The 144,179-nt window shown below is 42.9% G+C and overlaps 3 protein-coding genes across 4 annotated transcripts in view; 2 read left to right on the forward strand and 1 right to left on the reverse strand.

Moving 5' to 3' along the window:
- Positions 1-13,136: 13,136 nt before the first annotated feature.
- Positions 13,137-26,757, reverse strand: CHCHD7 (coiled-coil-helix-coiled-coil-helix domain containing 7). Its single transcript, XM_044293607.1, has 4 exons — positions 26,622-26,757; positions 19,686-19,748; positions 17,054-17,152; positions 13,137-13,339 (listed from the first exon to the last, which is right to left on the reverse strand). The coding sequence occupies exons 2-4, from the start codon at positions 19,734-19,736 to the stop codon at positions 13,235-13,237; spliced, it is 255 nt and encodes an 84-aa protein (XP_044149542.1). The 5' UTR covers positions 19,737-19,748; positions 26,622-26,757; the 3' UTR covers positions 13,137-13,234.
- Positions 26,758-27,120: 363 nt separating this feature from the next.
- PLAG1 (PLAG1 zinc finger) lies at positions 27,121-68,412 on the forward strand. 2 transcript variants are annotated; one of them, XM_044293597.1, is made up of 4 exons: positions 27,121-27,246; positions 58,797-58,878; positions 65,682-66,039; positions 66,991-68,412. In XM_044293597.1, exons 3-4 carry the CDS (start codon positions 65,798-65,800, stop codon positions 68,237-68,239), a joined length of 1,491 nt encoding a protein of 496 aa, XP_044149532.1. In that variant the 5' UTR covers positions 27,121-27,246; positions 58,797-58,878; positions 65,682-65,797; the 3' UTR covers positions 68,240-68,412. The 2 variants fall into 2 exon arrangements, with proteins under 2 accessions (XP_044149532.1, XP_044149533.1); XM_044293598.1 differs by lacking the exons at positions 27,121-27,246; positions 65,682-66,039 and having other exon boundaries at positions 58,862-58,878.
- Positions 68,413-142,902: 74,490 nt separating this feature from the next.
- The window catches only part of MOS (MOS proto-oncogene, serine/threonine kinase), a 1,515-nt gene continuing 238 nt past the window's right edge, over positions 142,903-144,179 (forward strand). The window contains exon 1 of the mRNA XM_044293600.1: positions 142,903-144,179. This exon is cut by the window's right edge and continues 238 nt beyond it. Coding sequence (XP_044149535.1) covers positions 142,979-144,088 — 1,110 coding nt within the window. The 5' untranslated portion in view covers positions 142,903-142,978 and the 3' untranslated portion in view covers positions 144,089-144,179.

The raw sequence follows: 144,179 nt of genomic DNA on the forward strand, positions 1-144,179 counted from the left end.
TGTGAAAGAGCCCTAACGTATACAAAAAAAGTATATGTTAAACGGAGGCGTCAGACTGATGCCATACAGTGGCTTCTATTCACCAGAGTTACATTGTAAAAAAATGTATACTTTTTTACCATTGCAAAAAAAAAAAAGTATACCGGTACTTTTTTTTTTTAACCGGACTGTGCAGGATACAAGAACGTGCTGCTGCTGTTTGTACCTTTTTTTTCTAACGTATACATCAAACAGCGGAATAAAACGTGATGTGAACCCAGCCTAATGCATTATATAACAATTTTGGGGACGGTGTGAACAGATACAGCGAGTCCATCATTTTTTTTTGTCTTGTTTTGTTTTTATGACAGTAAATCTGCAGGTATGGTAAAGGCAATACCAAATGTATATATCTTTTTCTATTTCTGTATGAGAAAAACTATTTTTGAAATACGTTTCGGTTCGCACACTGGAACCTTTTTCAAGCTCGAAAAAGGTTCCAGTGTGCGAACCGAAACGTTGTATTTCTAGTGAACAAACACTTACGTTTTTACTGAAGGAAGTGCCGTGGATTTCCTGGGATTGTTAGTTTTTGAAGCCTGGATTGCTTCATCAGCCGCTGGCACCCGTCATCACAGATTAGTGTTGTGCTGAATACTTGCTGGATAAATATATATATATATATATATATATATATGTTTGTTTTCAAGGTTCACCATACAGGATAAATAATGTGATCACTCTTTTACAGGTCATTACCGTGCTACCAATCACCTTCTCCCTTTCTCTAAGCACTGAGATGACCACAGCATCTAAGGTGTTAAACTGCCAGGCTCTGTCCATGAGATCAGGGTGCCAGCTGTATAATGGGGCCAGCATCTGCAAGTGATGGTGCAGCCACCATTCCAGGGCCTGTACCATATTAGTACCGTGGTTCACGGGAAGTATGTACTTCCAGCAACGTACTATTACAGAGCAAAGAGGGAAGGCGTTAAACTCTGGACAACCCCTTTAAGTTGCTATAACAGGCTTTTGCAACAGATTTATGACAGATCATGGCAGCAGGGAATCATTTACATTCAGTCACAAGAGCATTAGTGGAGAAGAGCACTGTTTGGTGAGAGGGCTTGGGCTTTAATTGACATGCCAATTAATCCCAAAGGTTTTGTTGAGAACCTGTTATTATACATGTCGGCACTGCCATGTTGAAACAAGAAAGGGGGCCCCAAAATCATTGACAAAAGAATGAAAACATACAATTGTGTAAAACATCACTGCTGTAATATTACTCTTAGTTGAAACTATGAAGTCAAGCAGTAAGTGTTTTTTTGGTGTCAACTACGGTTATATCCAAAAACATTGCCGAATAGTCCAGTGTGATTAATCACCACACAGAACATTTCCTGTTGATTTTGACAGTCTCATAGCATTTTGCTTCTGTGCACTAAGAAAAACCTTGCATAAAACTTTGCTGAATAGGTCTGGGATGATTCTGCATCTGGAGAAGTTCTGCAATCCATAGTGGTACAATTGAGAACATGTGCCATTATGAACTTCATAATTCTGAAATTCCAGGTTCAGAAGGTTGATCTTCTCTTTATGCGAGTCACTTATGATAACTTTTTATAACGATTTAACTATTTTTTTAAAAAAGCTGCTCTCAACTTCCTATGTATGCAGTACTTTGTTCATATGCTGGAAATACATTGCCTTCTGTCCTGTAATAAAATGAAATCCTCCAGACACAAAAGGCCTCTTGTATTAGAGCTGAAGGTGTTTCCCATAGTAAGGCTTCTTTCACGCCAGATCCAGCAAAAACGCTTCCATTACTGATAATACAACCGTTATGAACGGATCCGATTGTATTATCTTTAAAGTCATGAACTCCACTTAAAGTCAATAGAGGACTGATCAGTTTTCTATTGTGTCAGAGTTAAACAGATCCATCCCCATTGACTTGCATTGTGGGTCATGACGGAGCCGTTTTGCTCCGAATCCCATGATGGAAAGAAAACCGCAGCCCGGCGTACAGCTCTCCGGGTGAGTTCACAGCACAAGGCAGCGGCCATCTTGGACTTAACTCACAACTGGGGGGGAGCAAACAAATAAGTAACTCACAGCCAAAAGAGCTGCATAACATCATAGAATCAGCCAGGTGTCACGAGGGTGTCAAGAACCACGCCTGACTCCGTTATACCCGGGGTCAGGAAGTCGCAGCGGGTGGCTGCGCGCTCTATGTAGAAAGATAGGGCTGTTTCTTTATGGTAGCTTTCTGGGTTTGCTTTGCAACCCTTTTTGGCTCACTCAGGGATCCGTAGCTCCTTCTCCGCAGCTGTTCCTTGTCTGTCACTCCCAACCTCCTTATATTCCCCTCTCCCACTTCTCTGGTTGCCAGATATAGAGCTTCCTGCCTGGACTTCTATACTGACCCACTGGAGCTGTGTTGCTGTGTTCCCTGGTTGTTCCAGAACATTACCCTCCGGATCCCTGTTGGGCCTTTGTGGTCTGCTGTTGTCGCCCACCTGGGATTATATGTTTGTCTGTATTGTCTGTCCTCTCCTTGGTGTTTTCCTCTTAGTGTCAGTGGTGCGGACTAGTGATCCCACCGCCCCGTTCACTACATAGGGCTCATCTTAGGGAAAGCCAGGGTTTAGGCACGTGATCGGCGTACGGGTAAGGAACCCGTCTAGGAACGTCAGGTGCCAGCCGCAAGGTGAGTCAGGGGTCACCACCTTTCCCTCTCCCTTGGGCAGGGCCTTCCCTTTTCCCTCCCTTTGCGTGACGCCGGTTATTACACCGGGGCTTCAGGTAGAGAATCCTCTGACATTGCTAGCCTCGAACCTAACCCCTCTAATATGTTTGATAAACTGCCAGTGTCAGAGAAGGCAGTCACAGAGCTTTCCCTTAAAACCATGCTTCAGGCCATTAGACACTCCTTACACGCAACAATAAAGGCGATCATTACACTGATTAATGAAGCAGTCAAGGAAGTGAAAAATAGAGTAGAATATGTGGAAACAAAGATGGGAGAAATGGTCTCGAGTCTGAATTGAAAGTACTACAAATAAATATGGCGGACCTTGAGGTTGCGCCGCAATAACGTAAAATTGAGGGGTGCCTGAATCTGTACTACCAACGGACCTTCCGACTTACTTACAGTCAATTATCAAAGCCCTCCTGCCACAGTGTCAACCAGCAGACCTCATTATCGACAGAATCCATAGAGTGGCAAAACTGAAACACCTAGATGAATCGGTGCCAAGAGATGTACTTGCTCAAATACACTTTTTTCATATCAAGGAACGGCTGCTCCAAGCAGCAAGGAAAAATCCCAAATTGCCTGCACCATATCAGGCAGTCACACTCTACTCTGATCTGTCCGCAATGACCCTACAACTGCAAACAGAGATTACATAGATCACTTCAGCATTAAAAGAGCATCACATTTTGTACCGATGGGGTTTTCCCACACGTCTACTTATCAAGCACAACAACAACCTGCATGTGATCAAGTCCCCAGCAGAAGGAGCCATCCCCAGCAGAAGGAGCTGCAAATCAAGAATTCACCGGACCCAAGACGGAGACCCTCTCCCCAGCATGCGACTCTGGACTGGCATACAACATCAAGATAATCTAATGGAGCAGCGCAGTTGTTCTTCTTCTTTCCTTTTAGGTGCTGGTCGGTGCGACCCTGACACAGTTCAGGTAGAACTTTCCCCCCCAACCCTACAGGATGGAGACTGAACAGAGAGACTCAAACCATCCGAGTTAAAGGATAAGTTCTCACAACCCAAAAATTTGGCAAGACGGACCTAAAACCCACTTGACAAACAGGCGACATAGTTTTCCTTAACATGTTAACACTGTTTACTTTTATGTCTTGTTATTATGCCAGATGTCTAAGATACGATATGTGGAGGATAAGGAACTAAGAGAGACCACTGAAGTGGGATGGTCACACTGGAAATCCTGATGAGCTATCACCCCCTCATTGAACCACCATGGTATTGCGCATAGCGTCACTAAATGTCAATGGACTTAATAGTCCTCATAAAAGGGCGCAGATGTGGTCTGAAGCTCTTAACCTGAAGTGATATTTTTTTTACGCTCCAGAAACCCATATTATTCCTAAAGATGCACACCACATCAAACACCGTGGATTTCCAGAAGTGTTCCAGTCCCACTTTGTATCTAAAGCCAGAGGGATCCTAATTGCAGTTATTAACACAGTAGCCTTTCAATTGATAGAACAACATATTGATGTCCAGGGTAGGTACGTGATATTAGTATGCTCCAATAATTGTACACTTTATAGCAATAGTGAAGGAGATGCACAGGAATGCTGATCCTCCAACCAAGGGTGCTCACAGTCCTACAGTGTCACCCCACTGTTGAATAGAGTAAAGTATTATAGATAAAAAGACTGGGCACACCTAGGATATGAGGACAAATGCTTTAATTGGTAAATATTCTGATAAAACAAAATTGAATAAAATTATGTTGAATAAAATTACAATAGGGTATAGACCACAGTCTAGATTAATTTAGGACATTTCAACAACAGTACTCTAAATTGTAAAAATAGCAGCAATATAAAGAACAAAGTTCATTAGTGACAGTGGAGGTGATAACGGTTAGAGATGATATAGTCTATAGCTTCCGCAATAGTGATATATCCACTTGAGAGAAAATAAATAGACTCTGTTACTTTGTAGCATACATAGTGTTTGTGGATCCACCTGTGGAGAATAAGATAATTTCTAGCCAGCACAGTCCTAAGTTAACCCTCGATATATCCAAAGAGAGGGGGATTAAAAGTGCCGTCAGTAAAGTCCTTCAATATAGTATTTGTTGGATACTAGTAACCCGTACACTGTGCATTTCGTAATCAATAGATGTTTATGAATATGTCCTCGACACTAAGTGCACACCGTATACCTAACCCGGCGGCGTCCTGCTAGCGATCAGGGTTTAGGTTAGAGTGGTGTGCCAACCTTGGCTGGATTACTATACCGGTTTTATAAATAAGAACAGTCTTACCGGTATATTGGATCTCCGGTCTCGACTGCGGATAGGTTCTTCTGTCCAGGAGAGGCTTGCTCAGATTAGTCTTTTCAGTTAGGGAGATATCGTCTTCACCGCGTTAGATGTTTGCTCCACGTGGGTTAGCTTATATAAGCGGTGACGCTTTACTCCCTTCACCTTACGAGCTAGAGCTTCTCACTGGATTGTCGGGATGTGGTTACCACTGAGGAAGGGGATACCCCAACCCCGAAACGCGTCTGGTCAGACCCCCGAACCTATGTGAGTGCACCACATCTCCGGACCTATCTAAAGACATCGCGACAATCCAGTGAGAAGCTCTAGCTCGTAAGGTGAAGGGAGTAAAGCGTCACCGCTTATATAAGCTAACCCACGTGGAGCAAACATCTAACGCGGTGAAGACGATATCTCCCTAACTGAAAAGACTAATCTGAGCAAGCCTCTCCTGGACAGAAGAACCTATCCGCAGTCGAGACCGGAGATCCAATATACCGGTAAGACTGTTCTTATTTATAAAACCGGTATAGTAATCCAGCCAAGGTTGGCACACCACTCTAACCTAAACCCTGATCGCTAGCGGGACGCCGCCGGGTTAGGTATACGGTGTGCACTTAGTGTCGAGGACATATTCATAAACATCTATTGATTACGAAATGCACAGTGTACGGGTTACTAGTATCCAACAAATACTATATTGAAGGACTTTACTGACAGCACTTTTAATCCCCCTCTCTTTGGATATATCGAGGGTTAACTTAGGACTGTGCTGGCTAGAAATTATCTTATTCTCCACAGGTGGATCCACAAACACTATGTATGCTACAAAGTAACAGAGTCTATTTATTTTCTCTCAAGTGGATATATCACTATTGCGGAAGCTATAGACTATATCATCTCTAACCGCTATTACCTCCACTGTCACTAATGAACTTTGTTCTTTATATTGCTGCTATTTTTACAATTTAGAGTACTGTTGTTGAAATGTCCTAAATTAATCTAGACTGTGGTCTATACCCTATTGTAATTTTATTCAACATAATTTTATTCAATTTTGTTTTATCAGAATATTTACCAATTAAAGCATTTGTCCTCATATCCTAGGTGTGCCCAGTCTTTTTATCTATAATTGTACACTTTAGCCACGATTTATGCCCCAAACAAACGACAAGTCCGGTTCTGTAAAAAGCTGCTCAAACATATACAAAAAAGTGAAGCAAGGCAAGCTTTTAGTCATTGGAGACTTTAATTGCATACTGAACCCAAGCCTGGACACAACCACTCCTTCCCGGGGTACATCTACATCACCATTAGGGAAATAGAGAAACTTTTGTGGACAGAGGGCCTATACGATGCATGGAGACCACTGCACGAGTCAGAAAAAGACTATTCTTTCTTTTCAGCATCTCATAACAGTTACTCTAGAATTGACTTCATACTGGTTAACAGGGACACTCTATTGATGACTTCTGCGACCTCAATTGGCACCATATCATGGTCAGACCATGCTCAAGTCACTATAACATTAGAAGAATCATTCAAATACTCCCCAGCCTCAATTTGGAGATGTAATTTACATATTTTCTCCCACCCAATCCATAAACAAACTATTGAACAAGACATAAAAACATATTTTGACCTGAATACAGGCTCCGTTAATAACCCTTCCTGCCTTTGAAATGCTCATAAAGTGGTTATCAGAGGCTCAATTCTAAAACTCAGCCATGTAGTGAAAAAAACAAAGGACCCAAAAAATGCAATCCCTACTTCAAGATCTACAAAGAATTTAATCCCAGAACAAAACTTCTCAAACTCAGTCACATAAAACACAGCTCCATACTCTCCGAATCCAGCTAAGGGATCACTTACTAGCAGAGTACAATAAACATTTGTTCTATACTAAAGCGAGATACTACTCACAGAATAATAAGGCAGGCAAACTGTTGGCAATGCGACTAAAAACGCAAATGCTGAAATCTTGCATACCTTACCTCCTTGACCCAACTAACTCAGCAAAAATCACACACCCAACCAAAATAGTGGGCCAATTCCAACGATATTATGCATTGTTATATAATTTGCAATCTGACCCCCTTACTTCACTACCCTCTCCATCTGACATTCAAGCATTTTTGCAAAAAGCCAATCTCCCATCTCTCACCAAAGTGCAACTAGAGGAATTAAACACAGACATCTCCTTAACAGAGATCACAGTAGCCGTACGAGCCCTCCCTGCCAACAAATCCCTAGGACCAAATGGCCTTCTGGGATAATATTATAAGACATACATGTATATTCTATCTCCTGCCCTGCAGCAAATATGTCAAAAAGCTATGGTTGAGGGTTCATTACCAAGAGAAAAACAGGAAGCCTTGATCGTTACACTACCCAAACCTTGTAAAAACCCGGACAGACCCAAAAACTTCGACCCTATATCACTCCTTAACACTGATTTAGAAATGTATGCCAAAATAGCCAATAGACTAGCCCCTATCCTAACTCATGAAGATCAAGTGGGTTTCATTAAAAACAGGCTATCTTGATAATACCAGAAGAGTGATAAATATACTGCATTATGTTAATCTCCATAAATTGCCAGCCTTGTTTGTATCCTTGGACACCGAGAAGGCGTTTCACCGCATTGGATGGTCCTATGCCTTCTCGGTCCTGGAACGATTTGGCCTCAAGGGTAGTATATTACAGGCCATAAAGGCTTTATACTCGGGCCCCCTCAGCTAAGGTGCTAACAAATGGAACGTTGTCAGACAGTTTTAATATCACTAATGGCACTTGCCAGGGTTGCCCCCTTTCCCCACTAATACTCATAATGTGTATGGAACCCTTAGCAGCTCTTCTTAGAGCAGATGCGGAAGTAAAACGTAAACAAATAGGGGAAAAAAAATCACACCATTTCCTTATATGCTGATGATATGATATTGACAGTCAGATCCCGTGAATTCTCTGGCTAAAGCACTGGAGTGGATTCGATAATTTGGGAAAATATCTCTGTACAAGCTCAGTACAACGAAATCACAGGCCATGCCAGTGTCCCTCCTCCATAGAATACCTGAAAACCCACTTTCCATTAGATTGGCAGACAGATTAGATATCTTGGTACAAATACACTTGGCCAATTATATAGACAAAATTATCTCCCTATGCTATCAACTATCAGAGAAGAAGCATCTTGACTAAATCTGAAATATCTTGGACAGGGAGAATCACAGCCTTTAAGATGTCACTATTGCCTAAATTACTATACCTATTCCGTACGGTACCCATACAGGTCCCGGACAGATTTTCCACGGACATCCAACACTGCATCTCACAATTTATCTGGGCGGGCCAAAAACCTAGGATAGCATATTCTACTTACTAGACATAAATTGGCTGGAGGTATAGGATTACCTAATGTTAATGCATATTACATAGCGACACAAATTGAGATGGTATTTAAATGGAAGCAGGGAACAATTACAAATTGGACCCAAATAGAAAACAGCCTAGTTTTCCCCACCTCTCCCCAGGCTCTTACCTTTGAGTATAAAAAGAAACTACACCAGATAAAAAATGCCTCTCCACTAACACATGCTACTCTACAGTGTTGAAGAGATTTCCACCTGAAAACCTCAGGAGAATCCCAATTATCATGGGAAACGGTACCTTTACAATTCTTGAACATTCAGGTTCAGGATTTGAACCTCTTGAGCTGGGTTGAAAAAGGAATTACACAAGTCTCCCAGTTACTTTTTGAAGGGACAATACTTACCTTTGAACAATTGAGAGAAACCTACTCTATACCAAATGCAGACTTCTATAAATACCTGAGAATAAGACACTTTCTCAATGATAAATATCAAGGAATCAGTGCAGGGCAACCACAAATATTGCCTATCCTCCGACATAAGAACAAGATTATGAGATACGCATGCGGCTTAATTGACTCCCATAACACCTTCTGTAAAACTAGACCATATTTACAATGGGAAAAGGAGTTGGAGCACACCTTTGAAACGAGAAGGAAAAATGGGTATCTGCTCTACACACAGGTAATTTAGCATGTAACTGTAGCTCACGCTATGAAGCAGCAATGCAAACCTTTCTAAGGTGGTACATGACTCCTGATAGGCTACACAAAATATATCCTGCAACATCGCCAACGTGCTGGAGACAATGTGGCCAGATAGGAACTTTGACACATATTTTATGGTCCTGTCCCTATTTAAGGACATATTGGGATGACATTTTCCAAATTCTCACCTCCATTTTGAACTTTCCACTGCATAAGTCTGCACATAGAGCCTTGCTATTTCTCGATTTGGATGATATCCCACAGAAAGATAGAATAATATGCTGTAAAATACTAGTAATATCTAAACTGGTAATCACCAGACACTGGAAGGAACAAATAGTCAGTAGAAGAAGCGCTATCTACTATCTCAACTCTCAACTACATATCAACATGAAAGAGCATTAAACCCCTCCATCGTGTCATTCAAATCTCTACATCTTACATGGTGTTTGTGGCTTAAGAGCACGGATGGATCGGAAGGCTCACCTACACTCACTCAAGTACACTAAAATGATTGTGTCTGTTGCTCCACATGTCCGAATGTATTTTTCAAGACTGAAACCTGGTATAAAAAGAAAATCTGGCTCGTTATATTTTGTTAAACTGTTGTAATATTATATACCGATACACTATCTGTAACAGATGTACACATTTTGTGCGAAATATCTGACATGGCTCAGGTACTGTACTTACAGTCAAGATTGATTGTATTATGTACTACTGAAAAACCCAATAAAAAGTATTGAAACGAGAACGCAACCAAACGGAACAGAATGCATTTTGGAGCATTCCGTTCTGGTCAGTTATGTTTTTTCCTCATTGACAATAAATGGGGACAAAACGGAATGCTCTCAATACTGGAAAATATTAACGCTAGTGTGAAAGTAGCCTAATGCCTACAGTTTTAGGGTATGTTCACACAATGGATTTAGAAAACACACTCGCACTCGGTTTTGGGGCAGTTTTTGGCACATTTTGTTCAGTTACCCCTTCACTGAATAGGAAATTCAGTGCAAATTCCCTGCCAAGATGCTGCTTCGGTTTTCCATGCTATTTTTTTCAGCATGGAAAAAAAAGCTATTTCTGCCTCCCATTAATGAATGGGAGGCTTTTTGGTACACAAAACACGTGAGAAAGTGTCAAAAAATGTTGTGTTAACAGACCCTTAGTTTCCCATTGTTGTCATACTTAAAAAGGTTTTCTAGTTTTAGAAAAAAAAAGGGGTTATCCGACTAGTAATAACTGATGACCTATCTTCTGGATAGGCTATCAGCATCTGATCGGTTGGGCTCTGACACCCAGGACCCCACCGATCAGCTGAGCTGCATCTAGGCTATATGACCGATGGTCATGACATCACTGGCCTAGGGTAAGCAGCGAGAAGGCCGCGATGCTTACAGGAGCACAGGGCCTTCTCAAACAGCTGACTGGCAGGCATCCTGGGGGTCAGACCCCACCGATCAGATGCTGATTACCTATCCAGAGGATAGGTCAGCAGTTACAAATAGTCAGATAAGGCTGAATTCACACAGAATTGACCTGCATCTGGTTTTGGCTCACAATCACTGATGGAAATAACTGACCAAATAGCTGAAGTGTGAACCTGGCCTAACCCCTTTAAAAAGAGCACCTGTCAGCAGGATTAACCATAATATACCAAGCATACTGCTTGGTAGGGTTGATCCATCTGAGTAAAATACTTGTCTTGTAAAAACTGGTTGTGATTTGCCTAAGAAGGAGTAAAGGAGCAACTGTTTTTGATTTGTGCAAAAAAAATTTAAGTCACATCATAAATGTGTATAAATCGTGTCTAAGCAATAAGGCTACTTTCACACCTGCGTTTAGGTGCGGATCCATCTGGTATCTGCACAGACGGATCCGCACCTATAATACAAACGCTTAGATCCGTTCAGAACGGATCCGTTTGCATTACCATGAAAAGAAAAAATATATATATATTTTTTTTTTTTTGTTCATCATAATGCAAACGGATCCTTTCTGACTTACATTGAAAGTCAATGGGGGACGGATCCGTTTGAAAATTAAGCCATATTGTATCAACTTCAAACAGATCCGTCCCCATTGACTTACATTGTAAGTCTGGACGGATCCGTTTGCCTCCGCACGGCCAGTCGGACACCCGAACGCTGCAAGCTGAGGACAAACGGTGCCAGACTGATGCATTATGAGCGGATCCGGATCCACTCAGAATGCATTAGGGCAGTACGGATGCGTTCGGGGCCGCTTGTGAGAGCCTTCAAACGGAACTCACAAGCGGAGCCCCGAACGCAAGTGTGAAAGTAGCCTAAGTCAGGACCACTTTTCACTGCAGTTTTACAAACAGATTAGGCTACTTTCACACTCTTGTTTTGGGGGATCCATCATGGATCCAAACACGGATCCGTTACAATAATGCAACCGCATGCATCAGTCATGAACGGATCGGTTTGTATTATCTGTAACATAGCCAAGACGTGCCATATTGTGTTAGTGAAAACGGATCCGTCCCATTGACTTACATTGTGTGCCAGGACGGATCTGTTTAGCTCAGTTTCATCAAGCGGACAGCAAAACGCTGCAGGTAGGGTTTTGGTGTCCGCCTCCAGAGCAGAATGGAGACTGATTGGAGGCAAACTGATGCTTTCTGAGCGGATCCTTTTCCATTCAGAATGCATTAGGGCAAAACTGATCTGTATTGGACCGCTTGTGAGAGCCCTGAACGGATCTCACAAACGGAAAGCCAAAACGCCGGTGTGAAAGTAGCCTTAAAGAAAGAGGTTCATGCTCAACTATTCTAAGCATCTTCCAGTTTAGCACCATACCTGCTTTCTCCTTACTGCTGCACAAGTTTAACAGGTTATGACCTAGAAAATGTGCACGTTATCGAACTAAGGCCTCGTTCACATTGCCTTGTCTATTTGACATCCGTGGAAAAAATCTATCCGTGTTCCACTCATGAAGACGTCCATGAAGAATCTGCATGTCATCCGTATTCCACATACACTGCTCAGCTGAAAATACATTTCCAGAGCATCTCCTGCCAATGTTCCATGGAAACCCACTGACAGAACACAGAAGCCATCTATGTTGTGTCAGTGGTTTTTCACAAGCCATGTGTGAACACGTTAAAAATCGATGGGTACGTGTGCTGTTCATGGAGAACACGGACAGCACACACCTGTGATTCACTGAAGTGTGAACAAGGCCTAAGTTCCTATGTACATCTATGTGTCTCCAGTGGAAACAGACTATAAGCAGGCCCTGATAAGCCATAAAAAAAAATTCTGTGGCATCAAAAATAAACATATCTGAAAAAAAAAAACCAATAGCTAAACATTATATAAACCCCGTTTTTTTCACCTATTAAACTAAAACAGGTCTTTTTTAGATATAATAAAATATGGTGCCCTAAATGATGTGAATTAAAATTACAATCCCTCTCAGTTAATTTATTATAGTAGTTAGTAATGGCAGGTATTAGGTATAACTGTTTATACCAATTGTGGCATTTATTTTGTCGTGATTACCAGTTATGAACAGTTTGTCGGTGGCTTTAAGTGATATATTTTTACTGTAAGTGTTTGTCCATCATAGATCAATCTCAAAGATTCAAATGTCTAGTGACATTTGACTCTCACTAAAATAATTAAGCTGTTTTTTATATTGATAATATATTCCCCTGTATACAGATTGTGTGAATATACACATATGTATAAATTCAGCCAGAATCATCTGGAGCTCCTGACAGGTCATTACAGTGGTGGTCTTCCATGCTGCTTATACTGGTTATATCAAACCACCAACAGCGACATCTGTGATCTAATGAATTTGTGGAACAGACTGGTTATCAGAGCATCATGCTCATTCATATTTCAGGATTTTCACAATCCTTGATCCCAATCAATGTGAAAACAAAATCATCATGTAAATGCAGCACTTAGTAAAACTAACACAACATAAACTCTTCTTATAGCCCAGGTAGAAGTATTCAAGCTTGTCTAGAATGTAAAGTATATATATATATATATATATAGAAATCACCACATTGCATATTGTGCCTTTAATACACATGTTACACCTTTCCTCATACAAGGAATTTATTAAATAAAACAGGATAAAATACAAGCATGTAGGAAAGGTCCTTCAGTAGGGAAGATTTTCGAAGGACGCCAGTATGTGCTTTCTTTCTTCAGCAGTGGGCATTGCAGGATTCACGCCATCTGCTCTTCTTTTCAACATGATTGTTTGCTGGAATAAAAGAAGTTAGAGATTAACACTCTCAACAAGTATAAATGTACTATCACCTAAGCCTCCGGCCTCTTCACATTTGCATAGTCAGTAATTTACATCAGTATTTGTAACCCAAAAATCAGGAGTAAGTCTAAAACATGGCAAAGATGCAAGCCCTTTCATTATACCTTTTCTCTGCTTAAATGACACTTCTGGTTTTGGCCTAAAAATACTGTACTGATGGTAAAATACACAATTATAAATGAAGCTTTAGGCTGTATTCACCTCCCTGTAATACAGGTGGGCTTAAAGGGCATCTGTCAGCGGATTTTCACCTGGCCGACCTGCTACATGTGCACTTGGCAGCTGAAGGCCTCTGTGTTGGTCCCATGTTCATATGTGCCCGCATTGCTGGAGAAAAAGGATGTTTTAATATATGCAAATGAGCATCTAGGAGCAACGGGGGCATTGCCGTTACACCTAGAGGCTCAGCTTTCTCTGCAACTGCTGCACTCTCCATATTGATTGGCAGGGCAGGAGGGATGTTTGTACTGAAGTTAGAACAAGATAGTGTGAAGATGGCGAGCTCAGACAGTATGGAAAAAAAATGCACTAAATATTTCCTCATCTCTACCCTGCAACGCACTGGGGTTTGATGCACATTTTGTATACAATGTTGTTTTATCTTTTTAAGCACGGAGTCAGACTTATTAATGCTATATAATATTAAGGCAGCGCAAACTAAGAGGAGCCAGTCAGAGGATGCACCAAATCTATCACACAGTTCTATTCCTTAGACCAGCTTAAAGCTTGGCTTACTTCACAACATTATGTTTCACCAAAAACCATAATAATAATAAATCTGGTGTATTTTTCAAAACCATGTAGCCATGACACCTAGTCAGAATGGCAGACCCGGAGGCCACTGTTATGCCTACATCTGCCATGACAACCCCTTGGCACCCTGGTATCATGTCCGTGCGTGCGAGGGGTAGGGGAGCTGTGGAGAGACAAAACGCCTTCCTTAAACCACTTGGATGGAATGATGTGGTCACTACTGATTGCAGCATTTAAGGCAGGGGTAGGCAACCTCTGACACTCCAGCTGTTGTAAAACGACAACTCCCAGCATGCATAGTTGCTCTGCATTTCTCAGAACTCTTATAGAAAGGAATGGAGCATGCTGGGAACTGTAGTTTCACAACAGCTGGAGTGCTTAAAGGGAATCTGTCACTAGCATATTAGCAAAAACATTTTTTTATGAATCCATGTGTAATAAAGTACCTTATTTCCATATGTCTTGTTCTTTTTATTCTGTGTCTTGTCATTTCTTCAAAAAAACACTTTTTATGATATGCAAATGAAGCTGTTAGGAACCCAGAGGGGCGTTATTCTTTGTCCACGGTGCCCAGGAACGCCCCTCTGAAGTGCCGTGCCCGCCTAAATTTGATGACTAAGAACTCCTCCAAGATTGCCTAAATCGCCTCCCAGAGGCGAGGCTAAGTGTTCCGCCCCCCCTCCTCAGCGCCGCTCTCTGCGGCAAACACCCCCAATCCTCCTCTCGCCCGCATCCGAAATCCCACGCAGGCGCAGTGCTGATAAGACGACTGAGGGCAACACCTATCAGCTGGCTGAGGAAACAGCGAACACGTCACTGGGATCGGCGCATGCCCAGTGACGCTGTTGAAGCTGTTGCCCTCAGTCGTCTTATCATCGCGCAGGCAATCGCCGGCACTGCGCCTGCGCAGGATTTCGGATGCAGGCGAGAGGAGGATCGGGGGTGTTTGCGCTGAGGAGGGGGGGGGGGGAAGCACTTAGCCTCGCCTCTGGGAGGCAATTTAGGCGATCTTGGAGGAGTTCTTAGTTTTCAAATTTAGGCGGGCACGGCACTTCAGAGGGGCGTTCCTGGGCTCCGTGGACAAAGAATAACGCCCCTCTGGGCTCCTTACAGCTTCATTTGCATATCATAAAAAGCGTTTTTTTAAAGAAATGACAAGACACAAAGAACAAGACATATGGAAATAAGGTACTTTATTACACATGGATTTATTAAAAAAAAAAAAAAAAAAATGCAAATATGCTAGTGACAGATTCCTTGCAGCAGAAGCAGGGTTATGTTTGAAGTACAGCCCAGATCCTGCCACTGATCTCATAGGTGTACTGACAGCACCTGCAAACTTAGCATGAGAAAAATGGATGGCAGAGAGTGGGATGTAGCACCCATTCATAATGTTGATTTTCGTTGCTGGTCGGGAACCAGTTAATTTATGTTACATGTCTATTATGATTGCAGGTCCTCATTCGTGGAGTCTCACAAGCAGAGTCGAAAAAGCATAAATTTACCTTACACACCCCAAAAATCTGTATAGTATAGTATCACATACATATGTCCCCATGTCTTACACATGTATTAGCATTTTCTGATGTCATAACGTATGCACTTCATATAATGAAGCACATGTCAGTCTTATAATTGCTTGAAAAAGGTCCTGTGATAGGACTGAAGCGTTGCGTTTGTTAATACGGGTAAATACAATATATATTTTTTAATACTTTTCATCATTTTGGAGTGCTGTGGATTTCCGTTCCGTGGCCCCGCAAAAAATATAGAGCATGTCCTATTCTTGCCCATTTTGCGGACAAGGATAGGCATTGTTACAATGGATCCGCAAAAAAAACGGATTCAACACGGATGTCACTCAGACGTCGTCCGTATTTGCGGACGGCAAAATACATAAGGCATGTAGCCTTAGTGTGAAGATTTTACATCGAGATTTGTGAACTTTGGCAGCCATTACAGTGCTGCTTTTTTCACATTGCTATATTTCCATGCAGATAGCCAAAAAGGGAGGTTGTGTTATCGTAAAAACTGTAGCATAATTTCCAAACTGCTTCATACTTGGAGTAGGAGTGTAACTCCAGGAGGAAGAGCTCTAACCGGGACATCTGAGCTATATTCCGCAACCAGGTGATGGAGAAATGGTGGCCAAATCTTAACTGTGGCCAAATCTTTGATCCTACTTTACTGGGCGTAAAGTAGGATCAAAGATTTGGCCACAGTTAATGAATGGAACCACGGAGCTTTAAAGAACTTTCTAAGGAAGGTCGGCCTTAAATTCAGGGATATTAGCCTGTGAGTGAGAACAATTGTGGCTCGACATATATTGGCCATAACAGATTGAGTGGCAGGTTTCTTCAAGGTGGCTTGTGGTGGAGGTGGTTGCACACTAGTAGTGACTAGGGATGAGCGAACTTCTATTTTCAAGTTCGGCGTACAAGGTTCGGGTTGGGGTTATCTAAGAATTCCATTATAGAATCTGTACTACAGACCATAAGTTATGGTCCGTGGTAGCGGAATCTATAACAGAAACCTTAAATACCCCGAATGTTGTACACCAAACTTGAAAACTGAAGTTCGCTCAACACTAGTAGTGACCTCTAATATGTGCAGGGCTCTCCATTGAGAAAACACCAACTAAAATATAACAGATCCCTGGCACCATTTTCTAACATCTAAGCGGCCTGTAATTGCTGTTATGTTTTTATGACATTTTGGCAAAGTTAACGAGATAAAAAACAGCGGCAAATCAGGCAAGCACCATCTATGGGTATCTAAATACGACACTTCTGATGGTCAAATTTTCATCACTTATTCATATACTGTTTATTGGATTCAGAGTTTCTACATGTTATTCATTCACATTTCTATTACCGTTGAAAGAGCTGAACTTACCCAAAACTTTCTGCACTGTTTATATCTGTGAAAATATAAAGCACACATGTCTCTTTGGTAGTTGTTGACATCCAAGCATTTTGCTGCAGCATCACTTTCCTTTAAGAGAAAATGGAAATAATATTCTTAGCCATGATGTATATGGGTCATTTCAGATAGTTAAAGGGGTTGTCCAGTTTAAAAAAAAATTATCTTTACATCATGTGCTAAAATAGCCAGTTATAACACTCAAGAATATGCTTCAGTTATTCAAGGTGCCCTGATCCGAAGATATTCAATCTGGGCTTGGGACCTTCACTTCTGACTTGAGCTAATCGCAGGACTGCTGGCTCAGTGGCTAAGACAGTCCCATTCTTGGTTTAGTCATTGGATGTGACATATGACAGAGTTGGCTTAGCTGTTACTCTTCACATAGAGCACTGATGACAAGACAACAAAGGAAATGCTATCCTCTGCCGAGCACATGCCAGGAAAGGTGTCGGAACCGGGACCAGGACCAGAACAGATATCTCCAGATCGAGGCACCTTGGATAACTGAAGTATATTAGTATGCATAAGTATCTGTTCGGTGGAGGTATGACCACTGAGACCCCTGCCAGTCCCAAGATAGGTGGTCCCGTTCCCCCATATGAAAGATGTGGCTGGTTGCACTCCATTATCTCCAATCATTCGTTATGGTACTATGAGAGATATGCCAGTGCAAGCACGACCTGCAGCTCCATATAGGGGAAAGGGACATTTTATTTATTTATCTGGACAGCGCTTTTATCTTTGCACATAGAAAATGTTAAGGCCATTCAGTAACTAAATAGGACACCTTCTATTGTATCCAACACCATTAACTACCTCGGATCTGAATTTTCCTAATACAATACGGGTCCAGCCATATGGTCTGGTTTCCTGATATTTTGGAGGCTAAAATCAAGAGTGGATCATAAAAGGAGAGAGAGTATTATAAGACAAATACATTTTATTTTTATTTTTTTATTTCGATACTGGTGACGTCTGAGAGGAAATCTTACTGTGTGGCAGTCCCCTAACATTTCTTTAATCAGGCATCCATTGGGCCAGAAAATAAGATATTGGGGATTAAGGCTAGGGTTACAAGACAAAATGTGTCGCGTGACATTTTGTCGCACCAATGTCACGCAACAATTTTTATAATGATAGTCTATGGTGTCGCACTGCGACATGCTGCAACTGCGACACAACAGTAGCAAAAAATCTATCCAAGATGGATTTTTCTGTGACTGTTGCGTCGCAGCATGTCGCATGGTGGCACCATAAACTATCATTATCAAAATTGTTGTGCAACATATGTTCCAGTGTAGTTGTGTGACTTACTGTCGTCGTGTAGCCCTAGCCTAAATAGTCAGTAAAAAAAATGTAAAAAAGTGGATTTTTCAGAAAACAGATTATACAAATTTCACTGCACACTTAGGCCTCATGCACATGACCGTTCAGTTTTTTTCGGTCTGCAAATTGCTGATTTGCAAAACACGGAAGCCGCCCGTGTGCCTTCCGCAATTTGCGGAACGGAACAGGCGGCCCATTGTAGAAATGCCTATTCTTGTCCGCAAAACGGACAAGAATAGGACATGTTATATTATTTTTGCGGGGCCACGGAACGGAGCAACGGATGCGGACAGCACGCGGAGTGCTGTCCGCATTTTCTGCGGCCCCATTAACGTGAATGGGTCCGCACCCGAGCCGCAAAAACTGCGGCTCGGATGCGGACCAGAACAACGGTCGTGTGCATAAGGCCTTAATCAGATATTGCTTCTATTATCTAATCTCTATTTTCTTACATGCAATCCTACTGAACAGAAAAGTCTGTAAAGTTAGAGGATACTGTTACGGGCAGTGGGTGTGGAACCATTCTGCCAACCAAGCGGTTTGACGTTGGGCTAGACCTAAGGTTGTTATCCTGGAAGCTACCTCTTGGAACAGTCTCAGCATGGTTGGCAGCAGACCCACTGCAAAGCACAAAGGGATCAGGCAATACTCGAAGACTGAGGTTAGGGCAGGCAGAGTACATGCGAATCCACAAAACTAGTCCAAGGTCAGGACAGACAGCAACAGGTCAATATGGTGAACATGCTATGGTCAGGTCAAGCAGCGGAGGGTCAGAATAGATAGACAGGCAGAGGTCAGTACACGGGGAAACAGAACACCTTAACTTGGTATTAGCACGGTAGACAATCTAATGCTCAGGCACCCTCCCCTAGGAAGCTGCAGTAAATAAATGGCTGAAGCAAACTAGGATGTGTGCACTGGTCCTTTAAGAGCCGGGAGAGAGTGCACACTAAGGGTAGTGCAGGAGGACATGGTAGAAAGAAGCAGGCTGCAGCCTGCAGGAGGACAAGCGGTGTGGGATGCTGATGAGCAGAGGAGGTCACGCAGACATGGACCACCAAGTAAGCAATAGACAGAGAAAGGTAAGTGACGCAGAACCTATGGCAGCCCGAGGGAGCAGTAGAGTGGTGGGCACAGGCCAAAAGCATAACAGATACAAAATGAGATTAATGAAATTTAGGGTAAATGCAATAATCGATAATGTACTACTACTATGTGGAAGTCCCAGCATAAAGCATCTACAAGGATCTCAACATTGCACATGTAATCAACCAACCTCTAAACATGGATTGATATCAACATCTCTCATCTTCCTTTGTGGGGGCATCTTGTTTAAGAACTGGAACATATAAAACAAATATAAAATCACACTTTCAGTCATCACATCAATATCTATAAAGTTTTATTATATGGTATTATCCCACAAATTTTAATGTTTGTTTTTTATTTTACTCAATCTACTTATTTTGAGGACTTTCTGTCCTTTCTGCGGGTAGGCAGAAGCTCAAAGTACCTGCATCTCCCAGGATGCACTGCAATTAGCTCATACATAGAAAATAGTCCCTTGCATATAGCCCCAGAGATAGATACTGTATGCAATGTCCCGACAATATCCACTAGATTTCAGTTTCAATGCATGAACTGCAGGAGGATATGCCTAATTTTGAAGAGGTGTGTCCCGGCATACAACTCTGGTCTATGATAAATTCACCACAATATTTTATTACATGTATACTGCAATAATACTTGATTTAAAATGCTCTATTTCTGGTTAGTTATACCTTTCATGGGATAACTCCTTTAAAGAAATAAACACCCCACAAAATTAAATAAAATAAAAATGACATCATTTTAAAGGTGAAATCTACACAAATATGAAAATATTCAGTTTACACCAAAATTCCTCAGCCTATATCTCTCACTCACAGGGGTCCTGAAGGCGGAAGTATTTGAGCTGTGGAGCATTTACTCAATGGCAGGCACAAGAACAGGTGAAAAAATAAAAATAAAAGAAAATTCTTCATTGCGAGAATGGCAATATACCACAGATCACGGCATTCAGGCTCCATTTGAGTGTGGATGTTGGGGTTTAAAGTGGTTGGCAGCTGTATACCAGGAAACAATACCAAGCATTTATTCATCTTTATTAGACGTTCAGGGCAGTTTTCATGCTTTTCCCGGCTTCTGTCAGGTCTAGACTGGGATGCCATCCATAGCTTGGCTGCTGATGGAGGGACATGTGACCAAAACATCATCATGTCTCCGCCACCGAAACACCCCCAATGCATGTGCAGATGGCAAGAGCATTGTGATTCAATGGGGAAGGCATGAAGACAACCTAGGACTTGTAAAAAAGGTGATTGAGTAAGGCTGGGTTCACATTATGGTGTAGCCTCCCCCCCCCCCCCCCCCCCTCTCCGTGAACACATCCTTATATATTCTCTAAATGAATTATTAAAACAAAGTCTGATGTGTGTGTATAATGCACATATGTAGCAGACTGAAAAGCATTCCTGCAAAGACTCATTCACACAGTCGGTGTTCGATCAGCGATTTCCATCTGTGACTGTGAGCCAAAACCAGGAGTGTACAGTCATGGCCAAAAGTTTTGAGAATGACATAAATATTGGAAAAGTTGCTGCTTAAGTTTTTATAATAGCAATTTGAATATACTCTAGAATGTTATGAAGAGTGATCAGATGAATTGCATAGTCTTTCTTTGCCATGAAAATTAACTTAATCCCCAAAAAAAATTTCCACTGCATTTCATTGCTGTCATTAAAGGACCTGCTGAGATCATTTCAGTAATCGTCTTGTTAACTCAGGTGAGAATGTTGACGAGCACAAGGCTGGAGATCATTATGTCAGGCTGATTGGGTTAAAATGGCAGACTTGACCTGTTAAAAGGAGGGTGATGCTTGAAATCATTGTTCTTCCGTTGTTAACCATGGTGACCTGCAAAGAACGTGTGCAGCCATCATTGCGTTGCTTAAAAATGGCTTCACAGGCAAGGATATTGTGGCTACTAAGATTGCACCTCAATCAACAATTTATAGGATCTTCAAGAACTTCAAGGAAAGAGGTTCAATTCTTGTTAAGAAGGCTTCAGGGCGTCCAAGAAAGTCCAGCAAGCGCCAGGATCGTCTCCTAAAGAGGATTCAGCTGCGGGATCGGAGTGCCACCAGTGCACAGCTTGCTCAGGAATGGCAGCAGGCAGGTGTGAGCGCATCTGCACACACAGTGAGACGAAGACTTTTGGAAGATACCCTGGTGTCAAGAAGGGCAGCAAAGAAGCCACTTCTCTCAAAAAAAAACATCAGGGACAGATTGATCTTCTGCAGAAAATATGGTGAATGGACTGCTGAGGACTGGGGCAAAGTCATATTCTCCGATGAAGCCTCTTTCCGATTGTTTGGGGCATCAGGAAAAAGGCTTGTCCGGAGAAGAAAAGGTGAGCGCTACCATCAGTCCTGTGTCATGCCAACAGTAAAGCCTCCTGAGACCATTCATGTGTGGGGTTGCTTCTCATCCAAGGGAGTGGGCTCACTCACAATTTTGCCCAAAAACACATCCATGAATAAAGAATGGTACCAAAACACCCTCTAACAGCAACTTCTTCCAACAATCCAACAACAGTTTGGTGAAGAACAATGCATTTTCCAGCACGATGGAGCACCATGCCATAAGGCAAAAGTGATAACTAAGTGGCTCGGGGACCAAAACGTTGACATTTTGGGTCCATGGCCTGGAAACTCCCCAGATCTTAATCCCATTGAGAACTTGTGGTCAATCCTCAAGAGGCGGGTGGACAAACAAAAACCCACTAATTCTGACAAACTCCAAGAAGTGATTATGAAAGAATGGGTTGCTATCAGTCAGAAATTGGCCCAGAAGTTGATTGAGAGCATGCCCAGTCGAATTGCAGAGGTCCTGAAAAAGAAGGGCCAACACTGCAAATACTGACTCTTTGCATAAATGTCATGTAATTGTCGATAAAAGCCTTTGAAACGTATGAAGTGCGTGTAATTATATTTCACTACATCACAGAAACAACTGAAACAAAGATCTAAAAGCAGTTTAGCAGCAAACATTGTGAAAACTAATATTTGTGTCATTCTCAAAACTTTTGGCCACGACTGTAGACTACCCAGACATGAGGTATAAGGGAAAGATCTGCACACCTGTTCTGTGGTTAGAGCTGCACCTGGTTTTGGCTCAAAATCACTGATGGAAATCACCGACCGAACACTGACTGTGTGAATGAGGCATAATGCCGATCAGAGAGGCCAAATATAAAGATAATCAAATATAATAATAATCAAGTTTAACATCAGTGATAACCTTGATAAAGAACGAGAAGGGGACATTTTTATAAAGTTGGGATTTGTACAAATATTTTACTTCTAGCCAGACATTAAAGGGGTGGCCTAAACAGGGACAACGCCTTTAAAATGTAGCCACTGGAGCCATCAGCAGATCACCCCATAAGCTGCTGATCACCCCAAAAACAGCAGATTGGACAGGTATTTCCCCTGCAGTGGCTGCTACAGGAAATGTAGTAATAGACATAGACTTCCTTCACCCATAGGCCAAGATGCACTAATGTGTCTTCGCCTCGAATCCGTCTATATAAAAAAAAAGGAGGATTTCATTATACACCCCCCTAATGCCAATCATGTACACATATGTGATTATGCCAGTCAATTTAGCATTAAAGGAAAAAAAGAGTGAGCGCTTATCGATATTTGTAAGCCAAAAGTCTTTTCATTATTATATATTTTCGCTGTAGGTTCCTCTCCAGGTTTTGGCTTAAGCCTCATTCACATATCCGTGTCCGTGCTCAAATCCGTGAGCAGTTGGTCAGTGATGCATCCGTGAAGCTGTCCGTGAAGGATCCATGTTTCACTGACACTGAACAGTTGAAAAATAAACACTGAAACACTGACGTGTGAATGAGGCTTTACAAATACTAATGAAAAATACTGACCAAATACTGACCATGGTAAAGTGGCCAAAGTAGGTAAATCTTTTCTAAACCCAAACCAAGTTGCATTTGCGCTGCTTTGAGGGGGACCATACTCCTTTGAGCCTATCACAAAGTAAAGAAAACATTTTCTGGAAATCTATTCTGTGCCTCAACCACCTCGTCTTGGACCTGAAGTGGGACACTAGGGTTAAAGGGTTGTCTCAAAGTCAACCCGTTTACAGAAGCTCAATTTGGGCATATAGAAGTCATAGAGGGGAGTTTGTGGGACATGTCTCTATGGTACAGAATGGAGGTGCCCCTCAAGAATAGCTCTCAACCAAACCACGCGCTACATAGACAACCATTCCAACATAAAAGAGTCCTAAGACTCCCAAGGCCTGGCCAGTAACCCTTGCCCATCAGAAAACATTCTGAGTATTTAAAATAAGCTTTTGAGTACCGTGCTTTATTTTTCTGGCTGAACTGACTGAAGGTGCACTAGAGAAGGCGCATTGGCCAAGTCTTGCCCAACAATGCAGTCACACAAATAGTGGCACCCATTTATGATAGATACTGAAAAAACTCCTGTGGGTTTTAGGGTTGGGCTAAACGCACAACACAACACTCACCTACAACTCTTCTGAAAAATCACAGTTCTAATACAGCTGCACATATTTATGTGGCTTCAATTTCTCACACAGCGACCTATGACACTCCGATTGTGGTGAAACTACAACTCCCTACATGCATACTTGCTTGACTGTTCTCAGAACTTCCAGAGAAGTAAATGATGTATGCTGGGAGTTGAAGTTTCACAAGAGATGGAGTGCCAGAGGTTGCCTACTTCTGCATTAAAGGGGTTGTCCACCTTTTTCTTACTGAGGATCCGTCCTTTCTATAGGTCATCAGCAAGGTCCCCATGAAGTGAATGGGGCTGAGTTACACCCAGGCCACGTGACCTATAGTCGTGATGTCACTGGCCTCAGGGGAGCTGCAATAAGGCCACGGCACAACTGCGAACCCCGCTGCCTTCTCAAATAGCTGATCAGCAGGGGTCCTGGGTTTCGGACCCTGCAGATCAGATGCTGATGACCTATCCAAAAGATAGATTATCATTAATAAAAAGGTGGACAACCTCTTTAAAGAGGACCTGTCGCCTCTCCTGACATGTCTGTTTTGGAAACTACTTGCATCCCCCATGTAATAATAATTCTGGAGAATCAGTTCTAATGAACCTATGTTGTGCCATTCTTCTACTATTCTTGCTAGAGGTTTATGAATATTGGTACAGATGGCTGTTACCAACTGGGGGGTGTCCCTGCACAGTCTGACGCTATACAATCAGTACTGCTAGTATGAGACTGTGCAGGGACACAACCCCATCAGTTACCTTTTTCCATACATTTCTAGCAGGAATAAAAGAAGAATGGCACAACATAGAGTCATATAAATAGATGCTCCAGAAATGGTATTACATGGGGGATGCAAGTAGCTACATACAAAAAAATACAAAAAAAAAACATTTTAATGAGAGGTGACGGCCTTCCTTAAAAAGGGTTTTCCGAGATTTTATAATCCTCTGGATAGGTCATCAGTAAGTGATCGGTTGGGGACCAACACCTGGGATCCCTGTCGATCAGCTATTTGAGACGGCACCAGCACTCGTGTGAGAGCCGCAGCCTTCTCCGTGCTCGCCAAGCACATTGTATAGAGTTGGTATCGCAGGTCAGCCACATTCACTTATATGGGACAGAGCTGCGCCTAGGCCACGTGATTGATGAACGTGTCATCATTCAGCCTAGGAAAAGCTGAGAGAAGGCTGCAGCGCTCCGGTAAGCACCGCTGCCTTCTCAAACAGCTGATAGGCGAGGGTCCCGGGTGTTGGACCCCCACCGATCAGTAATAAAATCTCAGAAAACCCTTATAAATCTATATACTTAAGTCACATACTAAAGAAATAAGGACCCTTAAAACACAATACTTTATTTCTATTTGGCTAAAAAAAAAAATATCCCAAACCTAAATGTTAGGCCTCATGCACACGACCTTTGTTTTGGTCCGCATCTGAGCCGCAGTTTTTGCAGCTTGGATGTGGACCCATTGCTCTGTTCCGTGGTCCGCAAAAAAAAAAATATAACCTGTCCTAGTCTTGTCCGTTTTGCAGACAAGAATAGGCAGTTATATCAATGGCTGTCCGTGCCATTCCGCAAATTGCGGAACGCATACGGACGCCATCCGTGTTTTGCAGATCCGCAATTTTCGGACCGCAAAACACACAACGGTCGTGTACATGAGGCCTTAGGTTAACCCCAGTGTTTACTGGCGTTAGCCTAACATTTAGGTTTGGGATATTTTTTTATCCAAATAGAAAGTATTGTGTTTTAAGGGTCCTTATTTCTTTAGTATGTGATTTATATTCATATTTGGACACCACGTTATTACTTCTGTATCATTATATATTCCTTTTCTGGTATGTATGGACTGCAGCAATTCATTCTCTGGGAGCCGGTATGGCACCGTGTGGGTGCCATACATGTAAAAGTATGTGTACAGAAAGCAAGAGATGGGGAACGCCAATGCCCCTGTAGAGACAGAAACCTGGGGCACATTACCAGGAGTGATCACAGCCAATGCCCCTTCTTTACACTGTGCTCAGCAGCTCCAATACACAGGTGCCTATGGGACGGCAGAAGGAAAACGCAATTTCTGGTTCTCCTAGGCCTGGGATGCTCAACCTGCGGCCCTCCAGCTGTGGTAAAACTACAACTCTCATCATGCCCTCCTGTCGGCTGTCCGGGCATGCTGGGAGTTGTAGTTTTGCAACAGCTGGAGGGCCACACGTTGAACATTCCTGTCCTAGACTATGGCGACATGGTGGGAATTCTGCCCAAGGATCCTGCAAAGTGGAAACCAGCAGTAAAGATAACACAGTATCAGTTCACACAACTGTCGTGCACTGGGGGCAGCAGATACAACCCCAGTGTCTGCAGTCACCTGATGACTGGGCTGCAGGGCAAAGGTCAAGCAGTGGAAGAAAGCTCCTGTGCCGTGTGAACAGTGACAGGTCACCGCCTGAGTGACAAGCCATCAGTGCCACAACACCCAGGAGCCGTGACCCTGACACAGGCAGCAAGGGCAGCAGAGTGACTGAAGGAGACATGTGCGGCAGGCTGCACACATGGTCCGGCCGGGTGTCATGTTGTGTGCATGTCGTGGAGGAGCGTGCAGAGGCGCGTCCGCACTCACCTCCCAGCGGCCGTGACACTAGGACAAGAATGGTGACACTACCGTCGGCCAGGAAGGTGACAACTACACCCTCTCACAAGCCGGACAAGTCCAATTCGAAATACGTCAACTTCTAGCCTCGCACACCTTTAAGTAGTTGGACAGACTAACCTGCTGACTAAGCCCCGCCCATGACGTATTAACATATCAGCCACCCTATCCCCGAACACGCTACCCTAGACTGACGGCAGCAGCGTCCAATGAGTTTAGGCGCCGCCCCCATTCTCTCTCCACCTCAGCACCGCCTCAAAACAGCGCTCACCGATGACTGACGTCCGCGTCAGCCAATCCAAGGCACCGACGGTGACAGCACTGCAAAGTGGATTGGTGGACGCTCTGAAGACATGCAGCCAAGGGGCGTGGCGCGGGCGGAGAAAGAGGAGGGGATAGCGGTGGGCGCGTCTCCCGGGGCAAGTTGGGCTGCATCGCAGCGCATACACTACAATGGCTGCTGGAGAGAGGGGAAAGCAAACAATTTCCAGGCCCGCAGCGTCCAGGCAAAAATATGGGAAAAAAATTATTAAAAAATCGGAAAGGCACCTAAACCCCGGAAATCGACCGCAGGAAGGATGTTAAGGCTCCAGCGGTGAGTTTGCAGGGGGTTTGGACTGGCGCAGCCACCTCTGAAGCATAAAAAATCAGGGTTATTTAAATTATGGGAAAGGGGGGGACGAGGAAAGGAGGAGGAGGGGGGGGAGGGAGAGAGAGGAGAAAAAGTTATTGGAAATCACCCCCTCCTCTCCTTCTGGTGCAGGGACTTTATTGGGAGCAAAATCCGGGGCGAGAGGGGAAAGTTTCTGAAGAAAAGTCCTATTTATCTGTTATAATCAATGTCTAAATAAATTAATGAGAGCTGGCATGCTGCTCTGGAGATAGGGCTCAGGGCTGGTCGTCACTGTCGCTTTTTGGGGTCCCTTGCACTTTTTTGGGGGGGTTGGAGTCAATTCAATGTCGTTTAGCAAAAGTTTGCAAAAAAAAAAAAAAAAGTTTGCTGGGAAGTTTTCGTTTTTCTTTCTTTCACTTAATATTGTGACAGGAGCAGAGCTGGGAGCGGGGAGAGGAGGGAGGGAGAGCAGCCGGGCAAAAAAAAATCACCAAAAATCACCCGTTCACCCCAAAGGCTCCAAACCTCCCCCCAGAGTAACCCCGGGGCTCCCACCGCCCCCTGTGATGTCTCAGTCCAGATCCCACGGCTTCTTGCGTTATTTCCATGCTGTTGTAAGGAAGTGGGTATGTGGAGCTAAGGTCAGGAAAGTTGTCTCCCCCCTCCCCCCCCCTTCATGTATAATAAGAGGGGGGTACGCTGATTTCAGTGATGCCCCATAACCCCCCCCCCCCCCCCTTGAAAGTGGATTTGTGCCTGGATTCTGGCAGGGGGGGGGGTGGAGGACGGGTTACTGGGACAGCTTGTTGTCAGTATCATAAACAACCAAAATGGAGGGAGAATAGAGGCATAAACCAAATAAAAAATCCTCAAAAATATTTAGAACCCCCCCAGTCGGGCTCTGTGGGTGGTTTTGTGAATGGATCAGGGTCCTGAGTGATCCCATGTAGTTTAGGAGTCATTGGAGATTTTTCCTTTTTTTAAAAAAATATTTATTTGCTTTTTTTTTTTTTTTTTTTTTGCTTTTTTCCCCTCTCACTCTCTTGGCATACTTTCTATAAGTTCCTGACCTGGCCAGCAAGTTGCTGTATTGGCTTGCTGGTTAGCTCTGAGGATCTCTGGTGGGGTTTTTATTGGTGTTTTTTTTGTTTGTTTGTTTTTTTAGTTTCTTTGCAGTGTTTTTTGTGTGTTTTTTCTTTTTAAGTGGTTTTGGAGGTGATGTAAATTATCTCCCTTGTCACTTTTCTCCAGGCTTAAAAAAAACCAAAAAACTTATCTTTGCAATGCAAGCTCTTGCCTCCCCCACCCCCCTGCTGCTGTGAAACACTCAGCCATTGCACTGCTGTGCTGCAGCCTGGGCTCTTAATAGTGGAGGACTGAGCTGATGTGAGCAAGGGGAGAAAGTAGCATCTTGCTTCAGAGTTCTACCCCTGCTACATGTCACCTGCTGTAACCATCCTCTGCTGCTTGTGCAGAGGCTGTAGCCTTCCTGTGTCTGCAAGGAGATGGAGTGTTGCTGATGTTGCTCCCACATGGGGTTAGGGATCTTCTTCACCAAGTTCTCCTCTCTTCCTGAATGCTTTTGTGGCATACCAGACAAGTTACCTTGGGTTCTCATGTGAATACCTTCCAATGATGCCAGTGATTTCTGTGTCCCCCAATGAGGGGACAGCATACCTTGTGCCTGCTCACAGCATGGTCCCATAGACTTTGAATAAAGCTCCATTGGACAATTTTTTATTTTTTTCTCTATTTTTATGTCATTGTATTTTTAGGTATTGCATTAATCATGGATTAGGTGCCACTTGAGGGATGCTCAGTTTGGGGGGGGGGGGGATGATGTATTGTGGTGGGAGCCTGGTGAGAAGAATATGGCCTCCATGTTTTAGAGAAAAGCATGCAAAACTGGTCAGATGTGCTGCTTATAAGATTTCAAAGTAAAAATGCTGAAATATGACCCTGTAGCTGTTAGGAGCCATGACATTGGTTAGCAGTGCTACCCTGGTGACTTCAATCACAGATCCATTGTACTTCCTATATATGTAAACAGCAGTGGGATTTTTATTTTATTTTTTACTTTTTAGACTTCTTTTTTTGGACAAAAAAAAAAAGTCTGACATATACCCGGTAGTCAAGTTCATAATCATCTAAAAGTTGCTTGACTCCATAGTTTTAGTCCACTAATTGTTGTCTATTACGCTATTCTATTCAGTAGCCCTTGCGCTGTGTTGGATGCCAGGGATTATAGTTCTGGGCACAGATTTGTTCATTTTTAATGCTATAAAATTCTTATTGTTGTGATCAGTGCATATAGTGACAGACTACGCTGGCTCCGCTCAGTTTGTACATCCTACGTAGGACTGACAATAGCAGCCATTTCTATGTAAGGAATAGTCTACTTACAAGATCATTTTGTTCTTGTAACAATCTTTGAGGATTTTCTGCCGTTTTCAACTTTTTGTGCGTCGTAGTGTGCACATGGGTCTCTTTTCTGAGCTTTGTGTGGACTGAGTGACATGTTTTAAATATCCATGTAAAGTTGGGCCTGTTCCAGTAAGTGTAATCCCATCCATTTATAGGCGACCTGCATTATAGACCCCATAGCAGATCAAGAACGTTGTTGCATACCTTTTGTTTTTATTAAGGACTGTTTTTATATTGTTGCAGAAAAAAAATACATTTGTTTTGTGCTTTAAAAAAAAATATATTTATATAAAGATTATTTTGCTGGAGGTTGATGCATTTCCTTTTGGTTTTCTGGGTAGGAAACTCATAAAGGAACTATAGAAACGTGTCCATACTCTAGAACTTTGAATTGATCACAATAGTCTGTAGCAGTGACCACTTTGACATCTGCAATCTTTGATCATCTCACCATGTATGATTCCCATTATTCTAGGCAGTGTATGTAGGTTTTAAGATGCTTTGCGAGTAAATGTTTATGGTTTATCCACTTCCTACAGAAAGGTTTATTACCCGCATCTGATATTTTATGTATTTTGAATGAATGGGGGGGGGGGGAGAGATCTTTATGCTATGCTTATATTTGATACAAATAGGATTATTTTTTTTGTCAAATGTACCTTTTTTTTTTTCATTGAAATTTTTATATCCCTTCTATTCAAATTCACCTAGAAGGGACATTTTGAAGAATCTACATGTGATGGCTAAAGGGATCACATTAGTATAATAATACATTAAAGAAGGCGATTCATTGACTTAATCAATTAGAAATGTGCATAAATATTTGAACATTTCTTTATGGGCTTTTAAATGAATTTGTATCTAAACAATGTAATATGTAAAAAAAATAAAAAAAAATAAGACCTTGTTTGTGCTAACAGATATGCAGTTTATCATGTGCTGCAATTTATTCTTTGCCTTGAGCGCTTGTGTATTGCTTTCATTCAACATTTGAGGAAGCTCCATTCCTTGTAAGTTCCCCTCTCATTGGTGCTTTGCCTGATTCAGATGAACTCCAACCTAGACCAATCGGAAAGAGGTGTGAGTATTGCAATCTGATACTGCTGCAAACATGGCAGAACCTGAGAATTTCAGGGCTAATGCACTGGAAGTAGATTCATCACCATTGTACTTATGTTAAGTTGTATTTCAGTCTTCCAGCAGAGACTGAAAACCAGATATGTGTTACATGTGAAGCTTGTAATTGTCTCTTATTGTCCGTTGCTTGTTTCATTTTAATTAAAGTAATTTAACCAATAAATGGAGCAGTCGCTTACCGCACGCTATCATTATTCTGCGGTAAAGCATCTAATTATTGAGGTAAATATTCTTGTAAAGAAGACAGCTTGATCATTTATTGCCCTGTAAAAAAGCTCTGTGGCTTGTGCACCATTGATCATTCTTAAATGATATATATATAATTTCATGTCTATTCCACTCTGTCATCTGTGAGTTTAAGAACCTACAATCTAATGTAAAGGGATATTCCAGATTTATTATATTTGCGTCCTATACTGTGAAGTATGAATGTATTATTTAAAAGAAAAGTTAACTATTCTATATGCACTGTTTGAATCTGCCCAATCCATCAGAGTTGGTCTAAACTATTGTAGTATATTTGTATTTTTTTTATTGCTGTATTGCACTTTTTGGTATTTAGACAGTGTCCTTTTGTTATTTACAGTAAGTTTGTGGCACGCACATGCTATTTGGTAACAGGTTTATGACTATAATGCTCGGGACTAAGGAACTCTTGAAACTTAAAACTTATAGACATAAGTGTCACCAATAGGACAAGTCATATGTTTAGGTACAACACCTAATATGACATGAAATAATTGAATAACTTCTCATAATTACAGATCAGTGAGTTTCCCAAAATTAATTTTTAGTCTGATTCAGTGGAATCGGCTGTCCAATTCAATTTGCCCTAAATAAAGAACCCCAATTACCCTGAAAAGTTAGGTATAACACTGGGGTCCCCTAGGACTGTATCCAACCCCTTTCAAGCTCTCTACCACCAGGACAGCATTAGTAATGTCAGTGACATGTTAGGGATATTACAGATGTATTATATTTGCGTCTTATACTGTGAAGTAAAAAAAAAAAAAAAAGGTAACTATTCTATGTGTGCTGTAGACAATACATTTTGAATCTGCCTAATCTATCTAAGTTAATGTAGCCTATAGATATTTCTTGTAGTATATTAGTATTTTTTATTGCTGTATTGCGCTTTTTGTTATTTAGACAGTGTCCTTTTTGTTATTGTCTGTGCCTCTGGGTGCTGGATATTTGCTGCGATCATGGTTGCATCCTATAGATTTGTTTGGATTATTGCAGGTGCAAGCGATTAAAAGAGATAATTACTGAAGTACAAGTGTCTCTCTCTAGGCAAGATACAACAGAGAACATATTTGTGTTAGGATGACACATTTGGAAAATGTATAGATATGTTATATCTTTCTGTTCCTGCTTTACCTTTGATAATGTTACAGCATTCAAGTGCACTCAAGGGGAGGGCTGATAAAGGGCACATATTTAGTGTGGAAAACAAATACAATTCTGACACTGCGTCTATGTGAAATGGTGAAAATTATTTCCTCTGGCAGAAAAAAAGCATCTTCACTATAATTTAAGTCTAAAAATACAATATATGCAAGTAAAATAGTCTATTCAGAAGCATAATAAAAAATAGAAGGTCCTCTTGGGCGGCTTTGTTATTGATAAGAATGTTTTGTAGTAAAATAAAGTGGGGTTTTATGGCTTTATTTCCATCCTTTTTGCAGTGGATGCCAAGACCTTGCAAGGGAACCCAAGCAGAGTAGTTGTTTCACATGGAGATCCTGAAAGTTTGCATATGGTGCCCATAATAGTAAAGCCATTAACTCTTGTGCAAAGCATGGATTTGTTTTGAAAATGGATATGCATCTGTAGTAGGTAATCAATGTGGAAAAGTAGGAATATAAATTAGCAAAATGCTGGAATTCTTAAAAATGATGTAAGAACTTTACAATACTACATGATGCTACTTACATAGAAAGAAATTATACAATTACTTTTCTGTATTATACCCTTTTAGTATGTGGTTTTGTTTCTGTTGGAAGTCATGTAGCTAAAACTTTTACACTGTTTGCTATTCAGAAACTGATACCGATTAGTTATTTTTCTTACTTAAATTTTTTTTTTGAGAAGGAAGAAAAAGAACATACAAATTGATTTATTATACAATTTAGTATTAATCCTTATTTATCATTTTAACCCCTATGCTTCCCCCACCCTTCCTTTTTTGCGATGTTTCTCCTATCCCATCCGTGAAACAAGATGGTGTAGGGATAACGGTGAGGTGAAGGCAGGGAATTTAAGGTTTCTAAATTCCCCCCCATACCTTATTTCATTTCTCCTCAATATTTTGTTTGTAAAAAATAAAAAAAATAAAAAGTCAGTTTTTAATCTTGTTGACCAGATTCAACCACATATACACATAAATTGAAGCAAAACACGATTAAAATTATGACACTAACCTTAAGTTAGTGATCATTTTTCCTCAATCATCTGGTTGGATCCTTTTAAAGAAGATTCTCAAGCCTTTTGTCCGGGGGAACGTATATTATTAAATAGTGCTCCAAGAAACAATTTATAAAGTTGAGAAATTTTAAACTTCTGCCCCAGTTTACCCATTAAATCATTCAAAAGTGTATCAGTATCTATCTGTAACAAAAATCTCCCCTTTACACTAGAAAGTGCCGAACGTAACTGTTAATATCTAAACCAAGATAGAATATTGTTTTTCTGCCAGAATTTATGTTGCACAAGTGGTGAATAATGGAGATTTTCCTTTTTTGGAGTTGACACAAAGAGAGCACATAAATAATCTATCTTCAGCTAAGTCATCCAACTCCTGTAGATGATGATTATGTCGAAAAGATGTACATTGGAGAGATCCCTTTATCCCCAACCAACCTCTAACAGTGCTCCACGTCTTGCTAAATTGTTTCCTAGATTCCCTATAATCCTGTTGAACTCTGAATAATTGACCAGACTCTAGTAATGTAAATATATTATCATAAGTGGATCTACTCAGCAATTTTCTACAAAGTGGACTATCTTCCCAGTGATTTATAAAGCCAAAGCTGTGAATAAATCCATTTTGATCAAGATGTATATCTGATATAATTACCCTGGAGCCAGAATTCTTGAGAGAAGCTTAATATCTGTATTAAGTAAGGAAATAGGCCCATATGACCCCCATATCTAAGGGATAATTTCCTTTTTTCAATATTAAAGACCGATGAATTATTCTAAAATAAAACAAAGGAGATACTAGGAAGTGCTATTATCGTACAAGTCGATGATCACAATAGCAAATATATTAAAGGGTGGGGGATTTATCATAGTCGGTGTATTTGAAGTTAGCCTAGAAACTCCAATCTTAAAACTAACTTGTGCCAAATTTATAAACTTGGCACATGAACCAAATTTATAAAAAAAAAAGTGTAATGTTGCACCTATTTCAATGAAAGCATGTCTTGGGGTTACCTGGCGTAAAGTTGCGACTGGATGCAACTTTTTTTTGCGACGTCACAATTATGATGTGCAACTTTTTAACATAAGTGATCTACTGACAAAACCTGAGTGTCGCAAGTGACATTGCTTGCAACATTTTCATGCCACCAAACTGGCATAGAAGATTTGTTAAATGTCCCCCTAAATGTTTTAAATAAAATGAATTGTGACTGTTGAGAATGTACATACTTGGGACAGAGTAAATACTTGTCTGGAATCATACCTCCTTTTCCCAATAACTGATAGTCTGTATAGAATTTACACATTATTTGCTTTTATTTAGAACACTTTACTTAGAATTCAATTTTGAATCACAAGGTGATGACCACTTGCATATCCTCATTCTTGAACATTGGTCCAAGTTAATTACATGCGCCTATAACAAAACCTTCTAGTTTTCCATTGATTACTGCATACATAACTTCTCTAGAAGCTCCTACAAGGTGTACTCTCGTCTCACCTTTGTGTTGCTCTTCTCAGTTGTAGAAGATCCTGGCACTTGATTTTCTAGAATACACTTTGATCCTTAATAATCAGAGTTCTTTTAAGTGTACAATATCTAAAGAATGATTAGGAACCTCCATGGGGACAAAGCTAGTTCAACAGTCAGGAGTTATTACATTGAGCTGCGAATAGTTTAGAAAAACCTGTCCCTTCAAATCTGACCTTGACAGGAGCTGGGTTTTAATTTTTCAGAGTATATAATTTGTTTTCTGTAATTTATTCCACTTCCTGGCTATACCCAGTCTCTTATACATTGCAGTTTTGTTACTGACAGTACACATTTTCGTGTGCATCTAACAAACTCACGATTGCCATTTGTCTCTACATCCTACCACTTGCACTTTTGTTCGGACGCATGGCAAGAAGGGTTGCAATTTTCTGCAATTGCCTATAAACTTTACTAAAGGTCTTGCTACTCTATGAAAAATCTTTATTGCTGAAGACACTTGTCCGGATGGGCTCATCACCTACTGACTCTTCAGTTAAAGTCTTTGTTTTGTGTTTTATGAGGGCTAAGGGAGGTTTTACTAATTTGTTTAAGTATTCATTGAGCTATTGATTCCTGCCCTATTGGGGATTACCTAAACAACTGCTCTGTAGGGTCTGGAGACCATTTTTAAGAAGTTAAAAACTAAAAATTGTAAAATGAAGACACTAAACGGTCATTGTATTAGAAGGCAGTTATGAAGGTAGAAAGAAAGGTAAGATGTAAGAAGAAAGCAGATTTGGAGTCTTACAGTAAGCATGCGCTTGCCACAGACTATTTGGTCGAAGGTTTATGACTAATGCTCAGGACTAAGGCACTCTTGAAACTCAACCTATAGACAAGTGTCACCAATCGGACAAGTCATGTGTTTAGGTATAGCGCCTAATCTGACATGTGAAATCATTGAATAACTGCTCATAATTAGAGATCAGCGAGTTTCCTAAAATTTGGTTATGGGTCTGATTCAGTGGAATCGGCTGTCCGATTCAATTTGCTCCAAATAAAGAGCCCCAATTGCCCTGAAAAGTTACGTATAACACTGGGGTCCCCTAGGACTGTATCCAACCCCTTTCAAGCTCTCTACCACCAGGACAGCATTAGTAATGTCTGACATGTGAGGGATATTCCAGATTTATTATATTTGCATCTTGTACTGTGAAGTATGAATGGTTTCTATATGTACTGTAGACAATACATTTTTGAATCTGCCTAATCCATCCGAGTTAGTGTAGCCTATAGATATTCCATGTAGTATATTAGTATTTTATTGCTATGTTGCGCTTTTTGTTGTCTGCACCTCTGGGTGCTGGATATTGACTGTGCTTGGTTGCATCCTATACACTTAATTTGGATTATTGCAGGTGCATGATCTGATATATGAAATAATTGAATAATTAGAGATCAGGGAGTTTCTCAAAATTTGATTTGTCTGATTTGGTGGAATCGGCTGTCCGATTCAATTTGCTCCAAATTAAAGAGCCCCAATTGCCCTGAAAATTTTGGTATAACCCTGGGGTCCCCTAGGACTGTATCCAACCCCTTTTAGGCGCTTTACTACCAAGACAGCATTAGTAATGTCAAAGTGACATCTATTACTATGGGTAAACTGATGGTATCAGGTGGTAACAAACAGCCTGTTTAGTAACAAACTGCACTGTCGGTCCAAAAATTTAATTTCTTTTTGGTGGCAGATGCCTTCTTCTGACCTGTGAAATAGCGTTTGCCATTTTGTGCATTCATGTGGGAGGAATAACAAAAAGTTTGTTGGAAACTGATGTTTTTGGGAAATTCATAATAAATTTCATTAGTTAAGAGATGAGTGAATAGATTCTTCTCAATCCTTTTTCTGCCTGATCTGCTCTTGTGACGATAAGAAATGGTTACCCCTCCTGTAAGTGGTCATGTCCTTTTTAGAGACAAAAAACATTCAATACCATAACTAAGTGCTGATTACAAGAGAGAGTCAGGTTTTCTTATGGTTAACATCTATTACAGCTTTCCCGTATGTATGGACATTGGTCCTCTTCTAGTTATAGATTTTGCTTTGTTCAAGAAGTTGAAAACCTAGGCTAAATAGACACATAGCAGTGCCATGCTTCAGCACCCTTTTGGCATCTGATCACTTCAATCATTCACATATCATTAATGGGTTTTGGGATCCTAAGGCTAATTTCATATGAGCATGTTCGGTCCAGGAAACATGCTCTGTGTGATGGCTGTATTTCTTGGACCAAACACTGCACTTAAGATGCTATCAGTTCCTACCGGACCATGGGTTTTCTTTATTGTACTCACGACATTATGTGAATACTATACAGTAGGGTCGTAGTCAGAGGAAACTGTGTCCCATCCGGCAAATGCAGCCACCACACTGAACACGCTTCGTTATATTAGCCTATCATGCCTTCTGTTCCCCACTCCACACATGCCTCTAGATAAGGAATGGACAATACGAACCAGGAAGCCAATACACTTAGAAAACTGCTGCTGATACCTTGTTGGGATGTGATCTACATCAGCGTTCTCACTTGATCCTAAAGTCTTTAGTATGGTGTCCACCATATGGTTTAGGGCATGAGATACAATGGATGCTGGGACATACTATCAACCAGTGTAACTGCCCCAAGGATTTTTGCCTGTGGATGTGGGGTGTTGACTATCTCATGATTTACATGTTTTGGTTAAATATTTTCCGCTGCATTTTTCATTTGACATTCAAAGTACAAGCACAAAGAGGAAACTGAAATGGCATTCCAGACTTTTTGCTGCAAAAAAACTGAATCTATTTATTTCCGTCAGTTTCCTGATGGTAACAGTATAATAGTAGGCGGTAGCAACATTTTAAGACCTAATGGTCCCTCTTCAGGCTTGGCTATGTAGTAAAGAGGGTATGGGGCAATAGGTTTTTGAAGTGCTAGGAAGGTGGCAGTATGGCATCTCAGAAGTGAGAACTGTGCATGTTCTCAGCACTTGCTACCGTTATAATGTTATCGTGAAACGGAGATGGAGTAAACAGATTAAGCTCTTTTTGTATGAGAATTGTCCTTTGACAGCAAGGTCCACAACCAGCAACTACTTAATTTAGGATAGTTTTGGCTTCTGTCATACACTGCAGATACAGTCCCTTTTTTAAATGAGGAGTAATGTTATGTTTTTCACTTGTACCATTACTCATGTTAACAAACCTCAAAACTGTTTCTGGTACCTGTTCAGATAATACCACACACTAAAATAAGATTCATGCTGGAAAGTAGACATCTTCTCATTGTCTTCTGGTGTGATGTCTTTAATATCCTGTTCAGCTGTCTTTGAGATATCCTGGCCACCTACCAATACAGCACTTGTAAGGGTCGTGGTCCAGCATTTCCTTGATGACCTAGAAATGTGCATTGTTATAAGCTCAGTAGGACTTCGCCCAAATGTATCAGATGAATTTTTACTGGTTAAAAAAAAAGTGCATAATGTTTAATTTTTTTTAAAACTGTTTGCCCACTAGCATTATTATTATTATTATTATTATTATTATTATTTTTTTATGGCATTTTTCCTTATAGAGACCACCTGTAGCAAAAAAATAAAGTTTGTGTCCTGCATTTCATATACATAGACATTCAGCTAACATCTGTAACTGGTATTAGTACCGTAAGAAACATAGGCGTAAAAGGGCTGAATAACCCCACCAAACATCCCACGCTATTTTTATTTTATTTAGGAGGTAATAATATTAAAATCTGGTCTGTCAAATCATCCAGTGGTATCAGTCAAAGCTCAAGATGGCGTCTAGAGGCACAGGTTGTCAGGACAGCTGTGCGCATGCATTTCTGCTGTAACACAGATTTAATATATGTTTAGTTCTCGTTCAGATGTCTGGTTAGCGTTCTCTTCTAGGTAGATGACTGAGATGCCAGGCTTTATCTGACAATGCTACTGATGTAAAGTGTTTAAAACATTTGAAGCCGCATTGCTCCAGGCGTGCTTGCGCTGCTGATCTAGATTTATGTAATGTATCAAAAAGAAAATGTTTTTTGGGTATTGCTTAATACAGTTATTGCTATTAGAATGCATTAACGCCTAGTTGTCTTTTTGTTCCGCTCCATTTTTGCCTCTAATTCAGCTGATTAAATGTATAAAAATGGTTCATCGGGTTTAGATTAAAAAGCGATTATGCTGAAAATGTGTTTATAAGTGAAAATGATTAGGATAAATAGAGCTTTGGTGGTTTAGAAAAAAAAAAATGAAATAATTGAATTTGGTCAAAACATAAGCCTCCTCTAGCATTGGTGAGTCCTGCTTCAAGGCTGCATCTCCTTTTAATCTTTTACTTGTTTAGCTGATGGTCACCACTTCTCTGGTTGCCACAAAATATAATGGGTATATGTCACGGAAGGTGTACAGAAAACTAGAAGACACAAAATGAAGATCCGACTGACTGGATCCAAAACTAAGGAACCAAAGGGTAAGCCCTGCAACAGACCTAGCCCTCTCCCTAACTGCTCAGCCTATGCAAAAATCTCTATGGTAGATGATTGCATACCCTCGTTCCTCGACTGTATGACACCTGAACACCCTATAATAGTGAGGGGACACGACCACCGGCTCCCTACACTTGATACGGACGGAGTCGGGGTCACCTGGGATCCAGCAAACAGGAAAACACAAATGAATGAACAAAACTTATCTGTAGAGGACTCAGTAGTATCATCCAGCATGCACACAGTCCAGGAAGTTGTATAAACCGCAAAGTGATGCAGTATGGGAAGGGATTTAAAGGGATGCAATCAGTGCACCTACATGACATGGCTAACGAGATGAGAAAATGAAAGCAAAACAAAAGGAACCTCAAGCAGGAGGTTCTGAACATCTGACAGAGCTTCTCAGCTGTCTGGTGGTGACAGTATAATTGTCCCTAAATAGGGTTTTCATGCTTTTGTAAGAGTGCTAAAAGTCCCCTCACCCTTTAAATTATGCCTTCCCATGGTAGGACTTTTGAAAATGTGGCTATAGGATTGGGTATCTGAAAAGAGGCAACAGGTTGCTCCTTCATCTTCCATGGAGGGTAATATGCTCATTGTATGGAACATGTTAATGGGGTGAAAGGTGAATGACTAGGGTAATTTCTAAAAAATACGATAGATGCAAACATTATATATGGACTAAGCCCTAACTCTGATATGATAAAATCTGAGACTCTCAGCAAATATATTTGGATCAAAATACATCTGTGCCCGCCATACCCGCGCCAAGGTGGTCTCAGTCAGGCGAGGCCTACTCTAAACCTACCTATGCTGTATCGGCAACTACATTCAGGAGAGCAGACCCTGCACATAGTGTGCTGCTCCTAGTTACCTCTGTGTGCATCCAGCGCCCGATGAGGGGAGGAGCATGCACAGCTATATGTACCACCTTAATCAAGGTGGCCTGTGGGATAGAAGGGGCAAAAGTGCACAAAAATGTAAGGTCATTTCTAGCGAAAAATGTATACATAGGAAGCAATTGCCAGACATACTAAATGTTACAAAATGTCAATTATGAGTTATAATATTTAAAAAGTTAGACACATCAATGATTCATGGACATAAAATTGGACTACGTTGTGGCTTACTGGTGACTTGTTTTATACTACTTGAAATGTAGTATATTAATGTAAAAGCATTGAGTTGTATTGGAATAAAAAAATTTTATTTTCTGCATATTATGGCGCAGCATGGGTGAAATGTGAACTTAATGGGGTTGTGTCCTTTCATACATTGGGTGCATATCCTATCAATATGCCCCTAATGTCTGATAGATGTGGGTCCAACTTCTGGGACCAGCACTTATCTCTAAAACAGAGCCCACAAAGAGAAGGATAGTGGACCGCGAATGCATGGCCACCCTTCATTTAAAATGGCTCAGCTATTTCCCTCAGCTCCATAGAAGTGAATAAAACCGTGGCCTCAGCGGCGTCGCTTGGTCAAAACGTTCAAGTCTTGAGCTCCTGATTTGTCCAGGGCCCTGAATGTTACGGCTGGTAGCTATACAACTGCCTCGCTGACCTAAGGACTGCGATACAGTTGAATTACTGTGGCCGCTTGCTTGTAGAACGGCGTGGGCGGTTGCGAAGCAACTGCCTGTGCTGGGTCTCAGGCGGCGTGATGATGTCATCTCACACGCCTGCTCCAAGACACAGATGGTGCGGTGACTTCAACATGTCTGTCTGAATCCAGAAGCCTGCTACTTGGACCTCCGGCGGTGAGAAGTCTGAGTATTTTTTTTATATTTTTTTTTTTTATATCTTGTCCACAGTGGAGGATTTGTGAATGCTTTTGGCACTAAATGTTGGCATTATGCCTGCTGGAGCCACTGGGAGATTGGTTATAACTGCAGGGGCCTTTGCAAGTACTGGGGACACTGAAGAGGTCATTTTACATGGGGGCAATATGTGGAGGCCATTATAACTGTTGGGGGGCACTATAAGTATTGCTGGAACTACAGGGGGCATTATACCTTCTGGGGCACTATAGGAGGGTATTATAACTATAGGGGTAACCACAGGAGGGCCATATAACTACTTGGGCACTATAGGAGGATATTATACCTATTGGGGGCAGAACAGGAGAGACTAATTACTACTGAGGCACTGCAGGAACAAATTATATCTACTTGGGGCACCGCAGGAGGGCCTTTATTACTTCCGAGACACTACAGGATGGTATTATACCTCTTGGGGGCACCACAGGAGGGACTCATTACTACTAGGGCACTACAGGAGGGCATTATACCTTTTGGTACACTACAGGAGGGCATTATACCTCTATAGGGCACCACAGAAAAGCCTTATTACTACTGGGGCATTACAGGTGGATATTATACCTATTTGGGGCACCACAGGAGGGCCTTATTACTACTGTTGCACTACAGAAGGATATTATACCTATTGGGGGCACCACAGGAGGGCATTATTAGTACTGGGGCACTGCAGGAGGGCATTATTCCTATAGAGGCACTAAAGGAGGGCCTTCTTACTGCTAGGGCAGTACAGGAGGGTATTATACCTATTAGCTGCACCACAGAAGGGTATTAAACTACTGGGCACTACAGGGGAGCACTATAACTACAGTGAGCATTAGACAGTAACCACTGGGGGTCTTATAGGGGACATTATATGTTCTGCCCAGCAGACATGCCTAGACATGTAATCTCACGTACAGGCAGCCATTTTACCATGTGCTTCAGTGTTAATGTAGTGTTATAGTACATGCTACGCTATGCGTAATACTTATGCATGTTTTTTGTATTCTTGTAGTTTTACCACACTCTTGTACAATCTCACTCACCCGCATCGGGCAGAGATGCCCTCCTGTGGTGCTCCAACATTTTAACTACTGGGGACACTATAATGGTGGATAAGTACTCCAGGGGGGGGGGGGCTTATTAATATTATAGAGAGCCTTATTACTGCTGGGTGCACTATGGTGGCTATTATTACAATATGGTGGGCACTATCACAAACAGGGGTACTCTTGGGGAGTATTATCATTATTGGGGGCATTGTAGGGGTCAGTATTACTAAGAAGGGCACTCTGGGAGGGAATTATTGCTGTAAGTAGGACTTTTATATTACTATAGGTCGACTAATCTGTATAGCAGTATAATTTCTGTGGTATAGTATTTAGGGGCATTGGGGAGCACAGTATTCTGGGCAGCACCAGGTTAATACTGTTGGGGTAGCAGGGTGGGGAGGATGATATTAGAAAAGTGAGGAACCTAAGATGACTGTTTGGTAAACTCTGCAGAGACTAGATGCGGTTGAAAGAAGTTGTCTGGCTCGAATGGAGAAGATGGGGAAAGAAAAATGCCTACATCAGAGGAGACATCGCCTGGGAGTTACTGGATGTGAGAGGTATATAGTGCTGTATGTTTTAGTGTCCATGCAGCAAGTTAAATATGTCTTTAGTCCTAGGGCGAGCTTGTGTGTGTTTTTAGGGCAGAATTGGGGCTTGGGCCCCGGATCTTTTGAGACCCTAGCAACGGCCCTGGGTGGCCATGCAGTGGTGCGCTTTCCATTAATTTCTATGGGACTTCTGAAAATAGCTGAGTATCCATTAAATTCAATGGGGCTGTCCCTATTCCCGTCAATTACTGCATAGCAACTGATGACATAAACGTACCTTTTTTTTTTTTTTTCATTTTTTTTTTCTTAGTTTGAAAGCCACAGGTGACATCATTCACTCTTCACCGGCAGTTCAGTATGTTTATATTGCACATAACTGACAGCCCCACCCCACGGCAGCAGTGCAAGATTGCCCAAAGGTCACACTTCAAGCTAGAAAAACTGACACACACCAAATATAATGCCTATTGTGAAGTAAATTGTCCAAAGCTACTTGGTGACCACCGTGGAGACCCATGTCTACACTCCAACAATACAGGAAGAAGTCTCCATCCAGAATTTTATTTAACAAGCCTAATTTCTGTAGGGAAGAGGAACAGTACTTATGATGCCACACAGTGGGCTGGCTTATGGTCCTTAAAGGGTTTTTTCCGGGAATTTTAATATTGATGACCGGTCGTCAATATCAAATAGGAGGGAGTCCGTCGACCCACCCCTGCCAATCACCTGGTTAAAGTGTGCGAGTGTAGCCTTCCCTTCATTGATTACCTGCTCGTCAACATCACAGTGGAGAACTGGTGTTAATTACAATTCTTAATCGTAATGACACCTCAGCACACGTCTAATTTGAATGGCTTTTGTGGGTGCTCGTCTCTTGTTACCTCCTTCCACCCGCGGAGTGAGATTGTAGCTTTAAATAAATTTTTTCAGAAACAGCACACCGATGTAGTTTGTAATTCAACCTTTATTTACCAGTGGTATATTCTCAAGTTATTTTATGACATTTATTGCTGTCTGCAACGTTTCGGGCCCATTTGGTGCCCTTTGTCAAGCTGGATGGCCGGTCTGTATTTTTACGGCGCACGCCGTAAAAATACAGACCGGCCATCCAGCTTGACAAAGGGCACCAAATGGGCCCGAAACGTTGCAGACAGCAATAAATGTCATAAAATAACTTGAGAATATACCACTGGTAAATAAAGGTTGGTGTTAATTACAAGCCATCCTATTCACTTCAATGGGACGGCTTGTTCCTATACACTTGAATAGGAAAGGGCCGTCTCATTGAAGTGAACGGGGTGGCTTGTAATTGCACCTGCTCACCGCTGCAATGTCGACGGCGAGCAGGTAAACCAATGAAGGGAGGGCTGGATTCGCACAGAGCGCGATCTTCTCTTCAACCAGCTGATCGGCGGGGGTTCCGGGTGTCAGACCCCCGCTGATCTGATGATGATAACCTTTCCTGAGGATAGGTCGTCAATATTAAAACCCCTTTAAGTGGCACACAGGCCCAGAATTACGAGCTACTGTATAGTTTTGGTGGTCTGCTGGCCTCCTGATTTCATAACCTAACCATCCCATCGAAACATCTTCCTGTAGAGTGAATGGACAATTCACCATTTTGAGGTTGCCTTAGATGGTGAAACAGAATTGCTGGATGTAAAATACTGCGCTGAGGTTTTAGGCAGGTGTGGGAAAGCTAGTAGAGTATAGTACATCCTGACGGGACACCTAGGAGGGAGAGTGATTGCCCTCCCATACAGGATGATTGACAGAATGACAGACATCTGTGTACATGCTGATCCAGGAGGGCTGTTAGCCACTCTGTGGACCATTGTATTTATCCCATTCGAGTGAGTGGAATAACACTGCAATAAAAAGGACGGCATTCTGAGTCTGAACATTGGCCCACGTTAACTAATGTGATTGTCCGAAAACTCAGTGCAAATAGTATGTATGTTTGGCACATAGATGTGGCTTCTAAATCAAAATGGGTCAACAAATTACTTCACCTAACTCGCCAAGCATGTCTTAGGGCCTTAGGCTACTTTCACACTAGTGTTTAAGTTTTCCAGTATTGAGTTCCTTCATAGCGGCTCAATACTGGGGGGAAAAAGCTTCAGTTTTGTCCCCTTTCATTGTCAATGGGGTCAAAACTGAACTGAACAGAATGGAATGCTCAAATGCATTCCATTCCGTTTAGTTGCGTTCCCAGACCGGAGAGCAAACCACAACATGTTGTATTTTACTTTCCGTCCTTGGATGCAGAGCAAGAAGTATCCGGCGTTACCCCCCCAATGCAAGTCAATGGGGACGGATCCGTTTTCTCTGCCGCAATAGAAAATGGATCTATCCCCCATTGTTAAAAATAATACAGCCGAATACGTTCATAACGGATGCAGATGGTTGTATTATCAGTAACTGAAGCGGTTCCAGCAAAAACGCTGGTGTGAAAGTAACCTTAGGAAATGAGTGTTGCAATGGCCTTACAAAAATGTCGACATCGGGTAACCAACCAATAGGTGGTATAAAGTTTAGACAGTGTCCAGCCATACACCAGTTTTAATATCCAGCACGAGTCACTGTGATTTTGCATCTTTAGACTGCCTAGTATATAATGGCACATTTATTAAGACATTGTTTTAGACTCCCTATACCTGGTGGTGGATTCTCCAGAGGTATGAAGGGGCACAGGCTTCCGAGCTGTCTTACATTTAGACTATTTTCTACGCTTAAAACGGGCATAGAAAATGGTAAATGAGACTGACCTGCCAGCCCGTCCTCTTCCTCGATCATGTTAAACTCCCTTTTTTTTTTTTTTTTTTTTTTTTTTTTTTTTTTTTTTTTTTTTTAGACCTGGCGTGTCTTTTTTTTTAGTACCTTTGCTCTGTAATATGTGCCGCAAATATGCCCAATTTAGCTGTATTTTTGTTTAATGACCCCCATAATGTCTGCATTTTAGACAGGGTTAGAAAATCTGCTCCGTTGTGCAGTTATATAAACAGTGACTTGATGCTCGCACAAGGCCCTTTTTGCCGAGCAGATCGGAAGAGGAGTCGTGAGTTGGACCCACGACAATCTAATACTGGTAGGCCATACATTTTATAAGGACCAGCATTATGGTAAAAGTAATATACGTTAGCTTTTTTTGTTTAAAAAAAAAAAAAGTAAGGTCCAGAAATAAGTTGCTGTAAAAATTCTGAAGATGTTTAAAGGGGTTATCCAAGACTATAAAATGCACCCCCATATACCCGGGCCCCTCACAATGAATATACTTACCTGGCTCCCGTATGGCGGGAGGAGCAGCCAATAGCGTCCCCCCGTCCCCGCCTGCCATTGGCTTCTCTCCCACCCACACCAGCATTTTTTTTTATCTGCGCCTGGGGAGAAGCAGCAGCGGTGGGGTGGGAACTAGGAGCGGCGTGGGGAGCCAGGTACGTAAATTCATTGTGAGGGGCCCGGCCATATGGGGTACATTTTATAGTCTTGGATAACTCCTTTAAGTTTAGTGCTGAAGAATTTCTTCTTTCTATGCTGCTATGGAAGTATATGACTTGTAATCTGTTGGTGGGGGTCTGGAAGCCATTTTTCTAAATTTGCTAATAACCTCTTTAAGGGTGGCAGATACTCCGCTGATTGGCCATCGTGTAGTTTCGTCTAGCAAATCCAAAGCATTTCCCAGTGCTAGCAAAGTGGATGAGATTTGAGGAAATCAAATCCACGCTCTGCATAAAAAATAAAATAAAATCCTCAGCATAAATTTACCTGCAGTGCAGATTTGGAATATGCAGTATGTCGCTTTATGCTGTAGGGCTCCACCATGGAATTGCAATGGAGAGGATGAAGTCCCCACCATTTTAGAGGTAAAATGCATGTAATTCATGCATTTTAAAAAAATTTTTTTTTTTTTTTGCTGTGGATACTCGGCAGAATCCCCAACGGACGGACTCTGCCACTGTATTATATGTCGCATGTGGGCGTACCCAATTGCTGCTTTGTGCAGCTTATGTAGACCACTTCGCACCGATGTGTGCAATCACTTTGCACCAATCTTCGCTGTGCAATCTGTATTTTTTTTTTTTCTCACTCCCATCACTAGAAATGATTGTTTTTGTCCAAAAAACGCTCGTTTTGAAGGAAGAATTGTATCCATGACTATGACCTGTGATGAAACTACAGAATGTATTAAAAAAAGATTATGCACTCCAAAATATATAACTGAGGTGCCAGTGGAAATGGCAATTCCCAAGAGAGAATTCCCTACAGAGAATTCAGACGTTTCTGTTCGTTCTGGACCTTTTTCAATGGGTCACAATGAAACTGGATGGCACAGTAAGGCCTCTCACACGGGCGTCACGTTTTGGCTTGGGATGCGTCCCGGGTGCGTTGCGGCAAACCCGCGTGAGTAGGTACGCAATTGCGTTCCGTTCAAATTTTATCGCGCGTGTGTAATGCGTTTTGCACGCACGTGATTAAAAAAAAAACTGAATGTGGTACCCAGACCCGATCTTCTCTGAAGTTCAGGTTTGGGTTTTAAGGTTGTGTCGATGTAATTATTTTCCCTTTATAACATGGTTATAAGGGAAAATAATAGCATTCTTAATATAGAATGCTTAGTAAAATAGGGCTGGAGGGGTTAAAAAAAATGTAACTCACCTTAATCCACTTGTTCGTGCAGCCCAGTTTCTCTTCTTTCTTCTTCTTTGAGGAAAAGAACGGTGTGGTGACATCACTGCGCTCATCATATGGTGATGGACCATGTGATGAGCGCACGGATGTCGTCAAAGGTCCTTTACCCAGGTCCTGAAGACAGAAGAGAAGCCGGGCTGCGCGAACAAGTGGATTAAGGTGAGTTAAAAAATAAATAATTTTTTAACCCCTCCAGCGCTATTTTACTAAGCATTCTGTATTAAGAATGCTATTATTTACCCTTATAACCATGTTATAAGGGAAAATAATGATGATCCGGTCCCCATCCCGATCATCTACTAGCAACCATGCGTTAAAATCACACCCGATCCGCACTTGCTTGCGGATGCTTGCGATTTTCACGCAGCCCCATTCACTTCTATGGGGCCTGCGTTGCGTGAAAAACACACAAAATAGAACATGCTGTGATTTTCACGCAACGCACAAGTGATGTGTGAAAATCACCGCTCATGTGCACAGCCCCATAGAAATGAATGGGTCCGGATTCAGTGCGGGTGCAATGCGTTCACCTCACGCATTGCACTCGTGCGGAGATCTCGCTCGTGTGAAAGAGTTCTAAGGCTCTGTTATCCACAGCGCGTTCAAGCTGGAACAGTGAATTTCCTGGTGAGATTCCCTTTAGGACTCGTGCGCAAGACCAGATTCGCATGGATCTGCAAAATATGGATACCTTCCGTGTGTAATCTGTATTTTTCTCACTCCTATCACTAGAAATGACTATTCTTGTCCAAAAACCCTTGTTTTGAAGGGAGAAGTGTATCTATAATTATGACCTGTCATGAAACTAGATTTTCTAGGTCAGAAACTACCTTTTAGTTAGATCTACAATACTCCTTCATTGTCTTGTTTACTTAATAGTGACACAATAGGACACCTTAAAATTATTTAAAATTCGATGCTGGTGAATGATGGTCACCACCAGTTTCAGTCAAAGGTATCCTATTAAACAGTATGCAGTCATCTCTTCAAATGGGTAGTAAAAAGTAAACAAGAACTAATCTGAAGCCCATTAACCCAATGTTAATTTGAGGGCAGTGCTGAAGGCCCCTCCACCAGGGCCATCTCCTTCATCGTTATAGTACAGACCATGAAACTCCCTACTGCTGTAGGTTAGGACTCCTTAGAGCAGAGGACTTGGCAATGAACAGCAGAATCCTTACAGCACAGTAGAGGCAGGCAGACAAACAATCATTTGACTTCTTAGACCAGAGCAGGGACTCCTTGGAAGAGAGCAGGTAGGTTAGGACTCCTTAGACCAGAGCAGGGACTCCTTACTGCAGAAAGGAGGTAAACGGAGACATGGGCCGGATTAGGTAGGTCTGAGTTTGGGTTTCAAGCAATCACTCAACCCTAACCAGCAGTACCAGACACATTGTGGAAACAGAAGTCTAAAGCAAGACAGGACTTCATTAATAAACTGTAGTTTAAATTTTTAAACAAGTTTCTTTGATTTTTGTTGCTTTTTGTCTTTTAAAATATCCTACAGTTTTGTGTCTACAGCTGCTGTGCAGACCTGTGCCTCTGTATACTGTACATGCTACAAATAAACCCCATGTGGTCCGATGCAGCAGTCGTACTACCCCCTAATTCTTGGTAACAAACACATTAACAGCCTATATGTGAATATTCTATGCAATTTTTTTGTTTTTCTTACAAAAAATGGTTAAAATGATATTCTGAATTTCATTTTTTGAAGTCGCGCTGTATTCCACTTCCTGTCCGGCTCTTAACTTCCTTCTTTGTTTGGACTTACAGCACAGCAGAGATTTGGAAATCCGCGCAGATTTATTTTTTCAATCGCATACCCATTGCTGGTACTACGGTTTTTCTACGTGGGAATCTGCGCATATTCCGTAACGCGTGCAGATAGCCTAAGGGGTAGACCTTTCTGCAACTGGAAATCTATTCGACATACAGTGCCTTGCAAATGCATTCACCCGCCTTGACTTTTTTTCGTGTTATGTTACAGTACAGCCTTAAGTTCAATGTTTTGTTAATCAGAATTTTATGTGATGGATCAGAACACAATAGTCTAAGGCTACATGTACACGACAGTGAAAAAAGTCAGTTAAAAATGGACAAACTCAGTTTTTCATGGCCATTTTGCATCAGTGTATGCATCAATTTTCTGTCCGTGTGTCCGTTTTGCATTAGTTTTTCATGTCCGTTAAAAACAGACATAAAAAATTGATGGATTTGATTGGTGGTTATTTCTAGACCCACCCTTCTGAGAACACCCACAGAATGGTAGGCATCCAGCTAAAATAATGACCCCCATAGTGTAGGATTTTTATTTATTTTTTTGCTGCCCCCAAGGCACTGTATCTGAATGGGATTGTGCCTGGAGTACAGACATAGATTTCTGCAAAACTGAGTTCAATTGGAAAGTCACAAAAATGTTTGCAAAAAATCTGCTGTGTGTCCAGATAGTCTGAGTTATGTGTAGGGAATTTCCTGTTGATTCTGCAATGCAAATTACAGTACAATGCGTGGGGTTTAATAGAAAATTAACCATGATGCGTCAAGTGTCCGAGCTTTATACCTGATGTTCCACCATATTTAAGAAGGACTGTAGAGTGTCTTCATTGTTTTTGAAATCCAGTCTAGGGGGCGTTCCATGTGGTAGCAACTTTAACTCTTTAACACGAACCATTACAATAAAAGGCCATATTAATGTATTAGTGTAATAAACCTATATAATGGCACCCTAACAAGCATTTAGGACTCCATCGCCACTGAAGAACAGCTTTTTTTTTGTGTGTGCTAGTTCCTACTGATTATAATGCATACATGGAACGCTACAACTTTCTTTATTGGTTCCTTGCCCTCATACAGCAAGTGTACTGGAGTTACAGTAACACACAGGGGCACATACATTGGCATCCCACCATGCATTAATAAATCTCCACGTGGGTTATCCTTTTTAGCAGGCTCCCAGTTTTGATTAAAAAAAATTTTTTTTTAAGACCTGGTTCCATTTTCTGATGAGAAATCTGAGATGGATAGCTTGAGCTAAACTATTCATAGCAGAGAAGGGCTGAGAAATTATCCTGGGAGGGCATTGTAAGCACTACGAACACAATGTACGCGATAAAAGTTCCAGTATTTCCAGACTTTTTAAAATATGCACATACTTTAACACGTGCTAACTATATAGAATTGCATCGCTATCGTAAACATGACAGATGAGCGATGTAGCTGTTAACCTGCTCTTAAATTGGCTTTGACTCTTGTTCCTCTTTGCTCTAGATCCAGTTGTGTTATGTCATAAAGAGGCAGCGGCATTTTCATTGCCACGCTTTTTCTTCCTTTTGGATAGGCCAATAAAATGAACGCTCTAGTGATACTTTTGTGTGGATTTTGCTCTGAATGTAGGTAAAATCTGCATGTGTTACATGCACATTTTTGGTGTGGATTCACCTTTTGCATTGCAGACATATTTGAAAGTCTGCAGCATGTCCTCAAAGCCACGGTGGAAGAATACGCTGTGAATGAATGAGTTTATTAAACCCTGCTTACTACTATTCTACTGTACAGTCGTAGCCAAAAGTTTTGAGAATTGCATAAATATTGGAAATTGGAAAAGTTTCTGCTTAAGTTTTTATAATAGCAATTTGCATATACTCCAGAATGTTATGAAAGAGTGATCAGATGAATTGCATAGTCCTTCTTTGCCATGAAAATTAACTTAATCCCCAAAAAACCTTTCCACTGCATTTCATTGCTGTAATTAAAGGACCTGCTGAGATCATTTCAGTAATCGTCTTGTTTATGCTACTTTCACACTTGCGTTCGGAGCGGATCCGTCTGTTATTTGTACAGACGGATCCGCTCCTATAATGCAAACGATGGTATCCGTTCAGACGGAACCATCTGCATTATATTTTACTAAAAAAGTCTAAGTACAATTTGTATTCAGACGGATCCGACTTTACATTGCAAGTCAACGGGGGGCGTATCCGTTTGAGAATTGCACCATATTGTGTCACCTTCGAACGGATCCGCCCCCATTGACTTCCATTGTAACTCTGGACGGATCCGTTTGCCTCCGCACGGCCAGGTGGACACCCGAACGCTGCAAGCAGCTTTCGGGTGTCCGCCTGCTGAGCGGAGGACAGACTGTGCCAGACTGATGCATTCTGAGCGGATCCGCATCCACTCAAAATGCATTAGGGCTGCTTGTGAGAGCCTTCAAACGGAACTCGCAAGCGGAGCCCCGAACACTAGTGTCAAAGTAGCCTAACTCAGGTGAGAATGTTGACGAGCACAAGGCTGGAGATCATTATGTCAGGCTGATTGGGTTAAAATGGCAGTCTTGATCTGTTAAAAGGAGGGTGATGCTTGAAATCATTGTTCTTCCATTGTTAACCATGGTGACCTGCAAAGAAACGTGTGCATCCATCATTGCATAAAAATGGCTTCACAGGCAAGGATATTGTGGCTACTAAGATTGCACCTCAATCAACAATTTATAGGATCATCAAGAACTTCAAGGAAAGAGGTTCAATTCTTGTTAAGAAGGTCCAGCAAGCACCAGGATCGTCTACTAAAGAGGATTCAGCTGCGGGAACGGAGTGCCACCAGTGCAGAGCTTGCTCAGGAATTGCAGCAGGCAGGTGTGAGCGCATCTGCATGCACAGTGAGGCGAAGACTTTTGGAAGATGGCCTGGTGTCAAGAAGGGCAGCAAAGAAGCCACTTCTCTCCAAAAAAAACATCAGGGACAGATTGATCTTCTGCAGAAAATATGGTGAATGGACTGCTGAGGACTGGGGCAAAGTCATATTCTCTGATGAAGCCTCTTTCCGATTGTTTGGGGCATCAGGAAAAAGGCTTGTCCGGAGAAGAAAAGGTGAGCGCTACCATCAGTCCTATGTCATGCAAACAGTAAAGCATCCTGAGACCATTCATGTGTGGGGTTACTTCTCATCCAAGGGAGTGGGCTCACTCACAATTTTGCCCAAAAACACAGCCATGAATAAAGAATGGTACCAAAACACCCTCCAACAGGAACTTCTTCCAACAATCCAACAGTTTGGTGAAGAACAATGCATTTTCCAGCACGATGGAGCACCATGCCATAAGGCAAAAGTGATAACTAAGTGGCTCGGGGACCAAAAGTTGACATTTTGGGTCCATGGCCTGGAAACTCCCCAGATCTTAATCCCATTGAGAACTTGTGGTCAATCCTCAAGAGGCGGGTGGACAAACAAAAACCCACTAATTCTGACAAACTCCAAGAAGTGATTATGAAAGAATGGGTTGCTATCAGTCAGGAATTGGCCCAGAAGTTGATTGATGGCATGCCCAGTCGAATTGCAGAGGTCCTGAAAAAGAAGGGCCAACACTGCAAATACTGACTCATTGCATAAATGTCATATAATTGTCGATAAAAGCCTTTGAAACGTATGAAGTGCGGGTAATTATATTTCACTACATCACAGAAACAACTGAAACAAAGATCTAAAAGTAGTTTAGCAGCAAACTTTGTGAAAACTAATTGTGTAATTCTCAAAACTTTGTCACGACTGTACATTTCTTGTGGGTTCCCAAGTTTACCCTAACTCGTACCAAAACATACCCTAAGGGTCCATTCACACGTCCGTTGTTTCTTTCCTGATCTGTTCCGTTTTTTGCGGAACAGATCTGGACCAGATCTGGACCCATTCATTTTCAATGGGTCCTAAAAAAAAAATCGGACAGCACAATGTCTGATTTTTTTTTTTTTCAGGACCCATTGAAAATGAATGGGTCCAGATCTGTTCCGCAAAAAACGGAACAGATCAGGAAAGAAACAACGGATGTGTGAATGGACCCTAAGGGTACCTGCAAACAATGCGGATTTTCATATGGAGAAAAAGTAGCGTAATACAATACCAGCAAAGTGTATGAGATTAGACAAATATCATGTACACTTTTTTCCTTAAAGGGAGTCTTTTTCACCTAATCTGAGCGTTTTAGACCGCTAAAATCAGGTTATAGACTTTGACCCTCATTACAATCGTACATCGCCCAGTAACACCGCCCCTGGGCACCTTCAGAAGATCATTTGCATAAGTTTAAAAAGTGTTATTTTCATTATCTGGACGAGGGACACTGAAGAGAAAGGTACGATTGTAATGAGGGTCAAAGAGTCTATAACCTGATCTGAGCGGTTTAAAACGCTCAGATTAGGTGAAAGACTCCCTTTAAATCTGCATCGTGTGCAGCCACCCTAAGTTTGTCTATCGCTTGCAAGGGATGCAAGATCCACTCCCTTTAAAAGTGGCTGCACACACTGAAGATTTATGTTCAGAAAATCTGCATGAGATTCGCACCAAAACTGCACAAAAGAAAGCACATAATTCCACGCTATTTATCAAGTTTTTGGTGCAGATTTCATGCAGGTTTTCAGCAGATCTCACCCTTAGGGCTCGTTCCCACAACCATGCCTTTTTTGCAGTCCGCAAATTGCGGATCCGTAAAAAATGGATGCAGCCTCTGTGCCTTTTGCAATTTGCTATACGGAACAGGAGGCCCATTAGACATGCCTATTGTCCACAAAACAGACAAGAATAGGACGGGACTCATAATTTTTGCGGGGTCACGGAACGGAGCAACTGATGCAGACAGCACACAGAGTGCTGTCCACATCTTTTGCGGACCCATTGAAATGAACAGTTCTGTATGCAAAATACGTTCGTGTGAACAAGCCCTTACATTGAAATGAAAATTGCAACAAAAATTAACATGCTGCAGAATTCAATTCCGCACAGCAGGTCAATTTCTGCACCTTAGAAAAAAGTCTACGTCACATTTGTCTAATCTCATACATTTTGCAGGTACTCTACTACACGGTGGTCTTATCTTCAGACTTTGTGTATAATTCCTACGGCTAGTTTTACTATGACAACACACAGTCCTGACTTAAACCCAATTATTTCAATGGAGACTAGTCATTTAATCAGTACCTGTTTTAGAATTTCCCTCTTTGTAAGTGAATTATTGGTAAAAATAAATAAATAGGTAAAATTGAGGTATTGTGTATAAAGGAAATACAACCCCAATTCCAAACAAGTTGGGGGCACTGTGTAAAAATCGATGTAAATTAAAGCAGAATGCAATGATTTGCAAATCTCCTAGACCAGTGATGCCCAACCTACGGCCCGTGGGCCAAATCCGACCCGCGAAGCTGTGTCATGTGGCCCGTGCGACTCCCTGGAAAAAGTCTAAGGCGTACCAATACGCCTTAGACTTTTTCCCCACATTCATCAGCGCAGTGAGCGATGCTGCCTGTGCCTCAAATAACCAATAACAAAGCTCCTTACAGCAAGGAGCTTTGTTTATTGGTTAGTATGAGCGCACCAGAGCAATAAAAGTTGGGTCGGGCAGGGGAAGCCAATGGGAGCTGGAAAGAGGAGGGGCGGGCTCCTGTGGCCGCTCTAGTAAGGTGAGCGGAGCGCGCTGCCCAAGGACCTTGGGCAACGTGATGGCCACTGGAGAGGTAACTAGCATGGACTCGTGTCTGGTCCCCGGTGAACCTTCTCACCACTCCTCCTGTCACCTCACTAGTGACCCTGCTTCCCCCTTCCTCCTGTCACCCCACTAGTGACCCTGCTTCCCCCTTCCTCCTGTCACCCCACTAGTGACCCTGCTTCCCCCTTCCTCCTGTCACTCCACAGGGAAGAAGCTGAACAGACTCCACCATGATGGGGTCCGTACAGTTTCCGTTCGTGATCCTGTCTTTTTACCGGACACAAGTGCTGCATACAAGGCTTTTTTTGTCTGGTCTTTCGACAATCTGCTACAGAGGCTCCAAACGCAGCCTCCAGCGCCGATTTGAAGGCCTACGTATTATGTATTTTAGTAATGCTCACACATGCCCCCTCACAGTGTTTGCATGTCTTTCTGGCAAAGCTACCTGGTTCTGGCCCGCAAAATTTATACCATGTCCTAGTGCAGCCCTCAAGACGAAAAATGGTTGGGCACCACTGTCCTAGACCAATATTTCTTCCACTATAGTGCATAGAATACATGTCAGATGTTGAAAGTGAGACATTTTACAATTTCATGAAAAATAATTTACTCATTTAGAACTTGATAGCAGCAACGCATCACAAAAAATAGTCTAGGGATTTTGGCTGCTCAGCAGTCCTGGGTTTTCTTGGAATTTGCATTGTAGAAAATGATACTAACCTGTGAGACTACCAAATGACTATCAAACATGGATCCCTTGGTTTTAGCAGTATATTTCAAGAAAAACATAAAGTTAGACTGTAGTCTATGATTATCTTGGTCTGTTCCACCTTTTTCCCAATGTACAATTCCATTTTACATTCCTTGTGGAAACTATCTTCATGGATGCCCTACTAGTGTTGTATATGGCAGCCTATAGTCTAAGTGCATTTGCAGTGGGGGGTGAACAGACATCACAACAGGCACTGTTGGAATATCTCTGTGCCATATGACAAAAGCATGTTACATTCTAGAGGAAATATTGGTCTCTTTAAACATCCTCATGTTTTATATTTGGGTTTAATTTACATTCATAGCCTAAAAAATGTTTCTGGGCCATAACTAGGAGCCTTTTGGGCATGCACGTAGCTAGAGGTGGTGAAGAGGTAGCAATTACACCCGGGTCCTGGCGTCTGAAGATGGGATCGACCGATATTGATTATATTATTATTATTTTTTTTATTTTTTTATTTTTTATTTTTTTTACTAACAGCCCCCTTAGGGATTAGAATCCTTGTCCTATTCACCCTCATAGATCTCTATCAGGGTGAATAGGACCTCACACTGTCCTTGCTGCTCTGTGCTCTGTGCACACAGCATCAGGGATGTTACCATGGCAGCCAGGGCTTCAATAGCGTCCTGGCTGCCATGGTAACAGATCGGAGGCCCAGCATTACACTGCTGGGGCTCCGATCAGAACTGCCAGTGAGGAGGAGGGGCAAGGTGACCCTGCGGCTACTGCCACCAATGATTAATACTAGGGGGCTTGGGTGGGGAGGCGCACTACGCCACCAATGAAGATAACTCAATTCATATATAGGAGGCGGGAGCTGGCTGCAGAATCACATAGCCGGCTCCCACGGATCGCAGCTACCGCTCAGAGGTCGGGAGCCGGCTATGTGATTCTGCAGCCAGCTCCCGCCACCTGTTAAATTTGAATGAATGAGAGAGTTATCTTCATTGGTGGCGCAGTGGCCACAGCCCCTCCCCTTCTCTTGTCCTCCCTCCTCTGACTGGTGGCAGTGACAGCAGCAGCACAGGGGAAGGGAGACACTGCTTCCTTCTCCCCTGTGCTGCTGAGGGAACACGGATCGCGCTGAGAGCAGCGCGATCCTTGTTCCCAATACGTTATCAGTATATCGTCGAAATAGATGCCGATATCGATAACCTTCAAAATCCTGAATATCGGCCGATAATATCTGTAAAACCGATAATCGGTCGATCCCTACTGAAGAGGTCCTTTAAAGGGGTTGTGCAGCCATTACATATTAATGATCTATCCTCAGAATAGGTTGTCAATATCTGATCAGTGGAGGTCTGATCTTCGTCACCCCCACCGATCAGCTATTTGAAGAGGAGGTGGCGCTCCATGCGAGCACTGGTTCCTCTTCAAGATTATACTACGCGTCCTCTCGCTTGCGGCGGAGCAGTATAATTATAAGTGCTCATCTCGTTTAAGTGAATGGAACAAGCACTGTAATTACACAGCGCCGCCGAGACTTCCAAGATAACGCACAGTGTAATGTTGAAGGGAAGTAGCGCTCGCCACCTCCTCTAAAAACGGTTGATCAGAGGATGCCGGGAGTCGGACCCCCACTGATCAGATATTGATGATCTGTCCTGAGACAAACCCCTTTAAAGTCTATGTGCACCATCATGGGCAGTTTTTTATTTGTATTTTGCTCATTTTGGACTAAAAATCTTTTTTTTTTTTTATTGGTCTTTATTAAAATTATTGAGCTGTTCTGTCACAAAGGGTTAACTGTTTTTCTAGCTGTGTGACTGGTACTTTTTACTTTCACTTTGTGCAGGTCATCTAATAAATCTTATCGCTAAATTACAAAAATGTCATAAACACTTATTTGAGCCACATTCTTATCAGTAAGCTAAGAATTGCGCTATAATGAGTGTTTATAATGTCAGAGATAAGGAGCCGGCAGCTGAGCTGCCTGATGGAACAGAGTGAAAATTCAGATCCTGCTACTAGAGGAACTCAAGGCTGCACAGAGACCGGGGTTCAAAATTTTTACTGGACCAAATGAAAACATGAACTTTATCTCAAAATTAGTACAATGCCATAATTATAATAAAAACATATATATATTCCCCAAAGCTGTACATAGCCTATCATGACCCTTCTGCTACGTGAAAATTCACCAGTATTCTAAATGGAACTTCAGCTACCTCTTTCAGCCAGAAGGTTACAACATGCAGGTTACCCTATTTTAGGATGCACATGTTTTGGGACTTCCATCTAAAATTAGACATGTAACTATACTCCTTGTATTTACTATGGTACTATGTACCATTACCTGTTAATGTGAATTGACAGCTTAAATATATAATATATATAATTTTTTTATTTTTTTTAAGACCCAAAAATGCAGCACACCACATTCCTGTATCCAATAAAAATATATTATTTTTTATTATTATTTTACAATGCTAGGAATTAAAAAAATACAAAATATATATATTATAAATTTATTTTTCCTAGCATTGTAAAAAAAAATACTTTTTATTACTTTTTTATTATATCGGATTCCAAAATGTGGTGAGCTGCGTTTTTGTATCTTTATTTTTTTTCTATATACGTCAGAGGCATAAAACATTATATATATATATTTTTTGTTTCCAGATTTTCACCACCACACTGCTATAGATTATGCATAGTTTTGAATTTGGTTTAAGACCATGTCAAAATTAATGTTAAAATTAGGGTAAGGCTGAATGCACACGGCCGTTTTCAGCGGCCGAGAGCGGTCCATGGTAACACCGCCTGGATTCCTGTTGAGAGCAGGAGCGCACTGCATCATTGGTTGCTATGATGCCGTGCGCTTCATGCCGCCACTGCACTACAGTAAAGCGGTGGCATGAAGCGCACGGCGTCATAGCAACCAATGACTCCGTGCGCTCCTGCTCTCAACAGGAATCCAGGCCGTGTTACCACGGACCGCTCTCTGCCACGGAACACGGCCGTGTGCATTTGGCCTAAGTAGTAGGCGTGTAACCTGACTTCTTCCCAACGGCTTGTTTTGATGGCCAATGCGCTATTACATGACCTGAAGTGGCCCTCTTTTGTGATGAACAACTTTTTTAAATTAAAAGGAACAGGTAGGATAATGTTGTTTGAAGATGATCACTAAATTCACATATTGCACTCTGTAAGGTTTTGCTTTAATATGTTGCTTAAATAATATGCTATCATTGTGCTTTCACAGATCTAAGAAAATGGGAACTTCTACCGTCTGGTCTCCTCCAAGAAGTAATAGCGGGACAGGTTAAGACCAGAAACCAGCTAAAGTGAGTCCAGGTGTAAATCCATCGGAATCTAGCCAAAATAAGTTTTAAGTATGATTTTTCTTTTTCTTAATAGGCTAGTATTTCATAACCATTGAGGACTTTATTTTGCTCTGACATAAGGATTAAAACCGATTAAAAAAATTAGCAAATTCAAATGACTTGAAAGTTGATCTGCATTACAGATTTTGAAATCCCCAGCATGTCAATTGTTCGTGCAAGTTTTCAAGATCTGAGGCAAATCCATGTCAGAATCTGCAAGTAACACATGCAGATTTTGGTGCAGAAGTGCAGCAAAAACCAAACAAAAATCCACATACACTGCATGAACATACCTGCACCATGTGTGGGTACCCCCTCTATCATATCGAGATTCTTTATTCTGAGATCATGGTAATTTTATTTGCATTAGGTCTTTCTTTGCTTTGCTTTTATCAAATTATTATATATTTTTTTTTTTACTGCACCCAGTGTTTCTGGATCACACACTTTTAAATTGTTGTAATATATAAAAAATGCAAGAAGTCAGAACTGTAGTTAAATTCCTGTGATGTGAAAGAAATGCCATGAAGATGTTTGATGCAGTTTTTTGAGTCAAAGCTAGAAGTAGATCCAGCAGGCAGGAGAAGTTCTTTTTCATTCCCATTCCTTTTGAATCCATTTTTCTTGGGCTCAAAACGGCTGTATTAAAAAAAAAAAAAAAAAAATGTGAGAAATCGCCAGCATACTATGTATTTGTGTGTAATTACCTTCAATATGACAGTCATCTTTAGAATATATTAAGTCCACCCAAAATATATGTATTTAAAGGTAGTCTGTCACCTTTTAAAATGTGTTTTCGAGTTAAGTATACTGCAAAGTAGGGTAGGTGCCCTAAAACATGACATAGTAACATAGAGGGAGATTTATCAAACTGGTGTAAAGTAGAACTGACTTAGTTGCCCATAGCAACCAATCAGATTCCTCCTTTCATTTATCACAGCTCCTTTAAAAAAATGAAAGTATGAATCTGATTGGTTGCTATGGGATACTAAGCCAGTTCTACTTTACAGTAGTTTGATAAATGACCCCTTAAGACTGAAAAAAGACATCTGTCCGTCTAGTTCAGCCGGTTATCCTGCAAGCTGATCAAGAGGAAGGTAAAAAACCCCATGAGGTGGAAGCTAATTTTCTTCCTTTTAGGGTACTTTCCCACTTGTGGTGTTGGATTCCGGCAGGCATTTCCATCGCCGGAATTGCCTGCCGGCAATCTTTATGCAAACGGACACCACAACAGTCAATCCGGTTGTCATCCGGGGAAAAAAGGATCCGGTATTTATCTTTATCACATTTTTAAAGGTCTGTGCATGCGCAGACCGCAAAACCGTTTCAGTTTTTCTGGAACATCTGGGGCCGGATCCGGCATTAATACATTTCAATGGAAAATAATGCCAGATCCTGCATTCCGGCAAGAGTTCCAGAATTGTGGACTGAGAAAATACTGCAGCATGCTGCGGTATTTTCTCTGTCTAAAAACCGTACAGTGACTGAACTTAAGACATCCCGATGCTTACCGAACGGATTTCTCTCCATTCAGAATGCATTAGGATAAAACTGATTTTTTTATTTCATTTTCGGTATTGAGCCCCTAGGACGGAACTCAATACTGTAAAAGTTTAGCGCAAGTGTAAAGGTACCCTAAGGGGGAAAAATTCCTTCCCAACGCCAATCAGGAAATTAGAATAACCCCTGGATCAGCGACCCCTCTCTAGTAACTAAACCTGTAATATTATTACACTCTAGAAATACATCCAGGCACCTTGTGAACTCTTTTAGTAAACTCACCATCACCACCTCCTCAGGCAGAGAGTTCCATAGTCTCACTGCTCTACTGTAGTCCACCCATTCCAGTTATTACTTTAGTTGCCTTTCTCTGAACCCTCTCCAGCTCTGTCTACCTTGTTAACAGAAGCCCAGAACTGTGCACAATACTCAATTTGTGGTATGACTAGTGATTTGTAAAGTGGTAGGACTATGTTTTCATCACAGGCATCTATGCCCCTTTTGATGCGACCCATTATCTCATTTGCCTTGGCAGAAGCTGCCTGACACTGGTTTCTAGAGTTAAACTTGCTGTCAAGTCCTTTTCCATGTCAGTGTTACCCAGTGTTTTACCATTTAGTATGTATGGGTGACTTGCATTATTCCTTCCCATGTGCATAACCTTAAATTTGTCAGTGCTAAACCTTATCTGCCACTTCTCTGCCGAAGCCTCCAATCTATCCAGATCCCTCTGTAACAGTATATTGTCCTCTTCAGTGTTAATTACTTTACACAGTTTAGTATTGCAAAAATAAAATGTACTCCACTAGTGACAGTTACCCAATCTGAGTGTCCCATTAATTACCACCTTCTGTTTTCTATCACCGAGCCAGTTATGTACCCACATACAGACATTATCCCCCAATCCAAGCATTCACATTTTATATACTAACCTTTTATGTGGCATTATCAAATGCTTTGGAGAGGTCAAGATATATACGACATCCAGGGGTGTAACTACCATAGCGGCAGACCATGCGACTTCTGTGGGGCCCAGAGCAAGAGGGGGCCCATTCTTAGTTGGGATTATATCCTCTTCTAACTTGGTCAGATCTCTACCCTCTAAAGGAACAACTTTTAGAAAATAAGCAGTGGAAAAATGGCCCAAGAGTCATTGAAAGGGGTTTAGGCAGACACCCTTCTGCCCTGTGTGGGGGGCCCTGGTTTGATCCTTGCTATGGGGCCCGTACTTCTCTATGTACACCATTGACGACATCCATTCACTCACGCCAGTCAAGTCTAGAACTTGCGTCCTCATAGAAACTGAATAAATTAGCTTGACATGATGGATCCCATAGGAAGCCATGCTGATAGGGCGTTATACACTTATTTTCATTGAGGTACTCCTGGATAGCATTTCTTAGAATACCTTCAAGCAGTTTATCATTGACAGATGATAAACCATAGGTTTCATTTTTTAAATGGAAAGAAGTTTTGGTGCACCATTGTTCTGCAATAAAGAAAGCAGCCATTCCCCTTCTTGTTTGATTGACAGCCCCTAACAGTTTACAGTCCGTAGTGATGACGCAGGGGAAGCCATGTGCACCGAAAACCTTATTTGAATGAAAGAAGCATTTTTAAGAGGACTGGATTTTCACAAGACATGTATGTATAGGTTTCTGGGCACCTACTGTAAATGGAGGTATCCTTACTTTGAAACTTTGGAGGTGACCAGCTCATTTTATACTAACCTTTTGTGAGATCCAGAATGCTGTTCCGACAGTGCAGTGGTTAGTCCGGGCGAGTCTCAGCATATCTGAAGGGTTGCAGCTGGATCTCCGGGTCTCCTTTATAATTAAATGGGTAGCACGGCATTCATGTAGTTTCTGGTAATGCCGGATCCAAAGAGCAGCCTGCCAGATCTCACGAACGCTAGTCTGAAACTAGCCTAAACATGCCGGAGAGGTGTTTTACAAAATCACATCATAGACTACTGTTTTTTTTTTTAAAGCTATAATGAACTCAGACTTATGTGAGCACTCTGAGATTCTCTGCAGGGAATATTTGAATGGCTCTTTTGCTTAGAATATTGGGGTGCTTCTACTGCCATTTGTTGTCCATAGCAGCTACTCACTGAGCAGCTTTCATTATTCAAGAGCACAATGCAAAAAGAAAGCTTAGCTGTGACTGGTTACAATAAGCAGAAAAGACAGATGGGGTAACTTATCAAACTTGTGTAAAGTAGAACCAATCCGATTCCACCTTTTTGTTTTCCAAAGGAGCTGTCAAAAATGAAAGGTGGATTCTAATTGGTTGCAATGGGCGACTAAGCCAGTTCTACTTTACACCAGTTGATAAATGGCCCCAAGATTTTCTTAGTTTAATAAATTTGCACCATGGTGTCAATGGTTTTGAGTAACTGAAACCTCTGAGTAGTGCTGAATTGGTTTGAACAGGTCTAAAAAGTGTGGCTTTCTTTTTGTTCTAAAAATTACTGGTGGTCCTAGCTCATGCACTCCTTGAATCTTCTGACTCCTGTATATGACCTCTCAGTTGATCAAAGTTATAGAGACACTTCCATCTGAAAGGAGTATCTTCTTTTTTAACTTGATATTAATAGAAAACTTTTTTTAAGATTTTTTTTTTTCCTTTTTCCTTTCTAAAAGTACTGTGCCAATTAAAAAATGAAATGCAAAATCATGTCCTTCTGTAGGAGACCACACAGAAAGATAAAACTCCTATATAGATAATTTATGCTGCTACTGTAAGACATTGTTATCTGTTAGTAAAATAGTAGATGAGTAGATTTGGGATGACAGCATGACAACTTAATTTTTTCCTAGGCCTGGAAAAAAAAAAGCCCACAGAAGTGCATTTTACTTATCCGTGTAGTGTGAGAGTCACTAATTGAGTCACTCTTTTCTAGTCAATGTGATAGTTGAGTAAAGCTATTTATTATGATAAAAATTCAGTCAAAGTAGGAGGTTAAAAGCAGAGACAGGAAGTAAAATACAGGGTGTGACTTAAAAAAAAAAATATATATATCCCCAAAACCATCCACCTGTTCTTTGTGTAAAAAAGAAAAAAAAAATTGATAGCAAATCCACATGCAGGCTGTTAAAGGGGTTGTGTAGTCTTTATATTGATGACCTATCCTCAGGATAGGTCATCAATATCTGGCAGGTGGCCAGCACCCCACGCAATCAGTTTTTTTTTTTAAGAGCTCCATGTGAGTGCTACTTCCTCTTTATTACTCATTCTCTCACATGGAGCACCGCTTTCTCTTCAAACAGCTGATTGTTGGGTGTGCCAAGTGTCAAACCCCCACTGATTAGATATTGATGACCTATCTTGACGATCGGTAATCAGTATAAACAGGCTGCACAACCCCTTTTAATATGTGATTAGAAGTGTTGATGGTATTGTCCGTTTAAAGGGGACCTGTTATCAACTTTATGCTTCCCATACTAAAGGCAGCATAAAGTAGAGACAGTTGAGTTGATTTCAGCAGTTTTTCTTTTCAAAGTTAAAAGTGGTTGCCGAGAACAAACATCACAACCGTTGCAGACTAGGCCTGGAAAAAAGTCATGGCCAGCTGAGAAGAGTCTTGGTTATTTATGAAGTCCTGCTCTCCTGCCCACCTGCTGAAGACTGACAGGCTTCTACCTAGTTTTCGCCCGATCTCTCTAGGATAGAACTGCCAATCATCAGCAGATGGTGAGAGAGCAGGAGATTATGAATAACCATGACTCTTCTCAGGTAGATTTGACTCCTTTCAAGGCCTGGGCTGTAATGATTATAAAGCTGGTTCTTTGCAACCACTTACTATTAGCTCATGAGTGACACACCAATGAACTCAGCATTTCTGTCGCTATTTTATGCTGTCCTCAGTGAGGTCAGCATAAAGTTGATGACTGGTTCCTTTTAAGTGATTTTTCACCTTTTATTCCCACTTAGACATTTGGGGGCCCTTTCAGATAGAAGTGAACAGAGAGCAATACGTGCATGGCCACCTCTTCACTCCTTGCAGTCAAAAGGCTGAGCTGTGTTCTTGCGATGACTATGGTTCCCACCTCTGGAACCCGCACCTATTGGACACTTATGGCATATCCTGTGGATATTCCATAAATATCCAGATGGAATAACCCATAAAGGGACTAATATAGTGTTATATAGTAGCAGCTACAGCAGTCCAAAAATGGAGCAGCTGGTTAATATTCATCTTCAAGCAGTAGACTGTCTTTTGTGTGTGTCACAACTGCATATCTACCACCAATGGCATTTTAATTTTTCTGGGTAAATATGGAAATGAGTTGGTATACATTTGAATAAATTGTGCCCTAGAAAAAAGGATGGCTTGCAGTATTTTAAGGGTTCCTGCTATAACAGATAACTAGAGACCTGGGGCTTTTTGGCAGTTTACCAATTTTGAGCTGTTAGATGAACTAGTGTTTGTCCGACTGCAAAAAATGCTACAGAACTGTATGAGAACAATATATGCGTGTTGACACAAAATTTTAAAGGGAGTCTGTCAGCAGTCTGTCGGCATAACTGCTTACAGTGCTAGGTAGGGGCTGTGGAGAGCTGGGTCTGAGTATTTATTTAGCGGCATCACTGTTTGGCCCCTTTTTATACGAGCGAGTTCAATGCATCGGGCTCGCAGCATGAGTATGCAGCAGCTCCCGTCCTGACCTCCCAACACTGACGGAGTCACATAGCATTATGTTGATTTTATGATGCTATGTAACCCTTACAGTTCTATCAGTGCTATCCAATACATTCCAGAACTGTAAGGGTTACATAGCATCATAAATCCAATATAATGCTATACGACCCCGTCAGTGCTGGGAGGTCAGGATGGGTTAGTTAGAGCAACTGACACGCGCTGCGAGTCCAATGCGTGGAACTCGCTCATGTGAAACCAGCCTTACTAGACCTTTTTATTCCATTCGCTGCTCCCCACACAAATGCCCTTATGACATTAAATTTCTCTCTGCAGTGGGACGTTCCACAACCCTTACCCTCTGTTTTAAGTGGTGTCCGAAGCGTTCTCCTGGTTGGATGCTACAACAGACACTCAGAGCAGAGGGTCAAAACTGCCAACAGACTCCCTAATCTTACTTATAAATTCATTACTAAGTTTTGCTTGCAACCAAATATTCTGCTTTGTGTGTGTGCGTTTTTTTTCTTCTTTTTTTGTTAATGCTTACAGTGGCAGTGCTTAATTTATTTAGATTGCAACTCCATTGCATCATAGTTATTTTATATCATTTTTCTTTTTTCAGTCCCCTTTTGATTTTTTTCCGACCACATGGAACTTGCGAAGCCACCAAAAACGCTGTCACTTAGTGGAGTTGGGCAGTTGCCAGTTGTCCAACAAGAAGGCCTGGTTTAGGCTGCGATGGCCACTGTCATTCCCGGTGATTTGTCAGAAGTAAGAGATACCCAGAAAGTCCCTTCAGGGAAGCGTAAGCGTGGTGAAACAAAACCAAGAAAAAACTTCCCTTGCCAACTGTGTGACAAGGCATTTAACAGTGTTGAAAAATTAAAAGTCCATTCATACACTCACACAGGAGAGAGGCCCTACAAGTGCACGCAGCAAGACTGCACCAAGGCCTTTGTTTCTAAATACAAATTATTAAGGTATACCTTCTAATTTCTTTTATTGCTTACATTAAAGAAAATTCAGATTTACCTAGAGTGCTGGGACAGGTGCTTTCTGCACCCCCAAACTCCTATCATATTTTGGTGCCTTGTTTTGTGCCTGTTAATGCATTGCCTATGTCATGTGCCAACATATAGGGGTGTAGCAATAGAGGGTTTAGCGGTAGCTGTTTCATCCAGGCCCTGGTACTTGAGTCCTAAGGGCAGCTTTGTCATATAAGAAGACATGTAAGTATTATAAATGGACACTTTTGTGTGGAGTGCCGGCTACTAAAACTGTTGTCCAGTGTAGCAAAAAATTTTGGGCAAAGTGCTCAGAGTGATTTAAAACGAAGAATGTATACTCACCCTTACGATCCCCCACTGCTGCCTTACGTATGCTTGCTGGGGTCCCTACTGGTCCCTCCTTTCTGGCCTGGTCTTGACAGGCAGGAAAGACCCACTTGGAACATCAGAACAAGAGCAGCAGGGATCAATGAAGGTAAGCACTAATTCTTTTAAACCACTCTGAGTCTTCGCAAAAAAATTTGCCCCACCAGGCACAAGCCCCCAAGAAGAAAAGCAGTGGGTCAGGATGATTAGTCATATGATCCTGCTACAACTTCAGAATGTGGTACCAGAATGAATTAGGCATTTGGGGGTGAGGGAAGCTCCCAGTACTCTTGGCCAAAATCTGTTTGTTTGCCCACATTTTTTTTCTGTACATTGCTACCAATTTACCATCTTTATTATTATTAATTTGGAAAATAACTTAATGTACAAAATTTTATTGCCATCATTATTGAAATTTAAATGCAAAGCCACACGACTAGGTGCTGAAGGGTAAAAAAGTGCACCTTAGTAAGCTTATGTATGTACGTTTTTTTTTGTTTTTTTTTATGTATTCTTTTTTTGATTTACAATTGTTTGTGTTTTTATCTGTATTTAAAGGCATATGGCTACACATTCTCCAGAGAAAACCCACAAGTGTAATTATTGCGAGAAAATGTTTCACCGGAAAGATCATCTAAAGAATCACCTTCATACGCATGATCCCAATAAAGAAGCATTTAAGTGTGATGAATGTGGAAAGAACTACAATACCAAGCTGGGGTTTAAACGTCACTTGGCCTTGCATGCTGCTACAAGTGGAGACCTGACATGTAAAGTATGCTTGCAGACTTTTGAAAGCACAATGGTGCTGCTAGAGCACCTAAAGACCCATGCAGGCAAATCTTCCAGTGGTGTTAAGGAGAAAAAACACCAATGTGAGCATTGTGATCGTCGCTTTTACACCCGCAAAGACGTCCGCAGACACATGGTAGTGCACACTGGGAGAAAAGACTTCCTTTGTCAGTATTGTGCACAGAGGTTTGGACGCAAGGATCATCTAACCCGTCATATGAAGAAAAGTCACAATCAAGAACTGCTGAAAGTGAAAACGGAACCTATGGATCTGTTGGATCATTTCACCTGCAGTGTTCCTATTAAAGATGAGCTGCTTCCCGTGATGTCCTTATCTTCAAATGAGCTGACATCAAAGCCATTTACAAATAGTTTGCAGTTGAACCTCTATAACACACAAATTCAGTCCATGCAGAGTTCTGCAGCAACACACCAAATGGTCGCTCCACCATTGTCTTTGGGCATGCCATGCCCTATAGATATGGATTCTGTCCATCCTTCTCACCAGCTTTCGCTGAAATACCCACTCAATTCTACCTCATATGCAGTTTCAATGCCTGATAAGGAACAACCATTGAAAGTGGAGATCGAAAGTTACCTTATGGAATTGCAAAGTGGAATGACTCCCTCCTCCCAGGAGTCTCCTTCATCTAAGTTAGGTCTGGATCCTCAAGTAGGGCCATTAGATGACTGTGCTGATGGAGTATCCCTCTCTAAAAGTTCTGTTTCGATTGGCGAACCTCTAAACGCATCTTCATTAGACTTTAACCAGCTGTTTAATTTTATACCAGCCAATGGTCCACCGTACAGTACACCTGTATCGGTTGGGAGTTTAGGGATGGGCTACTCTCAAGAAGAGGCCAGTTCATCGATGGCCCAGCTCCCCCCACAATCACAGGATCCTCAAGACCCTAGCAATATGTGTTTTGGTTCTTTACACTCATTATCCGCTGCTTTTACAAGCAACCTCAATACAACCACAACATTGCCACGATTTCATCAAGCTTTCCAGTAGGATTTATTACAATGGATTGCCTTAGCTGTTTTTTTGGTTTTTTTTAAATCTTAGTGCCAATGAAAAGGCTTTTGGAACACCTGATAGTCTATTCATTAACAATCTCATTAAGCCAGTACATTGTTAGCTCTTCACAAGTGTCTTAATTGTTTACTTGGGTATTAGATGCCTTACTATATGTGGTCGTATTTTATACTGCCAGCTGTGTCTTGGTTTAATTTTTGTTCCTACCTTTAGAAATAGATCTTCTTGGCTCAGCTTCCTATGAAATTCCACTTAAAAGAAGACTTGGGGGCTGAAATACTCCGATGATGGTTTTATGTGAACATATAACCTACATTACTATGAACTGTGATGAGTCAAATCTATTCCTTATTCAGTTGGCAAATCGATAAAATGTAACACACCTAAGTGCACCAGCCTGCATCCGACTGGCAAGCAAATTCAGTATTATGCAATGCAATCATTTGTAAAATGTTGGTTGCACCTTTGCATGAATCGGGATTAAGAATTGAGTTCACTGAAAAGTAGTTAACATCAGCCCCTTGTTTGGCATTTAAATTGCTGTGCTTCCCCGCCCCCCACCCCCAAAGATTGTATAGAATTGCCTTAACCCGTAGTATTTGACTACTACACATGTGCCTTCAATAAGCCAGTGTCCTATATATCTATAAGTATGTTATTCTATGCGACTATCTGTTTGAATGGTTCTGTACTGCCGTTCATTAGATATACGCTGCCAGCACTTGCAAAGATATGTACTTGGTTAGGAATTTATTTTTATTTTTTTGCCATTACCAAGATTTCAAATCGAGACTCTATGGAGTTGCATAAAAGCATATTGCTTATACCACTTTGCTTGGTAACCGTTATATCTTGCCCCATCAACATGCTCTGCTATCTGTTAGGCATTAGGAAGAAAAACAGAGTCTATAGCCGAAGAGTTACATGGTTTAATATATATAAAAATATATATAAATAAATTAGTTATAATAATGCGTACCAGATGAAATGTGGCAGGGCATAAATATAAACATTATGGGAATTAAGTTCCCATTTTATTTTCTTAGTAAAACTTTTAGTTATATATTTTTTTTTCCTGTAACTTGTAAATATTCATGGTATGTTTTAACAGTATTTTCTTTTAAAGGCATTATATAGTAGAAATAGTATTTTTAAAATGCAAACTGCTTTTATGTTTCAGAGTTAAAGGAAAAAACGAGAAAAAAACAAACAAATAAGAAATCTGTGCTTATGAATTGCACACACGGCTCTGATTAAAACTTCATCGTATAGTTTCTATGAAACCAATTACTGGCTTTCATTGAGCATCTATTGTTCGGTGTTGCCTTTTTTTTAATTTTATTTTTCTTCTTAAAGTAAAAATATAATAGAAGGGAAAATCTGAAATATGTTAGGAACCATTTTATGGGAGGGTTTATTGTACTGGTTTTTCTTTCCTGCAATAATAGGTGTTCACCTTTTTGCTCGTATTTCCATTTCTACATATTCAACATCGATGTGTAATTTGTATTTCTGTGTTCAAAATTAACAAATGTATGTTTGTTTTTTTTTTGTTTTTTGTTCACAGGATGGTTAATTACAGCAGATATTTCTGATTTTCAGACTCTCTTCCTTCCCATTTTATTTCTATCCAAATAATAGGCCTCGTAAACGCATCTGAATATAATTAAAAATATTGCCACATCTCCTACATCATGGCCTTATATTCAGTTCTTGGGGGTAAAGAAAAAAGTGCCATATATTTATATTATAATAGTCTACTATGTTTCAGTTACTGTTTGGATATAGAACATTTTATGTATGTGAATGTGTAATATATATATATATATATATATATATATATATATATATATATATATATATATATATATATAATAAAACTTGCGCTGCGGCCCTTAAAGGAATAAATAGCCAAACTGTTGCATTTTATTCAGATAATTTTTTTTTTTAACTTATTTTTTTTTCCAAGAATTGTATTCCATTCAGAATTAAGACAATATGTTGAACCTTACTAGGTCATCATGGCTTCAGATGGGCTATAATGTAACTGTTGTCTTACCCTAATTGTAAAAAATATACGCAATTAAGTTCTTAATACCTTGATAATTAGCCCCACTCTGTGTATCCTATCCTTATTTTATTACCCAATACCTATCGGCCACCTAGGTCCTATCAGTAATGGGCATGCATTCTAATACCTACAGGAGCACTGATGTTTCATTTCCGGAAATATGCTGTTTAATTTTCACCACATTTTCTTTACTTGGTACATTCTTTGTTTGTTGCGTGTCTAACCTCTAATTTCTGGATTACAGTGATGAGTTAATTTAGCCAGTACTTAATTTTTTTTTTTCTTTTTTGGCATCATATATGCTGACTGATACATGAGCCAGAGCTTGTTTGCATTGAGGAAATGAATGTTCAGAAGACCTAATTTCAGGATCATTTACTAGTTAGCTTGATGTGTGTCATAGGCCAATATTTTGTAAAAATTTAAGCTTGGTTGACCTTTTATGTTACACTTTTTTTTTTGAGATATAGCACTTTTGGGAAAATTAAAAAAAAAAAGCTAAAAAACAATGGAACCTTTTTATGAGAAAATTAAGGCAATGCTTTTTATGATAGACTCTTTCTTAATGTGTTAAATTTCCATTAGATGAAAAGTATGTAGGACTTTAGTAATAATGCTTTGTGTACAAAATGATAAACCCTAGTTTTAAACAGGTACAACTTATTTACAGTATTTGCTTAACAGTTTGCTATATTGCACAAACCAGTGTCTCTATCTGTTTTTTGTTATTTTTTTTTTTTTTTTTACATTTTTGCTGCCAGAGATACTTGTGGAGTATTGCAGAATTTCACAATGGATTCCAATCACACAAATGTTATCGCTATCTCTTTATTTTTTTTGTGGTTACTGATCAGGTTTACATATTTCAAGACACGCTGCCTTCTTTTTCAGCCATATAAACCTATAATTTGTCATATAAAATATATATAATACAATTTAAACCGGTATGGACAAGAGATTTTTGAATGTAATGTTTTGGATCTATAGCACTCTTCAAATTTCACCCATTGCCTGTTGTTGGCCAGCTGCTGCTTCTGCACTACAAATCCAAGTGGGCCTTTCTTTTATAGATTACCGTTTTTCATGGACCACGTGAACTTGGTTCATTAGTGGCTCTTATTTGAGAAACCTGACTCGCATTACAAGAAGAAAAAAAGATACGATTTTCACACGCTAAAATGGTTTGTTCACCTTTCATGATAATCACTTGCATATGTCATAATCCAGTCATTAAAGGGGGTGGTCAGTGATGTCATATTGATGACCGGTTTTTAGGCTAAGAGGTCATCAATATCAGATTGGTGGAGGTTCGACTCCCAACACCCCTGCTGATCTTGCAAGCACTGCGTCCTCTTCGTTGTTGACCTGTACACTGTCTAACTTGTAGTGGTGGTGCAGCATAATTACAACTTCTCCCATCCACTTGAATGGGAGGGAAAGCTCTAATTACACTGCATCGCCGCTACAATCTAGATTGGGGGGCAGGTAAACGCTGAAGAGAACGCAGTGCTCGCATCAGCACCACACACTCTTCCAAATATTGATGGCTCATCTTTAGGATAGACAGCACCCCCACCAATCGGCTGTTTCAGATTAGCTTTGGCACTGAAATTACACGGCTCCGTCCATTGTGTAGTGGATGGAGCTGATGACTGCAGTGTTTCTCCCGTTCACTTCAATGGTCACAGGGCTGCAGTAAAGTAAACTGTTAAATGCTGTTTCCATCAGGGCTATGTATACAATGACCAAATACGGACAGATGTCAATGGACTGGTAAGTTATCTGCTCATCTAGGGATAGGGGAAATGGAGGCTAGTTAGTCTCTCCCACCAATGATGAGAGCTGACAGCAGATTATTCTGACAGTGAGCCCTTTCTACAATGATCACCTTGTTAGGGGGCTTTCATATGTGGCAGACTTTGTTACAGAAAATGTCTGCGACTGAAAAGCCCTTCCATTCATCTGAATGAGGTTCTTATGGTAGGAAGCAAATTAATTTCTGCAAGTCCCATTCAGGTGAATGGACTTTATTTTCAGTTTCAGCCATTTTCTGCACCAAAATCCATCACGTGTGAAGGCACCCTTATGGAAGGTCATGGTTTGTCTGAACTAGACAATCACTATAAATCTAATCTATTCTTATAAAGAATATTCCATTCCATGTATTTGTATATTCTCCTGGATGAGTTGACAATGACACCTGTCTACTATACAGTACAGTGAAAACTTTTAGGCAGGTGTGGGAAAAATGCTACAAGGCAAGAATGCTTTCAAAAATTGTTAATACTTTATTTTTATCTATTAATGAAATGCAAAATGAATGAACAAAGAGGAGAAATCATTAGTTGGTGTGATCACCCTTAGCCTTCAAAATGGCAACAATTCTTCTAGTTACACTTGCACCCAGTTTTTGAAGGGACTCTGCAGCGAGGTTGTTCCAAACATCTTGGAGAACTAACCACAGGTCTTCTCTATATGTAGGCTTGCTCAAATCCTGTCTTTTCGTGCAATCCCAGACAGACTCTGTGATGTTGAGATCAGGGCTCTGTGGAGGTCATATCATCACTTCTAGGACTCATTGTTCTTCTTTACGCTAGTGATTGTTCTTAATGACATTGGCAGTATGTTTCGGTTCATTATCCTGCTGCAGAATACATTTAAAATGAAAGGATTCGCACTTTTTGAAAGCATTCTTAGGGTACTTTCACACTAGCGTTTTTGATTTCCGGTATTGAGTTTCGTCGCAGGAGCTCAATACCGGAAAATAACTGATCGGTTTTACCCTAATGCATTCTGAATGGAGAGCAATCCGTTCAGGATGCATCAGTTCAGTCCCTCTTGTGTCCTTTGGACGAAGAAAATGCCGCAGCATGCTGCAGTTTTATCTTTGGCCAAAAAATACTGATCAATGTAAATTAATGCCGGATACGGCAAGTGAAGTGTATTAGTGCCGGATGCATTAAGTGTTCCGGCAAAACGGATCCGGCTTTCCCATGCTCAGACCTATAAAATGACACCGGAGAGACTGATCCAGTATTTCAATGCATTTGTCAGTACGGATCCGTATCAGTCTGACAAATGCCATCAGTTTTGCGCCCGGATTCGGCAGGCAGTTCTGGCGAAGGAACTGCCTGCTGGAATATTCTGCCGCAAGTGTGAAAGTACCCTTACTCTGCCACATTTTTTTCTACACCTGCCTAAAACATTTGCACAGTACTGTATCTTTCAAGCCCTACTTCTGTGAGCACTTATTTATAGCATGCTATATTTAAAAAAAAAAATATATATATATATATACCGTATTGAGAGTTCTTAACTTTTTGTGCAGAAAAGTTCTCTGTACGAAGGATAGAACCTGTTTATGCCACATAATGTTCGAAATCTTTTATTCACTTAGAAACAAAATGCTGCTTTACTCAAAAAGTCTCACCAAGTTTTTTTTTTTTTTTTTTTTTTTAAAGAAAGGCTGTTCTCCACCTAATGGACAAGGACCACCATTTGCTAATGCAATGAGTTTTGTATGTTTGGTAATTGCCAAAACAGTAAATTGCTTGTCCATTGGTACGTATTGACTTTTACTGAACATCAAACAAAGGGCAAATTTACTTTTAAAAAAAATAGTGCCCCTATAAAGGCTAGGTCTTGGTCGAAGGCAATGTGTCTTGATGTGTTTTCTTGCCATGAAAGTGACCATACTGTTACTACTTGTCAGTATAAGCTTCAGTGGTACAAACCAACCAGAATGAATGTTTATCCTCTCAAAAACACTCCTGCAATATTGTTCTATTGGATCATCATGCTGCTAATGTAACTAGGGAAACCGTTCTTTAATGGTGCTACAACCTTCCTGTCACTTACAGATGTAATTTTTACCATAGAAAAAGGACTATTTTATTATAGCAATAGTTGTATGATATATTTTTATACTGTGATCTAGTTTACCCTTTTATGGAACTTTATACAACACCACAGCGTATTAATATGCACTTGCAGAAAAAAAAAGAGAAAAGAAAAGATGGTGAACATGCCTTTTTTTTTATATATTTTTTTCTCAAACACCCCCAGAATTTTGTTCATTTAGGTAAATATACAATAAATGAATTAAATGGGCGTAATATATAGTGTAGAGTGAAGATCACACTGTATATTAGGATTTGGCATTTACATTTCTGTATTACTTTTGAAACTTTTTTTTTTTTTCGACGGATAAATCTCTTCTGACTTCTTGATGAAATTTTGTTGTCTGTCGGTGGGAAAAAAAAAAGTTTGGATTTACAAGTGCTTAAAATTTTTTACTTTATACAATAAAAGGTTTTAAAAGTCAAAGTGGAAGAAATAGCATTCCAGACTGAATTTTATTGTATCTTGCATTAAAAAAAAAAGTTATCCAGAAATATGGGAATATGTGTTGCTTATCATGTAAATGTACTTACAATGTATTCACAAACTACTGTTGTATTTGTATAAATATAGACAAAAAGATTGCATATATATTTTTGTGTATAAGCTCTGTAAAATAGCAATCACGATACGAAGCTGCAGCGGGTTGTCATGTTGAGCATTTACATCCAAAGAGACAGACTATTTATTGTCCAGATTCTCTGATACTAAAAGATACCTTGCTGCTATTTTAAAGAATAGAGCTGCAGCTTCTCGAGGCCTACAGTGTTTGCTGTACAAAATATGTGAACTCCACAAAATCAATAAAATTGCAGAATGGTTTAGATAACATCTACATGTGCCTGGCTGATTTAATGTTTCTTTTTTTATTCCGTGTGTTTTGTGGTTATTGTCCCTCGGTTATGATCTCGCGACACATAGGGCACAACTACTCTGCAAAGTGTGTTTTGTTGCATGGCAATTTTTATAATGATTCTCTATGGTGTCGCACTGTGACGTGTGACATGCTGTGATGCAACAGTCACAGAAAAATCCATCTTGGATGCATTTTTTTTTTTTTTTTTGCTACTGTTGTGTCGCAGTGCTATAGACTATCATTATAAAATGGTCGCGCGACACATCATCGTGTAGCCCTAGCCTTATAGTGTTGGGCAGATCTACCAGATGCCAACTGTCATCGATAGCCCCTTTGGACCTTAAGGCCCCTTGCAGATGACTGTTGCGCTGTGAGTCCGCTGCGCAGCTCCTGGCCTGACCTCCCAGCACTGACTAGGTCACATAGCATTATATTGATTTATGATGCTATGTAACCCTTAGGCCCCTTTCACACGGGCGAGTATTCCGTGCGGATGCGATGTGTGAGTTGACCGCATTGCACCCGCACTGAATCCAGACCCATTCATTTCTATGGGGCTGTTCACATGAGCAGTGATTTTCACGCATCACTTGTGCGTTGAGTGAAAATCGCAGCATGCTCTATATTGTCCGATTAACACGCGACGCAGGCCCCATAGAAGTGAATGGGAAGCGTGAAAATCGCAAGCAAGTGCGGATGCCGTGCGATTTTTCACGCACGGTTGCTAGGAGACGATCGGGATGGAGACCCGATCATTATTATTTTCCCTTATAACCTGGTTATAAGGGAAAATAATAGCATTCTGAATACAGAATGCATAGTAAAAGAGCGCTAGAAGGGTTAAAAAAAATAATAATAATAATTTAACTCACCTTAGTCCCACTTGATCGCAAAGCCCTGCATCTCCTTTTGTTGAATAGGACCTGTGGTGAGCATTAAATACAGGTAAAGGATCTTTGATGTCACGCCGGTCATCACATGGTCTTTTACCATGGTGAATCACCATGGTAAAAGATCATGTGACGTACCATGTGATGACCGGAGTGACGTCATCAAAGGTCCTTTACCTGTATTTAATGCACACCACAGGTCCTATTCAACAAAGGAGACACAAGGAGATGCCGGGCTTCGCGATCAAGTGCACTAAGGGGAGTTAAAATGTTTTTTTTTTTTCTTTTTTTTTTTTTACCCTTCTAGCGCTCTTTTACTATGCATTCTGTATTCAGAATGCTATTATTTCCCCTTATAACCATGTTATAAGGGAAAATAATACAATCTACAGAACACTGATCCCAAACCCGAACTTTGGGTACCAAACATGCGCGATTTTTCTCACGCGAGTGCAAAACGCATGACAATGTTTTGCACTCGCGTGGAAAAATCGCGCATTTTCCCGCAACGCACCCGCCTCTTATCCGGGCAAAAAAACTGACGCCCCTGTGTGAAAGAGGCCTTACAGTTCTGGAATATATTGGATAAAACAGGCGCTGGGAGTTCAGGCCAGGAACTGTGCTGCGTGACAAACGCTCGTCTGCAAGGGGCCTAAAGGTAAATGCAGACACCCAGGTTTTGTGCAAATCCGCAGGTGTTGGCAGGGAAATCCACGCGGTCAATCTGCATCCATTGATGCGGATTGTACTCTTCCCCATTGAAGTGAATGGAGAAAATCCGGTCAGGAAAAATAAAATGACATGCTGCGGAATTTAAAATTTGTTCTGTAGGTCAAAATCCACATGTAAAAAAAAAAAATCTGCATTGTGCACATGAGAATTTCAAATTCTCATAGAATACAATATACATGACCTACGGTGCGGCCTTTTCGCGCGCAATCCTGATCGTGTGCATTTACCCTTAAGGGCATCTTTCAGAGAAAAAAAAATGCGGATTGGACGCGTACCGAAAATACAGTCATGTGAATATAGCTTTATAGCTACCTTTCATCATCCCATGCAACTTAAAGTAAAACAATAAAATAAAATGAAACTAAGATGCAAATAGGAGTCTCCTTAAGATTATTTTCTTTAAAAGTATAGTGATTTTATTTTTTTAACATTTCAATATTAAGTGGGACTCTAGTCTTTGCATACATCTAAACCTGTCTATAAACGACTTAAATCGGTTACTTTTATTCCTGAATAAAATACTCAAACTGCTCCTTATGCTATTACTACGATGTACAGAATTGCTTGTAGGTGGTCTACCTCCCACCAAGGTTAACATGTCAGAAGGAATGTTAATGCCTTGTGTATCTTCCTTGTTAGGTTCTTGGCATTGATCATTAGTTGTTTAAAAAACAATAAGCGAAGAGACAGCCATAAGTTGTGAGAAACCAAGCGCAACTTGGCTGAACAATGTGTGAAACAACAACAAAAAAAAAAAAGCATTTTGTGAACACCAGTTAGTTATCAACTGCAAAAGTGGGTGACATTTCATAAGTAAAAAGCCAGTGAATAAAAAGTGCAAAAAGAATCATATCACCCAGTTCGGTTATCTACATGCAACAAAATTTGTGACTTTTCTACACCAAAAAACTGGCGAGGAATATTAGTACATGACCCCCAAATGTGTTTCAGGCATTTATTTATTTTTTTATCCGCCAGGCTCAACAAGGGAGCTTTGTTTAGTGGGAATGGAGGCATGGTCTAAAATGCACCTTTTTGTAGTAAAATACACCAAAATTTCTGCAGTAAATATCTTAGACTGACGCACATCAGTGTTTTGTTCAGTGATTTTGAGACAAAACCAGGTGCGGCTCTAAACACAGAACAGGTGCAGATCTCTCACTTTGGGCTCATGCACACGAATGTATTTTCTTTACGTGTCCGTTCCGATTTATTTTATTTTTTTGGACCATATGCAGAACCATTCACTTCAATGGGTCCACACAAAAAAAACTAAGTTACTCCGTGTGCATTCCATTTCCGTATTTCTGTTCCGCAAAGAAATAGAACATGTCTTATTATTGTCCACATTATGGACAAGGATAGGATTGTTCTATTAGGGGCCGGCTGTTCCATTCTGCAAAATACGGAATGCACATGGATGTCATCCATATTTTTTGCGGACCGCAAAATACATACGGTTGTGTGCATGAGTACCTTATGTCTGTGGAGGCGCCAATCCTGGTTTTGGCTACAATCACTGACTGAACACGGATGTGTGAATGAGGCGTAAGACGACTAAAAGTTAGCTTAAAATTGTAGACAGGCAGTATATAAATGCACCAGATTTATCTCACATCCTCAACCACTATGATAATTGGGGTGCACTTAAATGCACCCTTTCTAATAGTAAATCTAGGTCTTAGGGTCCATTCACACATCCACAATTTCGTTCCGCATTTTGCGGGACGGAATTTCGTTCCCATTCATTTTTATGGGGCCGCACAATGTGCCGCCCGGCTCTGGAAATGCGGACCTTCACTTCCGGGTCCGCATTTCCGTTCCCGAAAAAAAAAATAGAACATGTCCTATTCTCAAGAATAGGCATATTCTATTGGTGCTGGCAATGTGCGGTCCGCAAAATGCAGAACGCACATTGCCGCTGTCCATGTTTTGTGGATCCGCGTTATGGACGCGTGAATGGAGCCTTAATGTTTGCTCCACAATACATTCAAATAACATTCATAGCTTGACACATGATCAATATGGAAGAGTGACTTTATTCAGGATTTATTAAAACTGTTGCAAAGGAAAACTGGCTTAGTTGCCCGTAGCAGCCCATCAGATTCCACCTATTATTTTTCAGAACTTTAAAGTTTTCCTTTACACCAGTTTTGATAAATTGCTTTATGTGCTCCTCTCTGAAGTGAATACTAATGAGGCCACCGGACACTGCTTGGATCTGTGGTGGTTTAGCAGGGAGGGTAGGATAGGCAGGGACCTGATGCCACAGACACTACCTGGGATATAAACACAGGGAGCGGGTTGCAGATCGCAAATACATTGGAGGAGTCAAAATACAACAGTTTTGATATATCTCCCCCATAGACCTTTTTCTGTATAGCAGGCAAAAGAGTTACTATTATACTATAGACCTGGGGCTGAATTTTCGTCACAGTCATAACACAAAATAAATGGTATATTGCCAAAATTAAGGGGAACAACTAGTGCCGTTTACCGATCACCATAAATAATGCGTTCACTATATTGTACAGCTTGTTATGATTGCAGAGATGCCACATACTGTTTTGTAATATTTCATACAGAGTATGTTACAAAAACTTTAATGGTTTTAACTTTTTTTTTGTAACAATAACTGCAACTGTTACCACAATTCTATTTTTCTGCAATACATTTTACTAAGATTATTTTACAGGTCTCGGTGAGATTTGAACTCCAGACCTTCTGTATAGGAGACAGCAGCCTTACCCACTAAACTATAGAAAAGCTCTGCTGTGAAGATGGCATATTTTATGCTCTATAGTATTATAATTTTTTAATTTTTTTTTTATAAAATGTCACATATTCTTGTTATCGTAATAACCCATACAATATACTGAACATATTATTTATGGTGATTGTTAAACAGTGTAAATAAAAATAGAGATTGGGGGGGGCACAGAGTTTGCCTATATGCAGCCTTGAAATCCCTGATGGCAGCCCTGGATCCAAACCCGCTTGAAGCCCTTCTGTAAGACACAGCATCACTGCAGACATCAAGTCTACAGGCCAGGGTCCAGGAGAATGTGCAGAACACCACCCTTAGAAGGAAAGTCACAGATGACGGTGTGTCTATAGGGCACAGCCTCACCGATCTTGCCACACCTCAAATGTAGATGTGATGTCCTTGGGAACCAACACCGTAGAAAATGCCATCTGACCACAATGGACTGCAGGAGAATTGGGAATTACAGATAAACAATCACTATTAGCAAGTGATAACCGTTTCTTATAAATTGATGCAGAAAATTGCAAAACCAGAATATCCTTTTAAAACAAGACCAGGCATGATTGTGTTACACAGCTCGAGATACGCTAGCAGAAAGCAGTCCTCCCTCATTTAAGTAGTTGAGATGTCAGCTAAGGAGGAGCGGGTGGGCCAATGGAGGAAGTGCTGACAGGCTGCACTAGAAGAGTCATAACCTGTCTCTCCCTGTTTGACTGTACATGTCCTCAGGGGAGGATAATATAGACTTCTGTGCAGGTTATCAACCCCCTTCACCCACCAGTCAGAGAACATACAGGCTCTCTGACGTCACATATGGGTGTTTGTTCCAGAAAAGGAGGGAGAAAATGAATGACCCCTCTGTGCCTAATTAGGCAATTTATTGATGTCTTTACCCAGACATTTACCAGCAACCGGATCATGGCACCAAATACACCACAACCACACACACGTGTGTTTACATTTTACACTGTCTCTATCCTGTCTGTACCCAACCTATAAAATATACAGATGATTATCTCCCTTAGCCACTCCCCTTGAGTAAAGGGCCAAGCATCCTCACTGTCTTCCTGTCTGGCCATTTAATCCCATGCATGTGCCAGTAAATGTTGAATCGGCATATGTGCTCTGAAGGACTAGGCTGAACACCCTATTAGCAGCTGCAATAAAGTGCAGGTTTCTTTACAATGGACCACCTATTTAAAATACAGAGGGACTGTCTCACTCTGTATGATCAAGCCTAAGAGGCATTTTTCCTGGTTTAATAGAATTGATCAGATGCTCTTAAGGGCTCATTCAGATGACCGTATTTTACCTAACAGGTGTGGACCCATTAATTTCAATGGGGCCGCAAAAGATGCGGACAGCACACCGTTTGCTAGTTCCGTTCATGGCCCCACAAGAAAGATAGAGCAAGTCCTATTCTTGTCCGCAAGAAGGGACAAGAATAGTTATTTCTATCATAGTGCCGGCCATGTGCAGAGTGCACACAGCTGGTATCGGTGTTTTGCGGACTGTAAAACACTACAGCCACCTTAATGAGCCCTTAAGGAACTACTAATTGTATATATACACTCACCTAAAGAATTATTAGGAACACCTGTTCTATTTCTCACTAATGCGATTATCTAGTCAACCAATCACATGGCAGTTGCTTCAATGCATGTAGGGTTGTGGTCCTGGTCAAGACAATCTCCTGAACTCCAAACTGAATTTCAGAATGGGAAAGAAAGGTGGGCTACAACAGCAGAAGACCCCACCGGGTACCACTCATCTCCACTACAAATAGGAAAAAGAGGCTACAATTTGCACAAGCTCACCAAAATTGGACTGTTGAAGACTGGAAAAATGTTGCCTGGTCTGATGAGTCTCGATTTCTGTTGAGACATTCAAATGGTAGAGTCCGAATTTGGCGTAAACAGAATGAGAACATGTATCCATCATGCCTTGTTACCACTGTGCAGGCTGGTGGTGGTGGTGGTGTAATGGTGTGGGGGATGTTTTCTGGGCACACTTTAGGCCCCTTAGTGCCAATTGGCCATCGTTTAAATGCCACAGGCTACCTGAGCATTGTTTCTGACTGTCCATCCCTTCATGACCACCATGTACCCATCCTCTGATGGCTACTTCCAGCAGGATAATACACCATGTCACAAAGCTCGAATCATTTCAAATTGGTTTCTTGAACATGACAATGAGTTCACTGTATTAAAATGGCCCCCACAGTCACCAGATCTCAACCCAATAGAGCATCTTTGGGATGTGGTGGAACGGGAGCTTCGTGCCCTGGATGCGCATCCCTCAAATCTCCATCAACTGCAAGATGCTATCCTATCAATATGGGCCAACATTTCTAAAGAATGGCTATCAGCACCTTGTTGAATCAATGCCATGTAGAATTAAGGCAGTTCTGAAGGCAAAAGGAGGTCCAACACCGTATTAGTATGGTGTTCCTAATAATTCTTTAGGTGAGTGTGTATATATATATATATATATATATATATATACACATGCAGAATGAGGAAGAAATATCTATACTCATATAATAAATAATATCATTCCTTTTGCAATTACACTATTTTTTTAGGAACGATTTTTTAAAATAAAATCCCATCAAAAAAGTGCCACTAAAAACACAGGTGCAAAAAACACCACCAAAAACACAAAAGTGCAGAAAAATGCCACTGAAAACTGCGTGAAAGCACTCTAAGGCTGATTTCACACGAGCGAGGTTTGCACTCTGGAATCGCAGAGCGAGTATGCAGCAGTTCCCGTCCTGACCCCCCAGCCCTGACGGGGTCATATAGCATTATATTGATTTATGATGCTATATAACCCTTACTGTTCTGGAATGTATTCGATAACACTGACATAATGCTGTCAGTGTTATCCAATACATTCCAGGCCTTTAAGGGTTACATAGCATAAATCACTATAATGCTATGCGATCCCGTCAGTGCTGGGGGGTCAGGACGGGAGCTGCTGCATACTCGCGTTGCGAGTCCGGAGCGTGACACTCGCTTGTGTCAAACCAGCCTAAGGGTCCTTATACACACACTTTTGCTCAGGCATTTTTTAGCATTATTTTTTAAGGGAGCCTGCTTTTATTGCTGGGGTTTTTGTGGTGATTTTGTATTAACTTTTTATTGTAAATGCATGATGCTTTTTTTGTTAGTTTTTCCCTATAATGAAAGAGATGTTAAAACATCCCTTAAAAAATGCTAGCACTACAACATGTTTTTTCAAAAGAAACCAGAAAGACAAAAAACACCACCCAATGAACAAAAACACCAGTAGTCACAAAAAAATGCTTGTTTATCCTTATTGTTTTTCTTTTTGCTTGTTTTTCATATTTCTCATCGACCTTCAGATAACATCTGAAGCTGGTGTTTTTACCACTGAAAACAATAGTCACTAAAAATTCTAAAGTGCACAAAAATATCAGCAAAAACCTACATTATGTGTGAAAGCAGCCTAAAGGTTCACACTATGGAGCACAGGTATTGTTTTGTTTAGTTTCCAGATGTTAACTAGCATTGTCCTACAAAACAGCATGTACATTTTAGATCTACTGGATTCATTTTGTATCAGTAAAGATGGCTGAACCAGTTTAGTCACTTGTTATTGGCCAGTTCAAGGTTAAACTTTCATTTTAGCACTGATGACAGTCTTTATAAAACATTACTGTCCTATCTTGATACTACAGAAAATACTAAGAAAACGTAACATAATATTTAGCATGGAGCACAATATATGAAAAGTGTGCATGTTAAAGGGCATCTGTCAGCAGATTTGTACCTATGACACTGGCTGACCTGTTCCATGTGCGCTTGGCAGCTGAAGGCCTCTGTGTTGGTCCCATGTTCATATGTGCCCGTATTGCTGAGAAAAATTATGTTTTAATATGAGAAAATGAGCCTCTAGGAATAACGAGGACATTGTCATTACTCCTTTAGGCTGTGCTCTCTACAAATACTCTTCACTTAGACAGTGCCAGGTGTGATGAGCATGGGACCAAGCGCAGGTACAAGTCTCCTGATACCCTTTAACTTTCCGGACCCAGACAATTTTCGCTTATTTTGTTTAGTTTGTTGTTTGCCTTCCAAAAAGAGGCATAACTTTTTACTTTTCTGTTCACATAGTTGGATGAGGGCTTGCTTTTTCTAGACATGTATTTTTTAATAGCACCATTTTATTTACTACATCATGTATAGAAAAATGGGGGGGAAATTCTTTGTGGAGGTGAAGTTGAAAAAAAACTCAGACACCCCATTGCTTTTTGTGGGTTTATTTTTACAGCATTAGGGCTCATGCACACGACAGTATGCCTTCCGAGACAAAGGGTCGGTGAGCGGGCCATATGTCCCGGAGTGGCATACATCGTGTGCACGGGAGCGCACAGCATCATAGGTTACTATGATGCTGTGTGCATCGGGCCGCCCGCAGGACTATTGTCCCGCACTCATAGTAACCTATGATGCTGTGCGCTCCCATGCGCACAATGTATGCCGCTCCGTGACATATGGCCCGCTCACGGAGGACATACAGTCGTGTGCATGAGCCCTTACCCTGCGCTGCAAATGACATTACATTACAACCTTATTCAGAGGTTACTGACAAAAAATAGACAAGTAAAGCAACCACCACAGCGCAGCCCCTAATGGGGCAGAAATATCAGACCAGTCACAATAATTCAAAGAGAATGGTATAAAACAGACAGTAATGCCATTAATGATTCTCGTCCAATCATCAAATATGTATATGTAATTCATATATGGGCTCTAAAATTAGAGCTACCAGAAAATAAATGCAAATATGTGACAAAAACAAAAAATAGACCATTTAATAAGTCTAGCAATACATACATATAATACTAAAGGGCTCAAAAGGTGTAAAGGTACCACAAAAATGAAATAACATTCATTAGCCAAAAAGTGTAAGTGCAAAAATAGTAATAAAGGTTGATATTAATTATTAAACATAAAACCCAAAAAATAATCTAATCAGTGACCACAAGCGCTGTAGAGTAACTTCCCACACGTATCGCTGCCTTAGCAATTCAGCAATTCTTCCATTTTGATTTGTTATCCATTATGGTAGTCACCTTGCAAGATAAATCATTTTATAGTTGAATACTTCAGACATTTTTGTAAGTGGTGACACCAATTATGCTTCATTTTTTACTGTTTATTTTTATACAGCCATGGCTGAAAGTGTTAGCACCCAGTATTTCTCCCAGAAAATTATTGTAATTACACATTTTGTTACACACATTATTTCCTTTGTGTGTACTGGAACAACACAAACAAAGGCAAATTGGACATAATTTCACACAAAACTCCAAAAATGGGCCAGACAAAATTGTTGGCACCTTTTCAAAATTGTGGGTACACAACTTTGTTTTAAGCATGTAATGCTCATTCAAACTCACCTGTGGCAAGTAACAGGTGTGGGAAATATAAAAATCACACCTGAAACCAGATAAAAGGGGAGAAGTTGACTCAATCTTTGCATTGTGTGTTTGTGTGGCATGAAGAACAGAAAGAGGAGAAGAGAACTGTCTGAGGGCTTGAGAATCCAAATTATGAAAAAATATCAACAATCTCAAGGTTACAAGTCCGTCTCCAGAGATATTGATGTTCATTTGTCCACAGTGCGCAACATAATCAAGAAGTTTACACCCCATGGCACTGTAGCTAATCTCCCTGGACATGGATGGAAGAGAAAAATGTATGAAAGGTTGCAACACAGGATAGTCTGAATGGTGGATAAGCAGACCCAACCAAGTTCCAAAGAAATTCAAGCTGTCCTGCAGGCTCAGGGTGCATCAGTGTCAGCACAATCTGTCCGTCGACATTTGAATGAAATGAAACGCCATGGCAGCAGACCCAGGAGGACCCCAATGTTGACACGGATACATAGAAAAGCTAGACTGCTGTTTGCCAAAATATACGTGAGTAAGCCAAAATCCTTCCAGGAAAACGTCTTGTGGACAGATGAGAACAAGATAGAGCTGTTTGGAAAAGCACATCATTCTCATTTATCCAGGTCATGGTATACAGGTCCTTCTAAAAAAATTAGCATATTGTGATGAAGTTCATTATTTTCTGTAATGTACTGATAAACATTAGACTTTCATATATTTTAGATTCATTACACACAACTGAAGTAGTTCAAGCCTTTTATTGTTTTAATATTGATGATTTTGGCATACAGCTCATGAAAACCCAAATTTCCTATCTAAAAAAATTAGCATATTTCATCCGACCAATAAAAGAAAAGTGTTTTTAATACAAAAAAAGTCAACCTTCAAATAATTATGTTCAGTTCTGCACTCAATACTTGGTCGGGAATACTTTTTCAGAAATGACTGCTTCAATGCGGCGTGGCATGGAGGCAATCAGCCCGTGGCACTGCTGAGGTGTTATGGAGGCCCAGGAGGCTTCGATAGCGGCCTTAAGCTCATCCAGAGTGTTGGGTCTTGCGTCTCTCAACTTTCTCTTCCCAGTATCCCACAGATTCTCTATGGGGTTCAGGTCAGGAGAGTTGGCAGGCCAATTGAGCACAGTAATACCATGGTCAGTAAACCATTTACCAGTGGTTTTGGCGCTCTGAGCAGGTGCCAGGTCGTGCTGAAAAATGACATCTTCATCTCCATAAAGCTTTTCAGCAGATGGAAGCATTAAGTGCTCCAAAATCTCCTGATAGCTAGCTGCATTGACCCTGCCCTTGATAAAACACAGTGGACCAACACCAGCAGCTGACATGGCACCCCAGACCATCACTGACTGTGGGTACTTGACACTGGACTTCAGGCATTTTGGCATTTCCCTCTCCCCAGTCTTCCTCCAGACTCTGGCACCTTGATTTCCGAATGACATGCAACAGTCCAGTGCTGCTTCTCTGTAGCCCAGGTCAGGCGCTTCTGCCGCTGTTTCTGGGGAATGCGGCACCTGTAGCCCATTTCCTGCACACGCCTGTACACAGGGGCTCTGGATGTTTCTACTCCAGACTCAGTCCACTGCTTCCGCAGGTCCCCCAAGGTCTGGAATCGGTCCTTCTCCACAATCTTCCTCAGGGTCCGGTCACCTCTTCTCGTTGTGCAGCGTTTTCTGCCACACTTTTTCCTTCCCACAGACTTCCCACTGAGGTGCCTTGATACAGCACTCTGGGAACAGCCTATTCCTTCAGAAATGTCTTTCTGTGTCTTACCCTCTTGCTTGAGGGTGTCAATGATGGCCTTCTGGACAGCAGTCAGGTCGGCATTCTTACCCATGATTGCGGTTTTGAGTAATGAACCAGGCTGGGAGTTTTTAAAAGCCTCAGGAATCTTTTGCAGGTGTTTAGAGTTAATTAGTTGATTCAGATGATTAGGTTAATAGCTCGTTTAGAGAACCTTTTCATGATATGCTAATTTTTTTAGATAGGAATTTGGGGTTTTCATGAGCTGTATGCCAAAATCATCAATATTAAAACAATAAAAGGCTTGAAATACTTCAGTTGTGTGTAATGAATCTAAAATATATGAAAGTCTAATGTTTATCAGTACATTACAGAAAATAATCAACTTTATCACAATATGCTAATTTTTTTAGAAGGACCTGTATATCTGTAAAGAATAAATCAAGGTAACTGGACGTACTGTAGATTTCTTGAAAACGTTTCACTCGTTCTTCCAACGAGCTTTCTCAATTCTGAGTGATTGTACAAAAATTCTGGGAATAAATATGTAACTGAATCCACATCTGGTAATTATACCCAGCATTGGGTCAAAGGTGTTGATTCCATTAATGAGGGCCATTAATGGAATCCCTCATTAATAAGCTCCATTAATGAGGGATTCCATTAATGGAATCAACACCTTTGACCCAATGCTGGGTATAATTACCAGATGTGGATTCAGTTACATATTTATTCCCAGAATTTTTGTACAATCACTTAGAATTGAGAAAGCTCATTGGAAGAACGAGTGAAACGTTTTCAAGAAATCTACAGTACGTCCAGTTGCCTTGATTTATTCTTTACAGATATACATCATTCTACTGTTTACCGAAAGCGGAATGAGGCCTACAAAGAAATGAACACAGTACCTACAGTCAAATATGGTGGAGGTTCAAAGATGTCTTGGGGTTGTTTTGCTGCCTCTGGCAATGGGTGTCTTGACTGTGTGTAAGGCACCATGAAATCTGAAGATTACTAAAGGATTTTGAATCACAATGTAGGGCCCAGTGTCAGAAAGCTGGGTTTGCGTCCTAGTTCATGGGTCTTCAAGCAGGACAATGACCCAAACATACTTCAAGAAGCCGGATCGAAATCCCATTGAACACCTCTGGAGACATCTTAACCCCTTCCCGACCAGCGCCGTACTAGTATGGCGCTGGCCGGGTCTTTAAAGATGGCTCACGCTCCTAAGCAGAGCGGGCGCCATAGCCACGGGGTGCCTGCTATTTCTTATAGCAGACACCCGCGGCTAATGTCCACAACTGGCGGTAATGCCGTCCGCAGACATTCTACACTTCAGATGTCAATCCTGACCACGGCATCTGAGCGGGTGAAACACTGGAAGCACAAGCTTCCTGTGATGCTCTGGCTCCCCCTTGCGGCGATCGGAGGAGCCGGAGCTTGTGTGCAGCAGCCCCTGTCTTTGTGAATGACAGGAGGCTGCTGCATACTATTTTCTATGGAGCCTTGTCTGTAATAGGGCTCCATAGGAAACTAGCAATTTTCTCATAGACTCCAATGCTAGTGCGAGTTGAGAATAGCAATTTAATGACTGCTTGTTATAGTTCCCTATGGGAACTTTTAAAAAAAGTGTAAAAAAAATGTAGTTTTTAAAAATAAAAAAACATAGAAATTCTAATCCCCCCTTTCCTCAAAATAAAAATAACAGAACAAAAAATGTTTAAAAAAATACACCATCCTGGGTATCGATGTGCGAAAACACCCATAGTATAAAAATAGAAAAATATATTCTCCATACGGCAAACAGTGAAATGGAAAAAGCATCAAAATAATTTACTGTTTTTGGTCGCTTCATTTTCTAAATTTTTTTTTTATAAAAAGTGATCAAAAAGTCCTATACACCCCAGAATGGTATCAATAAAATGTTAAGATCGCCCCGCAAAAAATTATATATTACATACCACTCTGTACACATAATTACTAAAAAGTTATAGGGGTCAAAATATGGCGACAAAAAAATGGAACAGATTTTTTTCCAACTTTTTAATTAATTTATCACTATCAAAACGCAAGAAAAACTATACATATAAGGTACCATAAGGTATTGCCGGATTCGTACTGACCTGTAGAATGAAAGTTACTGGTCAGTTTTATCTCACATCAAAAGTCGTAAATTAAAAACCCGTAAAACAGTGGCTTTTTTTGCAATTTCACCGCATTTGGAATTTTTTTCCTGCTTTCCACTACATCATATGCAATTAAATGGTAGCGTTGGAAAGTACAACTTGTCCCACAAAAAACAAGCCCTCATACGGCTATGTGAACAGAAAAATATAAAAGTTATGGCTCTGGGAAGGCAGGGAGCGCAAAACAAAAACGCAAAAACAAAAAACCTCTGGCGTAGAAAGGGTTAAAATTGCTGATAGGAAAAGGCACCCTTTAAGGCCTCTTTCACACTACCGTTTTTTTTTCCGTTTTGCGGTCCGTTTTTTGCGTTCCGTATACGGTCCGTATACGGAACCATTCATTTCAATGGTTCCGCAAAAAAACGGAATGTGTTCCGTATGCATTCCATTTCCGTATTTCCGTTTTTCCGTTCCGTTGAAAAGATAGAACATGTCCTATATTTGGCCGCAAATCACAGTCCGTGGCTCCATTCAAGTCAATGGGTCCGCAAAAAAAACGGAACACATACGGAAATGCATCCGTATGTCTTCCGTATCCGTTCCGTTTTTTGCGGAACCATCAATTGAAAATGTTATGCCCAGCCCAATTTTTTCTATGTAATTACTGTATACTGTATATGCCATATGGAAAAACGGAACGGAACAACGGAACGGAAACGGAACCACAACGGAAGCAAAAAACGGAACAACGGATCCGTGAAAAACGGAACGCAAAACACTGAATTCAACATACTGTAGTGTGAAAGAGGCCTAAATATGAGAGACCTGGAGCAGTTTGCAAAAGAAGAGTGTTCCAAAATTCCAGTTGAGAGGTGTAAGAAGCTTGTTGATGGTTATAGGAAGTGATTGGTTTCAGTTATTTCTTCCAAAGGGTGTGCAACCAAATATTAAGTTTAGGGTGCCAGTAAATTTGTCCGGCCCATTTTTGGAGTTTTGGTTGAAATAATATCATTTTTGGCTTTTTTTTCTCAGTTTTTTTGTGTTGTTCCAATACACACAAAGGAAATAAACATGTGTATAACAAAACATGTGTAATTGCAATAATTTTCAGGGAGAGATACTTCATTTTCTGGAGACATTTCAGGGGTGCCAACACTTTCAGCCATGACTGTATGTAAAATAGTGAAGGAGGTGTTTAGAATTTTTATATTCCTTTTAGTATCTAAAAATGTTATTTACATTTTTTCTCTCTTTTTTTCCCCCCTTAGGGTACCTGAACATGAAATAGAGTATACTTCTGGCACCCTAGTAAGGGTATAATAGGCAGTTGTTGCGAAAATGGTTCGTGCCTAGGGATGAGCGAACTCGAACTGTATAGTTCGGGTTCGTACCGAATTTTGGGGTGTCCGTGACACGGACCCGAACCCGGACATTTTCGTAAAAGTCCGGGTTCGGGTTCGGTGTTCGTCGCTTTCTTCGCGCTTTTGTGACGCTTTCTTGGCGCTTTTTGAAAGGCTGCAAAGCAGCCAATCAACAAGCGTCATACTACTTGCCCCAAGAGGCCATCACAGCCATGCCTACTATTAGCATGGCTGTGATTGGCCAGAGCACCATGTGACCCAGCCTCTATTTAAGCTGGAGTCACATAGCGCCGCCCGTCACTCTGCTCTGATTAGCGTAGGGAGAGGTTGCGGCTGCGACAGTAGGGCGAGATTAGGCAGATTAACTCCTCCAAAGGACTTGATTAACTGATCGATCTGCAGCTGTGGATCATTGAGCTGCTGATCCTCAATTGCTCACTGTTTTTAGGCTGCCCAGACCGTTTGTCAGTCACATTTTTCTGGGGTGATCGGCGGCCATTTTGTGTCTTGTGGTGCGCCAGCACAAGCTGCGACCAAGTGCATTTAACCCTCAATGGTGTGGTTGTTTTTTGGCTAAAGCCTACATCAGGGTGAAGCTGTCACACCAAGTGCATTTAACCAGCAATAGTCTGTTTATTTTTTGGCCATATACTACATCAGGGGCAAGCTGCGCCTGTCACCAAGTGCATTTAACCCTCAATGGTGCGTTTGTTTTTTGGCTAAAGCCTACATCAGGGTGAAGCTGTCACACCAAGTGCATTTAACCAGCAATAGTCTGTTTATTTTTTGGCCATATACTACATCAGGGGCAAGCTGCGCCCGTCACCAAGTGCATTTAACCCTCAGTAGTGTGGTTGGTCAAGCTATCACACCAAGTGCATTTAACCAGCAATAGTCTGTTCATTTTTTGGCCATATACTAAATCAGGGGCAAGCTGCGCCCGTCACCAAGTGCATTTAACCAGCAATAGTCTGTTCATTTTTTGGCCATATACTACATCAGGGGCAAGCTGCGCCCGTCACCAAGTGCATTTAACCCTCAGTAGTGTGGTTGGTCAAGCTGTGACACCAAGTGCATTTAACCAGCAATAGTCTGTTCATTTTTTGGCCATATACTACATCAGGGGCAAGCTGCGCCCATCACCAAGTGCATTTAACCAGCAATAGTGTGGTTATTTTTTGGCCATATCCCAGTCTAATTCTGTCACTAAATCCATACCGGTCACCCAGCGCCTAAATACTAGGCCTCAAATTTATATCCCGCTAAATCTCTCGTTACCGCTGTCCTGTTGTGGCTGGGAAAGTTATTTAGTGTCCGTCAAAGCACATTTTTTGTTCTGGGTTGAAATACAATTCCCAATTTAGCAATTTAAAAATTTAGTGGTTTCTGCTGTATCAGAGCTATTTGAAATCTATCCCTAAAAGGGTATATAATATTCAAGGTGCACATAGGGTCATTCAGAATAACTTCACACACCCGCTACTGTGCATTTCCAAGTCTAATTCTGTCACTAAACCCATACCTGTCACCCAGCGCCTAAATACTAGGCCTCAAATTCATATCCAGCTAAATCTGTCGTTAGTGCTGTAGCTGGGCGAGTTATTTAGTGTCCGTTCAAGCACATTTCTTGTTCTGGGTTGAAATACAATTCCCAATTTAGCAATTTCATAATTTAGTGGTTTCTGCTATATCAGAGCTATTTGAAATCTATCCCTAAAAGGGTAGATCATATTGAAGGTGCACATAGGGACATTCAGAATAACTTCACACACCCGCTACTGTGCATTTCCAAGTCTAATTCTGTCACTAAACCCATACCTGTCACCCAGCGCCTAAATACTAGGCCTCAAATTTATATCCAGCTAAATCTGTCCTTAGTGCTGTAGCTGGGCGAGTTATTTAGTGTCCGTTCAAGCACATTTCTTGTTCTGGGTTGAAATACAATTCCCAATTTAGCAATTTCATAATTTAGTGGTTTCTGCTATATCAGAGCTATTTGAAATCTATCCCTAAAAGGGTAGATCATATTGAAGGTGCACATAGGGACATTCAGAATAACTTCACACACCCGCTACTGTGCATTTCCAAGTCTAATTCTGTCACTAAACCCATACCTGTCACCCAGCGCCTAAATACTAGGCCTCAAATTTATATCCTGCTAAATCTCTCGTTAACGCTGTCCTGTTGTGGCTGGGAAAGTTATTTAGTGTCCGTCAAAGCACATTTTTTGTTCTGGGTTGAAATACAATTCCCAATTTAGCAATTTCATAATTTAGTGGTTTCTGCTATATCAGAGCTATTTGAAATCTATCCCTAAAAGGGTATATAATATTCAAGGTGCACATTGGGTCATTCAGAATAACTTCACACACACCCGCTACTGTGTATTTCTAAGTCTAATTCTGTCACTAAACCCATACCTGTCACCCAGCGCCTAAATACTAGGCCTCAAATTTATATCCTGCTAAATCTCTCGTTAACGCTGTCCTGTTGTGGCTGGGAAAGTTATTTAGTGTCCGTCAAAGCACATTTTTTGTTCTGGGTTGAAATACAATTTCCAATTTAGCAATTTCATAATTTAGTGGTTTCTGCTATATCAGAGCTATTTGAAATCTATCCCTAAAAGGGTATATAATATTCAAGGTGCGCATTGGGTCATTCAGAATAACTTCACACACACACGCTTCTGTGCATTTCCAAGTCTAATTCTGTCACTAAATCCATACCGGTCACCCAGCGCCTAAATACTAGGCCTCAAATTTATATCCTGCTAAATCTCTCGTTAACGCTGTCCTGTTGTGGCTGGGAAAGTTATTTAGTGTCCGTCAAAGCACATTTTTTGTTCTGGGTTGAAATACAATTCCCAATTTAGCAATTTCATAATTTAGTGGTTTCTGCTATATCAGAGCTATTTGAAATCTATCCCTAAAAGGGTATATAATATTCAAGGTGCACATTGGGTCATTCAGAATAACTTCACACACACACGCTTCTGTGCATTTCCAAGTCTAATTCTGTCACTAAATCCATACCGGTCACCCAGCGCCTAAATACTAGGCCTCAAATTTATATCCCGCTGAATTTGAATACAATACATTGGGCCAAATAATATATTTGTTGTTGTGGTGAACCATAACAATGAGAAAAACATCTAGTAAGGGACGCGGACGTGGACATGGTCGTGGTGGTGTTAGTGGACCCTCTGGTGCTGGGAGAGGACGTGGCCGTTCTGCCACATCCACACGTCCTAGTGTACCAACTACCTCAGGTCCCAGTAGCCGCCAGAATTTACAGCGATATATGGTGGGGCCCAATGCCGTTCTAAGGATGGTAAGGCCTGAGCAGGTACAGGCATTAGTCAATTGGGTGGCCGACAGTGGATCCAGCACGTTCACATTATCTCCCACCCAGTCTTCTGCAGAAAGCGCACAGATGGCGCCTGAAAACCAACCCCATCAGTCTGTCACATCACCCCCATGCATACCAGGGAAACTGTCTCAGCCTCAAGTTATGCAGCAGTCTCTTATGCTGTTTGAAGACTCCGCTGGCAGGGTTTCCCAAGGGCATCCACCTAGCCCTTCCCCAGCGGTGAAAGACATAGAATGCACTGACGCACAACCACTTATGTTTCCTGATGATGAGGACATGGGAATACCACCTCAGCATGTCTCTGATGATGACGAAACACAGGTGCCAACTGCTGCGTCTTTCTGCAGTGTGCAGACTGAACAGGAGGTCAGGGATCAAGACTGGGTGGAAGACGATGCAGGGGACGATGAGGTCCTAGACCCCACATGGAATGAAGGTCGTGCCACTGACTTTCACAGTTCGGAGGAAGAGGCAGTGGTGAGACCGAGCCAACAGCGTAGCAAAAGAGGGAGCAGTGGGCAAAAGCAGAACACCCGCCGCCAAGAGACTCCGCCTGCTACTGACCGCCGCCATCTGGGACCGAGCACCCCAAAGGCAGCTTCAAGGAGTTCCCTGGCATGGCACTTCTTCAAACAATGTGCTGACGACAAGACCCGAGTGGTTTGCACGCTGTGCCATCAGAGCCTGAAGCGAGGCATTAACGTTCTGAACCTGAGCACAACCTGCATGACCAGGCACCTGCATGCAAAGCATGAACTGCAGTGGAGTAAACACCTTAAAACCAAGGAAGTCACTCAGGCTCCCCCTGCTACCTCTTCTGCTGCTGCCGCCTCGGCCTATTCTGCTGCTGCCGCCTCGGCCTCTTCCTCCGCCTCTGGAGGAACGTTGGCACCTGCCGCCCAGCAAACAGGGGATGTACCACCAACACCACCACCACCACCTCCGTCACCAAGCGTCTCAACCATGTCACACGCCAGCGTTCAGCTCTCCATCTCACAAACATTTGATAGAAAGCGTAAATTCCCACCTAGCCACCCTCGATCCCTGGCCCTGAATGCCAGCATTTCTAAACTACTGGCCTATGAAATGCTGTCATTTAGGCTGGTGGACACAGACAGCTTCAAACAGCTCATGTCGCTTGCTGTCCCACAGTATGTTGTTCCCAGCCGGCACTACTTCTCCAAGAGAGCCGTGCCTTCCCTGCACAACCAAGTATCCGATAAAATCAAGTGTGCACTGCGCAACGCCATCTGTAGCAAGGTCCACCTAACCACAGATACGTGGACCAGTAAGCACGGCCAGGGACGCTATATCTCCCTAACTGCACACTGGGTAAATGTAGTGGCAGCTGGGCCCCAGGCGGAGAGCTGTTTGGCGCACGTCCTTCCGCCGCCAAGGATCGCAGGGCAACATTCTTTGCCTCCTGTTGCCACCTCCTCCTTCTCGGCTTCCTCCTCCTCTTCTTCCACCTGCTCATCCAGTCAGCCACACACCTTCACCACCAACTTCAGCACAGCCCGGGGTAAACGTCAGCAGGCCATTCTGAAACTCATATGTTTGGGGGACAGGCCCCACACCGCACAGGAGTTGTGGCGGGGTATTGAACAACAGACCGACGAGTGGTTGCTGCCGGTGAGCCTCAAGCCCGGCCTGGTGGTGTGTGATAATGGGCGAAATCTCGTTGCAGCTCTGGGACTAGCCAATTTGACGCACATCCCTTGCTTGGCGCATGTGCTGAATTTGGTGGTGCAGAAGTTCATTCACAACTACCCCGACATGTCAGAGCTGCTGCATAAAGTGCGGGCCGTCTGTTCGCGCTTCCGGCGTTCACATCCTGCTGCTGCTCGCCTGTCTGCGCTACAGCGTAACTTCGGCCTTCCCGCTCACCGCCTCATATGCGACGTGCCCACCAGGTGGAACTCCACCTTGCACATGCTGGACAGACTGTGCGAGCAGCAGCAGGCCATAGTGGAGTTTCAGCTGCAGCACGCACGGGTCAGTCGCACTACAGAACAGCACCACTTCACCACCAATGACTGGGCCTCCATGCGAGACCTGTGTGCCCTGTTGCGCTGTTTCGAGTACTCCACCAACATGGCCAGTGGCGATGACACCGTTATCAGCGTTACAATACCACTTCTATGTCTCCTTGAGAAAACACTTAGGGCGATGATGGAAGAGGAGGTGGCCCAGGAGGAGGAGGAGGAGGAGGAAGAGGGGTCATTTTTAGCACTTTCAGGCCAGTCTCTTCGAAGTGACTCAGAGGGAGGTTTTTGGCAACAGCAGAGGCCAGGTACAAATGTGGCCAGCCAGGGCCCACTACTGGAGGACGAGGAGGACGAGGATGAGGAGGAGGTGGAGGAGGATGAGGATGAAGCATGGTCACAGCGGGGTGGCACCCAACGCAGCTCGGGTCCATCACTGGTGCGTGGCTGGGGGGAAAGGCAGGACGATGACGATACGCCTCCCACAGAGGACAGCTTGTCCTTACCCCTGGGCAGCCTGGCACACATGAGCGACTACATGCTGCAGTGCCTGCGCAACGACAGCAGAGTTGCCCACATTTTAACCTGTGCGGACTACTGGGTTGCCACCCTGCTGGATCCACGCTACAAAGACAATGTGCCCACCTTACTTCCTGCACTGGAGCGTGATAGGAAGATGCGCGAGTACAAGCGCACGTTGGTAGACGCGCTACTGAGAGCATTCCCAAATGTCACAGGGGAACAAGTGGAAGCCCAAGGCCAAGGCAGAGGAGGAGCAAGAGGTCGCCAAGGCAGCTGTGTCACGGCCAGCTCCTCTGAGGGCAGGGTTAGCATGGCAGAGATGTGGAAAACTTTTGTCAACACGCCACAGCTAACTGCACCACCACCTGATACGCAACGTGTTAGCAGGAGGCAACATTTCACTAACATGGTGGAACAGTACGTGTGCACACCCCTCCACGTACTGACTGATGGTTCGGCCCCATTCAACTTCTGGGTCTCTAAATTGTCCACGTGGCCAGAGCTAGCCTTTTATGCCTTGGAGGTGCTGGCCTGCCCGGCAGCCAGCGTTTTGTTCTGAACGTGTATTCAGCACGGCAGGGGGCGTCATTACAGACAAACGCAGCCGCCTGTCTACAGCCAATGTGGACAAGCTGACGTTCATAAAAATGAACCAGGCATGGATCCCACAGGACCTGTCCGTCCCTTGTCCAGATTAGACATTAACTACCTCCCCATAACCATATATTATTGGACTCCAGGGCACTTCCTCATTCAATCCTATTTTTATTTTCATTTTACCATTATATTGCGAGGCTACCCAAAGTTGAATGAACCTCTCCTCTGCCTGTGTGCTAGGCCTAAATATATGCCAATGGACTGTTGCAGTGGTGGCTGACATGAAGCCTGATTCTCTGCTATGACATGCAGACTAATTCTCTGCTGACATGAAGCCAGATTGTCTGTTACGGGACCTCTCTCCTCTGCCTGGGTGCTGGGCCTAAATTTATGACAATGGACTGTTGCAGTGGTGGCTGACGTGAAGCCTGATTCTCTGCTATGACATGCAGACTGATTCTCTGCTGTCATGAAGCCAGATTGTCTGTTACGGGACCTCTCTGCTCTGCCTGTGTGCTAGGCCTAAATATATGCCAATGGACTGTTGCAGTGGTGGGTGACGTGAAGCCTCATTCTCTGCTATGACATGCAGACTGATTCTCTGCTGACATGAAGCCAGATTGTCTGTTACGGGACCTCTCTCCTCTGCCTGTGTGCTAGGCCTAAATATATGCCAATGGACTGTTGCAGTGGTGGCTGACGTGAAGCCTCATTCTCTGCTATGACATGCAGACTAATTCTCTGCTGACATGAAGCCAGATTGTCTGTTACGGGACCTCTCTCCTCTGCCTGGGTGCTGGGCCTAAATTTATGACAATGGACTGTTGCAGTGGTGGCTGACGTGAAGCCTGATTCTCTGCTATGACATGCAGACTGATTCTCTGCTGACATGAAGCCAGATCCTCTGTTACGGGACCTCTCTCCTCTGCCTGGGTGCTGGGCCTAAATTTATGACAATGGACTGTTGCAGTGGTGGCTGACGTGAAGCCTGATTCTCTGCTATGACATGCAGACTGATTCTCTGCTGTCATGAAGCCAGATTGTCTGTTACGGGACCTCTCTGCTCTGCCTGTGTGCTAGGCCTAAATATATGCCAATGGACTGTTGCAGTGGTGGGTGACGTGAAGCCTCATTCTCTGCTATGACATGCAGACTGATTCTCTGCTGACATGAAGCCAGATTGTCTGTTACGGGACCTCTCTCCTCTGCCTGTGTGTGTGCTGGGCCTAAATATATGCCAATGGACTGTTGCAGTGGTGGCTGACGTGAAGCCTCATTCTCTGCTATGACATGCAGACTAATTCTCTGCTGACATGAAGACAGATTCTCTGTTACGGGACCTCCCTCCTGTGCCTGGGTGCTGGGCCTAAATATATGCCAATGGACTGTTGCAGTGGTGGCTGACGTGAAGCCTCATTCTCTGCTATGACATGCAGACTAATTCTCTGCTGACATGAAGACAGATTCTCTGTTACGGGACCTCCCTCCTCTGCCTGGGTGCTGGGCCTAAATATATGCCAATGGACTGTTGCAGTGGTGGCTGACGTGAAGCCTGATTCTCTGCTATGACATGCAGACTGATTCTCTGCTGTCATGAAGCCAGATTGTCTGTTACGGGACCTCTCTGCTCTGCCTGTGTGCTAGGCCTAAATATATGCCAATGGACTGTTGCAGTGGTGGGTGACGTGAAGCCTCATTCTCTGCTATGACATGCAGACTGATTCTCTGCTGACATGAAGCCAGATTCTCTGTTACGGGACCTCTCTCCTCTGCCTGTGTGTGTGCTGGGCCTAAATATATGCCAATGGACTGTTGCAGTGGTGGCTGACGTGAAGCCTCATTCTCTGCTATGACATGCAGACTGATTCTCTGCTGACATGAAGCCAGATTCTCTGTTACGGGACCTCTCTCCTCTGCCTGTGTGTGTGCTGGGCCTAAATATATGCCAATGGACTGTTGCAGTGGTGGCTGACGTGAAGCCTCATTCTCTGCTATGACATGCAGACTAATTCTCTGCTGACATGAAGACAGATTCTCTGTTACGGGACCTCTCTCCTCTGCCTGTGTGTGTGCTGGGCCTAAATATATGCCAATGGACTGTTGCAGTGGTGGCTGACGTGAAGCCTCATTCTCTGCTATGACATGCAGACTGATTCTCTGCTGACATGAAGCCAGATTCTCTGTTACGGGACCTCTCTCCTCTGCCTGTGTGTGTGCTGGGCCTAAATATATGCCAATGGACTGTTGCAGTGGTGGCTGACGTGAAGCCTCATTCTCTGCTATGACATGCAGACTAATTCTCTGCTGACATGAAGACAGATTCTCTGTTACGGGACCTCCCTCCTCTGCCTGGGTGCTGGGCCTAAATATATGCCAATGGACTGTTGCAGTGGTGGCTGACGTGAAGCCTCATTCTCTGCTATGACATGCAGACTAATTCTCTGCTGACATGAAGACAGATTCTCTGTTACGGGACCTCCCTCCTCTGCCTGGGTGCTGGGCCTAAATATATGCCAATGGACTGTTGCAGTGGTGGCTGACGTGAAGCCTGATTCTCTGCTATGACATGCAGACTGATTCTCTGCTGTCATGAAGCCAGATTGTCTGTTACGGGACCTCTCTGCTCTGCCTGTGTGCTAGGCCTAAATATATGCCAATGGACTGTTGCAGTGGTGGGTGACGTGAAGCCTCATTCTCTGCTATGACATGCAGACTGATTCTCTGCTGACATGAAGCCAGATTCTCTGTTACGGGACCTCTCTCCTCTGCCTGTGTGTGTGCTGGGCCTAAATATATGCCAATGGACTGTTGCAGTGGTGGCTGACGTGAAGCCTCATTCTCTGCTATGACATGCAGACTGATTCTCTGCTGACATGAAGCCAGATTCTCTGTTACGGGACCTCTCTCCTCTGCCTGTGTGTGTGCTGGGCCTAAATATATGCCAATGGACTGTTGCAGTGGTGGCTGACGTGAAGCCTCATTCTCTGCTATGACATGCAGACTAATTCTCTGCTGACATGAAGACAGATTCTCTGTTACGGGACCTCTCTCCTCTGCCTGTGTGTGTGCTGGGCCTAAATATATGCCAATGGACTGTTGCAGTGGTGGCTGCGTGAAGCCTCATTCTCTGCTATGACATGCAGACTGATTCTCTGCTGACATGAAGCCAGATTCTCTGTTACGGGACCTCTCTCCTCTGCCTGTGTGTGTGCTGGGCCTAAATATATGCCAATGGACTGTTGCAGTGGTGGCTGACGTGAAGCCTCATTCTCTGCTATGACATGCAGACTAATTCTCTGCTGACATGAAGACAGATTCTCTGTTACGGGACCTCCCTCCTCTGCCTGGGTGCTGGGCCTAAATATATGCCAATGGACTGTTGCAGTGGTGGCTGACGTGAAGCCTCATTCTCTGCTATGACATGCAGACTAATTCTCTGCTGACATGAAGACAGATTCTCTGTTACGGGACCTCTCTCCTCTGCCTGGGTGCCGGGGCCTAAATATCTGAGAATGGACTGTTCCAGTGGTGGGTGACGGGAAGCCAGATTCTCTGCTATGGAACCTCTCTCCAATTGATTTTGGTTAATTTTTATTTATTTAATTTTTATTTTAATTCATTTCCCTATCCACATTTGTTTGCAGGGGATTTACCTACATGTTGCTGCCTTTTGCAGCCCTCTAGCTCTTTCCTGGGCTGTTTTACAGCCTTTTTAGTGCCGAAAAGTTCGGGTCCCCATTGACTTCAATGGGGTTCGGGTTCGGGACGAAGTTCGGATCGGGTTCGGATCCCGAACCCGAACATTTCCGGGATGTTCGGCCGAACTTCTCGAACCCGAACATCCAGGTGTTCGCTCAACTCTATTCGTGCCCAACTCTGCTCAGCTGCTTCAGGTGGGCATGGGTGCCACATGACTTACCCTGCATCCTCCTTTGTCCCAGTGGCCTAACTGCCGATGCCCTACATGCCTGCTGCAAGATGGGGCTTGCATACCACTTTCAGGTCTCCCAGCTCTGCCTCTAGGGCATGTTCATGTTCCCCAGCTCCTAAAGGGCCAGCACGTGCATACCCTAATCTCCACCCAATGGCTGGTAACCTTGTAGGATTTAAGACACTTTCCCCAGGGGATGGTGCCTGAGTTTTAGGTTGTCTAGATTGCTAGTTCCCTGCTGAAGTCCTGTTCTGTTTGTCTGCCCATGTACCGATTTTTGTGTACTTACCGATTTTGACTCTCCCCTGTCTGACCAGGCCTTTACTGGTTTACCGTACTGACTCTTTGCTGTCTGTCCCGACCTCAGACTAGTTTCACAAATTCAAACATACTCTGCCTGCCCTGACCTCTGTCTGTTTCCTAATTACACTTATTGCCTGATCCCATGGTGCTTCATGCCAGTGTCTCTGAATCCTGTGGGTCAGCAGTCAACCTGTCATGGGTAGTACGGGGAAGGTAAGACAATTAAAGGGAACTACAACAAAACAACAACAGACTAGGCCCCAAACCTAGGGAACAAAGAGGTCACCTCCTAGCAATCCCTGATTCTCTCCCTAATCTGCTAACAACATGTGCAAATCTCAAAGTTATAAATGCACATGCACAGGAACCTGAGACTGCTGAAACAGTGCACCAAACCCTCAGCTTAGGGAACAGGGAAAGAGGCAACCGGGTCCTTCCAAACTGAAGGAGCTAGTGTCTCCCTGAGGCCTAGTCAGAACAGACACACCAATAAAAGGGAAAAGGACTTAGATTGAGAACCACCACACAAGCAGAGCACTCCACAGAAGAACCTGTCAGCAACAATGAAAACAAGAGACATCTGTCAGATAGACTCCTGAGTCTTCCGTCTATCTGAACTTCTAAGATCTCTCCCAGGGCCAGCGGTGACAGTACACCCCCCTTCTACATGTGACCTCTGGGCACCCAGGACCAACTTTATCAGGGTGGGCTCTGTGAAAGGCCTTCAGAAGCCGACTGGCATTCACATAATTCTCTCCTCCGGACCGTAAACCTTCCAATGAATGAGGTATTGAAGGGAAGCCCGAAGGACACGAGAGTCAACAACTCTGGAAATTTGTTATAGGAAAAGCTTCAAGCGGCTCACCCACCAAAGTAGAGATGAAATAGGTGCACACTCCTCTGGCTCACCCACAGCCTGTATATACAGACAAAATTGGACTATTCTAAAGTGGCCTTCTATGAGCCCTGACCTCAATCCTATTGAGCATCTTTGGAAGGAGCTGAAACATGCAGTCTGGAAAAGGCACCCTTCAAACCGGACACAACTGGAGCAGTTTGCTCATGAGGAGTGGGCCAAAATACCTGCTGAGAGGTGCAGATGTCTCATTGACAGTTACAGGAAGCGTTTGATTGCAGTGATTGCCTCAAAAGGTTGCGCAACAAAATATTAAGTTAGGGGTACCATCATTTTTGTCCATGCCTGTTTCATGAGTTTATTTTTTTACATAATTCTGTTGAAGCATGGTTGAAAAACAATGTCTGACTTTCATTGGTTAACATTTATAGAATTTTAATTTATTATTACTTTTGTCAGATTAAAGTTATTTCTGTGACCATTGTGACTTTTTCTTTCATTGACCAAAGGGTACCAACAATTTTGTCCACGTCTGTATATCAAAAATTAAAATAATGTGTGAGGGGGCACTCAGTTATCAGGGCCACATGGACCATCAATCATAGATAACGTAGATAAAGCTTGATAAAAAAATATTTATTATGATGGTAAATACTAAAGACAAAAAAATCAGCAGCAATAGTTATACTATATATATGAACCATAAAATCAATAAATCCAGGTCAACAGCAAATATCAAGCAACAATAGAAAGAGTGCTAATGTATTGGCAGCAATATATCAGCAGCACCCAAACAATGCTATATATATATCTTAGCAGCAATAAATCAGCAGCAATGGAAAAGTGCTATGTGCAGTAGCAGCAATATACATCAGCAGCAATATCAATGAATCAGCAGCAGTCTCATGTGCATCAAGATAGGAGAACCAGCAGCATCAAAGTCCCAATATGCAAAATCGTAATATTTAAAAAAAATCGTGATATAGACAAAATTGTAGTAAAAACTGTCCAGCAATGGCTAAGGTGCAATGTCCATCTGTATTATAATCATGTAGTGAATCAATATATAAATAGCATTCACTATTCTATATTCTCATCCAGAGTTATATTGCACAATTTGTGTCTACTTTACCACTCCACATCGTATGTAGCTTCTCCGATATCTTTCTAACTTTTCAGCCTGCTAGGACCTCCGCGGCGTCCCACGTGATCCAGCCGTCTTCTCATGGCGTCCCACGTGACGGCAGCAGGAAGCAGGGCGTGTTTTAAAGATCTTGAAAGCTTCTCTGCTCTGCTATATCGGATCGATTGTTAAAGGGAACCTGTCACCAGGATTTTGTGTATAGAGCTGAGGACATGGGTTGCTAGATGGCCGCTAGCACATTCGCAATACCCGGTCCTCATAGCTCTGTGTGCTTTTATTGTGTATAAAAACCGATTTGATACATATGCAAAATAACCTGAGATGAGTCAGAGCTTGAAAATATGACTCTTCTCTGGTCACACAAGTAAGATATGACTCTTTTATGTTAATTTGCATATGTATCAAATCGGTGTTTTTACACGCCAATCACGCCAAGTCATATGTTTTTATTGCTCCTGAACTGACTCATGGTAGCCTAAGGCTACTTTCACACTTGCGGCAGAGAGATCTGCCAAGCAGTTCTGTCGCCGGAACTGCCTGCCTGATCAGGCAAAATGTATGATAACTGATGGCATTAGTAAGACTGATCAGGATCCTGATCAGTCTTACAAATGCCTGATCAGTCGAAAAAATGCATTGAAATGCCAGATCCGTCTTTCCGATGTCATCTGGCAAAACGGATCCGGCATTTATTTTTTTCACCTTTTTTTCAGTCTGCGTATGCGCAGAACAGAAGGACGGATTCGGAATTCCGGTATTCTGAATGCCGGATCCGGCACTAATACATTCCTATGGGAAAAAATGCCGGCATTCAGGCAAGTCTTCCGTTTTTTTCGCCGGAGATAAAACCGTAGCATGCTGCGGTTTTCTCGTTTGCCTGATAAGTCAAAACGACTGAACTGAAGACATCCTGATGCAAACTGAATGGATTACTCTCCATTCAGAATGCATGGGGATAAAACTGATCAGTTCTTTTCCGGTATAGAGCCCCTGTGATGGAACTCTATGCCGGAAAAGAAAAATGCAAGTGTGAAAGTACCCTAAGTACTTTTCTGAGAGGATATTTAATGGAAATGGGGATTACATTTAAACGAAATAGCTTACTGGAGTTGTTGAAATCAGGTTTATTGGGTAAGATTAGCACGTATAATCGGATATTAAATCTGATGGATTATATTTGGAGAGAGGTAAAAAAAATAATGGGTATGAAAGGTTATTTGGAATTCACTCCACTCTGGGATAATATAAATTTATGGGAGGTTTATAAGATTAAACAATATATAGATTGGGAGGGTAGAGGGGTAAGTTTGGTAGCACATATATTTGAAGGTGATAGGTTGAAGGATTTTGAGACCTTGTCCGCTGAGTTTGGGATCCCAAATAAAGATCGATTTAAATACTTGCAAATGAGGGTGGCAATTAAGTCGGTAGTCGATATCGAAAGGTATAAAAAGATATTCTTAGAGGAGGTTGGTCAGTTTCTCAGGGATGGAAAGGTCAGGGGTTCTGTGTCAAGGAGATATAAACTTCTGATGAAAGTATTACAACAAAAGATAAAATTAAAATTAAAAGAAAAATGGAAAAAAGATATTCCAAATCTATCAAATGAGCAATGGGAGGATGTTCTTAATAGTAGGTCTCTGGTTTCGTCGAAAGCCTCACATAGGGTTTCCCATTTTTTGGGGATTCATAGATTACATCGTATCCCTGTCATTCTGAAAATAATGGGACTAAGAGCGACAGATGAATGTTCGAGATGCAGGGAAGAACAGGCAAGGCTGGTCCATTTGGTTTGGAGATGTCCAAAATTATTTAGATATTGGACTAACATCGCAAACGTTATCGAGAAAGTTATAGGACTGCGGATATACAGGGATTTTGTGGCCTGTATTTTTGGGGGTGTTAGTCATTTGAGACTAAGGAAAGTCGACAAGCAGGCTTTGTGCCTATTATTATTTCAAGCTAGGTTGCTTATTTAAAAAAAATGGAATCAAAAAGATCAACCGCTTTTAAGTGAATGGAAGAGAGCGGTGAGTCAAATACTAAAAATGGAAAGGACTATCGAGGATAATAGAGGAATAAAAGATGGCTGTAGAGAAATATGGAAAAGTTGGTTTATTACTGTTTAAATTTTTATTTTTATTTATTAATTAATTAATTTTTTATTTGTTTTCTCCTCTCTCAGTCTGGGTTGGGTTGGGGGTTGGGGGGGTAGCGATAAAATAATGTTTTTGATTACTGAAACCTTTTTATATTAGCCTGCATTTAAAAAATTTTAAATAAAATATTTTAAAAAAATAAATGCCCATTGTGCCACCTTCACATTAGCAATGCCCAGTGTTCCCCCTCCAGAGTAGAAATACCTATTGTGCCCCCTTCACATTAGCAATGCCTATTGTGCCCCCTCCAGATTAGAAAATGATGATTACACTTACCGGTAATTGGATTTTCCAGACCCCACGACAGCACCACAGAGAGAGGGGATCCGCCCCAGGGACAGGAAACCTGCAGAAATAAAAGGGTGGAGCCCCTCTCCCACCTCAGTGGTTTACAGAGCATTAGAGTGACTCCAACCCAAGTTAGTTTATCCAATATACATATACATTGTTTGCTACACCCAGTGCATGAGAAAAGAACCAGATAAAACCCAAAGGAAGGGAATAAGGTAGGGCGCTGTCGTGGGGTCTGGAAAATCCAATTACCGGTAAGTGTAATCAGCATTTTTCCCTTCCCCCGCAACAGCACCACAGAGAGAGATTACAGAGAACACCCCTTCCTTATGGGTGGGACACCACCTGAAGAACCCTGGTACCAAATAGGAGATCAGAGGAAGAATTTAGTTGAAGACGATAGTGCCTGTAGAAGGAGAGGACCACGTGGCAGCTTTGAAAATCTGCTCAATGGAAACATCAGATCTTTCAGCCCAAGAGGTAGAGACAGATCTAGTAGAATGTGCCTTAAGAGAGCTAGGAGGAGGAATACCATACAAAGTGTAAGCTAGAGAAATAACACATCTAATCCATCTAGCCAAAGAACACTTAGAGACTACCTTTCCTTTGTTCCTCCTTGAAAACAGGACAAAAAGAGAAGGGGGTCTCCTCCACTCCTTAGTCACTTCTAGGCAGGAGCGTCGTTAGGTCAAAACATTTTGGGCTGGAGCTCCGGATGTTTAGTCCACTGCCCCGAATGTTTATGCTGGTGGGATTTTTTTTTGTTTTATTAAGCTATTCCTAGCCGTCTGGGCAATCCCACAGATCATCCCCCAACCTCTTTCGTACTTGTTTAGCTACTTGCAGGCTGCGCGGGCATGAGTTCAGAACATCAGTCACTTTGGTCTGCAATTCTGTTCTTGACTTTAGGAGAGAGAACCAGGCTCTCTTTGGCCAAAAGGGGGCTATTAGTATAATCCTTGCTCCCTCGCCCCGTCTCAGAAGTTAACGGCTCAGATAGTCTGCCTGGACATTGTCTTTTCCAGTTATATGGAGAGCGGAGATCTGACCAATCCTCCCTTCCAGAAACTGAAACAAAAGGGAACTCTCCCTCATGAGGGACCTGGATCTTGTGCCCCCCTGGTGATTTATATACGCCACTGCAGCTCGATTGTCTGACAATATCCTTATGTGATCTGCATAGATTAGGGGAATTGCTTTCTGTAAGGCTAACTTCACCGCTAACAACTCTTTCCTGTTCGAAGAGAAAGTCTTCTGAATTGTGAATTGGGGACCATGTCCCCTGAATGACCTGGTCTAGAAAGTGAGCCCCCCATCCAAAGGGACTGGCATCCTTGGTCAACACTACTGGGCTGGAGATATTCCAGGAAATTCCTTGATCTAAATTGAATTTTTTCTCCCATCATCTCAGACTTCTCAAAGTCTCTTTCGAGATTTTTATTTTTGTCTCTAAAGAGCTTCCCCATTCTCTCAAGGCGAAAAGGATCTCCATCTGTAAGGCACGGGTGTGGAACTGAGCAAATGCTACTGCTGGAATACAAGACGTTAGGGACCCCAGCACAGACATGGCCTTCTGGATGGACAGATAATCTGATGTCCTCAATATCTGAAGCCTCCCCTGTATCTTTGTAATCTTTGTTTCTGTTAGAAAACCCTTTGGGATCTGGAATCTAAGAGGAGACCCAGGAATAACTGATGAGTCTCTAGGTTTAACCGGGGCTTTTCCAGATTTATCATCCATCCTAAACGTTTGAAGATGTCCGACACTTTCTGTACGGCTGATACACAATTTAGATGAGAGTCTGCAATGATCAGGAAATCGTCTAGGTATGGTAGGAATAAAATATCCTCTTTCCTTATAAAGGATGCCACTTCTAAAATAATCTTTGTGAATATCCTCGGAGCCATGGAAAGACCAAATGGGAGTGCCCGATATTGGAAATAGCGAATATGACACCTGATTCGTACAGCCACTCTGAGGAACTACTGGTGAGATGGGTGAATGGGGACGTGATAATATGCGTCTTTCAAGTCAAGGACAGCCATGTAACAACCTGGGAATAGTAGTTTCCATTTTGAATTTTCTCAGGACAAGGTATTTGTTTAATAGTTTGAGGTTTATAATAGTGCGAAAAAAGGGGGGAATAGTACCCCTTTACTTGTTCCGCCAAAGGTACTGGTATTAGGACTTGCTTTTCCTCTAAACTCAAAACCTCTGTTTCCATTGCAGATAGACCCGATGACGAGGCCTGAGGATTTGTGATTCTGAATCTCTGAGGGGGGTAGAGCAGAAATCTAGTTTCAGTCCTTCTTTTATTATTCTCTGAACCCAACCTCCCCCAACTTCTTCCCATGTGGAAAGGAAGAAACTCAGTCTTCCTCCCACAGAGCTTCTGGCGTCATTGTTGTTGTTGGGATGGCTTTTTAAACTGAGATGAGGAATTTCCGAACAGGAAACCCCTGCTCCCAAACCTTCTAGATCTAGAGTTCTGGCTTTTCTCTCTACCACGGCTTCTTCCTTTAAAACCAGAGGAGCAAAAGGAACGCCTGGATCTGGAAAAGGAATTCGAGGAAAAACCCGTAGAGACACCTGGAAAATTTCTTTTATGGTCTGCTGCTTTTTCTAGAAGGGAGTCTAAATCTGGGCTAAACAAAAATTCTCCCTCACAAGGGATACCACATAAGCATTGTTTTGATGACAGGTCTCCTCCCCTCCAATTCTTCAACCACAGAGTTCTGCGAGCTGAGTTGGAAAGAGAGGAGGCCTGAGCTAACAGTCTAATAGAATCTACTGAGGCATCAGCCAAAAAATCTGCCGCTTTCTGTAAGGTAGGTATAGAGGCAAAGATCTGTTCTCAGGGGCATTTTTCACGAATCTGGGTCTTCAATCTATCCAACCAAATGACCATGGATCTGGCTGCCACTGTATAAGCTATACAAGGTCTAAAGCGGAGGTGGATGCTTCCCAGGTATATTTAAGGCAGGGTCAACTTTTTTATCTAATGGATCTCTTAAAGATCCCAGGTCCTCAAATGGAAAAGAGGATTTTGTAGATATTTTGGAAATGGCAACATCTATCTTTTGCACCTTATCCCAGGAAGAAGAAGCTCCTTTCTCAAAGGGAGGTTTTCTCCACTCTTTGTCACCGCCAGTTCTGTGAGAAGGTCTGACAGACGTTCTTGTCTACCTCTTGTATGACGTTCTTTGTTTTGGTTTCACTTTGTCATCTCCTTTCCTTCTGCCAGGTGTCACTTATTTAGACTAATCGTCTTCCTTTATATTCCCTCCCATATTGCCTCACTTTGCGGTTTATACTACTTCCTGGATGAAGTGTTCACTGCTGGAGGCTGCTGCTGCTGTTTGCTCAGATAAGTCTTTTCCTTTATTGTGTTTCCTTGCTGGCTTGATTCTAGGTGACCATGACTCCGTCTGTATTAAGTCAAGGAGCCGGTGGTCGTGTCCCCTCACTATTATAGGGTTTTCAGGTGTCACACAGTCTTAGGTACGTGGGCATGCAATCGTCTACCATTGAGACACTTGCATGTGCATAGCAGTCAGGGAGAGCTCTTAGGGTTTTAATGGGCTCACCTATATGCTCCTTAGTTTGGGATCAAGCCAGTCGGTCGTTTATTTATAAGTTCCAGCTATCTGCAAAATCATCTGTGACACTCTTTATTAATGAGGGCCATAACACTCTTATGTAATGGAAAACATCTTGAAGACCCTCAAAAACGGAATCCACCAAAGATTTATCATCTTTTATATCTTTCAATTCTAATGTAAGGCTTTCAATAGCTTGTCGGTATCTTCGGCTGGAAAAAAGTTGGTCTTATCTATTTCATCCCCAGAGGATGAGGAATACGCAGCGTTAAATGCCTCCTGCTACTGATTACTGTCTAAAGGAATCCGCGTCTGACGACCAAATCTCTGCAGATCTTTTCTGTTTTTTTACAGGACTTCAAGGAAGATCTAACCTCCGATCTAATGAGAGATTTTATGTTTTTTAGGAAACAATGGAATTCTTCAGAGACTGTCTTGTCTATGCATTGCTGGCACAATGTTTTAGTGCAGGAGGAGGACAAAGGGAATCTTCCGTTCAGTCAAAACTTTACTAGGTCTTGTCTAGAAACAAATAGATAAATTACCCCATCAGTATCACAAAAAATCGGCTTGGGCACTTACCCTTTACGATTTCAGAATCTGAGTTGAAATACCGGCTATGGGGTGTCTCCTTCTGCCAGGTCGGGTCTTTTCTCTTCTTCCTAGGAAAAATAATGAAAAATGATACAGAATATATGCAACGAAAATCTGGACCAGAAGAACCTAACACTCAGATTTTTACCAGAAGCACAGAGGTACCTGGCAGGAGGGCAGACAGCTTACAGGAGGCAGCAGACTAGGACCTTACTTTGTCCAGCTGGCGGCCGCTCATTTAAAAGAAGTCCCGCCAGGAAGACCGGCCTACAGGTGTAATCACCGGCCGGAAACAAGGCAGTGGAACGCACACCACCGGTAGTGCGTCACCTGGAACGCACACGCCTTCCGGTGGCATCCCAGTGGAACGCACGCCACCGGAAGCGTGTCACATGGAACGCATCTGCTTACCGGAAGTCATTCTGAAGCATCTTCCGTCAAGCCCTCGAATTCCCCCCTGGGGCTGCTTCCTTCTCCCCTGATGTTGCATGGCCTTACTCCAACCGAAGGGGCACACGCACCTGCCACAAGCCCCGGACCTCCACCGGCATTAGGGTCCTGCCAAACCCAACCTATGGGCGATAGACTCCAGCAGGTTAGTTACCAACTAGCCCTCCAGAACCTCTGGGACTTGCAGACTAGTGGTACCTGAAAGAAAGCAGTTTCCCAGCTCCAGGGACAGGAAACCACTGAGGTGGGAAAGGGGCTCTTTCATTTCTGCAGGTTTCCTGCACCTGGGGGCAGATCCCCTCTCTCTGTGGTGCTGTCGTGTGGGAAGAGAAAATGCCCATTGTGCCTCCTTCACATTTGCAATGCCCATTGTGCCCCCTCCCAAGTAGAAATGCCCATTGTGCCCCCTCCAGAGTACAAATGCCCATTATGCCCCCTCTGTGTTAAAAAACAAAAAAGCAACACAGTAGCTACTCACCTTGTCCCATTCCTAAAGCTCACAGTCCTCTTTCCCCTGCAGACACAGATCGCTCTGCAGCACTGTGTGGGTGGAGCTTATGCAGATTTCGGGGCTGAAGGCTCCGCTCACACATGCTGGAGCGCGATCGATGCTGAATGGTGGAGCAGGGAGAAGTCTTCAAAGCCAGCAAATGGCAGAGGACCTCTAGCAGTCCACCAGTGTTTACAACTTTTTACACTTCCATTCAGCCAGCCAGGAACCCAGCTACTGAAACAGAAAAAGCATCCTTGCAGGGGTTCTAGTCCATTCCCCAGTTCAATCAAATCTAGCAGATAGCATGGAACTGGCGATTTATAAGGAATTATGAATTGCCTGGCCATCACAAACCGGATACATATTCATGACCCTGTGGTCACGATAAACAGGCCCGTGGTCATAGTCTGGCGGTGGGATGCCAGGGAAGGGAGATATACATATCTCCCTACAGACACTAAATAACGGTACCATGCTTGGACTTTACTTGTAGCCGGAACCCAGGCAGGTCTGTTGGTCCCAGAACCATCTCCCTGTGACCTTCTGGTCTGGAGCTATATACCCTAAAGCGTTTTGTGGGTCATTGAGCTGCCAGGATCAGCAGGGGGGGGACCCTTCCCAGAGGTGGGAAGAGGAGGGGCCGGCTACAGTTTAAAAGGCTTGTGCCAGCAAGCGGGCGTGTCTTTTCTCTGAAGGAGGGTCACATCGTGCCATGTGTTTAAAGGGACCTGCACCCTGCTGACATCACTGCACTCCATGTGAATACAGCTAAGAATTCATCACCACCCATCTGGTAAACTGACTTTTGTTCTGCTTAACCCTGTTTGTACCTGTATTTATAACCTCAGACCACTGTATATATTCCTTGTGTGTATAGTGTCATTTCTAGTGAGCCCGTAAGGAGATTAAATATATAATTTAATCTTGTGCTGTCTTGTATTTCGATCACGAATCCCCACGTCCGTGTTTCGGCCTAGTTATACGCTACTGCGGGTTGTTTTCTTACCCTATATAATCCTGTTAGCGGGCCAGGCTTATATCAAACAAGAAACTGGTGGCAGTCTTCCCGGGCTGGGAACGTGCTGTTTCACTGGGGCAGTGAAAGGGTCTCTCAGCCCGTTGCATCTCTGTGCCTGTGTGGACAGAAGGAGTCTGTGAAAAGTGTACCAAGACTGACCTTTCCCACTCCTCCAGGAGGGCGTAACGTCATGCCTTGGTAACCAGTGACCATACCGTATCTCGTGAGCTCGATGTAGTTGACGTCCGACGTCAGTCGGGGCACAAGGGGTACGATATTTGTCATATATTAGTGGCAGCAGAGTGGGATCAAGATACTACTGTGTGTGAGTGTGGGACCCATACTTCCTAAAGACTATCATCAGTAGCTTTTGCCGCTGGAGTCTTAAGATCAGCTCAACACTAGACAGTCTGAGTGCAAATACCATAAGGTGTGTGTGTGCATCAGGTTGCAGTCTGTGTCAGTAATCATCGGTAGCAATGATTGCCAGTATCACAATGAGCAAAGCTAAGGAGATAGCCGATGCTATGAATGGTGGCGGGGAGGACACAGTCCAGATAAGGGGCCCAGAGGAGGTGTAAGGCAACTTTATTCAAGGCGAGGGGGAGCACTGCCAAAGCTCCCCAAGGAGCCAGTTGCCGGCGGTGAGGCCCGCGGAGGGCCGCACCCCACCTGCCCATCCCTTCAGCCAGGCAGGCTCGGCTGCTCTCCTACAGGCTGCCCTAGACCGTCTCCAGGCCGGAGACCAGGCTTCCTACGAGATCCTCATAGCAGCTGCAGAGTGTCACGAGCAAGCAGAGGCCTTAGAGCGTCGCGAGCAAGCAGAGGCTGCAGAGCGGCGTGAGGATCAGCTGCAAGTGTTCCAGCTCCAACTCCAGCAGCCCTCCTCACCCCTATGTGAGTCTCCAGAGATCCGGAGTCCAAAACTGCGGGCGAAGGACTTCCCCCTGCTGGACAAAGATGGGGACTTGGACACTTTCTTGTTGGCGTTTGAGACGGTCTGCCATCAGTACCAGCTGCCAGAGGACCAGTGGGTCCGATTCCTAACAGCACGTCTCAGGGCAAAAGCCCTTGAAATCTTTGGGTACCTGCCCAGCGAGACTATCCTGAGCTATGAGGACATCAAGCAGGCTCTGGTCCGGCAGTACAACTTAACCCCTGAGTCGTACCGGAAAGAGAAGTTTGCAGCGGAGTCCTACCCAAAGCTGGACCGACCACATGCGGGCCTTGCTGAGAGCGGTCGACCAATGGACCACAAGATTGAAGCTCACCACCGTTCAGCAGCTAAAGGAGCTCATTGCCACAGAGCAGTTCTTGTTGAATTGCCCTGGGAACCTCCAGCAGTACCTCCATGACCGGAAGCCAAAGGGGGCCTCTGCACAGCAGCCCTGGCCGACGAGTACACCAACAAATGGACATCAGAGGTCCGGAAACCTGTCGGCTGGAGAGGGGGTGAGACACACTCTGCCCTGCTGCCCCTAGGCCCAAGTGGGCACCGCCCCCGGCTTCACTTTCCACGTTGGTGGGGGAACACCGACTTTGCCACCTGTGTAAGCAGCCAGGACACTTCAAGGCCATGTGTCACCGGTGCCCGAGGGACCCGTCCCAGTCATCGACCCGGAAACCGTCCACTGTGTTGTGTGTGGGTGGGGGTGGTGGGAGGTCCCTTGACAATTTTCAACCAGTCACCGTGGGCCAGACCGTGGCCATAGGACTTAGAGACACCGGTGCTGAGATGACTCTGGTATGGCCTGAACTGGTGGCACCCCATGATTTATTGCCCGGAAGATCCTTTACTGTCTCCGGGATTGGAGTAGAATCGGCGCTGCCCGTCGCCATGGTCTATTTGGACTGGGGCGCCGGTTCAGGAGTAAGGGAGGTGGGGGTATCCTCAAATATCCCTGCCAGTGTTTTGCTGGGGACGGACCTGGGGCGGCTTGTGGCCACTGACACCCCGAGGTCCAATTGCCCAGAATGTGATGTCATGTCCACCCCTGTTGATACTGTTAATGTACCTAACATGCCTGTTGATGGCAATGTGGGGGTGGGGGATGTAATGTGTGCCTCTTCCCTCAGTGGGGAGGGGGTCATTCATGCCAGCTGTGCTGAGGCCCCAGGGTGTGGCCAGCAAGCATGCTGGAACCTGGGAGAGATCTTAGAAGTTCAGATAGACGGAAGACTCAGGAGTCTATCTGACAGATCTCTCTTGTTTTCATTGTTGCTGACAGGTTTCCACCCCTTCGCAGATGCTACTCATTATCAGTTAGGTGGCTCTTTATATGTTCCGCCTCTCACTTGTTTCCCTGTGGCTGATAGTTCTTCTGTGGAGTGCTCTGCTTGTGTGGTGGCTTTCTGATGGCTTTTTCTTATCCAAGCCATTCTGAGACTGTTTTCTTGTCACATATTGTACTTCATGACAGTGGTAAATTTGAGTCAAAATATTTCATTTTTATTTATAAAAAAAATTCGCAATTTTCAAAATTTCTATTTCTCTGCTTAGATAGTGATACCTCCTAAAATAGTTCTTACTATACATTTCCCATTTGTCTACTTCATGTTTGGATCATTTTATAAATTACATTTTCTTATTTTGGGATGTTAGAAGGCTTAGAAGTTTAGAAGCAAATCTTGAAATTTTTCTGAAAATTTCCAAAACGCACTTTTTAAGGACCAGTTCAGGTTTGAAATCACTTTGTGAGGCTTACATAATAGAAACCACCCATAAATTGCCACATTTTAGAAACTAAACTCCTCAAGGTATTCAAAACTTATTTTACTAACTTTCTTAACCTTTTAGGTATTCCACAAGAATTAAAGGAAAATGTAGATGAAATTTCAGAATTTAACTTTTTGGGCAGATTTTACATTTTAATCATTTTTTTCCAGTAACAAAGCAAGGTTTAACAGCCAAACAAAATTCAATATTTATTACCCTGATTCTGTACTTTACAGAAACACCCCATATGTGGTCATAAACTGCTGTAGGGGCACACAGCAGGGCGCAAAAGGAAAGGAGCGTCATGTGGTTTTTGGAAGGCAAATTTTACTGGGATAATTTTAAGTTGCCATGTCACAATTGAAGACCTTCTGATGCACCCCTAGAGTAGAAAATCTAAAAAAAGACCCCATTTTGGAAACTACGGGATAAGGTGGCAGTTTTGTTGGTACGATTTTAGGGTACATATGATTTTTGTTATTTACAATGTTCATCTGACAGGTTGGATCATGTGGTATTTTTATAGAGCAGGTTGTTACGGATGCGACAATACCAAATATGACTAAAAAATAATATTTTTGGGCATCTCCATATTCTGAAAGCCATAGTTTTCTTAATTTTTTGGGCGAATGTCTTATGTAGAGGCTAATTTGTTTTGGTATGAGATGATGGTTTGATTGGTACTATTTTAGGGTCATATGACTTTTTGATCGCTAGCTACTGATGTAAGGTGACAAAAAATTGCTTTTTTACACCGTTTTTATTCTATTTTTTTACGGTGTTCACCTGAGGGGTTAGGTCATGTGATATTTTTGTACAGCAGGTTCTTATGGACGCGGCGATACCTAATAGTTTTACACAATAATAGCATCTTTGAAACAAAAAAATCATGTTTTAGTGTCTCCATATTTTGAGAGCCATAGTTATTTTTTATTTTTATGCGATTGTCTGAGGTATGGTCTCATTTTTTGCAGGATGAGATGACTGTTTGATTGGTATGATTTTGGGGTGCGTATGACTTTTTGATCGCTTGGTATAACACTTTTTGTGATGTAAGGTGACGAAAAATGGCTTTTCTTGCTCAGTTTTTTTTTCCCTACAGAGTTCACCTGAGGTGGTAGATTATGTGACATTTTTATAGAGCACATCGTTACAGACGCAGCGATACCTAATATGTATGTTTTTTATTTCTTTTTTTTAAACTATTTTATTGTGAGGGACCTTTTTTTTTTACTTGAAACTTAAATTTTTTTAATTAAAAAAACACCTTTTTTCCTCTTTTTTTTTACTTTTTATATTTGTCCCTCTGTGGGTTTGATCCCTGTTTCATTCATTCTGTATTGTAATGATTTGAACTGTCAGCGTCTTACACAGTAAGACTCTGACAGTTGCCTAGGAGTCTCAGCCCTCAGGCCATGGCAACCATCAGCCCCCTATCAGCGCAACTCGGGGGGCCGATGGAGTCAGAGGGAGCCCCCTCCCTCTATAAACCCAGAGGGAGCACCCTCCCTCTGTAAACCCTGCAAATGCGTGGTCAGGGCTCACCGCGAATGTAAAAGGGTTAATCCGCCAGCATATTCGCATACAGCGATGGCAGTGGATGCAGCAGGGGCCCGTGTTGTGGATCGGGTGGGTGGAGCTCTTGCACCCACCTGATCACATCACATACATGCACGTAGGAATGCAGTAAGGCACCACATTCCCCCACGTATATGTAAGTGATATTGTGTCACGGCGGACGTACACTTAGTATCAAAGATAACACACCAACCAGGCTCTGGACGAGAGACAGGGGAAGGGTCACCTCCTAGCTTATCCCTGACCTCTTTCCCTGCACTGCTCAGCCCACAGTAGACCTTGAAGGTAGGTGTGCTAGTGTCCTCCAGCCTGGGCTAACAAAAACCCTGAACTCCCTAAGATGGTGAAGTGGGGAGATAGGAGCAGTCTGCTCGCACAGAACCTGGATGGACAAGAAGACACAAACAACCGAACAAGCAATGACACTTATCTCTGAGAGCAGGAACAGACAGCCAACCTTCTCTCCAAACTTCCCAGACAGAATGAACAGTATAATCCGCTCAGGGCACTGGGCAGTGTGCTATTTAACCTAAAGACCCCACCCAGTGCACCTGAGAGAGGCGGATCCAGCACGGCTCCAAAGCAATCACTAAACTCGTGCTGCTATCCTGGCTGACCTCTGCACATGGTCAGAGTGGGGCATGACATATTGCGGGAAGGGGTTAAAAAGCGGGTTTGGGGAATTAAAATTTGCATCTAAAATTGTACTCTATCTACCATCCCCAAAAAATAAAATGACCTTTACAAAATGCTGCCAACATAAAGTAAAGTAGACATATGGGAAATGTAAAGTAATAACTATTTTATGAGGTATCACTATATGTCTTAAATGGGAAAATGGGATTTCTTTACTGTCAGAATGAAAAAAGAATTGGTTGCCTTTCTTAGAAATATAAGTTGTGGTTACTACAGTGCTGGAGATGGGTCTTTGATCCAGGGATTTATTCTAATTGTCCGATTTTGAGTCATGAAAGATTTTTTGCCTTCCTCTGGATCAACACCGAATATTTATAGGTTGAGCTTGATGAATTTATGTCTGTTTTCAGCCTTACTATATTGATGTTACTGTGTCATATTGTAACCTAGGTATTCATCTACCGCTATAGTGAGGATAAAAATTTTTATTTTCTTGACAGAGAAAATAATTGGAAATTATATTAATTGTGGGGATTCTCTCTGGAAGACAGTACAAGCTGACGCAGTATAGAGGCAAAGACCCGTTTGTAACTCAAAAACGTCTGTGTTTTATTCACACTTATGGCAACAAAACAGTACGACAGACATTTGCCGTTTTGGTGTTCGTTCACACCTAGACAGTTCATACAGCAAAAACAGTCACCTTTGATCCTGGGTGTTAATCCACACCCGGTCGGCATAGCACAGGACAGAGCAGTCCTCCCGGATTCAGGCCTCCAGCCTGGCACAAGGCTCAGATTCCACAGAGATTGCCAGAGCTCCAATGTCAGAGAGAGAGATCATCACCACCACCTGACACTGCTGGCTGTTTTTTATAGGCCTGCCTCCCAAAACCCGGCCTGGAACGAGGGGATTAGTCACCCACCCAGCACTTTGGCTACTCCCAGTAGGAGCCATCCCACATCAGCTATTACAGCTATACTAAATAGCAAGGTGTCAAACATCAACTGCTGCTGACACATGAAAACTGGCTCTTACTCCACCGAGAACAGGAACCTCGGTGACACATACCTTCTGTCAACGACGATCCCTTGCGCCTTCCTACATAATGTAAAAAAAATCTATAATTTATTCAGTAAATGAGTCCCCTGGCTTTTTTTACTTCAGTAGTTCAATAGTGGGTGGTCACACAGTCCTGGTATTGAAGGGCAAAAAAATAAATCATGTTCCCTTTCTTTGTCCTTTCTTGGTCTGACATCTCTTCTGTGGGGTTTTCTGGGTTTCAGTAGAAGGGACAGAATGCAAAAAGTTGTGCTTTGTGAGACTATTGACTCATGGAGTCCTACTTCCCCTCCTTCAAATAAAAATGCTCTAAATATGTCATTCTTCCCTGGGTCTTTTTGTAAGTGACATAGGAATTAAAATCAGTACCCTGCTTTTACTCAAAGCTGGAGAGCCTGGTCACAGAGGCCCACTCCATCAGTGAAACTGCTGATTTCGGTAATACATAGCGGTTTCTGTCTGTCCACAGTAGCACCATTTTCTCTTACAGTGTCCATGGCGCAATCCAGGGCCGTCTTTAATATTGATTGGACCCTGGGCAAAAATTTACTTGGGCCCCCTGGATCCCGCCTTCCCACACCTTAGCAGGCAATCACGCCCCCTACACCACAACACACACACAAAAAATCCACACACCTGGTAGAGTCCAGTGAATGACTGTAAATACTTCCAGTTCTGAAGACTCCAGCGGCTCAGGATCAGTGCTCTGGGCAGCTGGGCTCAGGCTGGAAGTGGGCACCGCTCTGCAGGAAAGAGACCAGGGCTCGGCTCACCCTAGCGTTACAGTGCACCCCAGCACCCCACAGTATGCAGTATAGCACCCTATAGTATACAGCACCACACAGTATGCAGTATAGTACTCTATAGTATACAGCACCCCACAGTATGCAGTTTAGCACCCCACACTATACAGTACCCCACAGTATATAGTAGAGCAGTATAGCAGCCCACAGTATACAGCACCTCACGGTATACAACACCTCACTGTATACAGCACCCCAAACTATACACGATACAGCCCCCCACACTATACAGTACAGCAGTATAGCACTCCACACTATACCGCACCCACAGTATACAGCCCCCCACAGTATGCAGTACAGCAGTATAGCCCCCCCCCCACACACTATACAGGCCCCCACACTATACAGGCCCCCCACAGTATACAGCCCACCACACAGTATACAGCCCACCACACAGTATACAGCCCCCCCACAGTACACAGCCCCCCCCCCCCACAGTATACAGCCCACCACACAATATACAGCCCATTACACAATATGCAGCCCACCACACAGTATACAGCCCACCACACAGTATACAGCACCCCACTATATAGTAGTTTACAGTATATTAACATAACATCCCCTGTCACCTTTTTCTGATGTAATCTTTACACAAAAAAGCTCCACAGTTAACTTCTGCAACACTCAGTAGGACCTGTGATGACCTCATAGCCATGTGACCAGTAATTGCTAGGTTACTGGTCACTTGGTAATGATGTCATTAAGGTCCTAGATCACAACTCATTAAGGTCCTAGAATCCCTAGATCATTAACACAGTACGATCATGATGCCTGTGTAGCCGACAGCCTGACACCCGGGGCAGTAGCTAGCAGGGCTCAAGAGGCAGCTGCCTTGGGCCCCCCAGGAGCAACTGGGCCCAGGGCAGCTGCCCCTTTTGCCCCTTGGTAAAGACGGCCCTGGCGCAATCATATAAAGTGTTTAGCGTAAAACCGTTTGTCTGATCATTGCACATTGCTCAAATTCAAGACGTTCATTACTTGAAAAAGCAAATGATTTACCCTTTGTTAGGCGCACTGACACTGGCGCTACAGGCTGTGGCTACACGGTGACACGTGTCACAAGACAGGAATTCTAAGAAAAGGCAAGACACAGGTCACATGTGAATTACATTAAAGTCAATGGAGTAAAAGTCGCCTTGTGACCTGCAACACAAAATCATCAGGTCTGGTCATCACAGTCGGAGCATGTCACGTCTCACAATGAGACACCATTGACAGTCATTAGACACAATGTCACCACCCCTGCCTTACAGTTTGTGTGAACTGTCCCGTAGGCCCTTGTTTAGCAGTGTGAAAGTTTTCAAATGGAGGCACACTACAATAAAAAATTGTCCATATATACTATGTAGCCTTTGTTAAAGAGGTTCTCTGGGAATTAATCAAATACATAAATATTACTTTATTATAAATATATTCCCAGATAACTTTCAGTAGTTATAAAGGATCATTTTGTCTTGGGACAAATCATTAGGAGAAATAAAATTGCCTCCGCCCTATTAGTACACACAAAACCTGTCCTAATCACATAGCAGGACAAGTTACTTCAGAGCAGTGAGCTAAAGAGCTGCCTCATCCTCCTCTCTGTTCTACTTGTGATCCTGAATACATCTAATAAGATCTTCATCTGAATCTCTAGGAATGGAATTGTATGGGGCAAAATTTGTGCCAGTTCTAATGACTTAAGTTGCTGCAAATCAGGGCACCTGAGGGGTAATGTTTGCTGCAGGATCTCCAAAAATATTTAGCAGTACAATATGATGGATTATTTGTTCACCAGTGGCTTCCTCCATAGGGCTATAGGGTTTTATGATGGAAGCAACTCAAGCTATACTGAGTGTCATCATCACTGCATACATTTCAAGATCATTATATATATACAGTACAGACCAAAAGTTTGGACACACCTTCTCATTCTCAAAATTGTAGATTCACACTGAAAGCATCAAAACTATGAATTAACACATGTGGAATTATATACATAACAAAAAAGTGTGAAACAACTGAAAATATGTCATATTCTAGGTTCTTCAAAGTAGCCACCTTTTGCATTGATTACTGCTTTGCACACTCTTGGCATTTTCTTGATGAGCTTCAAGAGGTAGTCACCTGAAATGGTATTCCAACAGTCTTGAAGGAGTTCCCAGAGATGCTTAGCATTTGTTGGCCGTTTTGCCTTCACTCTGCGGTCCAGCTCACCCCAAACCATCTCGATTGGGTTCAGGTCCGGTGACTGTGGAGGCCAGGTCATCTGGCACAGCACCCCATCACTCTCCTTCATGGTCAAATAGCCCTTACACAACCTGGAGGTGTGTTTGGAGTCATTGTCCTGTTGAAAAATAAATGATGGTCCAACTAAACGAAAACCGGATGGAATAGCATGCCACTGCAAGATGCTGTGGTAGCCATGCTGGTTCAGTATGCCTTAAATTTTGAATAAATCCCCAACAGTGTCACCAGCAAAGCACCCCCACACCATCACACCTCCTCCTCCATGCTTCACGGTGGGAACCAGGCATGTAGAGTCCATCCGTTCACCTTTTCTGCGTCGCACAAAGACACGGTGGTTGGAACCAAAGATCTCAAATTTGGACTCATCAGACCAAAGCACAGATTTCCACTGGTCTAATGTCCATTCCTTGTGTTCTTTAGCCCAAACAAGTCTCTTCTGCTTGTTGCCTGTCCTTAGCAGTGGTTTCCTAGCAGATATTCTACCATGAAGGCCTGATTCACACAGTCTCCTCTTAACAGTTGTTCTAGAGATGTGTCTGCTGCTAGAACTCTGTGTGGCATTGACCTGGTCTCTAATCTGAGCTGCTGTTAACCTGCGATTTCTGAGGCTGGTGACCCGGATGAACTTATCCTCCGCAGCCGAGGTGACTCTTGGTCTTCCTTTCCTGGGGCGGTCCGCATGTGAGCCAGTTTCTTTGTAGCGCTTTATGGTTTTTGTGACTGCACTTGGGGACACTTTCAAAGTTTTCCCAATTTTTCGGACTGACTGACCTTCATTTCTTAAAGTAATGATGGCCACTCATTTTTCTTTACTTAGCTGCTTTTTTCTTGCCATAATACAAATTCTAACAGTCTATTCAGTAGGACTATCAGCTGTGTATCCACCTGACTTCTCCACAATGCAACTGATGGTCCCAACCCCAAATTACAAAACTTCGTTGTCCTGCCTGGTTGCCATATTTAGCACCAATCATGCATTTATTGGGCTAGCTGGGACATCAGCTTTGGAACCCTATGAGTGTGCAGGATTTTACAAGTCCAGCTGCAACATCTGTGGGCAAATGTGCCACGGGATACCATATGGAACCTATATGCCTCCATGCCCATTGAATCTCATCTTGTATCCTGGTTAGAGGTAGCTCAACAGGGTACTAGAGCCTCCTTCCAAATGTACAGTTTTCCCCAATAAACAACTTACACTTCTACTGTAATCACTTACATACATCATCATTCACACACAAATTTTCATTTAATTCTAACTCCTTCTTGGTGCATTATTTTCTTCTCGTCAATCAATGTATAATATAAAACCTCTTTGGTGATATACTCCTTAATATTGCTACATTTATCATTGCTTGTATCCAAATAATATAAATCATGAAAATAATAAAACCTGAATAATGTAGTTGATATTCTTTTATTAGTTTATATAATAGGCAATCATAATTTTCTAATATACCTGTATTTAAAATTCTGCATACGTACTTTTCTTATATCGGTTGGTTGATCCTTATATGCAGTAGAATGGTATGGCCCATGTATCAGTCCTGTGCAATGTATCCAATGTCTAAATAGGATCAGGCATTTGACACTCTTTACACCCTGACATTCAATAAGCATGTGTGGGGTCAGCACACATTCATGTGATAACTAAATAGGACTAGTAGTGGAATAATGGTTTTTATTTTATTTTAGGTATTACAGTAACTACATTGGTGTAATAGTTTCACACTTACATTCCGTTCCGTTTGGTTGCGTTGCAAAGCTGCAGTTTTATGTCCGGCATGGGATGCGGAACAAAACTGATCTGGCATGACACACAATACAAGTCAATGGTGCCGGATCCATTTTCTCTGACACAATAGAAAACTGATCCACAACCAATTGACTTAGGGCTCTTTCACACTTGCGTTCTTTTCTTCCGGCATAGACTTCCGTCGTCGGGGCTCTATGCCGGAAGAATCCTGATTAGGATTATCCCAATGCATTCTGAATGGAGAGAAATCAGTTCAGGATGTCTTCAGTTCCGGACCAGAACGTTTTTTGGCCGGAGAAAATACCACAGCATGCTGCGCTTTTTGCTCCGGCCAAAAATCCTGAACACTTGCCGCAAGGCCGGATCCGAAATTAATGCCCATTGAAAGGCATTGATCCGGATCCGGCCTTAAGCTAAACGTCATTTCGGCGCATTGCCGGATCCGACGTTTAGCTTTTTCTGAATGGTTACCATGGCTGCCGGGACGCTAAAGTCCTGGCAGCCATGGTAAAGTCTAGTGGGGAGCGGGGGAGCAGTATACTTACCATCCGTGCAGCTCCCGGGGCGCTCCAGAATGACGTCAGGGCGTCCCACGCACAAGGATCACGTGATTGCATGGCACGTCATCCATGCGCATGGGGCGCTCTGACGTCATTCTGGAGCACCCCGGGAGCTGCACGGACTGTAAGTATACCGCTCCCCCGCTCCCCGCTCCTACTATGGCAACCAGGACTTTAATAGCGTCCTGGCTGCCATAGTAACACTGAACGCATTTTGAAGACGGATCCGTCTTCAAATGCTTTCAGTACACTTGCGTTTTTCCGGATCCGGCGTGTAATTCCGGCAAATGGAGTACACGCCGGATCCGGACAACGCAAGTGTGAAAGAGCCCTTACAATGGTTTTAATGCTGTCATTGCTATTTTAAAAATAATTACAACTGGATCCGTTCATAACAGATGCAGCCGGTTGTATTATCAATAATGGAAGCGTTTTTGCTGATCCCTGCCGGATCAGGCAAAAACGCAAGTGTGAAACTAGCCTTACATGGTTGATTGTCTGTAGGTGATGTTGTGAAATGGTTGCTAGTCTCTAGGTGTTGTCATGTTGTTACTAAAGTTTAGTGTAAAAAAACACACACACAGATCTGTTTCTACACAGTCCTTGACAAACATGATGTTGAGGTGCTGCTGCAGGTAGTAATTCTGTATATACTGTACATGTTCTGCTCCTCAATACACTACTACTGACCTGTTAGATACCTGGGCAGTTAACTGAAAGCCAATTCACATGATGGCTCACATGACTGATTCCATGTTTAGTCCTACCCAGCTCTCCTAGGGATGCATTTTACAGGACTAAAATGGGCTGCACCGTTTCATGTATTTTAGGGAGGTATAGATATAATAAAGGTCTGCAAGCAAAATTTTTTATCATGTATATTATTAAAGTGTTCAACATCCTATTCTCTAAATATGTAAATGTAATCATTAAAAACGTTATGACGCTAATTATTTATGCAGTATTTCTACAGTTTCATATTCTGCTTTGCTGTGCAATGTAACAACATTTCAGTGTAATGTACAATTTTTTGATATTAGGAATTTTTCATAAATTTTATTTATTGCGACCAGATCCGTCCATAGGCTAGTTTTAAACTCCAGACCACACCAAAATATCTATTTTTACTTTCAAGTCAACACTAAGAAGTCAAATTAACGTATTTGGCATTCCTACCGTTTTACCATCTGCCGCCTCTAATGGAAGTTTATTCTTGGGAGGTAAACCCCTATTAATCATGTAGTAGCTCAGGACCTCTTACTTACAATAAGCCTCCTCCCAACATCGTACTTCTGTCTAAATTCGGCAGTGAACTGCATCAGGTTGCAGAGCGTGTGTCTGTTTGCACTATTTAAGTGAATATTGAACGTGAGCTTCTTAATGACCATACAATCTATACAAATCTATGTCCTGAGTTCCTACTAAGAACACAAAGCTAGAATAAATAGTTCAGGCGTATTTCATTCCCCTCCCCCAAAAATGTAACTAGAAACCATGGGAAGGTATTTTCTACACAGTTCATAAACTTCAAGTTAGGATCTAAGGAGGAATGTAGAATAGGGTTAGTGGATCTATTCAGAGCACATTAGCAGATGTTAAATACCTTAGTAAACCTACAAAGTATGACTTTGTCTCACAGCACCCAACAACCAAGTTGGTGCGTCGATTCCTGATCATCAAATAGGCTATAGAGCCATAAAGTGAAGTGAGCATTTCTATATCTAGAGAAAACATATAGATAAGGGAATCAATTCTACTTGAATCATTCATGAGTTATTATAAGGGTACGGCCATGCTGAGAGTTTGGGCAAGACACGTCTTGCGCGTCCAAGTATTGTAGTGTAGCGGGGCAGCCATGGAAATGAATGGGGTCGCAGCATGACCAAGAATTGCAAAAAAATCTCCAAAAATTTACACTGCTGGATTTTTTGTTATTCTGGGGTTGCAGTTGTGGCAAACGCTGCCCTTCTATACTTAGGAGCGCAACAATACAAAAAATCGCAGTATAGCCATACCCTTAGAAGACCAGTAAAATGTGTGTATTTGTAACATGAAAAAGAGTATAATTTTAAACCACAAAATTGGGATAAGGCAGTATGTATTTGTACTTTATCTGGGTGATTTGTTTTACATTTTTCTAATGATTTTCTTTAACGTAATTTATAATAAATAACTATGTAGCCTTATCTTATATAAACTAGTATAACTCTAAATTGAATAGCAATATTCAAAAACACACAGAGAGCTTTTAATATTCCCCATAAAAATATAATTTTATTAATATCTTTTAAAACTGATCATAAATATTTACTGATGTTACAGGGATCCAATAAAATATGCTTCATTTATAACCTAACGGTATTTCTTATATTTTTTTTGTAGTTTCATGCACAGTTTAGTTTGAAAATAAAATAGTTTTTTTTTCTAGAATAGTTAATCAATCTAGACACTAATCTCATTGTATGTTTTACAGGATACATACATTGATGACCTATTCTCAGGACTCCCGATCATCTGTTTGAAGAGGACGTGGTGCTCCGGTGAGCAAGTCAGCCTCTTCCTAGGCCATGTGACGTCATGTGCACTGGTCACATGGCTTAGTTGCTATACTTGGGTGCCATCTTACTTCCTGTTTCATATATAAACCTCTCAAGCCTGTTACCCATTCCTTGAGTATAGTGTTTTAGCTCCTGCTTGTGCAGTCCTCTCGCCTGGAACTGTCTCTCTGGTTTGTTCTTTCTCCTTGAGGTTTACCCTGCTACTCCTGGACACCTGCTGACCGCTCACTGGGTTTCCCCCTGACCTCTTGTCTGGATCCCTGCCTTCATCTGCTTTCCTGCTACCTCCTTTTCAAGACTTTGGTGCCTCCTGTGTTTAGGCCTTGTCGTGACAGTGTCTTTTCTGCTTCAGCTCAGGAGGCGTGTCCATGCTCTCCCTATCACAGCTCAGGAGGCGTGTCCATGCTCTCCCTATCACAGCTCAGGAGGCGTGTCCATGCTCTCCCTATCACAGCTCAGGAGGCGTCTCCATGCTCTCCCTATTACAGCTCAGGAGGCGTCTCCATGCTCTCCCTATCACAGCTCAGGAGGCGTGTCCATGCTCTCCCTATCACAGCTCAGGAGGCAGTTGAAGGATGAAACTGAGCATGTGCGGCCTTCTCAGTGAGCGGGACAAAGAAATAAGAAAAAGAACAAATAGCAGGTGGCGCTATACAGATACATTTTATTGAATAACTTAGTGGCTATGCTAAAATTAAATACATGCAATTACAAAAATATTCAGATCCAGGTGCTGGTTTGGAAACTGTAGAATATTTTTTGTGGACAACCCCTTTAACTTGCAATGTTGGCACTTTGCGATAAATAAGTGGGTTTTGGGTTGTAGTTTGGGCACTCAGTCTCCAAAAGGTTCGCCATCACTGGTATAAAGGATAGATATGATGTCTCTTCTTTTCTGAATACACTTCTCGTTTTGGCGTTCAAAAATGTATGCTGAAACCTGACAGTGTGGTCTCACTCTACTAGTGAGACTAGTTCCTGCCTGACCACAGATCTACTGTACTATACTCACGGCGGTACAGTGGACCTGCAGTCACGCTGGACCTCACAGCATCATAATTCATAAGGTGCTTTGAGTTTGGATTAGAGAAGTGTGCGGCCCCGGGAAACGCAACTGTCAGATGGAAGCATGCTTCCCGGACTGGACACGCTCGTGTGAAATTAGCCTAAAGAGCAGTATCGGACTGGGGTCCCTAGGGCCCACTAGTAAAATGTATTTTGGGGGCCCATCGTACGGATACATTCAAATATTACCTGCTCACACAGCAGCAAGATATTACCAGATGATTTTGAGAAGGTAGGTCCTGGGGAAAAGAGGACACTGGTTAGCTTCCCTCTATACCTAGAAGTCATCTCAGTTATGATTGTGTCTATAATAATTTTTTATATGAACATAGGCTGGTGGAGGTGCTGTACATTAACTATATGTACAGTATGTAGTGCAGTAGGTCTACTGTGTTATGTGCCACTTGTGCAGGGGGTGGGAGACTAGGGGCCCACCGGGGGATTCACCTGTACCCCTGTGGGCCAGTCCGAGCCTACTAAAGAGGATTCTGTGAAGCAAACAAACAGATCTCTTTTAACTGATCACAGGATGTGCTCAGATTTTATCTATAGATTCTATAGGAATACATAAGTGAATCTGTGTGGACATGCTGCTTGAAGACAAACACTACAGAGCCTGTGAATGTGGTCCTAAATATCAGAGCTCGGAGAAAGAGGTCTGGATTACAAAATTTTACTTCTACTTTACAGCTCTTCATACACTTAACAAAAATATAAACGCAACACTTTTGTTTTGCTCCCATTTTGCATGAGCTGAACTCAAAGATCTAAAACATTTTCTACATACACAAAAGACCCATTACTCTCACATATTGTTCACAAATCTGTCTAAATCTGTGTTAGTGATAATCCATCCCACCTCACAGGTGTGGCATATCAAGGTGCTGATTAGACAGCATGAATATTGCACAGGTGTGCCTCAGACTGCCCACAATAAAAGCCCACTCTGAAATGTGCAGTTTGATCACACAGCACAATGCCACAGATGTCGCAACGTTTGAGGGACCATGCAATTGGCATGCTGACTGCAGGAATGTCTACCAGAGCTGTTGCTCGAGCATTGAATGTTCATTTCTCTATCATAAGCAGTCTCCAAATGCGTTTCAGAGAATTTGGCAGTACATCCAACCGGCCTCACAACCAGGGCCATCCACAAAATTCCCATTAGGCCGGTAGCCTCGACTGCTGCACGGCCGGCCGTGCCGACAGCGAGGAGGCTCCTTGGCTGGTGCAGTATATTACACAGAGTGACTGACAAAAAGAGGAGCCCATCCCCCGGCCCCGCCCCCAACAGCAGGCTCTAGCACGGACATTGCCCGGAGCCTAACTCCTCCCACACATGTGACTGATCACATGACCATGATATCACGGAAGGTCCTTTAGCCTGCTAGCTGCTGCTTGTGCAGAGCTGTCATCCGGCTGTTCAGGGCTGTGTGTCAGGTTTAGGGTGGCCACTGGCTTCACCCTAGAAAGCCGGACCGGCCCAAACCACTCCCACAATGACCCAAACCACGCCACCAAACCACATAAAGCCACGCCCCCATGCCAGTGAAGCTACGCTCCCACCATCGGCTGGAAAAAACACGGGGGAGGAGAGGGAAGAACTTTGTGAATGGAAGGTGAGCGGGGGCAGCCGGGGTGCTTCTCTTCCCCTCGGTTATCCACAGGGAGCCATATCTGTGGCTCTAGTGACTGACTGGGGGTGAGAGAAGCCTCGGTCAGTTGCTGCAGCTTACGCTCAGACAGCACAGTGCTGCTGTCTGAGACGTGAGCTACTGAAAAGGAGGACATCCCTATGTCCGTCCAGGCACTGCGCCGGACGGAGGACAGGGAGCCTGAAAACCGGACTGTCCGGCCTAAAACCGGACGTCTGGCCACCCTAGTCAGGTAGGAGGCTGAGTACAGAGGCTGGTGATTTTCAATATCAATAAGAGATTCAATAGAAGAGCGATTGTTTCAGCAGTAAAGAAAGACTTTGCATACAAAGACAGTTATGTGCGTGGTTTAGGACACATGAGGGGACATTAATAAAGTAATGCTGTGACACATAGGGCCATGAGAGGGGCCAGCATAATATGCTATATGTGTGTCATTCACACATATAGCATCTTATGCAGGCCCCCCTCATGGCCCTATGTGTCATAGCACACATCCCCTATAACAGTGCATCATTCATAGGTCCCCCATAACAGTGCCATCCACAGATCTCCATAACAGTGCCATCCACAGATCCCCATAACAGTGCCAACCACAGATCCTTCATAACAGTGCCATCCACAGATCCTTTATAATAGTGCCAACCACAGATCCCCCATAATAGTGCCAACCACAGATCCCCCATAACAGTGCCAACTACAGATCCCCTTAACAGTGCCAACCACAGATCCTTCATAATAGTGCCATCCACAGATCCTTCATAACAGTGCCATCCACAGATCCTTCATAACAGTGCCATCCACAGATCCTTCATAACAGTGACATCCACAGACCCTTTATAACAGTGCCAACCACAGATCCCCCATAACAGTGCCATCCACAGATCCCCTCCATAACAGTGTCATCCACAGATCCCCTCCATAACAGTGTCATCCACAGATCCCCTCCATAACAGTGTCATCCACAGATCCCCTCCATAACAGTGTCATCCACAGATCCCCTCCATAACAGTGTCATCCACAGATCCCCCATAACAGTGTCATCCACAGATCCCTTCCAGAACAGTGTCATCCACAGATCCCCCATAACAGTGTGTCATCCACAGATCCCCTCCCTAACAGTCATCCACAGATCCCCTCCATAACAGTGTCATCCACAGATCCCCTCCATAACAGTGTCATCAACAGATCCCCCATAACAGTGCCAACAACAGATCCTTCACAACAGTGCCATCCACAGATCCTTCACAACAGTGCCATCCACAGATCCCCCATAATAGTGCCATCCACAGATCCCCTCCATAACAGTGCCATCCACAGATCCCCCATAACAGTGCCATCCACCGATCCCCTTCATAACAGTGTCATCCATAGATCCCCTCCATAACAGTGTCATCCACAGATCCCCTCGATAACAGTGTCATCCACAGATCCCCCATAACAGTGCCATCCACAGATCCCCCCTAACAGTGCCATCCACAGATCCCCTCCATAACAGTGCCATCCACAGATCCCCTCCATAACAGTGTCATCCACAGATCCCCTCCATAACAGTGCCATCCACAGATCCCCCATAACAGTGCCATCCATAGATCCCCTCCATAACAGTGTCATCCACAGATCCTGCATAACACTGCAAATAGACCTCTAGCACAATTCCCTTAAAATATTGCATATCGTTATCACATCCTGTTTATAAAAAGCTGGTCTACTGTGATAATATAAACAATGGGGGTTCTACTAAAGAGCTATTGTGGGGCAAAATTCATATTCGTGTTTACACACGTGTTTTAAAATGAATGCTTTCGCCTTTTATAAACAAGTAAATAATGACGCAAAGCTGTGGGGCTGGTATGCAACTTTTTCCAGGGCTGTTTTTTATCCCCAGTCCGGCCCTGCTCACAACCGCAGACCACGTGTAACCACACCAGCCCGGGACCTCCACATCCAGCATGTTCACCTCCATGATCGTCTGAGACCAGCCACCCGGACAGCTGCAGCAACAATCTGTCAGAAACCGTTTCAGGGAAGCTCATCTACATGCTCGTCGTCCTCATTAGGGTCTGGACCTAACTGCACCTTGTCGTCGTAACCGACTTGAGTGGGCAAATGCTCACATTCGATGGCGTCTGGCACATTGGAGAGGCGTTCTGTTCACAGATGAGTTCCGGTTTTCACTGTTCAGGGCAAATGGCAGACAACGTGTGTAGCATCGTGTGGGTGAGCGGTTTGTTGACGTCAACGTTGTGGATCGAATGGCCCATGGTGGCGGTGGGGTTATGGAATGGGCAGGCGTATGTTACGGACAACGAACACAGGTGCATTTTGAATGATCCTGAGGCCCATTTTTTTATCCATTCATCCATGACCATCAACTCATGTTGCAGCATTTTAATGCACGGCCCCATATTGCAAGGATCTGTACACAATTTCTGGAAGCTGAAAACATCCCAGTTCTTTCATGGCCAGCATACTCACCGGACATGTCACCCATTGAGCATGTTTGGGATGCTCTGGATCGACGTATATGACAGCGTGTTCCAGTTCCTACCAATATTCTCAACTTCGCACCGCTATTGAAGAGGAGTGGACCAACATTCCACAGGCCACAATCAACAACCTGATCAACTCTATGCAAAGGAGATGTGTTGCACTGCATGAGGCAAATGGTGGCCATATCAAAAAATGACTGGTTTTCTAACCCCCCTCCCCCAGTTAGGCAAAACTTTGCACATTTCAGAGTGTCCTTTTATTGTTCTAGGGCACACCTGTGCAATATTCATGCTGTCTAATCAGCACCTTGATATGCCACACCTGTGAGGTGGGATGGATTATCTCGGCAAAGGAGAAGTGCTCACTAACACAGATTTGTGAATAATATTTCAGGGTAATGGGTCTTTTTTGTATGTAGAAAATGTTTCAGATCTTTGAGTTCAGCTCATGCAAAATGGGAGCAAAACCAAAAGTGTTGTGTTTATATTTTTGTTCAGTATATATTTCTTGCAAAAGATGTTTTCCTCTGGTAACACAGGCAGAAAATATAATCATGTGAGTGCACCTTAACATTTTAATTTTCCACATTAGCTCCATTCAATTTCTTGCCATACGTAAGGCTGGGTTTCCATGTTGCAGCTGCTGGGAACGACACGGTAAAACCACAACTGTTTACCACGAATTGCCGTGGTTTTGCAGCAAAGTTGAAGCACCTATAAACCATGTGCTTCCCCTGGATTTGAGGCAAAACAACACCAATGAGTGGTAAACTGTTTAACCCCTTCCCGACTCATGACGTACTAATACGTCATGGAAGCCACTGCGCTCCCACAATTTGACACAATAGTACGTCATGATGATCGGGCAGGCACTGTAGCGGTGCGCGCCCGATCACTGCAGAGGTATCACGTCTGTATCCGCCAGCATCACTGTAAAAGCCGATGCCAGTGGATTAACCCCTTCTATGCCGCGGTCCACGCTGACCGCGACATAGAAGGGGTTTGCGTCGGGTGAGGGAGCGCATCGAGTCCCCGCGCTGCTGTGGTGGGGACTCGATTTGTCAGAAGGCAGCCCAATGCCGTGCACGGCATCGGGACCTGCCTTCTACGGGTGCTGGGTCTCCTAGGCAACCTGTTAGTGTACTACTCACTGTAGTACACAAACATGCAATGCATTACAATACAGATGTATTGTAATGCCTTGTAGAGGGGATCAGACCCCCAAAAGTGAACGTCAGAAATAAAGAAAAATGCCCTTTTACCCTTATTTTATAATAAAAAACGCATACGAAATGACCGGCTCTATAAATATATCACTGTCATGGTAGGTAGGTAAGCAGGGAAAAAGCCAAACACAGGGAAAACAAACAGAACAATTGACTAGGCCCAAAAGCTAGGGAGAAAAGGGTCACCTCCTAGCGATCCCTAAGGTATTCCCTATACTGCTGTGCACATGTGCATACCCATATAGTGAATATGCACATGCCCTTGTGCCTAAGTCTATATACCCTGGGAAAACCCTGAGCAGTAAGAAAAGGGGAAGAGGCGACCTGCTTCTTCAAACATGAGGAAGCAAGCGACCTCCCTAGAGGCCTAGATAAAAGACACCAAGGGAAGAAACAGAGAGGACTTATCTTGAGCTGAGCTGGAGCAGACGATCCACAACACATCCAAAGCCCAGAGGCATGAACTATAACCCGCACAGGCCACTGAGAGAAGGAGGAATTAATAGCCTCGCTAACAATCAACCCAGCACACCTCAGGGAAGGTGGATCCAGCTCAAACCCAAACCAAACAGAAGAGTCAGACATGTGCAGTCAGCCTAGCAGATGTCCACACATTCACAGGGAAAGGCGTGACAATCACATGATCCACCCTGTCCGATAAACACCATAAAAAAAGTGTAAAAAAAGCTATTTTTGTCACCTTACATCACAAAAAGTACAACACCAAGCGATCAAACCCGTATGCTCTCAGAATATGAAAACACTAAAACATAATTTTTTTTGTTTCAAAACTGCTATTATTGTGCTAAAGTGAAATACATAAAAAAAATCAGGGTGGATAAAAATCAACGATTTAAAATAAATAAATCGGATTTTTTTTAATTTAAATCGGATTTTTTTAATATAAAATTCTTTTTGAGGAAAATATCTTACCATCCAAAGGTTATTCCATTATAAAATAAAGATTTGTTTTTTAATTATGTAGAATAAGGCTATATATATTTAATTTTTTTGGTAAATAAATTCCATTAATCCATTCACAATGTCATGCTCTTCCAGAGGTTTTTGTAAGATTATTGGGCAGTTTCTCTGCCTACACGATATTATCACAGATGCTTGGTTTACTTTTGCAGTTCTCAAAACTGAATTTGACTCAGCAGAGATCACATGCCTCTTCTTCACAGCAAAAAAGTTTGTAACATGAACAGAGTTGATAAAAAGACCTTAATCCTATCTTCTACAAACCTATGAATACAGAATCAACCTAATCAAACTAATATGAAAAGTTGTTATTCTAAAAATCTTCATCTACTTGCATATTATAAGTTATACCAGCAAGAATTATGTAGAAAACTATGATTTAAATCAAGCCTTACTGACTAGTGATTTAAATCGTGATAAAATATATACATATTAGGTATCGCCACATTCGTAACAACCTGCTCTATAAAAATATCATATGACTTAACCCCTCAGGTAAACATTGTTAAAATAAAAAATAAAAATGTAAAAAAGAAAAGCAATTTTTCTCACCTTACATCACAAAAATTGCAACAGCAAGTGATCAAAAAGGCGAATGCCCCCCAAAATAGTACCAATCAAACCGTCACCTCATCCCGCAAAAAATAATACCCTTCCTAAGACAATCGGTCATAAAGTAAAAAAGCTATCACTCTAAGACAATGGAGACACTAAAATATGATTATTTTTGCTTTAAAACTGCTATTGTTGGGGGGCGGAGCCTGACCGCGTTACATGGCGGCTGCTTGAGTGAAGCGCTTCCGCCAACAAGCTGCCTAAAGCTACTAAAGCACTATCACTCCGTGCCATGGTTAAGATCCAGCTGAAACCTGTTGCTGGTGACACTACCAGGGACCCTCCGAATCACTTTGCAGGCCCCAGGATGGAGAAATACGTCCATAAATGAGAGGCACAGCCACAGGCCAGGTTTGATAAGATGGCGCCCAGCGGGAAATCCGCTTCTTGTAAGCCTGATGTCGGCTCAAGCGAGTGCACCTCGCATTCAGAGAAGGACTCTCAATTCTCCCAGAGGGAGAGAGATCCTATCCCGCTATCCAGGGACTATCTGGACATGGCCCTGCAAAAAGCATTGGCCCCGATAGCAGAGGACTTATCCTCTATCAAGATTGATATCCGTCATGTTGGTAATAGGGTTGAGGCCCTTGAACAGTCGCAGGATGTGCTCCATTCCTATGCGGCCTCCACAGCTCAAAGCTTAGATTCGCACAGGGCGGCCATCAACTCTGCTCTGTTATCTATTGAAGACCAGGAAAACCGAAGCCGCCGCATGAACATTAGGATTCGGGGCCTGCCTGAGGCGGCGGACAAGGAGAATTTGTTTGCCGCTATGCAATCCTTGTTCGCCTACCTGTTGGGCGTGGAGAGTGCGAAGTCTGTGGTGGTTGAGAGGGTTCATAGAGCCCTTCGTCCTAAGCCGGCTACCTCGGAGAATCCGCAGGATATCATTTGTGGCCTTCTGAGTTACCGCGACACTGAAGCCACCTTGCACAAAGCCAGAAGCCTGGAAGTAGTGAAGATTGAGGACTCCATAGTCCACCTCTATCAGGATGTGGCCTCTTCCACCCTTCAGAAAAGGCGCCTACTGAGGCCTCTCACAGATGCCTTACGTTCTGCTAAGATCGCCTACCGTTGGCTATTTCCCTTTGGGATCCTAATTTCTGCTGGCAACAAGCGCCTTTTGGTTCGTGACCCTGAGGATCTGACAGAGCTTTGTGACGTTCTGCAGATACCCCCTATGAATATCCCGTCGTGGCTACCTGTTCTCCCGGTTGGCGATCCTCCTCCTCTTCCATCTCCTTGGTCCACCGTGGGTAATTCTAGACCCAAGAAGCCAAGATCATCCCGGATGGACTCAAATGATTGACCTGCATAAGGGGTTAATGGGTATCGTTTCTACACTGGCTGGATGTTTATCCCATTTATTCAGATGGGATAGAAGTGGTCTTCTCCCCAGCATACTGACCTGATTGTCATTTTATTTAAAATTTTTCTTTTTCTTATTCCATTATGCTCCAGGAGACTCATTTTCGGGTGGGCCATGCCCCCAACTTAGCTCGTTCTGGGTATAATAAATGGTTCCACTCGTGCCACACCAGTTCATCCAGAGGGGTAAGCATTGGAATCCACAAAAATGTACCTTTCTATGAACCTTCCATAGTGGCAGACCCTGAGGGTCGTTTTTTATTTCTCTCTGGTAAAATAGGCACTGTAGCGGTCACCATTTGCAATTTATATGCTCCTAATAAACGTACGGTGTCTTGGCTAAAGAAAATACTAAGTAATATAGCTGTGGTTCAATCAGTTTTTTTGTTGGTTGGAGGGGATTTTAACCTGACTCTAAATCCTATTCTAGATGCTTCATCGGGGAAATCTGCTGTTTCATTTGGAGCTCTGGGGAGACTGCAAGGCTATTTGCGAAATCTCAACCTGTGTGATGTCTGGAGGTCCATGCATGCTGATTCTAAGGATTTCACGTTCTACTCCAATCCTCTCTTTTTACAGGATAGGTATCTGCAGCAGGTGCAAAGGGTTGATATCCACAATATCACGATCTCGGATCATGCCCCGCTCTTTTTATCCGTGTCCTTGCCCGGGGTTAACTCAAGAGAATGGTCTTGGCGATTTAACCCCACCCTTTTGAGCAGCCCCTCTCAAATTAGTTCTTTTTCAAAACTTATAACTAATTACTTTATCACCAACTCCTCCTCTGAGGCCTCTCCGGCTTCAATCTGGGAGGCGCATAAAACTGTAATCCGGGGGGAACTTATCTCATTGTGTTCATTTGTTAAGAAGAAGCAAGTAGCTGACATCAACGCCCTTCTGTCCAAGATAGCGATCTTAGAATGCACAAATAAGAAATCCCTGGCCCTTAGAGATCATGACCAACTAGTGTACCTTAGGAATGACCTGAAATCACTCCTTAATGTAAAAGCCGCAAATGCCTTCGTTAGACTGAGACATAGCCAATATGCTCATGGCGATAAAGGCAACAAAATCCTGTCCGCCATGATCAAGAAAAGATCTGAGCAAGCCCATATTAAGTCTATGCACTCGATGGGCGGTAATGAGGTGTCTGCCACGGAGAATATTGCTAGTGTTTTCACCACATATTATCATTCCCTTTATAATATACGTCAAGGTGAAACCTCAGCAGATTTGGTGGATTGCATGCGGCAGACCTCTGAATTTTTGTCCTCCCTCAAGCTACCGGTTCTGTCTGACGATGATAGGGTTTCACTTACTTCACCTATCACTTTGGAGGAAGTGAATTCCCCCAGGCAAGAGCCCTGGCCCAGATGGGTTCCCGATTTCATATTTTAAAAAGTTCTTTCCGGTCCTAGGTCCTCAACTGGTCCTTTATTTTAACGTTCTTCTCTTTGGATCCCCTATGTCTACTCAGTCCTTGGAGGCTCATATTGTAGTGCTCCCTAAAGAGGGGAAGGACCCGTCTCTTCCTTCCAGTTATCGCCCCATCTCGCTGCTTAATGCAGACACTAAATTATGGGCTAAGATTCTTGCTCATAGAATTAACTCCCTCCTTCAAAGATTAATACACTTGGACCAGGCGGGTTTTGTAGGGGGGTGGGAGTGTAGGGACGGCACCGTAAGGGTATTACATGCCATCGAATACGCTCTAGCTAACAACACACAACTCACCCTTCTCAGCACTGATGCTGAGAAGGCGTTTAATCGAGTGGATTGGAAGTTTTTGGAGGCATCTTTGCTTAAATTTGGCTTTCCTCCCTCCTTTGTCCATGCGGTGCTGTCCCTCTACTCCTCGCCTCGTGCGCGGGTCAGGATCAATGGGACCCTATCCTCCTCTTTCTCCATTTCCAATGGTACTAGGCAGGGGTGCCCCCTCTCTATTTATTTTGTGTTTGGAGACGTTACTTCAGGCGATTAGGCAAAAAGATGACATTGCGGGTATAAAAGTCGGACCTTTGACCCATAAAGTAGCGGCATTTGCCGATGACATGTTACTTCTTCTGCCTGACCCTACTAAAGCGTTCCCTATTGTGCTTAGCCTATTTGAATCATTTGGACAAATCTCCAACTTCAAGATAAACCTTTCTAAATGCACAGCCCTGGGAATTGGTGTCCCCGATTCTACTATTTCTTTCCTGTCCCGTGCTTTTCCTTTTCTGTGGGCGACCTCACACATCTCTTATTTGGGAGTGAACATATCTGCCCATATCGACCAGGCCTATTCTCTGAACTACTCCCCCCTACTGACTAACATTAAAGACCAATTAAAAAACTTAGACATTCTCTTTGTTTCTTGGATGGGACGTAAGAACATTGTCAAGACGTATATCTTACCCAAAGTACTATTCCTTCTCCAAACACTGCCCATTTATCTACCGGATTCTTTCTTTATGTCCCTTCGTAGGATTATATCAGGCTTCGCTTGGAAGCAAGCTCGTTCGAGACTATCACATGCCCAGCTGAAGGAGGTCTCGGTCTACCTGACATAAAACTTTATTACCAGGCAATTAAATTGCGTTTGTTAATAGAATTGAAAAACCCCAATGTCTCGAAATTAGCTTGCCAGATAGCTCGTCTCTCTCTCAAACCATCTGAGTTGGCTCGGCTATGGTCGGTAAAGTCGGATCGTGCACTGGATTTAGATTTTTCCCCCTTACTTAAGGGTCAACTCCACTCTTGGCTCTCCTTGCAATGGACCCCCTTGCATTACGCACACTTCTCTTTCATATGTAAGCTTTATTTGGGATCTGCCAATAAACACTTTGTCCCCTCCTGGTATGATATACTTGTAGTCTCCCCCAGTCCGACGAAGAAATTAGTCTCTTTGCTTTACAATAAGTTACTACTGGAGGGCATACAATCTAGACCCCCCCTTATTAGGCAGTGGGAGAAAGCTTGGGATTTCCCTCTCAGATGGGGAGGTGTCATTGGCCCTGAGGAATTCTCATGGATTTTCTAGGTGCATCCGAATCCAGGAGAACTCCTTCAAATTGTTTACAAAATGGTACCGCTCTCCAGATATGATGCCTAAAATTGATATGAGTATTCCCCCGATTTGTTGATGTCACAAGGCAGTCGGCACACTATCTCACATTTGGTGGTCGTGCGAAGGCATTTCTCCTTCCTGGTCCGAGCTTGGTGGACTTCTCCAACAGATCATTCCTCCAGGTCCCAGGCTCTCTCGTTCTCTGGTTCTCCTTAATGTTCCCTCAACAGATTCTTCCCTTCACAAGCGCTCTTTATTAGCCTATTTACTGGCTGCGGCCAAATTACTGGTTCCCTTGAATTGGTTGTCCGACAGAGCCCCTTCCACTGCTGACTGGATACTTAAAGCAAACGAGATCTGTAGGTTTGAAGAATTGTCAAGCTGGGAGACTCACATGATAAATTTCTGGTGACATGGGGCCCCTGGATGGACTGGTGTCGGTCGAGATCTGTCACGGCTGTTTAAGGGTAACAAGAGCATACACAGTAAAAGGAGCTACTGACCGGACCCAAACTAGGGAAGAGAAAGGGTGACCCCTGTCAGACCCTCAACACTCTCCCTATGCTGCTAAAGCACATGCCCGGATCCATGTGGTGGAACGAGGCATGCCCGCGTGCCTAAGACTGATGAGCCCTGTAACCCCTACACTAGTGGAAGGGGCACGGCCACCGATGCCCTGCTCAGAATATGGAGGGAACCGTGGCCACCTCAGATCCAGTCAGAAAATCACCAGGAACACAACAATGTCTGCACACTTAGCTGATGGAGCTGCAGCCGCAGAGAAGACGGATCCAAGGGCCGCTGGCAATATCCGGGGTGCTTGCAGCAACAGAACACAGGTCCAGAGAAGTAATAGCTTAACAAGTGAAGATACTCAAGGCAGAGCTACAACTGAAAAGAGAAATATAATCCACGCCCTGCAATAGGAGGAGGGATCATTTAAAGGCAGGGAAATCAAACGCAGGAGGAACAGCTGGGAGTAAAGACCTCATCACAGGGGCGGAGAAACAGAACAGTGAGAACACCTCCAAACTCTAAGTGACATCATCACAGGGGTGGAGACACAAAGCTGTGAGAACGTCTCAAAGCTCTGGTAGTGACAAGATCTGGTTGAGATCACCTTGTATTAATGCCTTCTGTATGCGGTTTACCTCCGTATTGTTTATTTCCATATTTAGGAGCCAACAATTTTTGCCGTTATTTATGCCTCCTGGTCAGTCAACAATGAGCTTGCACTTTCCATTGTATGTACTTAGTGCTTTAAGGTCCCTGAGCCTTACCTAGTTGTTGATATGCTGCCTCTCCTGTCATATGGCCTATCAGAAAGCCTGTTCCTATGTATGTTGTCCAACAGACTAATTTTTCCATGTATGCGTTGTAATTTGTACGCTTCCTCGATTTTTGGGCTTGTTTGCCCTTCTGTTATTGTTACATATCATTATGCTGGCAATAATAATAAAATAAAGATATGATAAAAAAAAAACTGCTATTGTTGTGTTGACATAAAAAAAGTTGACATATTAGGTATCGCCGCGTCCATAACAACCTGCTCTATAAAAATATCACATGACCTAACCCCTCAGGTGAACACCGTAAAAAATTAAAAAATTAAACTGTGTAAAAAAAAAAGCTATTTTTGTCACCTTACATCACAAAAATTACAATACCAAGCGATCAACAAGGAATATAACCCCCAAAAATAGTACCAATCAGTCACCTCATCCCGTAAAAAATTAGACCTTACCTAAGACAATCGGTAAAAAAATAAAAAGCTATGGCTCTCAGACTATGGATACCCTAAAACATCATTATTTTGGTTTCAAAAATGCTATTATTGTGTAAAACTTAAATAAATAAGAAAAAGTAGACATATTAGGTATTACCACGTCCGTAACGATCTGCTCTATAAAAATAGTCACATAACCTAATCGCTCAGGTAAACTCTGTAAAAATAAACAAATAAAAACTGCACCAAAACAACCAATTTTTTGGTCACCTTGCCCAATAAAGTGTAATAATGAATAATAAACAATCATATGTACCCCAAAAAAACGAGCCCCTGCACAAGACGATCGGCAGAAAAATGAACAAAAAGGGAGTTCACAAAATGAAGATACAAAAGCATAATTTTTGTTTTCAAAAATGCTTTATTATGTAAAACTGAAACAAACATAGGAAGTAGACATATTTGATATCACTGCGTCCGTAACAACCTGCTCTATAAAAATAGCGCAAGATCTAACCTGTCAGATGAATGTTGTTAAAAAAAAATGGTGCCAAAACATAAATTTTTTGGGTTACCTTGCCTCACAAAGAATGTAATATAGAGCAAATAAAAATCACATGTACCCCAAAATGGTACCAACAAAACTGGCATCTTATCCCGTAGTTTCCAAAATGTGGTCACTTTTTTAAGTTTCTACTGTAACCCCTACAGCATCAGGGGTCTTCAAATTGGACATGGCATCTAAAAACCAGTTCAGCTAAAATCTATATGGCGTTCCTTTCCTTCTGCGCCCTGCTGTATCGGATATACAGCAGTTTACAATCACATGTGGGGTGTTTCTGTAAACCGCAGAATCAGGGTAATAAATATTGTGTTTTGTTTGGCTGTTAACCCTTGCTTTGCTACTGGAAAAATTGATTAAAATGTAAAATCTGCCCAAAAAAGTGACATTCCATTAATTCTTGTGGAACACCTAAAGGGTTAACAAAGTTTGTAAAATCAGTTTTGAATACCTTGAGGGGTGTAGTTTTGTAAAATGGGTCATTTTTGGGTGGTTTCTATTATGTAAGCCCCACAAATTGACTTCAGACCTGACGCCAGCACAGGGAAGGAACACTATGCCGGCACTGCGCATTGCGAGATTACGGCGATCTAACTGTGAAGAAAGGAGGAGATTCAGAGGACGCAGGCGCTGCTGGGCTCCTTACCAGGCTGATTTACATATCTATAAAATCATTTAACATAATAAAAGGACACTGCTATGGGACAGGTATATTGCAGACATGCTAGCGGCGATCTAGCCGTTCATGTCCGCATCTCTATAGCCTAAAACGAGGCGACAGAATCCCTTTAAGGGGGAGTCATGAGCAATCATCCTAAACCTCACTTGGCTGATTGTATTTGCCTTCTCGAGAAAGAATTTAGGAACATGTAACTCCATGACACCTGTCTGTATTGTACCTCTATGTGTGCTCTCACCTCCATAGCGGTCTCAGCCCCCTCCAACCTACAACCCCATGTAAGGGTCCATTCACACGTCCGTTTTTTCTTTCCTGATCTGTTCCGTTTTTTCAGGAACAGATCAGGACCAGATCTGGACCCATTCATTTTCAATGGGTCCTGGAAAAAATCGGACAGCACAATGTGTGCTGTCCGTTTCCGTTGTTCCGTTCCGCATGTCCGTTTAAATATAAAACATGTCCTATTCTTGTCCTGAAAAATCGGATCCTGGTACAATACAAAGTCAATGGATCCGCAAAAAACGGATTACATTCGGATGTCATTCCGTATGTCATCCGTTTTTTGCGGATTCCGTTCCTGGAAACACATAACAATTTTTTTTTTTTTTTTCAATTTTTTTTCAAAGAAATCCAAACAACTTTATTTGATTATTGAAATGTATACATGCTCCCGTTTTTTGCGGATCCGCAAAAAACGGATGACATACGGAAACATTTTCAGGAACAACGGATCCGCAAAAAACGGACCGTTTTTCAGGATGAAAAAAAACAGGACGTGTGAATGGACCCTTAATATATCACTCCCCTTTCTTCTGCCCACTCCAACATACAGTCCCATGAAAAATACATCACTCCTCTTTCTTCTGCCCACTCCAACATACAGTCCCATGAAAAATACATCACTCCCTAGCTTCAGCATTCCTAAGCATGTAGTCCCATGTAAAAAGACAAGTCTCCCACAATTCACCCTCTCTTAGGGCTCATTCAGACGGCCGTATGCTGTCTGCAAAAATGCGGATCCGTTTTTTGCGGATTAGATGCTGTCCCATTCGCTTCTATGGGGCCCTTTTCTTCCATTGCACGGCTCAGCAAAAAAAAATAATGAAACATGTCCTATACTTGTCAGTGAAAATCATGACATGGCCCTACTGAAGTCTATGGATCAGCAAAAAAATGGAATGCAATCCGTTTTTTTGCAGACATGCAGAACTGTCAGCAAAAAAACGGATCCGCATTTTTGCGGACAGCATACGGCCGTCTGAATGAGCCCTTACAAACACATTCATACAGTCCCAAATCCAGTGACCCAGAGGCCACTGCTAATAATAGGGCTTTGCAAATGTTTTTTTTATGTATAGTTAGATCTAACACTATGTTATGTTATGTAACACCTGAAGTAGAGTGTTAGTTCCATGCCCTAGCAACCATCACCAGGCAGGGGTGGGCTCAGCTCCTTCCTGTGAGTCCGCAGTTAGTCAGGTGGATGTAGCGGCCTGTGAGCATCTACTCTCAGGAGTTTGGGGACCACAGAGAGAAAATCTCCATAATTTTACCAGACTAAGGCCTCATGCACACGGCCGTGTACCGCGGCTGAGAGCGAACCGTGGAAATCGGCCAGGATTCCTGCTGACAGCATGAGCGCACGGCGTCATTGGTTGCTATGACGCCGTGCGCTTCATGCAATCGCTGCTGTACAGTAATACACTATCTGTTTAACCCCTTCCCAACCTTTGCCGTACACGTATGGCAAAAATCAAGTCTTTAAACAAGAAACCGGCCCAGAAGCTGAGAGCGCACCACAGCTTCCCGCTCCATGCTGTCTTGCGCAAAAGACATCGATTCTGAACGGATGCGGTCGGTTGTATTATTGACGGATGCGTTTTTGCCGATCCCCTGCCGAAGCCAGCAAAAACGCAGAAGTGAAAGTACCCTAAAACATCACTCTTCTTTCTTCAGCCCCCTCCAACATACAGTCCCATGTAAATATATAAACAAAATATAGCCCCACTCCCATGTAAACCGAAAACCCCCTGTGCTCCAATCTGTCATATGCTGTGAGGCCCCGCCCCGCCTCCGGGAGCCCCGCCCCTTCCCATGACATCACACCCACCAGGTGCCACTCCACCTCAGTCAGCCCGGCGTCCTGTGACTGCTAAGATCCTCCCGCCTGCGGTACTGCACTGTGGCCCCTCAGCTGGTGTCATGCCGTCTCCTATCCCTGTGGAGCGCTTCCTGCCCCGGGACTTGTCTCCGTCCATAGACCTGCGTCCCTGCAGCAGTCCCCTGGAGCTGAGCGGCCGCAAGCCCGGCTCCATTCTCCCTGCTGCCTGTAACCAGCGCCTGGCCGTGCCCCGGCTTCCCCCCCGCCTGGCCTGGTGCAGCATTGACTGGGAGCAGGTGCGAGTGCTGGAGCCACTGGGCTCCGGGGGCTTCGGCTCCGTCTACAGGGCCACCTACCGCGGCCAGACAGTGGCGCTGAAGAAGGTGAAGCGCTGCAGCAAGAACCGCCTGGCCTCCCGGCAAAGCTTCTGGGCCGAGCTGAACGCCGCCAGCCTCCGGCACCCGCATGTGGTGCGCATCCTGGCCGCCAGCGCCTGCTGCCCCGGAGACCCCGGCAGCCCCGGGACCATCATCATGGAGTACACGGGGAACAGCACCCTGCACCAGCGCATCTACGGCCGCGGCCCCCCGCTGGAGCGGGACTGCTGCCTGCGCTACGCCCGGCACGTCGCGGACGGCCTGTGCTTCCTGCACCGGGGCGGGGTGGTGCACCTGGACCTGAAGCCGGCCAACGTGCTGCTCGCCCCGGGAGACCTCTGCAAGATCGGGGACTTCGGCTGCTCGCAGCGGCTCCACGAGGGCGGGGAGGATCCGTGCTGGAGCCAGCTCCGCCACCTGGGGGGCACCTACACCCACCGCGCCCCGGAGCTGCTCCGCGGGGAGCCAGTGACGGTGAAGGCGGACATCTACGCCTATGCGGTGACGGTGTGGCAGATGGTGACCCGGGAGCTGCCGTACACCGGGGACCGCCAGTGCGTGCTCTACGCCGTGGTGGCCTATGACCTGCGCCCGGAGATCGGCCAGACCTTCCGCTGTACCGAGGCGGGCAGCGCCCTGGGCGACATCGTGCAGAGCTGCTGGGTGCCCCGACCGGAGGACCGACCCGACGCCATTCAGATCCTGCAGAGACTGGACGCGGCCGACTGCTCAACGTCCTCTGTGCTGCTGACAAGGGAAAGCCCCCTGGACTCCCCTCAGGGACCTGACTCGGGGGATGGCAGCTGTCAGCCTGATGTCTGCTCCTTCACATGAAGACATATGCCCCTTGTATAGGAACACGGCACCTCTATGTGCAGGGTGAACTGCAGGCCTAGAGCCATCCAGGACCTTTCCTACATACCAG

Source organism: Bufo gargarizans, chromosome 5 (assembly GCF_014858855.1).
Source record: "Bufo gargarizans isolate SCDJY-AF-19 chromosome 5, ASM1485885v1, whole genome shotgun sequence".
Lineage (NCBI taxonomy): Eukaryota > Metazoa > Chordata > Amphibia > Anura > Bufonidae > Bufo > Bufo gargarizans.

What these genes read in the sequence shown, in the direction of transcription:
- CHCHD7 (XM_044293607.1), bottom strand. Translation starts at nt 19,736, where the DNA reads ATGCCCCCACAAAGGAAGATGAGAGATGTTGATATCAATCCATGTTTA. An exon ending in ATATCAATCCATGTTTAGAG is followed by an intron (nt 17,153 to 19,685) that starts GTTGGTTGATTA and finishes TTTCTCTTAAAG; the next exon opens with GAAAGTGATGCTGCAGCAAA. An exon ending in AACAGTGCAGAAAGTTTTGG is followed by an intron (nt 13,340 to 17,053) that starts GTAAGTTCAGCT and finishes CTTTTATTCCAG; the next exon opens with CAAACAATCATGTTGAAAAG.
- PLAG1 (XM_044293597.1), top strand. Translation starts at nt 65,798, where the DNA reads ATGGCCACTGTCATTCCCGGTGATTTGTCAGAAGTAAGAGATACCCAG. An exon ending in TCTAAATACAAATTATTAAG is followed by an intron (nt 66,040 to 66,990) that starts GTATACCTTCTA and finishes CTGTATTTAAAG; the next exon opens with GCATATGGCTACACATTCTC.